Here is a 144,179-nt window from a genome sequence, read left to right as displayed (position 1 = left end):
CACACAGACTAACGTTTTTAAACCTTTATTTTTGTTAGTGTGGGTGATTTTATGCTTACATGTAATAAAACCAGAATTGGGTAGTAACTATAGTTACATTTACTCTAGTAAACTTTTGGAAAAAATCTACTTTGAGGAGGAGACCTTTTCACTTTACTTTAGTAATTTTATTATGAAGCACCTCTAATCTTGAGTAACTTTGCTGAATGGAGAATAAACATGTTTTAATCAAAAATTCACCAGATTATAGCACACGCCTGCAGTTTGTTAGTTTCATAAGTTTTATATTGAAGAAATTATTAGGAAAAACGTTCCTTTTGCAATTTTGTAATTATTTTATATGAATTAAAATTATTTAAATTTTGATCTTTAAATACCAACATTTCTACATAACCTTACTGTCTGATTAAGTTTTAAATATTAAATGATTGACAATTTGATCAGTTATTGTGTATTTGAGTGACTGTTTTACCGAATACGTTTTGTGCCGTAGCTGTCGGTTACTGGTTGCTATGGTAACCATCAACCGACAAGAGCAGCGTAACCGAACTTAATATACCGATAAATGTCAGGAAAAATAGCTTCACTCAACAAAGATAAATTCAAAGAATAAATAAACACATTTTGACAAACTTCACATCTAAAATATTGTTAAAATAAAACCCAGTTGCATATAGAATAGAGGAGTTTTATATTTTTAACAGGATTTTTAAAATAAATTATATTTTAGATTCTATATATTTAACTTACTGCAGTCCACCTGTATAGTCGCTTTAAGATTCTAGCATTGTCTGATTACAGAATGATGTTTCATGCTCAGAGTAACATCTTCAAGCGAGTCTCCCACCCTAACGTGTGATTTTTAGTTCTGGAGACTGTGCGTGATGACAGAGGGTCTCATCTGAGCCCGAGGACAGTGAGACAGCAAAATCCAGGACAGCAACACCCAGAAATACACAAACACACATGCCACTCATTGTAATACAGGTCGTCAATTTGGCCTGACCTAGAAATGCTGTCTGCACGAAGGCTGCTCGACAAGCTGAAACAGACTGACAGGCTCAAAACACTCCAAATCCCCCCGTTCCCTGCTCTGCTCCCCCTTTAAAAGCCTGGATTAACTCAAAAACAAGTAAAAAAAATATACAAGTAGAGAGAAATTCACAGTATTTCTGAAGGTACGTTTTTTATGCTAAAACAAAACGCAGAACAGATACGGGTGGAGTGCCGTAGCTGATCCAAATTGAAGCTGCTGAGCGTGAGGTTGTCAGCAAAAGAAATAATTAGCTCCAGCATGTCTGCGACTTTTTCTCTGTGACTCTGTATGAAGCGCACAACACAGCCAAAAGAAATCTGGCAAACCATGGAAACAACATCTACCAGCAGAGAGATATGGATATGCTCCCTCTCTTCTGCCTGTGTTTGTCTTTCCTCCTTCTGGACGGACTGTCAGAGTCTTAGGGGCGATCTCAAGATGCTGAGGCAGAGGAACAAGAGGCGGCGGATGCTGAGGCAGAAGGACGTTTTGAAGGTGAAGAGGATGAAACGTCCCACTGTAGTAAGTCTGTTCATAGTTTGCAGACAAGGACGTGGCACGGGCATTCGCCTAGTTTGCCTGTTTTGGGTATTTTGGGTCATGTCAAGATCATATGTGACATGACCCAAAAGGGCCAGTTGTGCCAGAATGTATTGATAAAACACATTAGTAAAACTGTTAAAATATTAATAAATCATTGTTGAAAAGTACTTAAAATGAAATGATATTGACCATTTATTCACAGTAATCAGTTCCTCCAGAATTTTAACAATTGTTTTTGTAAATTTTTTTTGCAATCAAAATCACAGATTTTAAAATATTTTCAAGAATCTCTTAAATATGTACTTATATAAGACAATAATCTGGACTTTTTGTTACCATATCGATCAACGGGGGGGGGTCACACTCTTAAGCCTCCCTGGCAAGGTCTATTCAGGGGTCCTGGAGAGGAGGGTCCGTCGGATAGTCAAACCTCGGATTCAGGAAGAGCAGTGTGGTTTTCGTCCTGGTCGTGGAACACTGGACCAGCTCTACACCCTCGGCAGGGTACTGGAGGGTGCATGGGAGTTCACCCAACCAGTCTACATGTGTTTTGTGGACTTGGAGAAGGCGTTCGACCGTGTCCCTCGGGGAGCCCTGTGGGGGGATCTCTGAGAGTATGGGGTACCCCGGTACCCGGTACCGGATATGGGCTGTCAGGTCCCTGTATGACCGGTGTCAGAGTCTGGTCCGCATTGGCGGCAGTAAGTCGGGCTCGTTTCCGGTGAGAGTTGGACTCCGCCAGGGCTGCCCTTTGTCACCGATTCTGTCCATCACTTTCATGGACAGAATTTCTAGGCGCAGCCAAGGTGTTGAGGGGATCCGATTTGGTGGTCTTAGGATCTCATCTCTGATTTTTGCAGACGATGTGGTCCTTTTGGCTTCATCGGGTCGTAATCTGCAGCTCTCGCTGGAGAGGTTCGCAGCCGAGTGTGAAGCGGCCGGGATGAGGATCAGTGCCTCCAAATCCGAGGCCATGGTCTTGAGCCGGAAAAGGGTAGAGTGCCTTCTCCGGGTCAGGGGGGGTGTCCTGCCCCAAGTGGAGGAGTTCAAGTATCTCGGGATCTTGTTCACGAATGGGGGAAGAAGGGAGCGGGAGATTGACAGGCGGATTGGGGCAGCGTCTGCCGTCAAGAGGGCACTGTACCGGTCCGTCGTGGTGAAGAAAGAGCAGAGCCAAAAAGCGAAGCTCTCGATTTACCGGTCGATCTACGTTCCCACCCTCATCTATGGTCATGAGCTTTGGGTCATGACCGAAAGAACGAGATCGCGGATACAAGCGGCTGAAATGGGTTTTCTCCGTAGGGTGGCTGGGCTCTCCCTTAGAGATAGGGTGAGAAGCTCAGTCATCCGGGAGGGACTCAGAGTAGAGCCGCTGCTCCTTCACATCGAGAGGAGCCAGTTGAGGTGGCTCGGGCATCTGGTCAGGATGCCTCCTGGACGCCTCCCTGGTGAGGTGTTCCGGGCACGTCCCACCGGGAGGAGGCCCCGGGGAAGACCCAGGACACGTTGGAGGGACTTATGTCTCTCGGCTGGCCTGGGAACGCCTCGGGATTCCCCCAGAAGAGCTAGAAGAAGTGGCCGGGGAGAGGGAAGTCTGGGCCTCCCTTCTGAAGCTGCTACCCCCGCAACCCGACCCCGGATAAGCGGAAGAAAATGGATGGATGGATGGATGGATGGATGGATGGATGGATAGATGGATAGATGGATGGATCATATATCATTGATGGACTATAACTTCACATTCAGTAAGGCTGAGGGAACACTGTTGTAAAGGTAGTATCTGAAACCCAACCCAAAGTATTCATCCAAAGTTTTGCTTTTAATGTAATTTCTTAGTTGGCTACACTGTTACTTTGCAGCAAGAAGGTCCTGGGTTCAATTCCCAGCCTGGGGTCTTTCTGCATTTAGTTTGCATGTTCTCCCTGTGCATGCAATGCACATAACACAACTTCTTTATTGATTTCCATGTGTTTTACATAAATAGAAAGCTGAGAATCTCCACTTTCAGGATCTGCAAATACTCAAAATGCCCTAAATAAATTTGTTTATTGGAAAATAGCACCACCATTCTCATTAAGATGAACAAAACAAAACCAAACAAAAAAAACAAGAAGTGAGTTATAGTTCAAGTTAGGTAGTCTGTGAGTGTTTGTTAAATGTGTTAAATGAGATCCTCAACATTAAAAAGTTTGATAAAGACTGCTTTAGAGGCTTTCTCTGCCTTTTACTGATACACAAGACCTCTCTAGCATTTGGAGTAGCAGAGCCAGAGCTCATCACAAATCTCTTGCTGTTCACTGTTATTGTGTTTTGTTTTTCGTTTTTTTACTGGTCCACTCTCTCCTCACCCTCGTCATCTCCTCTTGCCTCCATCCGCTCTCCACTTTCCAGTATGACAGCGGCGCTCAGGCAAGCTCTAATCTAAACCAGATGAGCTAGAAAAACACACGCTTCCACGCCGGTTGCTTTCCCCATTAAGAAGCCCGTCATTTCTGCCTCCAATCACAAAGCAGACTCCTGAAGTTTACCAGAGAGACTGCATATTTAACAACGCGGACAAGCCAGAAAAACTCTTCTCTGAGTTTTTCTGGTTGATTTAGAGCGACATTCGGTGTCGTCGGCGCAGCAGCGTTCTGCCATGTGGCGCTCTGAGCTAAGATCATGGCACCTGTTGCGAAAACACCGCTAAATCATGCTGCTCTCTTTTTAGGAGAGTTTTTTGTTGTTGTTGTTGTTGCAAGCTAATGACTAGTCAGGGCTGAAGCTTTCAGTCAGGACTGACTGAGGCAGAAACACGGCACATCTCGAGGGGACCGTTCTTGTCCTATCTCGTCACCTTTAGTCTTGCTTTTACAGACCGCAAAGCAAACGGCAAACATGCCTGGTTAGCAGTGAAGCAGAGAAGGCATTGGGAGGGCAGTAAAGCAGGAAAAAAAATCAACTACGCTGTTGATTTATTGAGAGAGATAACCAACTTGCATGAAAAAACAAGTGCTCTAAACCACAACTGCAATTTTAAGCAATCTTCTTTTGAAAAGAGGAAAAAGAAATATGTGAGAACAGACCTTTCCAAAGTAAAGAAAGGGAGTCAGTACAATGGAGAAGTTTGTTCAAGAATAATTTTATATAATTATGGACCTATAAAGTATTTTAGTAGTTTGCATTTTACTTGTCAACAGCAGAACCCTCAAGAAAGCCTGAAAACCCATGACCCAGTCCGTTTATTTTCTGTAACCTTTTAATCCTTGAAGGGTTCCTTTCGCTCATTTCCAGAGGACATCCTGAATGGGTCGGCGGTCCGTTCCAGGAAACCTAGAGACCCACGACCATAGCATGCACGTTTACTCCTAGTGGGGATTTAGATCAGTTATTTCACCTAACATGCAGGTTTTTGGACAGTGGGAGAAGTTGGAGCAAGTCGCATCAAACTCCACACAGAACCCAGGACCCCCAAAATATGCAAACCATAAGCTACTGGCATTTTAAACAGCTCAACTTGCCATTCAGGTATAAAGCTGCATCATATGGCTTTTACAAAAAAAAAATTTTTTTTTAACATATTTGTTCAAGGATCATTATGTCACAAAATAAGACATAGAATCTCCAGGTTCTGCCTACAACACGGTTCTTGTGGAGTATTTGATCACTCTTCTCTGAATTGTATAGTATATTTCTCTTGGATAGTTTCCTGGAACAGATCTGACTCTCATAGAGTGCCACACTGGGGAACTGGATTCTGTACTTCCTGACCAGCCGACCTCAGACTGTCAGGATCTACAACACCGTCTCGTCCTCCATCACCCTTAGCACTGGCTCGCCGCAGGGCTGCGTGCTGAGCCCCCTCTTCTTCACTCTGCTGAAGTATCACTGCTTTGAATTTTGTACCACAAGCAAACAATTGCGAAATGGTATGACAATAAAAATTATTGAATCCTTGAAGATTGTCTGCAAATTTTCAATTGGGTTGATGTCTGGGATTAGGGATTATTTTCAAACTGTGTCCAGGTTTTAACTTTAGCTGTATTCTTCCTTTCTGTAATTCATTTGATTTGGCAGCGAGATGCGTGACATTTAGTAATTTATTTTTAGGTTTGAATCCTTGTAGAACATAATATGCAATATCAGAGTCAAATTAAACTTTAGGATTTAACATGAAAATAATATAAATAATTTTGGTCCCTGCTTATGTTTTCAAAATGCTTTGCAGCAGAAGTGCAGCACATAATAAAAGTTGAGTAGGTCTGTTATGTGACTGAGGTTCATAAATCAAACTTCCTTTCTCTCCTGAATTTGTGCAAGTGTATTTCTAACTTTCCCTGGAGATGGTGAGATAAATCCTGCAGCAGAAGAAGAGGTGAAAGGTCAGCCAGGCGCATCTTAGCTGGTGTCATGACTCATGCTGCAGAACCAGCTGTAATGGCTGCTCCTTCTCATCCACATGCCGTCTTACACTCCACCTTTCCCATCGCCACCCACCCACCCACCTCCAGCTCAGAGAGGAGAGTGAGACGGCAAAAGTTCAATAAGCAGCGCGACGTAGGAGGTGAGGAAAAAACATTTAGAAAGCGAGAAAAAAAAAAGTTTCCTCAGAGTGCGACTCCTCATTTCTCAGGACACATCTAAGTTAATAACAGCGGCAGGAGAGAGAGCAGAGTCAGTATTGCGCAGTAACACGCTCAGCAGCGAGCCCCACATGAATCAAAATGACAAAGGCAATCTAGCGACAAATTCTCTCACGCTGGCTATAAACGGCTCGGCTCCCTGGAAGACCGGATGCGGCGAAGTGCCGGCTGGGAAAACGAGGGAGTGAAATTTAAGAAATAAAACTCAATTACTCAGGTGAACAGCCTCTACAACGCCACCGCTTACTCCCTCCAGTGGAGTTGATCACAGTCTGGTTTACTGGACTTGTCTTCCCACTAGTCGTATGGGTTTTGGCTTTATGTGAGGTGGAATGGCTTTCACAGAGCCATCTCAGAAGAGAGGCTATTCTGTGAGGAAAGGTCAAGTCTGCGCCATGATCCCTGCAGATGAAAGATGACCTGAAAGCTAAAATCTACAGATTGAGGTAGAAAACACCAATTTAACTCACTGCAGTAAGTGAACTGGTCTGCCAGATAAACGCATCTTGGAGTGGAACAGAGGATGCACACAGTTTTAAAATGATTAATTTAATATGTTATTCACTAAAACTTAACATTTGAAAACAACACTGCAAAGTCTTTTTTCTTTTACTGTTAAAAACCGCATTTTATTTACTAACCAGAGGCGTTTACAGACTGTGGTTTGGTTATACTTCCTAAAAACGTGCATATCACTAGCTTAATAATAAAAATGATCAGAGATATCAAACTCTGTTATTAAGGAAATCTGGATCATTTCAAAGAACAACGTTTCTTCAAAATAAATATAAGCCCTTCTGGTGCAATTTATGCAGAAATTTTACATCGAGAAGTGTTAGCCTATTTCAACTCATTTTCTTTAAGAGCATTTGCACATTTATATGTTTTGAGTGGAGTAACAATTATATCAATTTCCCAAATAATTCACTGCAGCTTGAAGCAGTTTTCTCCCAAGTTGAATCAAATGTTCAACTTGGAAACATTTAAATGTTTGTGTGTTTAATTGGATTGAGAAATAATCTAATCTGCAGTGCAAAAACAAAATCTTATCCAGTATTTTTGCTTAGTTTCTAGTGGAAATATTTCAGTACACTTGAAATAAGACAAACTAACTTATAAGTAACTTTTCAGCAAGACGTCCTCTAACTCCTTAGCGTTGATTTAAAAAAATAACTGGCAGATTACTTCACTTATAACAAGATATTTTCCCCAAGTTATTAGTTAATTTATCTACCCACGAAACCAGAACTTTTTAATAAATTTTAAGGAATTACTCACTTAAAACAAGCCTCTATATCTTGCTGAAAAGTTGCTTTAAAGTTAGATTTGTGTTACTGATAGAATTAAAATAATAACCTATATAAATGTTAATCAGTATGTTTCTGAGTGTGTTTAAGGAGGCCAGGATGCAGAGACAGACGGCACCAGTTCTAATCAGACGGCTGCTCAGCAGGAGGACATCCTATTCTTCGTGTTTATAAAATGATAGTGTTTAGCGTAATGGTGCTGATACAGTTATACTGTTTGTAGTAAATGTTCTAGTTTATGAAACTGTGAATCACATTGCAGCTGCATATGTTTTGATTAGAGCTGAAACGTGCATTGTAACTAGGGGATGATTTTCAATAAAAAGAGAGGTGCAGCAGAATGTGCTTGCAGAAAAGGTGGAGATTGTAACTGAAGCACATCTCTGTCTGTTCTTGCGAGATAAAATATACTAACCCTCTCTTGTTCTTTCTTGTGTCTGTATTTCATTGTTCTAGGTAATTCAAACCTGACAGTTACTTCAAGTGTATTCAGATATTTGCACTTCAAACTAAACCAAAATTGTTTGGTATTATTTTGTGTTTTTGCAGTGTAATTAATAGTAACTGGACAGGACAGAATATATGGAGAGACTAAAATTTTCTGTTTTATTTAGTTGGGTTTTTTTGGTTCCTAAATGATTTGAGATTTAATCTGAACCTGTCTAGTCACCCCAGGGCAAAATGGGTTGACTGTACCCCATTTTGCCCCTCTTTTTTTTAAAGATTATTTTGTCACTAATATCCTTTATTTACAGTTAGAAAACAGTAAAAATGTAGAAAGAGGAGAAAGGAAGATATGCAGCAAAGGTTTTGAGGTCAGTAATCAAATCCAAGATGGCCGCCCGCTCGGTCGCTAAACCACACGATGTCCCCATATCATCTTTTTTTGTTTTAGGTCCCAACCATGCATTAATTGCCAGAGGGATGTTTTTACCAGAGAACTCATTGACAAAGTAATTTTCAGTAATCTACTATACGGACATTAAGTTGTATGACTCTAATTTCTGATATTCAATGTTTTTGATTATATACGGGAACATATTACTGGCAAATGTCTTGAGATTCAAACGAACCATATGCGGATCAGAAGAAAAATAAATGGAAACAGGGTGTAATACAAAGTGTCCAGAAAACAATATACTATACAAATGAAATGTAAACATTTATATTATCTTTTTGAGCTATAATTCATAAAAATCCACCAACTACACAACAGTTTCCATGTGGCCACAAAATGGAAGTATAAATAGACGAAACAGAAACATGCCAGATTGAAATTCAGTCAACTGTCAGAGGGTCAAAGTGACCCAAAGCATTCAGAGCTTTTCATGGTGTGAAAACAAGAACATACAAAATGGCTTGCAGACGGCCAAACCTGAGGGACTTGATTACCAACCATTACAGATCTATCATGTAATGTAATTTAAATGGAAGGACAATAATCTTTCTGTATGATTATCCACCCAAACTCCTGATTGAAGAACTACCTACAGTTAAAAATGATGTGGAGTGACAGCCAGGTGAAGGTGAGAAAGGGGTTAACGTTTTAGTTTAGTCAGATCCCAGGTGCAGTCAGAGTCTCTTTGCACAGAAAACCTTTTATAGCTTGGATGGAGACGCAACCCACAGTCCTGCCTGTTCTCGCCTCATAAAGGCCTTAACTGGTCTCACATGAATCTTTTGTCCGGTGGATCAGTGATTGGCTGAATACTTGGAAATAAAGGCTGTAACTTCAAAGGGTAAAGCGGTTCATTGCCTCACAGATGAGCTCATCCTTTCCAGCTGTGTGGTCAGTGTGAGGAGGCCTCCTCCTCATCCAAGACAGCAAAAAATTACCTGGGCCTGAGCCATCACAAACAAAGGATGAAATATGGCCAAGATGTGTCAAAACAACCTCGGCTGTCAGGTGAGGAAAAATCAAATTAGAAGAATAAAAAAATAGTAGTGAACCTGAAGGTTCTCCAATAGGGCACTGCATATTTTTGAAAAGAGGAGAGTAAAAAAAGCAGGATTAACGTTTAATGCTTCAATATTCCAGTGAAAATGTAATTTATTTATATCTACAAACCAACATATCATGTTTATGAGCTGCAGCGGACATCTAACAACTTATTTGCTCTCACAGTCTCCTGTGTGCAGCAAAATGTGCAAAACAGACCGTTTATCCAGTTGCTGAGCACATGTTCGCACTAGTTACTCAAGCATGAGAAACATGCAATACCTCAATACGGTTTGCAGGTAATGTCAGTTTTTAACTCTTAAATCACAAGCCTCTCCTGGTTTGTGTCAACCAATGCAGTGTGAATGAGGCGAAATTAAAAAAGTAAACTTCAACAAGATCATCATTTCACTTCAATCATTAAAAATAACCTTAATTTGGTTCTGACCCCACAGTAGAGAAGACGCAAAGCTTGGTATCAGTTGAAAAATCTTAGTAAAAGTGTTGTGAGCATCTGGAGATGAATGCATGCATTCACAAAGCGCTGTCAACCAGATGAGGACGCTCTTCTGGAAAGACTTGGCAAGCATGAGCAAAAGCTGCCTCCAACCTCCTGCACTGATAAATATGTGGATTGAAAGAACGACTGTAAGAAGCTGTGTACAATTTCTACAGACGCTGTATGTCGGTTTATCACTAATTTTACAACAGTGTCCAAGTGTGACCACAGTCTCCGGTGCTGCGGTCTGGACAGAAGCTGTGTTTGCTTGTGGTTTGTTGAGTTTAGTTTCCCCTCGGCGGATGGAGGTCAGATGAAGTTGTGATGGGAGCTGAAGTGGTTCAACCCACCAACTGACCTCTGCTGCTGCTCCTCTCTCTGCCTCCAGGCTGATTCTGCAGCCACTCAGCAAAAAGGAAAAAGCGAATGAACGATGTGACAGAAGCACATTTACAGCTGATTGTCTGGTAATGAAGCGTGATTACTGAGACACTGAAACAGTTCATCCTAATTAGAAGCACTTTAGTGGAACTGCAAGCAGGTCCAGTTCGCTCCGTGTAATCACAACATCAACTGTTTTTTCCTTTACAAACTTCCACTAACACTTCAGATAAACTTTAAACTTTATTGTCCGCCAAGGGATAATTTGCTTTGCAGACAGAAAGGACAAATTGCAGATAAATACATAACTTCTTCCATTGGCAGATTATTTCACTTATAAAATGGGAAAAATGTCTTGTTAAAAGTAAAATAATCTGCCAGTACTTGGTTGCTAGGTGACGTCCTGGGCTTGGCTGGGGTTGCTAGGTAACCGCAAAATCCCCATTGATAGTGACATAAGTAAAATAATCTGCCACAGTTGACTTAAATTGCATTTTCAAGGCACGGGGTGTACTTTCATTTTCAAGTTAAACCACCTTCAAATGTTTAACAGCGTCTTAGCCTCAGAGGTCAAGCGGTTGTTGATGATTGGTCACATCCTGGTCATCGAGCAAAGACACAATTATAGGGTCATCAGCAAACTTCATAATGTTCCTGTCCTTAGCTGGACTATGACACCGATTAGTGTAGAAATGAAAGTGGTGAAAGGACACAGACCTGAGGGGAGTCAGTACACACTTTGACTTTTGCTACAGTCGCACAAAGAGAGTCTTACGCAAACCTCAAAGCATTGCAGCACATTTGTTTCTGCTTATGCATCTGGCTGATGTTTTAATCTTCCATCTCTTTTATGAAGTGTGGCTGTGCCTAAAAAAGTTACGACCTCAAACGGTTTGAACAAAAGAACATTAGTTGTACCTTAATTGTTTTTTTTTCTCTTTTTAATGAATATCTGCACATGAATTCTCTGACTGGGTGGATTAAGACTTCCCTTTGGAGTGAGCAGAGCAGAAAACCTCAGATGTTCTCCCCATGAACTCATCCTTCAGCCTGCTGAGCTAAAACATCTGCGTTCCTTCATTTCTCTGTGCAGTTTTCCACTGAGTCCCCAAAAGTGGGATCCCCCTAGGATTTTGTTGGTGAACAACACATGGTGCACATGGGAACATGAATGAATGGAAGTGCATAAAGCAGAAGTAGTTCGTTTTATTGGTATTCTGTTTATTTGGTCCAAGCTGATTGCTATTTCACATGAACAACCCTCATTCAATCACCTTTTAGTATATTAGATAGCTGTTCATTAAGTCCAATAACCTTTGAATAAATTTGGAGAACTGTGAAAAATCCAGAGTTGTAAAGTAAAAATGTAAAAGTCCTCGGTTACTGTTAAAGGGATCCAAGATTAGTTGAACATGTTGGCCTAAAAATGTTGTAATTTTCCTATTAACTAAAAATTGTTGCTTGTGATATGCCAAAACTCATAGTTACTTCAAAAATTTACATCTTTTGTTATATTTTTCAACTATGGAGGTCGCCATTTTTTCACTTGCTGGGTTAATGATGGATAACGGTCCACAGGAAGGCTAACTTTACCCGAGTTGGTTTTTTTTCTCATGTTGTGTTTGACTGGTGTAATTTTAGATAATGCCACACTGTGTCACTATTGGTTGTAATTTAAAAAAAAGAAAAAAAAAAACGGTGAGGTGAATCTGGATCACTTCCCACATAAAAAAAAAAGAGGAGCGCAGTGGGAGAAATCCGGATCGGAACACAACTTCCGAAGGACCTAATTTGTGCTCTCAACATTTCTCCCCAGAACACTTTGAGTAATTTGTGCGAGCAAAACTGACAAGGGCTCTAACAGGTGGTTGTTACCTTAACGAGCTAAAAATAAATGCCGTGCTGACAGTTTTTATCCACAAAGCGCCTAAACCCTGCTGCCACCGGGGCTAAAAACGCTGGGAGAAACATCAGACAGACAGCACTGGAAGCTCTTTAAATGCTAACGGAGCTCTGCTGCAGTAGTACTGGTGGCACTACTGCCTTCCCGGATGAAGACCAGACCAGACACAGAGCTTCAAAAGTACTTACCGGATCACACAGTCCAACCAGAGGTAAGCGTCATTCACTGTTTCATGTACAAAGCTGAAGGCAGCAGCAGCAAACACTAACTCCTACCAACTCTGTCCTCCGTTTGGTCCTCCTCATCTTCATCACCTCTTATGATTTCTACGTTCCCATCGATTTCAAAGTGCTCCAGTTCAATTTGAAAAGGCTTACTAACGTTACTCATCCCTGCTTTGGCTGGAGGGAGCTAGTGCAGTTGGACCATTGGTCATCGTTTACCCAGAATGCATTGCAGCATGAACAACATGCGTGAACAATCATGTATCATTTTAAGTAGGTTTTTCAGGTACGAGTACTTTACTGAGGACTTTTTACTTTTACTCTGGCATCTGTTTATCTTGTTATAACTAACGTTGCTCTTCAAACTGAAAGTCCTTTCTTCAGCATTCTGACAGAAATTCAACATGTGTATTCATTCTCTCACTACATCACAGGTTGCTTGTCGTTTCTAAATCAGGTTTTCTTTCGGTCATGACCCAAAGCTCATGACCATAGATGAGGGTGGGAACGTAGATCGACCGGTAAATCGAGAGCTTCGCTTTTTGGCTCAGCTCTCTCTTCACCACGACGGACCGGTACAGCGCCCGCTTGACAGCAGACGCTGCGCCAATCCGCCTGTCGATCTCCCGCTCCCTTCTTCCCCCATTCGCCTAGAAATTCTGTCCATGAAAGTGATGAACAGAATCGGTGACAAAGGGCAGCCCTGGCGGAGTCCAACTCTCACCGGAAACGAGCCCGACTTACTGCCGGCAATGCGGACCAGACTCTGACACCGGTCATACAGGGACCTGACAGCCCGTATCAAAGGGCCCGGTACCCCATACTCCCGGAGAACCCCCCACAGGGCTCCCCGAGGGACACGGTCGAACGCCTTCTCCAAGTCCACAAAACACATGTAGACTGGTTGGGCGAACTCCCATGCACCCTCCAGGACCCTGCCGAGGGTGTAGAGCTGGTCCAGTGTTCCACGACCAGGACGAAAACCACACTGCTCTTCCTGAATCCGAGGTTCGACTATCCGACGGACCCTCCTCTCCAGGACCCCTGAATAGACCTTGCCAGGGAGGCTTAAGAGTGTGACCCCTCTATAATTGGAGCACACCCTCCGGTCCCCCTTTTTGAACAGGGGGACCACCACCCCAGTCTGCCAATCCAGGGGAACTGCCCCCGATGTCCATGCGACATTGCAGAGTCGCGTCAACCAACACAACCCTACAACATCCAGAGCCTTAAGGAACTCCGGGCGGATCTCATCCACCCCCGGGGCCTTGCCATCGAGGAGCTTTTTAACCACCTCGGCGACCTCGCCCCCAGAGATTGGAGAGCCCAACCCAGAGTCCCCAGGCTCCGCTTCCTCAGTGGAAGGCATGTTGGTGGGATTGAGGAGGTCTTCGAAGTACTCTGCCCACCGGCCCACAACGTCCCGAGTAGAGGTCAGCAGCACACCATCCCCACTATAAACTTTTGAACATGTTTTGTTATTAGATTTAACTAAAAAGTTACATGCATCCAGTGATAGAACATTTATATCAGTCTTTAGGGACTCGAGACCAGAATTGGATTTTGAAATTAAAGATTTGCGACATGGAAAAAAAAAAAAAAAAGAGTCCTTGTATTTATCTCTAGTTGAAGATGAAACCACTCTGCTGTGTTCTTTGCAGAATTTGCCTGAAAACAGACAGAATCCCTGCTGGCTGAGTCCAGGAAAAACACGGCGAAGAGAGCAGCGGCAAGATGGAAACTGAGAAAATGAGCAAAATACGGGAGAAGAGCAGAGTGTGGGGGGAGGACGACACAGACACCACAGCAGGGGGGCATGCTGTTCTCCGTATTAGACTGTCAATGAATCTCATTAACATGGCTTCTCTAATCAGCAGCTGCGAATGTTCGTCTGAAGGCCATCCACCTCCTTCCTTGCATTCTGATTACTCTGATGCGCAAATCTACTGTTGCTTTTTCCTCTTATAACTAAAAGGGTTTGAATTAAACTCTTGGAGAGCGGCGTCTGACTTGCTCTGCGTTTCCATTATGTCCGCTGGGCTTTCCTTTTATGTGAAACACAGCAGGCTGCCATGTTGAAGATATCCACGGTGCCCTTGTCACATTGTGACAGGCTCGTTTTCCATCATTTCCACTCAGCAAGCAGCGCAGACAAATGAGGGCTCAAGCTGGAAAGTTTTTCCACATGACAGCATTTTGATAAAAAAAAGGATATTAAAAACCACAATGCTAAAAACCTCAGTTAATTTGCACAGTACAGGTCCATGAAAGAGAACATAACCAATAGGACAAAAGTTTCTACAATAAAACGGATTGGAGAAAAAATAAGAACTAAAAAAGGCAACAAAGAAAATAGTGAGTAGAAGAAAAGACTATTGATAAGAATAGCCTGATAATTTCTGCTCAACTGCAATTAAAAGTCAAGCTACACAGATCCTTCAAAGTATTAGCTGCAACAACACAAAGAACATCTGGAAAGACTTCGAGCTTCTTCTGGGAACATGCTTCTGTAAAAGTTTTACCAGATATTAAAGTGTCGGCCTATTTAAGCATTTCAAAACCTTAAAATCAATTATAAAATGGTAAATTAGGTTTGATTTAGCCAATTCATCTCAAATGGTAAAAACTAGACTACAGCACTGACCTGTTTATCAAACTTTACCTTTCTAGACCGAACGTGTCGGCAACGACAGTTTTATAAGCCAAATTTGCAGTAACATAACGCTGCGATACTTTGCACCATGTGAAAAAAACGGTTTCTGAAAGGGGAGACGTTGCACTTGAGCTGGTCAGACTAAAATATCATCATCTAAGAATGATTTTGTGCAAACAAAATGTAATGAACATGTTTTGTGTCGACCACAGACCTATCCTGCTCTGTTCAAGGAAGCATAGTAGATCAGCTTTAAAATAAGTATCAGATTAAAGTGTTTTAAATACAACAATACACCCCATTTTCATTGTTGAAATATGCGAACCACATATTGCTTTTGTCCACTTCACCATTTTGTGCCACTATGTGAACTATAATTTGGGATTGGAAGGTGACAGAGGTTCACCCTTAAAGGTGTCAGTGAACATATGTGTCCCAGGAAGCCATCAGCATTCGCTTTGCTCATAAAGCAGGAAGGTCTGGCTCCATACAGGGGCTTTTTTACGTTTTAATTTGCCCCGTGCTTTTCCGTAATGAGAGGGACTCAATCTTGGGCTCAACAGTGAATATGATATTTGACTGTCTGCTGAGGAATTTGCAGTGGCAGAAGATAAAACGGGAGATTCGGAGGTTGGAGGCAAACAGACGTGCCAGACACATTTCCAGGACCACACATGTTCATTCTTTATTCAGGATCAAATTCTGCCAATACTGGTAAATCTGAATTCCACAGCATTAAAAGCAACCGGAGCCGATTCCTCCATTTAATCTCTAAGGGTGACAAAAAGGAGCTACTGAAGCTTTTTAAACCCCTAAATTAATTTATAGACACTCAGTCTGCAACAGTTCTGACTCCCATCATCGGATCCAAAGTGATTTACAATCTATTTGCTAATTTTTCTCACTTTTCACTCCTCAGCAACTTTGTTCCAATTCCCGTGAAAGCTTGGGGTGTATTCCTAGCGCTGCGTTTTCAGATAGGATAAATAAATCAAGCGCAGACCCAACAGAGAGCAGGGAAAGCGACTGGAACGAGCAGCATGGAACAGAAACAGGCATATGGTGAAGACGCTGGAGCTTTTCTGCTGTATGAGAGGAGGACGGCTTCTCGCTCACACAGACTCCCAGATCTAATTGAGTCAGCTGTTCATACGCTGATGATTAAGGTGAGATTTTACTGAGTAAATGTTTACAGAGGCATCGCAGCTCTTCCCGCCTCAGCCACAGCTGTGGCAATGTCCCAAGAACCTCCAGAGAACGCAGTTAGGTGACAGCGCTCACCAGGTGACAGCGCTCATCTTTACGCTACCAAGCTGCTAAATGATCACACATTAGAAAATTACATTTCCCCACACAACCCCAGTTCTTTCTAACACTGAAATGATCTGCTGTTAGGTAAGTTCATGAAGTACAGCGCATTTGTCAAACTCGAGGCCCAAGGGCCAAACCTGGCCCGCTGTAGCTTTTTATGTGGCCCTCTAGACTCCACATTACATCAGTAAGCTCCTCCAGTTTTTCACAAATCTGCAAAATTCACACAAAATTAACTGATTCCCACATTTTTTTCTGATTTTACTGACATTTTTTCTCAAAATTGGCCAAAAACATTGAGCTTAAGTGACTGCTGCCTCAGCCTTACTTGATGTCAAGTTATATTCTGTGATCGACAATTAGATCAATTAATAAAAAGTTACATTTGACATAGTAGCGTAAAAATTCCTTACAAATATTTCTAAATTAGCACCACAAAATCTGTGATTTTGTTTGCAAAAAAAACAAATAAAAACACAAATACGATCATAAAATCCTGGATGGACTGATCAGTGTGAAAAGATGTTCAATATTTTATTTGAAGAAACACTTAGTGAATGCTGAAGCAGCTGTTTATTGGTATTTTAACAATTTAATGGCTGTTTCACTGTTAGGGAATTATTTACATAAAACAAGCTCCTATATGTAGCTGGAAAGTTTCTTGTAACTTAGTTCTGTCTTAATTTATGTGTACTAATATATTTGAGCAAGAAGCTACATAAAAATACTTGATTTTTGTGTTTTTGCAGTGTGATTATGCTTAATGCTACCAGCTGACCGACAAACCTTGACTAAATAAATGTTACATTTCTTTGAGGTCTTCATTTCACAAGGAAGTTGGTTTGTAGGTCTAATGGTTGACGCATCCCTTCTCTGTGTTTTAGTCAGAAGAAAGCTTTCCATTTTCGGTTACAACCTAAGCCACTGACCACAGGGAGAGATTATGAATTTACCAGCCAACAAATGAGACTCTCAAAAGGCTTATGTTGTCTGAAAGCGCACACAGTTGCCACCACATTTATATTCCACACACAAACACAGCCATGAAGGCTGGAACAGTTGATCCAGTATCAACCCTGGTCCCAGTAGGTTAGCCGGAGAAAGATCCTATTAAACCGTGTAACTGCTGCAGCAGCGAGCAGAGGAGGGGGAATACACCGCTGACCTCCATCTGCTGTGGTCAGCTCGGCAGCGGAGTCGGAGCTTACCCCGTGTCTGATAAAGAACCTGAGTTCAGAACAAATTGAGAGAGAAAAGGGAAAAGCAGAGGTGGATGGTGAGCGGCGAGAACAGCCGTCCGCAACAAATGCGCTGTGAGGCTTTCGTGTCAGGGTGACAGGTGCATTATCACGGGTTAATGAGAAGCCCGGTGCTGCCTGTAGCTGCAATCAGGGGACCGCTGCCTCCGCTGGCACCGCCATCAATCAGACCAGACAGGAACCCTCACTCAAGTGTACGGAGCCGCAGTCCCAGAGGTGGAGGCCGCCCGCACAAACAGCGTGAATATGCCGTCAGAGTGAGTACGCATGCGCATTAAGAGGTCCGCGACAGTTAAAGAGGAGCTGTCAGTTCTGCATCCGCGACAAGATACCAAAAAACATAAGTTAATAAATTGTTTTTAATAACTAGATGAATATACATGCATTGTTGTTGTTTCAAAGCGTATTTTAAACCGAGTCTAGCTGCTGCACTCAACAACAAAACACGGCTCCGTCTGTTGATGGTCTGACTGGTTAACTGCCAAGTCAGGACGTCATACAGCTGTTAATAACAAAGTGTGTGACGTGTTTATTGAACTGGGCGACTGAAATTGTTTTCCCAAGTTGTTTTTTGCCGGTTTATTCATGGCTTCTACTTGTTCCACACTAATTTGTGAGCGTAACACACCTGGTTGGGGTTCATGGGTGGAAACAGCTAGCTTAGAAACCGACCCAAACCGTCTCCCTCCTGCCGTGTTGATCAAATTACCAGTTAGCCTGAATTCAAAACACGATTTATATCACCATACCATAAACAGCGTTTCTCATTTACACCGGAGGAGCATTAAAAACGTACAAAAGACGAGATGCTAACCAGTTTTTTTACATACATGCTAGGCTACATGACAGTGCTCGGCATTGTCTCCATGGTTACCAATGGTTACCTTCTCCATAATATGATATTTGATTGCATATTTCTAATCATATTTACTTACAAAGTATATGAACGTTAATCTTCTTACCTTGTAAAAAGTGTTCGCTGCAAATCCGTGATTACGCCGAGGGCTGCCAGTCATTATGATTAAAGGCTGTAACTTCTCTCATTAAAAGTCATAAAATAAAATGACACGTTTGGTTTCTATCCTTGTCTGTTTCTGCAGCCGACCGCGCAGCAACCTATTGCCATTCTTAAAGTGAAATCAACTAAATAAAAGCGGTTTTAGCTCACAGATGTCTGTCTTTAGACTGGCGGGTTGGTTGTTTTGACGTCCGTCACGGCGGAGTGGGCGGAGTTTCGAAGAGAGTGACGTCACATGCAAAACGGTCAACAGCCGTCAGTTTTTCTACGTTTATGTCAATCTGACAATGTATGCAGACCTGACAGAACACCGGCCCACATGAGATCGGCGTCGGCTCGTTTCAGCCCGAAGTGCTCTGATGGAGCCGCATTACCGCGTTAATTTGGTGCGATTATGAGGTATTTACGGACACAATGAGGGATAATTAGCACTTCAAGCACAGATCTCAGGTGTGATCATCAAACCGTGTTAACTGTACCGCAGCACATAATACAGTGCCGGATGTATTCAGGTTTTAACTTGAAAGGCTTTTTTTTTCTCCTTCCAGCTGGAGATCTTATTATAAATAATAACAATACATTGTGCTGAGCCAAATAACAGCTTTTCACTGCGAGGAGTTTTGTTTTTCTGGCTTGTTTGTCCTTTTCCCCTAATATTTGCTCTAATGAGAAAGGTTCTGCAGAATTTGCTTTTACTTTCATTGCTAGGGACACAACAAACCTGATCAAACTACTCCTACTCAATAATAAGTGTTGGAATCACAAAGTTAGTTTGCACAATAAAAATTATACAGTGTGTTTAAAAAGTATTTGCACTCTTGGATGTTTTACACTTTTTACTGCTTTTACAAATCTAACATGATCAAAAATATGGACTCGCTTTAAAGTGACTGTAGTCAGGTCTGGACGGTTGCTATGACAACAGCAGATCTTTAATGTGTTGTGGTGCTAAACCATGCAGTAATTTATAAACTTACAGTATTTTAAAGTCTATCCTCTGAGCTACAGGGAGCCAGTGGAAGGACTTTAGAACTGGATGATATGCTCCGTCTTCCTGGTTTTAGTCAGAACACCAGCAGCAGCGTTTCTGGATCAGCGGCAGCTGGAGGATTTCTTTAGGTAGACCTGTGAAGACACTGTTGCAGTTATTGATGCGACTAAAGATAAACGCATGGATGAGTTTCTCTAGATCTTGCTGAAACATTAATCCTTTAATCCTTTAAATGAAATTTGTAATAGACTTCTTATTAATAGAGTGACATAAAGGAGTGTGGTTTGTATAACTAACTTGCACAAAGTAACTGTATTTTCAAATAAATTTGTATTTATTGATGTTTTCATTGAATAAACAGTGGAGAAAATAGTAAAACTATCAATCCTGACAACATCATTAATTGCATTTAACATAATAATAAATGAAAACTCTTAATGATAACAACCGTTAGTTTTTCACCAGTCAAAGCTTTATGGGAGCGTGAAATGAGAAAACCACTGTGGAAGAAAACTCAGATCAAGGCTGGACTAGAGTTTGCTAAAAGACAGAAAGTTCTTTGGTTTGATGAGACCAAAATAGAGATCTTTGGAAAACAGACGAGACATAATGTACATAATGTTTGGCAGACACCAAACCAAACACATCTCCACTGTGAAGCATGGTGGTGGCAGTATGATGCTGCAGCAAGTGCTGGAAGGTCTGTACAAATAGAAAATAAAATGAAATCAACAGAATCTCAAATCCTGGAGGACAATTTGTTTCCATCGGCAAGAGAACATTTATAATCCTGCAAGATAACGACCTGGAGCATCCAGCTAATGCAGAAATGGTTTGAAGACAAGAAGGTGCCCGTTCTGGAGTGGCCTAGTCAAAGTCCAGACCTGTTCACACAACCTGACAGAGCTGGAACAGTTTAGCAGGAAGAATAGAAGAAAACCGCAGAGTGTAGACTCCCTGCTGTGACTGGATTCAAAGGTGCATCTACTAAATACTGACTGGAAGGAGATGAATATTTGTGCAAATATTCATTTTATGTCACTATGTAGTCGACATTTAAGGATTTCTTTTGTAATTTTTTTGTCAACAAAGTCAAAACTGTAACTTTAAAGGGTGAAACATCAAAGGGAATGAATATGTTTCATAAGCACTGTAAACAAAAGTCAAATTTTTCAAAAAATGCTTCAATTCTAAACAAAAATAAACATTTTAAAGGAAACCTCAGCTAAATATTTACATTTTAACCTCAGGATTATTTATTCATTATGACTTAATGTGAAAGATTTGGCTGCCAACTATTATCAGATTCAAATACTAGGAAGAGCTAATTAAACAAGCCATCAAGATAAATTATTCCTCTGGTTGAAGCTAATTTGGTTTCATGGGCGGATAAACAAGCTGCAGGGCCTGAGGGCAGTGATTTGTTGTTGCCCCCCCACTGATATTATTTTTGACCTTGCAACCTGTCAGCAACCAGCCACTGAAGGCTAAATTAATAATAATAATAATATACTGAATGAAAGAGCAAAAATATTTAAAAATATGGGAATACCTTGGACAAATATTCATAGTTCTTGTATATTTTGTATGAGGGAATATTAAGGCTATACTAAAAACAAGTTTAAAAAAATATCAGAATGAAGTTATAATAATTTGAGAATTATATTCTCATATAATATTATGAGAACAAAATCGCAATATTCTGTTTTTTGCAAAACAGAGACAAAAATGGAAACAATGTGGGGAAAAAAGTAACAATGCAATAATTTTTTTAAAAAGCAGAAAGTCATAAGAATTCAAGAATTAAGTCAATATTTCAAGAATAAAGTTGTAATATTACCAGAATAAAATCATAATATTATAAAAAAATAAAGTCATAACATTATGACTTCATTCTCATATAATTTTCACCGTATTCTCATATGACTTTATTCTCATAATTTTATTTAATTGTATTTTTTCTTAGCATGGCCCTAATCAAATAATATTTGCTTTCTAGTTATAGTTCCATTAACAGTAAGCTTTTCCCATTGTGGATTATGCTTTTGCTAGAATCCCCTCTGATGTCCAGACCCCTAATTTATACAGTAAGCACAGTGCAAAAACAAAATATAGCACATAAATAAATAAAAATCAGTGTGCTGGCAAACAGATTGCAGATGGCAGGGAGAAACTGCTTAAATACACATTATTGTTGATTTCATGCATAATTTATGAAACAAAAATCACATATTTTATCCACTGAAATCACAAAATAATTTAAGAGGAGTTTGTGTCTTACTAAAAATACGGCTTCAGTGTGAGAAGGGAAGACTGGACCAGCTTTATGCTCCGTTTTATAGACTCATTGCTTTAAATAAAAAGTATTTGCCCACCTTCGCACCTTTTAAAAGCCTAAGGCTACAGTTTTGTTTGGTTTTTTCAGGAAATCTGAGTAAGTCTTTTGATTTCTTTTAGGTTCCATTTTCTCACCTTGAAAACGTGTTTATGACATTTAACCATGTCTTTTTCTTCTGTTTAAATCATGAACTTGAACCTTCACTCAAACAAACGAGGTCTGCCTGATTTCTGTGGGCCGACTCGTCGTGGAAAGGTTCCTCGTTCCAACTTTCCATCACTTTGAATTTAGGGCTCTCACTGTGGTTCACTGCAGTTCTGAAGGTTTATGAAATGGATTCATAAACCTTTCCAGACTGGAAATCAGTGACTTTGTTTTCGTCTGTTCCTAAATTTCTTTAGATTGGGTCACGATGTGTTGCTTTTTGAGATCTTCTAGCCTACATAGCGTTGAAAATTAAGTTCTATATACCGAATTTTTCGGACTGTAAGCCGCTACTTTTTCCCCACGCTTTGAACCATGCGGCTTTATGCCCGGTGCGGCATTTCTGTGGATTTTTCTTCAACCACCAGGGGGCTCTTCAGCAGGAAGTGAATCACTGGAAGTCAAAATTGGAAATCAAATAAGAAAGCGCTAATTTTCATTTAGAACAAACACATGCTAGCAGCAGGCACGAGTGAGAAATGATTTCAAACTCATCATGGAAACAACAGGAAGAAGTTCATATGATGCCGCTTTTAAGTTGAGGGCTATCGATCTGGCAGTACAGATCGATAGCCGCTGCACGTAAGCTCGGCGTGAACGGATCGGGGTTGGAGACAGAGGGCTGCGTCCTTAAGAGCAGATTTATTAAGGACGCAGCCCTTGTGGAAAACCGAGAGCGGCGGAGATACCAGCGGCTTATAGCCCAGTGCAGCTTATATATGTACGATTCCAGTTTTTTTTTTTTTTAACTTTGTGGGTGAGGCTTATAGTGAGATGCGCTCTATAGTCCGGTAAATACGGTAAGTAATTTCTTGGTTGGTATTGGTGTGACTAGTGGAAATTACCTTATCTTTCCAAAACAAATATGGTTAATTAACAGAAAACGTGTGATTTAAGAAGTGTGGCATCTGACATGACGTCGGCTCTGCCGCCATGCGGAAGCAGCTTATAACATGGGAAAAATGTCTTGTTATAAACTGAAATAATCTGCCAATGAAACTGGTATTTTTCATCAATATTAAGGAATTATTTACGTAAAACAAACTTCTAGGTCTTGCTAAACAGTTACTTGTCAGTTAGTTTTGTCTTATTTAAAGTGTACTAGGATATATTCACCAGAAACTAAACCATAAATACTTGTTAAGGTTTTGGGTTTTTGCGGTGTGTGCATAAGGCAGATGGCTTCACTATCAGGCGATATTTTCTTTTCTTTCTTCATCACTCGTCACTTTTTGTCGTTTCTTTCATACCCATCCCTCCTCCTCTTCCTCTCACCTCCGTCTCACTGGACTTCAGTGGAAACCATGAGTTTTCACAGACTCTGCTGATGCTCCCTGGTGTTTGGCGAGGTAGTGGAGCAACGCCAGAGTGATTTCAGCAGCCTTTCTTCTGCAGAGGCCAAAGAGGCCATGTGAAAACGAGAGCTTGCCCTTATCGAGCAGGATTTACCCAGCGTGGAGATATAAAGAGCTGGGGACAGGAGGAACGGAAGAAAGGAAGGAGGATCTGTCCATCATCCTCCTGGATCCTCCAAGCCAGTGGGCAGGAAATGAGGCGAAGGACACCCACTGACCTGAAGCCACTTGCAGGCTCTCCGCCTATCTCCGAAACAATTTAAACTGCTAATGGAACTGGACTGATCCTCTTTCTATGGCACACACAGGGCCGCTGTGACTCACACTGCTCATTTCTGATTAGAGCTCCTCGGGCTTCAGGGGTAATCTGCACCAGACTCCGGATAGAGCCAGACGGTTATGTTATTATACATATCTGTCAGACAGACTGATACGTGGAGCAGACTGAGTGCTCTCTCTTTGTTTGTGTATGAGGGATAGGAAAGGTTGTGAACAGGAAAGGACCAACCAGAGGGAGGTCAGCCTGCAGGTGGAAGATGCGGGGGCTGACTGAACACATGCAGCCGGGGACAGGATGCTGGGGGTGGGGGCTCCTGCAGCTGCAGCGAGACCGCCACCATCATCGGATCGCCACTGCAGGAGCAGAAAATATTACGAGTACATCGATTGCAGTTTTCTGGTTGATCGCCCATTACCAATATTTAAAAAGCCTGACCTGCTGACTCCGATTTTGGCCGGTACTAATTGTTTCTGTCTAAATATTAGGGATGCTCCCATCAGGATTGTTGCTGCCGATTCCAATACCGATCGTGCATGAGGCCGATCTCTGCCAATCACCGATCTTTGCCGATAGCCTGGAATGGCTGTTAATTTTTCGCTTTAAGTATAAATGATACTATGTCATCTGGCAAAATGGAAAAATTATCTGGTAATAAATTCACCTAATTTAGACATAATAGATATATTTTAATACATATGTAAAAATCGTTTTGTTTAAGTTTACACACTGCAGCTTTAAGCAGTGTGAGAGTTCACCGTCTGGTGGAGGTTGAGCAGCGCTCCGTCTGTGAAATATCACTACCAGTGGCGCGTAGCGGCGGTCCAAGAGCGAGAGCAGAACCAGCCTCTTACACCACCAGCTCAAAGACTTGAATTATTTATCGGGTTATTTGTTTAGCTTTCTGACCGTCATGCTAATCCAGGTGAATGTTGGTATTTCTGCGCTGCTTAGAGGTCAGTGGATGATTTTTAAACCTTTGGCTGAGGTAGATGAGATAAGCTTCACATGTCAGTATTGGCCGATCACCGATCGGTGCCAATAAATTGGTGTAACCCCAGAGAACACATTTTAATTAGCAGTAAAAAGCAGGATAGCAGTTCTTTTAAATTCCTTCCACAATTAGAAAGTGGAAGGAAAATATATTGCGGTTTTCTTTTTTTGTTGTTGTCTAGAAATCAAAATCTAAAAGGTTCTAAAAATGTTTTTACGTTGATTAAAAGTGTTTTTTAGCAGGTCTTTTGGGGTTTGTATCTACCTACTTTGCAGAATAACTCATGTCCAGTCAGATTAGAAGGAGAGCATCTGTTTTCGAGCTTCGTCACTGATTATCAAGGTTTGGGCTTTGACTAGGCTCTTCAAACATGAATATCAACAGCTTTGATTGAAACCATTTCATTGCAGCTCTAGCTTTATATTTGGGGTTGTTTTTGCTTAACAGAGAAACTTCAAGTCTTTTGAAGCCTCTAAAATGTGTCAAGGCTCAGGGGCCAAATTTGGCCCGCCATAACGTTTTATGCGGCCCTCTAGAATCTGGAGAGACATAAACCTTTAAGTTTTTATCAATCATATTAAAGCCGTTTTGATTTGCATTCTGTCAAGTTACATTAATGTGTAAAAGAATTTCATGTTATTTAACTTTAAGGAGGACTCATTAAATGCGGAGACACCTATTTATTCTTATTCTAACAGTTTAATCTGTAGTTTTATTGATAAATTTGCCACAAATCTTTGCATCCCTTAAGCAAAAAATCTGTTCTGATTAAATATTCGCAGGCAAACATCTGTAAAAAATAAACATCAACTCAACATCTCCATCACTCATCTCTGTTATTGTATTTGGTCTCAGTGGGACCATTACAAAACTCACTTCCCCTGCCTTGAACTGGCCGGCCGACAGACGGAGCATCCTTCCTCATGTTGTTTGACCTCAGCAATTTATTTCAGTTTGTCAGCTGTCAGGTCAGTCGACACCGGCAGCAGAAAAATATCCTGCTGCAGAACGGAGAAAAACATCAAACTGCCTGTAAACAGCTGCTTTCTGAATCTGTCAGTCTTGTACTTATTCTTTGAATTTATTGCTTTTTATTCCTCTTCGTTTAGATTTGGGTTTACATATCAATCTGATATGATGAAAAATAACATTTAAAAAAATTGCAAATATTAGAATTCATTCTTAGGATTCCTTTTTTTTTTTTTATCAAGATAACATCAAAAACAATTTATTCACTTTGATCAGAAACATCAAAGTGAATAAAACTCATCAAGATGCTGAAAGCAGCACCTAATTAACAGCAGACATGTTTGATGGGGAAGTACCGGCCCATTACTCATCCGAGTCATTTATGAAGACACAGTTGTTGATACCAAGTGACTGTTTTTGGTAAAGCAACATGAAACCCTCCTATTTACTGTAATGCAATGGAAGAAAAAGGGGAATCTTTTCAATGCGCTTGGCGCTAAAAACACCTGGAAACCTGAGCTGAATTAGCTAATGAGTTTATTTTTACGTTTTTCCAACTCTTTTGATTCGTGAAATGTTTAATTTACTGGTCAAAACAATAATAAAAAGTGAATCTGCTGCAAAAGGGACAGACTTGCCGTTTCTAGGGACGTCGCTTGTCGGATTTGTTTTTAAAGAACCTGGGAGGTTCGGAAAAGTCGCTAAATATAGGCAACGTTGCCAAGAATGCTCCCGCGTCCAGCTAACGCCGTGTTCTGATTCGCTTTACGGCAGTCACTGCTGCAAAATGCCGCGCATATGTTGTATCGTGCAGTCTCTGTACCGCCACATAACGGTAGATACTATTTTTTTTTAAATTACTCTCTGGTTTTAGAATAAAAATAGATATCCGAGCCCTGATCGGGATGTCCGATCGAGTCTGAAGTCACGTGACTGGCCCGATTTCCGACCACTTGGCGCCTTCTGCGCAGGGTCACCTATCGGGTTGGGACATCCAGTACAAACCACTATTATGGTTAAAATTAATTGACAAGTATAAAATAACACCATATGTCGTCCACATTAAATGGTTAAAATTAGTATTGTAATCGTCTCCTTCTTATTAACCAAGAACGTTCCAGAAACTGGAGTATTATTATTATTACTTTTTCTTACAGTGACAAATTTTTTGACACAACTTAGCAAGTTTCAGCAGGACTTGATTTTGTTTTTAAAAGATATAATTGACCGACTCAGAGCGTACTCCTGAAGTAGTACTGAAGCATTGCTAAGTTTTCTTCCTGATTTGATATTACTCATTGAATATACGGCTTGCATCGTATTTCAGTACATTTCCAGTTCATTTTGAAAGGACAAACCGTCTCGGAAATGTAGCATTTTGCTCTGAATTTCATAAGCAGCCAGTACCGTCTATCGACTGCTATGAGTGTCTTTGTAAATGATTTAAAACACAAAGGTTGTTGGGTTAACGCCAAAATCTGTTAGATCACATCATACATTATGAAGACAGTGAACACCAAAAACATGTTACATCTTTAATTAACTGGTGTGTAAAGTACAGCCATCTTGTCCAGCTAACATAAAACAACACATAACCCCAATCTGATACCTGGGACTGGATCAGGACATTATTATATTGTCAAGAGTTTTTCTCTTTAGATTAAAGCGAGAAGCTAACTCCACCTCTCTCCTTGTTTGTCCCATCGCTCATGCTAACTGATTTAAGCGGTTGAATCCGTCTGTATCCTTTCTTATTCACAAGATCAGACTTGTGATCTTAATCAGAAGCTGACATCTCTAAGCTATCTGTTGCAACAGCCAGTTCCTGCTGCTAAATACAACAATTGTTTGGTTTTATATTAAAACATGTGTTAAAAAGTGCTTCATAAAAAAATCCAACTTAAAGTTATGACGGTGTGACTGAATTTGCCAGGAGACACACAAGCAAATGACAGGGCCGTAACTGAACATGTTCTCACAACACCGCAGTGGATCAGTGTGAGGTTCAGTGGGAGTTTGTTGTTTGGTTTAAGAGCAGCAGCCTGCGCAGAGGAATTTGCTTCTGGCATGACACCATGCGATTCCCTGTTTCCTGTAAAAACAGTCAGCCACTTAGGATATCTGGAGATCTTTTTCTGCACTGCAGAGGAACAATCTCACAAAACGAGGAGCTTTTTGTTCAGTTGAGCCACAGGAGTAGTTTAGTCCCAATCTGCAGAAAGCCTCACTTAGACAACAAGAAGAGAAACGGAAAAGCTCAGATGCTGAAATGTTGTAAAATCACTGATTTTATACGCAGGATTACAAAACAATTTTTCTTCTTGCGCTTTAAAGAGCCACGGCGCAAACAGTAATAGGTGCATACTGCCATCTACTGGCTGTTTAGGTGCAAAACCCGCAAAAGAATACAAAGATAGAAAACTGGCAATTAATCAAAGTATTGTATCTACAGCTCAGGAAAAAATATAGATACCACTTAAAATGATCAGTTTCTCTGATTTTAGTCTTTATAGGTATATGTTTGAGTAAAATGAACATTGTTGTTTTATTCTATGAACTACTGACATGTCTCTGAAATTCCAAGCAAAAATTTAGTATTTATTAGCAGAAAATGAGAAATGGTCAAAAATAACAACAAAAAAATTCTTTCAGACCTCAAATAATGCAAAGAAGACAAGTTAATATCCATTTAGAAACAACAATACTGATGTTTTAACTCAGGAAGAGTTCAGGAATCAATATTTGGTGGAATAACCAGGAGGTTTTCAATGGGGTTCAGTGCAGTGGGCTCTGTATATACAGTAGCTGTATATTTTATTTCCTTTATTTAACTGGGTAAAAGCCCCACTGAGATCCAGATCTCATTTTCAAGAGGGACCTGTGCAGAAATCTGCAACACACAACAACCTGGTTACACACAAGTAAATAGTTGGCTAATCTAATGTTCAGAAATTTAAATTTTCATAATTTTTCACCCTTTTCTAGTTTTGGTTCAGGAAATCGAACTATATTTATCAACTATATGCATAAGTACAAACAAAAAAACCTGTTAACACATTAATGTTGTAAATCATTGATTTTTAAAAATTAATTTTTATATCTGTAATATCTGCTTTGTTTTGTTTTTATACCATGTATTTACTGTAGAAACATATAAATCATTGGCATATTTATTTCATATTCAGTGCATGGTTAGTTTTTTATTTGTTTTCTCAATTAAAAAATAAATTGAGCTGTACAGAACTGTTTAAAGAAAAACATGTTTAATAAAATTATTACCTGTAAGGCGCCAAAAGGAGAGAAAGAAACAGATTCATGATTCATAATAGTTTAGGTTTATTCATCATTAAAAAAACATAGAAACTTTCTAATGGCTTTCAAATCCACATTTTTCCCCTCTACCAAATGAAATCCTTACACAAAACATTTTATACAAAAAGTCTTCATTTTCCATCAAGTTAAATTAATGTGGAGGTTTGCAGGGTAAAAAACCCAAAAATGACTGTTTCATGTTGATGAGCATGATAAAAAAAAAACACATAAAAATGTAGTCTGGTCACTCGTGTGCCCTAAAAATAGTTATTTAATTTTATTATTTAATTTTAAATGAAATGGATTAATCAAAGCAACATTTTTCAGTCAGTGATGCTCTAATAAATTTGAAATCACCTTTATTTTAAGTTTTTTCTTTGCCCATCGTTACTGGATGTGTCTAAGGAAAGTTGAATCAAATTTATAAAGGTTTATTTAGATTTATTTCACAGAGAATTATATATTTTAAATAGTTATTTCCGTTCATTTACATAATTCAAGGGAAACCTGAAATTCAGTTTATCAGAGTATTTCAATATTTCTTTAAAACAAATAAGAAAAGGATTTTTATTACAGAATGTTGTGAACTCTCCACATGGTGGGTAACCCATAAAAGTTAAAGAATTTTAGTGGAAAGTTAAGTGGAAGGAAAAAGTGCTTCTCAAGCAAAACTAATTCAAAGTTTGTGTGACCACCAAATACTTTTCTGAGCTGTGTGAAATGAATTCATGAATTTTACTGATTTAAAATAGATGAGCTTTTTGAAATAATTCATTGTTTTGCGCCTGTATAACCTAGGCCAGACTGAACAATATGGCTGTAAAAAAGAACTTAAAATACTTTCACTAGATTCAACATTAAAGAAGTAACAGTATGGGTTCATGAGTAAAGACAGATTAACTTCAGTGACTCCAATTTCTCAGATTCAGACTGAATAAATGCTGACGAGGCGCAACGGGAGCCACTTCCTGAACAATAGAGGAAACAAGAACAGTAGGACTCTTAAAACAAGAGCATGTGGGTGAAAAACTTTCCCTTATGAAATGCTGACCAAGCACCAACGTGCCTTAATCCCTTAGTGAACATATTTACAAGATGACATGAAAACATAAAAAATATAAAACAGAAAGTCACACACACAGCTGACAGGAAGATTCAGAAGATGATGGATGACACTGCACTGTAAAACATTTACAGGTGGTTTAACTTGAAAATGAGAGTCCACCTGCTGCCTTGAAAATGCAATTTAAGTTAACAAGAAAATTGTTTTGGTTTTAACTCAGAAATTTACGTTCATGAAGTTGATTTAACAAGAGACAAGTTGTCTAAACATTGATTTTTAACTTCATTAATCTTGAATTGTGAGTTTTAACTTAATGCTGCAATTTAAACCAAATAATTATTTCACAATATACAATAAAAAATCTGCCCTCACCCAGTTAAAGAGCCACATTTCTCTATTATTTTACCCACATTATCAAGTTAAAAATAAATACTTATTTTACTTTAGTAATAATTTAAATTCTTGTTTCAAACTGCAGGAACAAAATTTCTGATCTGATAATGAATTTTATTAAACATCCCAATGAATTCAGCTCAGAAACATTTAGTGTGAACAGGACATTATCCTCAAGCTTTGCTAACTGAGAATTGCATTAAAATGAACATTTGCCTTAATAAAACACAAGAGTCAGATCAATGTAACGCACTTCCATCTCAGGAGACAAAAACATGCCGCTAAGCATTCTGGGAAATAGTTCCCACTCCTGTCTTTATTATTTCAGATTTTTTAACTGTTAACGTAAAAATTCTAGTTTATTCAACTGTTGGAGGTTTGACTAAATTAATAAAAAGTTAACACAACTTACTGCTGTAAGTTTATCTTTCACAAACTCACATTTAGGTTCAAAATCTAAAACTGGATACATTTATTTGACTTAAACATTTGAGCCACATTTAGTTGTGCCTACTATCTTCTGCTCTTTACAGTGTAGGGAGTAGGATGAAGTGGTGGCGAGGTCAGCAGAGGTCAGCAGAGGTCAGCAGAGGTCAGCGGATGTCAGGGTTACCGGGTCAGAGCTGATTTTCAACCAAACCAAAAACCTCCACCACTGCAGCGCCGAGCAGAACGCTTACTCAGCACCAGAAATACCAGATGCAGGATCACAGGGTGACGGTAATCCTTAAGACGGGCCCACAAACACCCCCCACACACACACACACCCACACACACACACACACTGGTTTCCCTCCCATCTGCCTGCCTAGAAATCTACTGATCTGGCTCTCAGATCGCTAAATCTCTCTAAAGTGCTCGCTCTAACGCCGCGCCGCGTTTGCCGAGGTCGGCTGAGAAACGACTAAAATCTAAATGAACATTTGCACAGAAGCAAATTATTATGACAGAATATTAGGGTTGCAATTAGAAAATAAAAACAATAGATTTTTACAAGATTTACAGTGATAACATTACCATGATAAAGTTGAAATATGACTTTATTCTGGTAATTTTGAGATTTTATTCTTGCAATATTTGGACTTTAGTCTCATATTACTACTGTTTAATTCTAAAAAAATGACTTTTTTCTCATATTTCTGTTGTAATTTACAGAAAACTTGCTGAGCTCAGTGGTCGGGGCGCAGAGGCGGTCCACCATGTTTTTGTCATTTTTGTACTGAATTTTATACTGATCCCCCTGTGTATTATAAGCCTGGTGGGGGGCAAGTAAAGCCTGGCGGACCGCCAGGCTTATAATACACAGGGGGAAACCTTGAATTTTTTCAGAGTTTGGCCCCAATACTCCGTCATAAACAATAAATTCTTAACCTTAAAAAAAAATCCCATCAAATGAGTCCATGGTGTGTCGAGGATGATTGAGAGCTGAGTGTGAATTACTGAGTGTGGGACATGTTGGGTGAGTGTGTGAGAAATCTGCACAGCTGTTGAGACACGAGAACCTCAAATGGTGAAGACAGCTGTCTTAATTTCTTTATATGTGTGTGTGTGTGTGTGTGTGTGTGGAGGAGAGGCAGAGGGGAGTCGGTCCATCTGTGTTGAACTGGCTGGCTTCGTGCTCGGCTCAGTACTTCGGTACTTTGGTGTAATCCTCCTGGCACGACGCTCTTGCACAGACACATGGAGAGGATCATCCCCAGGAGCTGCAGCAAATCGAGTCATCAGAAATTAAACTCACCAACAAATTATCGAACATTCTCTGAAAAGTCACTGAAAACTGGGAATATTTCCTCAGAATGAAGAAACTTCATTTTACATATTTTTATTCAAATTTTTCCATGTTTTCTGTAAATAATATCCACTGTGAAACCAGGAGCTGTGAGAATAATCTAACTTGTGCTCCACCTCGGTTAGGTTGAATGGGGAGCATCTGTTTTGCCACAGAATATTAAATGGACTTTGACTAGACCATTCTAACACATGAATCTGTTTTGATCTGAACAGTTTCACCGCAGCTCTAGCTGTATGTTTGGGGTCAATAACCTGCCATCGTCCTAAACACACTGCAAAAAATGTCTCTAATTCCATTAAATACCACCAGCTGTGGTTGCCAGAATTTATAAAGTCTGTATAAACATTCAGTAAAATCTGTATTTATATAATCCATAAATTTGACCATAATTATATATAAATTTTACAGTAAAATCAGTATAAATACAGTAAAATTCTGTGGTAACCAGAATTTTACCATACAGGTACGGTAAAATTTATAGATTTTGTAAATACAGATTTTTTACAAATTTATATGGATTTTAATGTATTTATTTAAATGGTAAAATTCTGTGGTTGCCAGAATTTTATCCAAAAAAAATCAAGTATTTTACCATATTTATTTACAGTAAGATCCAGATAAATACAGATTTTACCGTATATTTCTAAACGGTTTGCTGTAAAAAAGAAAAATCTGTATTTATAAATTATGCTCTATTTATACAGTAAAATAAAATTTTCACTTCCAATAAAATTCTGGCAATTCTATCATATAAATACATAATTATTTATATGGTAAAATTCTGTGGTTGCCAGAATTTTACCATATAAATATGGTAAAATCTGCATAAATACAAATTTCATCGTATTTATACAGATTTTACCGTATAAATACAGATTTTACAGTAGTAATATAAATCTTACACAAATCCGTATTTACACGGTAAAATTCTTGCGACCATAGTTGTCAGTATTTTACTGTATACTAGAGATGTTTATTTTTACAGTGCTCTCACCAGCTTCCCTGTTCCTGCTAAAGAAAAGTATCCCCACAGCATGATTCTGCCACCACCACCACCATGTTTTACCATGGAGATAAGCAGGGTAGCATTGAGCCAAAATAGAAAACAATGCTTACATTTCTTTGTGTTGAATACAATAATGTTTGTTTCTGTTACATAACCAATGTGGGAACTGCTCACTGGGTCGGAACATTTTCACATCTTTACAGAACATGATAGAAAGTTAGAAATGAACATCCTACCTCCACAACAGCCACCCCGATACAGATCCCCAGGATAATCCCACAGTTATCCAGCAGCCATTTTTCCACGCTGGTTATACAGCCCTGAAAGAGAAAAGCAGAAGTGTAAGAGGAGGAGGGGGCGAGAGGCTGAGCGATCGCAGCCGGACGTGCTCAGAGGCTTTTAACGGCAGAACTGTTGGCTTTGGGTCGGCTCTGCTGGGGGGAAAGGAAAACAGCCTGTGACCTTCCTGAAGCACGCAGACCAAACAGCGAACAGCAGAGGCTTCCTGGAGCTCAACAAATGGTGCAGAATAAACAGCTCGTCTCAGTGGTCAATGAGTCCAGCACTGATTATGTTCTGCTGAAATGCCACGCTGGAGTCACGCAGCAAACCGGGAGATGTGACGAGTTAAGGCACGTACCATTTCAAAGACAGGTGGCTGTGCTGACAGGCGCTCACAAAGGCCAAACTCTTTCACCTCGGTTCCCCGGGATGGTGTCGTTACGACAGGAGCAGGAGTACAGATACTGCGTGCTGTTCTTGATCAAAGTGTTCTCGGACCAGTTACCTGGACCAGTCCACCCACAGCATTTCATCTGGAGACACGGAAGAGGTTGAGAGCAATGAGGAGATGGAACAGAAAAAAAATGTAAAAGTCATAAGAGAGAGAAAGATGAGAAACGTTTTAAACAGTTAAAGTTACTAAACTCCTTCATTGATATGGTTTCTTACCAGACAGCAATTATACACTGTAAAACATTCACAGGTGGTTTAACTTGAAAATGAAAGTCCACCTGCTGCCCTGAAAATCCAATTTAAGTCAACAAGAAAATTGTTTTGGTTTTAACTCAGAAATTAAAGTTCATGAAGTTGACTTAACACAAGAGACAAGTTGTCTAAACATTGTTTTTTAACTTCATTAATCTTGAATTGTGAGTTTTAACTTAATGCTGCAATTTAAACCAAATAATTATTTCACAATATGCAAGAAAAAAAATCTGCCCTCACCCAGTTAAAGAGCCACATTTCTCTATTATTTTACTCACAATATCATGTTAAAATAAATACTTATTTTACTTTAGAATAATTTAAATTCTTGTTTCAAATTGCAGGAACAAAATTTCTGATCTGATAATGAATTTTATTAAACATCCCAATGAATTCAGCTCAGAAACATTTAGTGTGAACAGGACATTATCCTCAAGCTTTGCTAACTGAGAATTGCATTAAAATGAACATTTGCCTTAATAAAACACAAGAGTCAGATCAATGTAACGCACTTTCATCTCAGGAGACAAAAACATGCCGCTAAGCATTCTGGGAAATAGTTCCCACTCCCGTCTTTCTCCTCTTTCAGTTTTTTAAGTGCTAACCTAAAAACTCTAGTTTATTCAACTCTTGGAGGTTTGACTAAATTAATAAAAAGTTAACACAACTTACTGCTGTAAGTTTATCTTTCACAAACTCACATTTAGGTTCAAAATCTAAAACTGGATAAATTTATTTGACTTAAAGAGTAGAAGATAGTAGACACAACTAAATGCAGCTCAAATATTTTACAGTGTAGGAAGACAAAGTCAATGTGAGAAACCTGGGAAGCAGAAAACATAAGTTTTGTTTTCTCTGAGATTAAAACAGGTTTTTAACACTAAAATTAGCCTCTATAATATTAAAGCTTGTTGCAGCCGAGCCACAGATAACTGTATCATCAGTATAAAAATGTACATTTGCATTTACTGAATTATTTATTTTGCTTTTTCATCCTGTATGAAGACACACCTGGATTGTTTCTTTCCCATCAAATGAAGCGTGTTTTATTTATTTTGATCCGGTTGGACTCATTGACTCACCGTCCTCTGAACGAAGTCCCAGGCGTGCTCTGTGGTTTTGTTCTCACCCCTGTAGTTCACTATCAGTCCTCTAATGATGACGGACATCTCATGTTTCAGCTGGAGAAAAACAGTGAACAGTTATAGAAAACAGTCAGCGTGAGATGAGATAAAACCACACGGGTTCATGTTTGCCAACACTGAAATAATGAACAAAGTCAATCATTTTTGTTCATTACCAAATCAGAAAAGGCTCCATAAGTCTAGATTTGCAGCCAAATTTTTAAGAGTAGCACTACTTCAACATGCTTTTACTCAAGTAAAAGTAAAAAGTAGCCATCCAAAAAATTACTCAAGTAAAGAGTAAAAACGTATTTGGTAAAAAGTCAACTCAAGTATTGAGTAACTCAACAAATTATCATTTAATATTTAGGAATTACATAACCAGATGGACTAAATGTCAAGTTTTAGTAGAAATTTTGGTATTTTAAGGACAGAAATGACAATAATTCATTTGATTAACAAAAAATAACAAAATTAGGAAAAAGAAAATGTTTCCAAATCCCTTTCTTTCAATAAAAAACTTAAAAACTTAACAAAAACTGCAGGTGTGTGTCTGTGTCTGGTGAATGTTTGGTTAAAATTAGGGATGCACCAATTTATCGCCCAGCCGATTTCCCATAATTTGGGAAATCGGTGATCGGACGATTTTTACATGTGAAGCTGATCTTAGCCACTGACTTCTATCTACCTCAGCAAAGATATTTAATTCAACTGCTATCTTCTTCTGCTCTGCTGTGAGAGAGGGTTGGCTAGCAGACGGGCCCAACAGATCAGGTCTATATGTTTGCAAGTTAACAATAGTCATCTCATTGTTGGCTATTTCTTGTTGTTTTTTTTTTAGACAAAAAAAAAATTGGTATCGGCCAAAATCGGAATCGGCAGGTCAGGTTCTGTAATAGATCGGTAATCGGCCAGAAAACTGCAATTGGTGCACCCCTAGTTAAAATATGTTTGTTTTTTAGTCAGTGGGTGGAAAATCCAGAAATTTTACTCAGATAAGAGTAGCGGTACTTCATAATAAAAGTACTCAAGTAAAAATAGAAAGTACAGCAGTAGTAAAAATACTCCTAAAAGTAATTTTAAAAAATTACACAAAAGTTACTCAAGTAAATTTAACTGAGTAAATGTATCTAGTTATTACCAACTCTGCATTTTTCTACCCCACTTTTATAGACTAAAGTGTTGATTATTCAAAAACTAGGCCCTGCATGTCAGCAAATCTCTTCCCACAGTGAATCATCAACATTCATGTCTCATGTTTCTCAGCAGAACGAACGCTGCAGTTCACACACGTGAAGCTCCATGTTGAAGCTTTGCAGAAAAGCGGCTGAGGCCGGGACCGGCTCTGTGTTTATGTGTGTGAGACCGCAGAGAGCAGCAGCGGCGATGCAGATTCACTGACAAGCGAGAGCCGCGCCCTTTTCTGGGAAGGAGTGGCGCCCTGCCCTGCCCTGCGGCGAGCCCTAAACACAGGGAGTGTGTCGGAGGCTGCAGACCCACATGTGACCGACCCACACACACACACATACACGCACACCCACACACACACACACAGCTGAAAGCGCATCCACCTATCCCGCTGTTCAGAGAATAAAACATGGCCGAGACTCTGATGTGTTCAAACAAAACACTCCCCCTGAAACAAACACCAAAGAATGGATCCCGAAATAATGCGCTGCGTAATCTGATAGGATAAATTCGGCTTTTTCTTCTTCTATTTTATCTCTGCTTTATAGAATCAAACATAGAGAAGCAACATTTAGTTTCATCAGAACAAGAATACAGAGAAACTCCTACTAGTTTATAAGTTACGAACTATTTATTCTTAAACATGGGGAACTAACATGTAGTTTTATACTCTTTTGTTTACTTTTTTCTTTTGCTCCTTCCTTTGGTTTGTTGTTTTTCTTTTGTATTTCCTTCTAATTCATGTAAAGCACTGAAATTGTGCACTATATATACATTTACATTACCTTAAATAAACTGCCTCAGTTTTAAAGGCACAATGCAGTCATGGTGTAATGATAAAATAATAATAATTATTATTATATTATAACTGAGATATTTATAATAAAGAGATTGCACTGGTTTATCCAGCTTCTGCAGTTGGGTATGCCACAACATCTGGATACACCAAAATTATTATCATTATTATTATAGTTTTGCTTAAGGATATGTACAACGAACATTTATTAGAATATTTTTTAGTTATTTTCCCTTCATTTTACTGTTTGTTTTTTTACTGCCTTAAGACGTTTTTAAAAGATTTACTCTTAAATTTGAAGTAAATATCATTTGGAGTTTTTGTTGTTTTCCCCAACAGAATAGGACAAATTTTCTTTAAAAATAAATGTATTTACCACTATATTCAATAATACAAACTCATTCAATAAATTAGAATAACATTCAAAAGTCTGTTTATTTCAGAAGCTCCATTGCAATATATAGATTAATAAGACAAAGACAGAAGAAAAACATATTTCTTTCTCTTTATAATGATAATTTTCTGCTAACGAATATAAACACAATGTTTAAATAAAACCTATTTTTAAAGACAAAATCGTGGGCTTACTTAAAAGTATGTCAGATACTTTTAATTAAAAGTACTTTTAGTCTGCTGAACATTTCCAGGCGTATTTTCTTATTTCTTAAAAAAAACTTTAGTTAATCCTATGGCACTTTGCAAGAGAAATGGGTCCAATTCAGAAAAAAATATAGAATACATCAATTTATTTAACTCTGCATCCTAATTAAAGTAATTCTAAAGTAAATACACTGAAATGTCTGATCATTTTGAGTGCTGTTAATCTAAATCTAAATAGTGCTACAGTTTATTTTTTATTCCTAATTCAGCAGAAGTGTTTACTGACCCTAGAGAAAGTAATCATTTCTAGGGTAACATTTGTCGTTATTAACACAACAAACCCTAAAGACGTCCTGCAGGGGGAACCGAGAGGACAATGAAAATGTTCAAAACAAACAATCCCTTCTCTACTTCCTGCATTTTTCTTCTTCTACCCGGATCTGAAGTCGTTTCAGTTACAGACTGACTTCCTGTGGGTTTCCGTTCGATCATCTGCTTCGAGTTTCATCACAGGATGCAGCAGGTTCCCTTGCGGGTTTTAACGCGACACCTACGTTGACTGCAAAAACACTACAATACCGAGTATTTTTCATCTAGGTTTCTAATGTAAATATCAGAGTTGACTTGAAATAATACAAAACTAACTTACAAGTAACTTTTCAGCAAGAAATATGAGCTTGTTGTAGGTAAATAACTTCTTAATATTGATGAAAAAAAAGAACATGGGAAAAATGTTTTGTTATAAGTGAAAATCTGCCAGTGGAACTAGAACTTGGTTGCTAGGTGACGTCCTTGGCTTGGCTGTGGTTGCTAGGTAACGGCAATGTGCCAGTAGATAGTTACATTCCACTGCCAGTGGAAATAGTATTTTTTCATTAATATTTAGGAATTATTGACTTAAAACAAGTTCCTATATCTGCTGAAAATTTACTTGGAAATTACTTTAGTCCTATTTTAAGTAAACTAAGATATTTGCACTAGAAGCTAGAAAAGATTTAGTGTTTTTGCAGTGTTCAGCCGGGTCCAGCTGGGCCCACAGTGGGAAACTTTGTGGTGCATGAGAAACGCAGGTTTCAGGGTAGCTGTAGGGACAATAATTCACTGAAATGTCTTTTTTTTTTTAATCTAAAGGTTAAGGAGGAAGAGAAGAAAGTGGAGCGTGTCTCACCGGATCTCTCTGTATGTAAATGAGAACAGCAGCAGTGACCTGAGCGATGAGGATGAGCAGAAGGCAGGTGAAGTACTGTGGAAATAAACAGGAAATAATATTTAACAGAAAATACAGAAGGCATTTCAATAATAACACAAAAAAATTAATGCCTCAAACCTGTCACATTTTAATAAAAAAAGAAGTAGCAGGGAGTCACGTTTATGAAAAAGCAAAAGCTTTTCCTTCGTCTTTTAGCTGTTGTTAGATTTATCATGTTGGATTTACTAAATAAATTGAAGAGATTTCAGAAACCTCTGTAGTTAAGAGCCTGCACTGTAAAACATTTGAGCCGCATTTAGTTGTGTCTGCTATCCTTCTACTCTTTAAGTCAAATAAATGTATCCAGTTTTAGATTTTGAACCTAAATGTGAGTTTGTGAAAGATAAACTTACAGCAGTAAGTTGTGTTAACTTTTTATTAATTTAGTCAAACCTCCAAGAGTTGAATAAACTAGAGTTTTTAGATTAGCACTTAAAAAACTGAAAGAAGAAAAAGACAGGAGTGGGAACTATTTCCCAGAATGCTTAGCGGCATGTTTTTGTCTCCTGAGATGGAAGTGCGTTACATTGATCTGACTCTTGTGTTTTATTAAGGCAAATGTTCATTTTAATGCAATTCTCAGTTAGCAAAGCTTGAGGATAATGTCCTGTTCACACTAAATGTTTCTGAGCTGAATTCATTGGGATGTTTAATAAAATTCATTATCAGATCAGAAATTTAGTTCCTGCAGTTTGAAACAAGAATTAAAATTATTCTAGAGTAAACTTTAACTCGTGTGAGGGCAAATTTTTATTTACTTGCATATTGTGAAATAATTACTTGGTTTAAATTGCAGCATTAAGTAGAGAAGCTATGTCTTAGTTAGGGGATCTGTAAACAAATTCTATGATATCTGGCAGCCATTTATATCTTACGTAGAAAAGGTTTCAGCAGATAAATCTGTGTAAAGGTCAAACTGTTGGCTCTTTCATTTATGCACAAACCTGAGTTTTGCATCGACTGATGTATGAACACAAGGTGAATACATGTTGGGGATAGGGCAGGGGTCTCAAACTCCAGTCCTCGAGGGCCGCAGTCCTGCAGTTTTTAGATGATGCCACAGGTACAAAACACTGGAATGAAATGGCTTAATTTCCTCCTCCTTTGTGTAGATCAGTTCTCCAGAGCCTTAATGACCTAATTATTCTATTCAGGTGTGGTGCAGCAGAGGCACATCTAAAAGTTGCAGGACTGCGGCCCTGGAGGACTGGAGTTTGACACCTGTGGGTAGGGGATCCGGTATAGGAGGGCAGGGCTGGGAGGGATTTCTGCTGTGTGTGCCTTCGTCAGTGTTTTTTGTGGTTTATGTAAAAAATAATAAAAAGATTTTGATTTAAAAAAAATTGCAGCATTAAGTTAAAACTCACAATTCAAGATTAATGAAGTTAAAAAACAATGTTTAGACAACTTGTCTCTTGTTGTTAAATCAACTTCATGAACTTTAATTTCTGAGTTAAAACCAAAACAGTTTCCTTGTTGACTTAAATTGCATTTTCAAGGCAGCAGGTGGACTTTCATTTTCAAGTTAAACCACATTTAAATGTTTTACAGTGTGTGTGATGAGGGGGGTTTGTTCGCCTGCCAGCTGGTCTCTGTCACTCAGAGAAGTAGGTCACGGCGGTTCTCTAGTTAACCCCCAGCAGGTTTAACGCGGCTGAGGTCACCCACCCAGCCCCACTCTGGTGGAAGCCGCCCCCCACATCCCTGGTTGTATCTCCAGCACCTCCCTCCTCCCAGCCTCACACTTTAGCAGGAGCGTTCAGAGGCTTTGCTGTCAGCAGGAATCCATCACATGCTATTAACCAGGCAGGTGGAAATCAGTGGAAATTAAAACTGGCATGATTACAAAATGCAATGAGGGGTTTTGTATTGATATATGAGAATTACAATCGGTAGATCGCCGGTTCGAATCCCGGTCCGCACACCCTCATCGATTATGTCCCTGGACTCTTCAACCACCTTTCCTGCTGGTGTTGGTCAGAAGAGGTGACCTCTGCCAATAAATACGTTTTTTATTGAAAGAAAACTGATTTGGTAAAATTTTAAAAATTACACTTTTTACTTTACTTTTTACTTTTACCTGAGTAATTTTATTATGAAGCAGAGCAAAATTTATGAATTTTCTACCCACTGAATGAAAAACAAACATGTTTAAGCAAAAATTCAAAAGACACAAACCTGCAGTTTTTTATTAAAGTTTCATAAGTCTTTTATTGAAAGAAACTGATCTGGAAACATTTTCTTTTGCCCAATTTTATTTTGTGTCACCAATATGAATTATTGTCATTTTTGTTCTTAAAATACCAAAATTTCCATTTAACTTTATATTTTGCATTTATTTGATGATGCAATTTTGAAATATTAGATGATCGATAATTTGATCAGTTACTCAGTTACTTGAGTAGACTTTTTACCAAGTACTTTTTTACTTGAATAATTTCTTGGATGCTACTTTTTACTTTTGCAAAAATATGTTAAAGTAGCAAGTGATACTCTTACTTGAATATAATTTTTAGGTACTCTACCCACCTCTGCAAGTGAGAGTAGCAATAATTCATAATGATATTCTCAAGTAAAAGTAAAAATACTTGCAAAAGTACATTTATTCCAAAACGTTACTTGAGTAACTTTTGGTGCTAGTTAGTGCTGATCCTGGTCAGCGGTGATGAAACAGGCTCTGTGTGCGTTTCTCCTCACCAGTCCCAGCAGGCAGCGGATTTCATAGATGGCTCCGATGCAGCCGAAGAATCCCATGGCCATCGTCAGAGATCCGACTCCGATGAGGATATATGAAGCCACCTTCACCGTGTCAGAAGATTCTTCTGCAGAAGACGGAGAAAACGCAGACAGCATTAAATAAACAGCAAAATGCAGCTTTAACTCAGCTAACCCTTAATTTGGTCTAGTACTGTTTACCCTGAGTTGTAATTGTTCACAGACTAAACACTTTTTTATTCAACTCAAAGCATTTCTCTGTGACAGATTATTTTATTTTGCCACCAGGGGGAGTTGGACTGGGACAAGTGGGCCTGATTAATTGATTTCAGTTGTTGGTATGTGGAGAGGGAGAGATGCAGGAGGAGCAGGAGTCTAAAAAGAGAGGTGCAGAGTTGAAGAGGAGATGAACGGGAGCCATTATGTGGCTCTGCGCTGTCTGTGGAGATCCAGAGACAGGAAAGCTCCGTCTGCAGATGGAGCCAGAATCCTGAGCTTCGTGAAAAAGAGTCCAAGTTAGGAAGAAGCCTGGCCGAAGCGAACGAGGAGGACCCGTCGATCTGAAATATAAAAACTGTCACAGAATCTCCTCTACAGGAGCTAGAATTCAGAAATGCACCTTTTAAAGGTCGATAACGATCTCCGGGTTTCTTTACGAGTCTGATTCAAACTGCTCGTTCTAAAAAATAAAGTCCATAATCTGCAGCATTCTGGGAGATGTAGACAGAAGAAAGGCTTTAGCTCAGTGGTGCCAAACTCATTTTCCTCGTGGTCCAAATCAAGTCCATGAATGTTCTTAAAGGGCCGGTTGTGCCAGAATGTATTGATAAAATCTGTTAAAATATAAATAAATTCTTAAAATTAAATAATATTGAACATCTTTTCAGTCCCTCCACAATTTCGAGATTGTTTTTGTGATTTTGTTTTTTATTTGCAATACAAAAAAATATCTGGCAGTAATTTAGAAATATCTTTGCTTATCTATGATGTAAATGCGACTTTTTATTGCTCACCGTATCATTATGGATTATAACTTGACATTAAGTGAGGCTGAGGCAGCTGTTTAGTAGAATAAATACTGCCACCTGCAGGTGGGAGTAAACCGTCACTTAGATCCAATGTTTTTCACCACTTTTGCGAAAAATCTGCAACGAACTAAAGTGCAGGGATTTGGTGACTGAGTGAATTTCCACAATAATTCACAAGAAACTGGAGGGACTAATTGATGCAATTTGGCAGTAAATGGATAAAAACTGCTGTGAATTGAATGATAAAATAATACTTTAGCGTGCGGTTATCCTGACGGTTTTATTTATGCGTCACTTTAGAGTGTAGAGGGCCACATAACAAGCTACGGCGAGATGGATTTGGCCCCCGAGCCTTGAGTTTGACGCTGTTGAGTAACTTGTGGTTACCTAGCAACGACCTGTTGAGTAATTTGTGGTTACCTAGCAACGGCCTGTTGAGTAACATTACTCAGCAGCAGTTTAAGGTTTCACCGCTCTGCCTCATAACTGCTTAAAAACATAAACCAGCATGAAAACGAAAACAGGAGAAATGTATGGATAAGGTGCTGGGGAAGCGGGATGGAAAGATCAACAAGAGCAGCTGATAGATAAATATACTGTATATAGGATTATGTTGGTAGCAAGCAAAAAAGACATTAGTAGGAAATGGTTGAAGGCAGAAGCTCCTAAAAGGAAAGATTGGGTTGCATAATATTTGTATTATGGAAAGGCTGACTTTTTTCCATCAAATTAGAATCTGGAAAATTTAAGAATTATTGGAAAAATTGGCGGGGTTTTATTTCACCACGGAGATCAGACTTTGTTGATTAATATTGTGGGTTTGGATACCCTTATAGAACTACAGACTGTACATAGTTTGCTTACAGTTCATTTCCGATGGGAAGAGATTTAAAATTGTGATGACTTGGAAGAGAAGAACGGACAACAAAACCTAATTTAGATTTTTTTTTTTTGTTCTTTGTTCTCATTTTAATTTTAAGTGTATGGGTAGATTGGGTAATATCGAGATTAGCAAAGCCGTTGTGTCCAATGCAGGTACAGAATGTATGTGCAGCTTCTCTTGGATGATATGTATGGAATATTTTAAAAAAGAAAAAAAAAAACTGTAAAATCTGTATGTACATTAAAAAAACAGAAAACAAAAACAGGATAGGTCATGAAACCAGTTTGGAAATATTTCAGATATAAAACAAAAAACTTTCTGAAAAAACTATCAATTATATTCGACAATTATCGATATTGACTGACATGAAAGGCTTATATTGTGATAAGTTTTTCATCCATGTCGTCCGGCCCTTTTTGTAATGCAAATATTAAACCTGACAAACAAGAAGAACAGAGGAGAAAATATTGCTGCTTTATCATACAGAGAGGCTGTAGCTCTGAATCCAGCAGAAAATTATGTTTCTATCTGACCTTTTATCTGATTCCTTTACTAAATGCATCCAAAAACATTGTTTGGTTGATGTGGTTACACACTGAATTAAAATCCAGAGCTTTTAGTTAAGATGCATTTATTGAAATGGAATATATATATATATATATGATAATTGACTGGTCAGAGCAGACAAAGAGAGAAATGGTTGATTTTGATCCCTGGCACTGATTGGTGCATTAATAGTTTTAATATTTATTGAATTTAAAGCAACAAAAACTTGGAATAAGAACTTTTTGTGCATTTTTTACTTCTGAATGTGAACGAAGAACAAAAACAGTTTTATCAAGTTGAAATACACTGCAAAAACACAAAATCTTACCAAGTATTTTTGGTCAAGTTTCTAGTGCAAATATCTTAGTACACTTGAAATAAGACAAAACTAACAAGTAACTTTTCAGCAAGATAAAGGAGCTTGTTTTTAGTGAATAATCTTTCATACTTATGAAAAACACTAGCTTCACTGGTAGATTATTGCACATAAAATAAGGGGAAAATGTGTTGTTATAAGTGAAGAAATCTGCCAAATGACAAGCACTTTTTCAAAATTATTGTGTTAAAGCAAGCTCATATTTCTTGCTGAAATGATACTTGTTAGTTTTGTTTTATTTCAAGTCAACTAAGATATTTACACTAGAAACTACACCGAATTTACTCGGTAGATTTTGTGTTCTTGCAGCGTAGAAAAATAAAAAATAATCTCCTCAGTGTTTTTATGTTAGCTTGCCTACTTGTTATCACAGGATGCAGACTGCGTTCTCATCCGAAAGGCAAATAGGATAGATAATATCCTGCCTTGCTGCAGGATATTATCCTATCATGGTCCAGCTTTTATATACATCAAAACAGGAAAATCCTCGAACAGACGCAAACTTCTTCAAATGTTGTAAAGTAAAACAGTGAAGAAAAAGCTTTAAAAAAAAAATTTCATGATGTTACACCAAAGAAGTGCTGACTTTACACGGGCTACCGCAGCGGCTCATGTTGGGGTGTAATTTAAGGCCGAACACACTCGGGTGAACATATGCTAAGCGTTTATGTGGCTGCAGGGAAGCATTCAAAGGAAGGGAGACGTACTCTCTGAGTCTTGTATATGAAACACACAGCTGAAACATGTCATTTAGGATCTCCAACACACACACCGCTTCCCAAACACGACCAGTCTGCAAAAGCAACATATGTCCTTGGGTTTCTTTAGCAACGTAATTACATAAAAGATTTAGGGTGTGAAAGAAAAAACTTCAAGAGGAAGCGCCAGAAGAGGCGGTAAAGTGAGATTAATAAAAAGAGTAAGGCAACGTTCACACTGAATTCAGATTTTCTTTTTTTTTTTTTTTGCCTTAATGCGACATGTACACATCAGACTTTATCGAGTGCGACCCAGACAAACTACAATCCGATATGTATCTGATCTTTTCAAATGTGACCCGAGTCTGAACGGCTTGAACGGCTCATCCTACCTGAACGTCATCGATACTCGACAAACGTCACCATTCTGCGTCCTGATACGAGCAAGCGGGAAGAAAAACAACAATCATGGCGGCCGATAATGAGAATTAAGTTGTTACTGTGCTGGTTCCGGTTGGATAACAACTTTAAAATCGTAAACTATGCTCCACTGTTAGCATCCATGTTTACTTCCGTACTACTACTACTTCTTCTTCTTCTTCTTCTTCTTCTTCTTCTTCTTCTTCTTTTCTATTATGGCGGATCGCAACAAACATTCAGGTGCATTTACCGCCGCCTACTGGACTGCAGTGCGGGCGTCAACATTGAGCACTACTTCTCAGTGTTCACTTTTTTACGTCGGTTGGCAAAACCTTCTCAATGTGTGACGTGATCGCGCCCTCTACTGCGCATGCGGGAACTTTCAGTTCGTTTGCCGTTCACACTGGTGATCACATACAAGTCGCATATGTGAAAGACAAAAAGAAAAATAAATAAATAATTTCACAAAGAATCGGATTTGCGTCACTTCAGGCTGCAGTGTGAACGAAGCCTATGTGACATATTAGTGTGTGTCGATTTCCTGTAAACAAGACCTAATGTAACAATTTATAAGGTGTAACACGATATCTGACTGCTGGATTAATCCTTAATCTCAGACCTAATCAGCGAGTCTTTTATCTTTTTACTCGTGTAATCTCAAACAAGTCTTGCATCATCTTGGTCAATCTGCTGGTGAATGACAGCTGCAGAGCAACAGATACTTCCTCTTGCTTTGGTGCATTTCTCTGTGGTAAAACCAAAACAACTAATGCACTCAACACAGAGCATTTGCAAAAATATTCACACCACTGCAGCTTTGTAACATTGAGTCGCATTAAGAGGATTTTCTGTGGTAGGGATTATAGGGAAGTGGGAAGCGTTTAAAGAATATAATTTTTGAAAAGTTTCTGATCCTAGTGATGGACCGCTCCATTTTTTTCCCTTCCAATACAAATTATCGTAGGTTTAATACCTATTTGATACGATACAGAAACCTGGTGCTGAATTGACTAAAAACGTTTTTTTTTTAGACACAGACATTAATGGATTAATTACTAATTTTATGACCCGACCACGTCAGGAAGTTGTCAATAACGATGACTTACATAATTAAAAAAATTAACAACTAAAAATTTAAATAATGTTACATTTGAATTCAGCTCCACCAATTTTCAGCTTTTCTTCCTTCCAAATTTTCTCCAGGTCAGTTTCTATAAAGACTGTTCCTGGTCTCCCCACAGCATGACGCCTCCACCGCCATGTTTCATGGCATATTCAGGGCAATATGCACGGTTTGTTTTCGGTCACATATTGTTGTTTTTCACTTATGTACCCTCATCTCACCACAGAACTTTCTAAGTGTTTGTTGTGCTCTCTTGGCCTACTTTAAGCTGCAAACAGGGACTTCCAGTGCGACGTTGATAATAAACCAAATTCTATGTTCCTCCTACAGCAGATAAATACAGTGGAGGTTACCTAGCAGCTCAAAGCTAAGTGTCAGGCTAACTGGTTAGGAGTCTGTCTGTGGCTTAAACAAAAGTGCTTTTTATGGAAGTTTCCGTTCAAGTTGGAAAAACTTAGGTTGACTTTTCAGCCAGTTTCAGTAGCTCCCACTCAGACCTGAACTCCCCAGCTGCGGCACAATAAAGGATATTTATATTCTGCCAACCTGAACATGACCAGAGCCACATGTTTAGCTTGCATACAGCCGGTATGAATCCACAGTTGACATTGTGACCAGATTTTAAAAGTAAACACCAGCGAGCCGGCGCTGCGCTGAGTTTTAAGTTTATGCTGGGTTTAAACAGTCCGAAGAAGAGCGATTTCAGCCCCCAGCTCCCTGCTGGTCTCTCTAAACGAACTCTACTTTGGCGCACACCCTGGTTCACATTCCTCCTCTCCAAGGCTGACGTCTGTTTAAGCACATGGCAAGCAGTGTTTTGGCAAACGCCGCTGACACAGACTTATGTTACCCCAGCACTGGAGGAAAACATTGACTTCGCTGCGTAGAAACCTACACTAAAAAGAGAAGTTCTGTTCATTGAATAAGAAATACCACAATATTCATATAGTTTCCCTGCCTGAGGTCAGTCAGACAGCTGCAGAAGACTCTGCTGGTAGACATCATAAAGAATAGCACATTGAAAACACAGAGATCCTGTTTATGACCAGGCAGTGGTACAATGTTTGAGGGGAACATTTAGAGTCAATAAACAGAGCTGAGCTCAGCTTTTGTTCCTTCACACAGTGGGAAAGATTTCCAGTGAAGTTAACTAAGGCTAACTCCTGGAGGAATCAGGCACAAAAATACGGCCATTGCAAGTGTGCTATCATTAACAGGTTAGGATGGGTCTATGGGCGATACAAGACATGTTCGTTACATTTTTTTGCACAAAGTCATTCTTAGATAATGAGATTTCAGTCTGCTCAGCTCTGCCTATTTTGATTTCCTTCCAGAATGAGCTGCTTTATGGCCTCTTGTCACTTTAAATCTACATAAGCTGCTGCTTAAACTCAACGTTTGCACTCGCATGTGAAAATGGCAGCAAACAGATGTGCAATTATACAACCGTACATCTTTGAAAAGCAATAGTAGATCCTTCTGCACAACCAACAAGACTGCAGCAAGTGGTTTCTGGATGGTAAAGCAACAACAATTGTCTTTTCCAGCAGCCATTGTACAGTGTATTGACCCTTTGCACATGGCGTCACGCTCTTCAGAAACCTGCCTGCACTGCCATGACGGACGTCAATACAACCAATGTCAAAACTAAACACCCGGTATCCTAAAATCGCTTTTATTTAGTTGATTTCACTTTAAAAATGGTCATAGGATGCTGCGAGGTCAGCTGCACAAACAGACAAGAATACAAACTTGTCATTTTATTTTATAACTATTAATGAGAAAAGATAGGCAGCAATGTTTAGCAGCTGTCAATCATAATGACTGGCAGCCCTCGGAGTAATCACGGATTTGCAGAGAACACTTTTTACAAGTTAAGAATATTAACGTTCGTAAACTTTATAAGTAAATATGATTAGAAATATATCAAATATAACATTATGGAGAAGGTAGGCATCTAACCATTCGTAACCATGGAGACAATGCTGCACCGTCATGTAGCCTAGCATGTATGGAAAAAAACTGGTTAACATCTCGTCTTTTGTACGTTTTTAATGCTGATCCGGTTTAACCCCTTTACTGGCGGCGAAAAAGGCAGAGAATTCAGGCAAACTACATTTATCCCATGGATGAGACACCACCAGGTACACTGTTTGATATAGTGATTAAAATCATGCGGTATAAATTCAGGCAAAGTCAGTAATTTGATCAGCAGGTCAGGAGGGAGGAGGCATGGGTCGGTTTCTAAGCTAGCTATTTCCAACTTTTATAAATACCGACGTCTATGAGCCCCAACCAGGTGTGTTACGTTCACAGACAAATTAGCTTGACGCTAACAAGTAGAAGCCATGAATAAAGTGGTAAAAACATGGGAAAACAATTTCAGTCGCTATGTTCAATACTCCCTGTCCCTCACTTCCGGTGTCCATTGTGGCGCCTCGAATGATTAAGTGACGTAGTTGCAAAGGGTTTATAACCTGCTAAAACTAGCTACCGCATGTACTGGAACTCAGCTTGTGTTGCTAAGTAACGGGTTGGGTTAGGCTGGGGTTGCTAGGTAACTGGTGCCCGTGGAATGTAACAATATGAGGTTTTTGAAATGGTTTGTTTTCCAGACACCAAAAACATAATGTCAAAAAATGTCTGGGTGGTTTCTTCTAAGCGCTTGGGTTGTTTATAGAAACAGTTGAGACACGCAGGGGAATAAAAAAATTGCTAGATATGAATTTTGCATAATGGGTTCTCTTTAAAACTCCCACAGGAAGAAAATCCAGGGAGCATCAGAGAGCTTCACAATCTGAGGACAAACTGACATCGCAGCTAACCCAGAGGGGATGATGGATATTTGTTTTCCAAAGGTCTGACTTAAGATTAGCACACTCAGCTCAATAACATCTTGAGGTGTGATTGTTCCGTTGTTTCTGACCTCAAGGCCTTAAATAGTCAGTCAGGATACACAATGACTGCTGGGAGATAACGTCAGCTCTCATGACCTTTGTCAAAACGCTAGCCTTTCCAAAAAATGTTTTACAACAATAGCAAGAGAATTACTGACCAAAAATACAGTAAATGTACTCTAGAAGACCCTTTCAACATTAAAGAGTTTTATAACACAAATGATTTCCATCCAGAGCTACAAATCTTAAACAAAAAGGCAAAATAATATCTATTACATAAATTAGTATAACCAGATGGATCATATACAATGGATGGATGGATGAAAGGAAAGATAGAAGAAAGTTAACAGAATAAAGAGGAAAAGAAGAAAAACAAAAAAAGAAACAATGACAGAAAGATGGATGGATGGAAAGAAATAAAGAAACGAAGAAAGAAAGAATGAAATAAAGGAAAAGGAAACAATAAAGAAAGAAAAAAAGCAGATGGAAGGATGGATGGAAAGAGAAAAATGAGGGAGGGAAGGAAAGGAAAAAGAAAGAAAGAAAACAAATAAAGAAAGAGAGAAAAATGGGAGGGAAGGATGGATGGAAAGAAACAATTACAAAGCAATAAAGAAAAAAGAAATGGATGATGGATGAATGGATGGATGGATGGAAGTAAATCTTGTCATCCTTTTAAAGTGATTAACTTTCCTCATTTTGTTTCTGGTTGATTCCCATCTCAGCTGGGTTAATAAAAGGTTAACAAAGGCTTAATAAAGGGTTAGCAAAGAGTTAAAGTGTTAATAAATGTTTAACAAAGGATTAACACATGGTTAATAAAGGGTTAATAAAGAGCTAATAAAGGGTTAAAGTCCCAAACTAAGCAGCGCTATATTTACTCACACTGACCAAACAGACCAGCAATAAATTACTAAACTCTTAAGGGGGAAGAGAGCGAAAGCTCCACTGCTGCTGCTGGATTCGCTCCATGTGTGTTGAAAACACGGACAGTTTTTGGAAACAAACATTTTCCATTTCTCTGTCACAGAGGACTAGAGCTGGGTTTAATTACGCTGCCTGCCTGAAAAAAGCTCTGCACATTTAAAAACAATATAGAGTTGCACATCTTATCTGAAGATATTGACACAAACAGTAAAAGTGCTATGATCTGTTGCAGAGAGAATTTCCACCTGAGCCCCCCTGCTGAGTGGGCAGACTGAAAAACTCTGCGGAGGAAACGAGGAAGTAAAAGTCAGATTTTCCAACTTGAGATGAAACCTCCAGAGACGCCTCACCCACTGGGAAACCTGCGCCGCACAGATGTGAATGTTTGTGCGTCTACAGCCTTTACTCGTTTCATCTGTGAGTCACTTTTTTTTTTAAATAACGTTGAGTTTCCATGGAAACGATTCCCATGGGAACTCCATAAAACGCAGACTCTGGACACAGACCTTCGGGGTTTCCCACATTTTCCAGTTTCTGTTTCAGTGTTTAACATTTTAAAATCCCTCTGGCTAAGAAAGAAACTGGATATTAAAATATCTGCAGTTTGCGTCTAAGTGTGTCGGCACTTACGTAGCACCGCTATGAAGCTTTCCTTATCGAAGAGTATCCACAGTCCAAAGCCCATGATCAACGCTCCAAAGATCTGCGAAAGAAGAAAGTGGAAATATTAGAGATTCACCAATCCAATATTAATATCTGTATTAATGTTGATAAAAATAATAGATCAGGTATTAGTGACAATGTGTCAGATCCATAAAGAGACTTATCTATTCACTGCAAAAACATAAAATCTTACCAAGTATTTTTGGTTTAGATTATAGTGAAAATATCTTAGTTCACTTGAAATAAGACAAAACTAACTTACAAGTAACTTTTAAGCAAGATATAGAGGCTTGGTTTAAGTAATAAAACAATAATCTTGATGAAAAAGTGCTAGTTACATTGGCAGATTATTTCACAATATACACTGCAAAAACACAAAATCTTATCCAAGTATAAGTGAAATAATCTGCTAGTGGAACTATATCTTGGTTGCTAGGTGACGTCCTGAGCTTGGCTAGGGTTGCTAGGTAACGGCAAAGTGCCCGTTGATAGTGAGATAATCTAGCTTTTCTTTGTTATTCTTCTGAGTTTTGTCATTTGAAAATCTCAGAGTTAAGGCAAAATCTACTAATATCTGTATAATTTTGATCTTAACTGCATAATAGTTCACCATGCTGATATTATCGGCATAACTAGCATTACACATGGAGAATGCCGTTTTGGTAATGCTAGCAAGGCTAGCTGCCAATACAAGATCATGATATTTAGAATCGCTCCAACTAGTTTTGCTAACATATTGATCTGCTTTATATAAAGTAAAGAAACATGATCATAAATAGAGGTTGTCTCGCTCTTGTTCCATTCTCAGATTATTTCACTTTACAACAAGGCATTTTCACATGTTGTTAATAAGTAAATTTATCTGCCAACTGAACTAGCACTTTTTCATCAATATTAAGGAATTATTTACTTAACACAAACCTCTACATCTTCATGAAAAGTTACTTTTAAGTTACTTTGTCTTATTCCAAGTGTACTAAGATATTTCAACTGTAACTAAACCAGAGTTTGTGTTTTTTACAGTGTTCAGTCTAATTCCATGCTTTATAATTTATTTTACAATATATTTAGAATCGCTAATTGCACTCTCTCAACCATTTGAAAGAAGATTTGTTGGAGTTTATTTTTACATGTTTGATCAACATATTGTTTTAGTCAGTTTCTGTTTTTTATCATTTATTTTACATTGGCTGTTGAAAAAATGAAAGTTGTTTTTACATGTTTGACCAAGATTGTGAAGCCATTGGTGTTTTTAAGTGTGCTGTATTGGTGCAGAATTATCAAATAAATTTGTAATTCAGTACATTTAGGTCTATGTTTTTTAAAAATAGAAACGTTTTAAGCCAGTTCAGCTGATGTTCTTCCGTATCGGTAAATCTCAGATATCGGCATCGGAAGTGAAAAAAGTGGATCGGTGCATTTCTGTGTCATATGAGAACAAAACAGACTGGGTATGCCTTAAAACATGGGAGAGTTTTCTTATTTTCACATCTGGAAGTCATTAAATCTCAATTACTGTCTTGCTGTCGTAGCAGCAATGAAGAAAATGCCTCTTCCACGTTTTCTCACGATTAACACCCAGCGTTAGGCAACAAATTCAGCATTGTTGGTTTATGATTATTTCATTCCCTCACATTTTTACTATGATTGAGTTTGTAAAGTTCTGACTGTGAGCATCTGTTCAGAAGTTGCGGGGTTCTGTCTTGGGGACCAAAGTCCTCAATAAGAGGCTCTGTTGATTCTCCTAGCTTCCTGCTTGTATTGCTGCCCCCTCTGGAGCCCCACAGCAGTAATTAGTGCCCTGCTTAGGAGCCGATCTCTTAAAGAGGCAGCAGAGCACCGGCAGCCATCATTAGCCCACCACTTCCTGGCTCCCCTGGCCTCACCGTGCATAATTTGTCCACATGGACAAACACTTGACACAGACACACACACGCTTCCTATTAGACCCCAGTTGACTTCAAAAGGCCTGTGTCAGGTTTATAGATGCAGACTCATTGGAAAGGTCTGGACAACCTCGCAGAGTCAGTGTTGGAAGCCAGAACTGGACTTTAATGGAAGAGAGGAGGAAGCAAACTGGAACCATCTGCTGTTACTCAGACCTGGCTGGTCTGTAAAGTCTCTTTCCTCAGGCATCATTTCCTTATACAGTATCGAGTATTTGAATAGAGATAATTATTCAAATAAAAAGCTGAAAGGCAGCAAACATCTCTAAAGATGACATGGTTTTCCAGGTTAGCTGTGAGGCACCAGTACAGTAATGGTTTCACTGTCCAGTATCGAAGTTCTTTTGAGAGAAGTTAGCTAACTTCTCTATGTTAGCTAACTTCCCAGCTAACACAGAGAAGCTAGCTGGTGATTTTAACCTGAAGATTTTCCTCTTAGTTGGTCCTGAAACTCAATAATCCAATATTTTTCTGATCAGTGAATGTAAAATACCAAAGTGCTACTTGGTCGCATTGGCAACAACACATAAATGGAAGAAGAAGACTCAAAGTTAGCTATTTTCAGTTTCAACTCATCAAATTTGGCAAGGATAAAATAATACTATTTAACTTTCTATATGGTAATTTTCAGAATTGGTGTTAATTTGGCAACACTTTATTTGACGGGTTGTGAATAAGACCGTCATAAACATGACATAACGCCCGTCATGAACATGAGTAAGTCTTCATGAATATTTATGACCGTTGTCATAAAGTGTCATTAGGTAAATCATGACACTTTTAATACAAAGTTGACATTATTCAAAATGTCTTCGTTATGACAACTTGACATTAACCAAGAAATCACTTTAGCTTTAATAACATAAAGCTACATAATTTTTAAAGTTTAATCAGTAATACTTTTATAGCAAATTTATGTCAGATCATGATTTCTTGGTTAATGTCAAGTTGTCATAACGAAGACATTTTGAATAATGTCCACTTTGTATTAAAAGTGTCATGATTTACCTAATGACACTTTATGACAGCCAGTCATAAATATTCATGAAGACTTACTCATGTTCATGACAGGTTGTTATGTCATGTTCATGACGCTGTCATGACAGTCTTATTCACAACCCATCAAATAAAGTGTTACTGTTAATTCTTTAAGCGTTATTTCAACAAATGATTGGGTTATTTTAACACCAATCATTTTTAACTCCAAAAATACTTGGTAAGATTTTCTGTTTTTGCAGTGTACAGTTTTTTCACAGTTTTATTTGTGCAGACGTTGCACTGGTTCTATTTGCGTTCCATTTTATTTTTCCAACTTGGAAATTCTGACTTCTGATTGCAAACACAGTTGAGAAAAATGTTGCTCTGCTTTTTAAATTAAGCAAAGCTGCTGATGAGGAAGTCAGAACTAACAAACTGATAAAGAAATGGCATTACTTACAAAAAAGAGGAGGTTGAAGAGGAATAAGAAGTACTTGGTGACTGTGATGCATCCTTTCGACATGGCTGTGATTGGGCCGTGCTACTTTGCAGCGAGTTGTGAGCCTGAAACATAAAAACATCCATTTAGTCTCACCTCAGTAGGAGAACTTCAGAGCAGATTGTAGGGAAAATCTGCACAGCTGGATTTCTTATTAAACACAGCCATAATCTTGCAATCATTCATGGGTTTTCACAATTTCATACTTTTCCAAGCTTAAATTTCTAGATTTCCATGCAATAACAAAATATTCACCATTATTCCGATTAAACAGCAGTCAGATTTGTAGGTTTCAGAAATCATAAAACATCATATGTGGTACACTTTTAGCATTTTGCAGCTTGGACTCCAGCTGCGTTTCAAACTCTAACTGGTGGATTTGTCAAATAAGGTTTAAAATGTTCCGCTAAAAAAAGAAAAAAAATGAATTGCTGCTACAAAAAAAATAAAGTGGTAATTTTATTGGATTTTTTAATAACTGAAAAAATAAAAAATAAAACAATAATAATAAAACTTCATGAAGATTTATTATTCTTTATTAAAGTTTTATTAATGGTCAAATAAAATTAACCATTTATTTCACTCACTTTAAAGACTGGAGGTCTGAACTCAACCTCATTTGAGTTAAAATGCAAAAAGTAGCAGCAATAATTAGTGAATAATGTGTGCATTCAGTCAGTCAAAACCTCAAAATGTTGGATAAAATGTTAAAAATCAAGGCGTGATTTGTTATAAACCTGGAAAATAAAACACTTTTCCATGCTCTGTTGTATTTTTTTCCCATATCTTGGCCTGGAAAATGGTCAAATAGACTTTTTAAGACTCTGAATTCATTCACAACAGCTTCTGAAAGCGCTAACCCTCCTCTCATTCACACTTAGCAGCAAACCACTGACCTCAGAAGGTTAAAAATGACCTTGTTTACCATTGAAGCAGCAAATTTCACACGAAAAGGAAGCAAAGTTTCTCTGAAGTGTTGGGTCTGGTAGGCCATTTGGTTTCAGTCTGCATGAAAATGGGGAAACAGATTCGCCACTGTGTTTGCTAGCAACAACAGTCCTGGTTGCAAACAGTGTTTGACGGGCAATTTTTAAACGGCCGCAGCATTCAATGACTTTATCTGGTGTCATAGAAGACATATAAACAGAAACCATCATGTGGATGTAAATCTGATCCTGACTTAAACTTTGGTATTTCTATCATATCTGAAAGTGTCAATAAAACCAAGTCAGCCAGAGTACAATTTCATAAAACTCACCAAGCCACCAACATTCAGCCTGAACTTCACTAAATCCAAAGAAAATATACCCACTACAAGATGTTATTCTGCACTGGAAGGAGCAAAAATACACCCGTCCATTGTGGTTATTTGAGGAGTCTGAAAATATCCCAAAAAGACGACTCCCTCCCTGCAGATCAGATTACAAGCTGCTTCCGTCTCTCCCTCCACTTCTACTCAAAAGCTCTAGTTTAGACTCTGTCTGTTTGATTAAGTGCCTTTTAAAGAGCAAAGTACACCATTTCAAACTCAATAAATGCGTCGATATCAACAAAAATTCAAAATACTTTGATAAAAGGATTCAACAGAAGCTTCCTAGAGGTTAATATTATCTGTAAAAGTATCAAAAACACCATGTGACTCTGACCAAACAGGATGGATTCACGTTTAGAAGAAGGATGTTTGTTTTCACTTACTGTTTTTTTTTTTTTTTTACAGGTGTGAGGTTTTGATCTGACAGTGGTGGCATCTTCCTACTCAAGTTTGTCAAATGGCATCAAATTATTCTCGTTATCGATTAAACCACAGACAGATGCACCACAGTGGCAAAATGCAGGCCTAACAGCAGCAAAACAAAGTAAGTGTAAAAAAATATATATAAAAATGAGAATAAGTGACTGTACAGTAAGAGGAAATTTACACAAAAAATTATAAGACTGTACAATAATTGATAGTCAGTTCTACGTTATGTCACCAGGTGATTCATAATCCGTCCAATCACTGAACAGATGCTGAGAACTGATAAATGTGTGGATGTGCCAAAACTTTCTCCAGCTGAACAGGAACGAAACTGAAGATGTTATTTTTAGACCGAAAGAGGAACGATGTAGAGTCAACACACAGCTTCAGTTATTACAGCTGGAAACCAGGGATCAGACTGAACTCTGACCTGAACCTTCAGAGCCACATAAAGACGGTTACAAAGTCGGCCTTCTATCACCTGAAGAACATTTCAGGATTAGAGGACTAATGTCCCAGCGAGGTCTAGAGAAACTCATCCATGAGTTTATCTTTCAGTCACATTGATTACTGCAACAGTGTCTTCACAGGTCTGCCTAAAAAAAATCAATCAGATTCAGAACGCTGCTGCTGGAGTTCTGACTAAAACCAGGACGTTAGAGCACATCACCCAGTCCTAAAGTCCTTCCACTGGATCCCTGTAGCTCAGAGGATAGACTTTAAAATTCTGTTGTTAGTTTATAAATCACTGAACGGCTCAGCACCACAACACATTAAAGATCTGCTACTGTTGTCATAGCAACCTCCCAGAACCTCTCAGGTCTTCTGGTTCTGGTTCTGCTCTACATTCAGAACCAGAACCAGAACCAGACCCAAACATAGAGAAGCACCATTTGGCTTCTATGCTACACAAATCTGGAGCAAACTTCCAGAAAACGGTAAAACAGCTGAAACACTGAGTACCTTTAAATCTAGATTAAAAACCCACCTGGTTATAAGTAACGTTGTTGACTGTGTTTTCTATGACTTTGTATTTTTGTGCTTTTATGATGTAAAGAACTTTGAGCTGCCTCGTTACTGAAATGTATTTACAAGAGGTGAAAAGCAACACGGCTGTTATTTGAAATTAGAAACTGTGCAGCAGTGAAAACACTGAATGATTTGTGAGCAGTGATGATGACAAAGTCGTGGAACTAATGGGAGGAAGGATCTGTGATAACGCTCCTTTGTGCATTTCGGACGCAGCGCTCTGTCACTGAAGAATTGATTTTCACAAGAAAACAAAAATGCCCAGCATCAGGTTTTTAGTTTAATTTTTTCAGATGTCTGCACAGCCATTTGGTAGCTTTGCATCATCACACTGCCACGCAAAAATACTCACACCCCTTCAACTTTTTATAATTTTGTTGGTTTACAAAATGTAAGGCATAAAAATACACAACTTTCAAAACAGTGACATCCAATTATTCCTGCCGTCAGAGACACAAAATTAGAAACAGAATCAGTCTGCATAAATCCAGCTGTCCTATAAAGGTCTGTTAGAGAACGTCAGTAAACAAACAGAACCATTAAGGACCAGAAGAAAGCAGTTCAAAGATGAAGTCATGCTGAGATTTAAAGAATGGCGTCACCATGAAACATCCTCAGAGTTGAGCATCTCTGCTGATTCATCATCCCAAGATAGAAGAAAGCCACAGCAGGACACAGAAAACGTGTTAAAAAATACCAAAATTACACATTTTCCACTATGTGTGTTTGGAAATGCATCAATCTGAATACACAACCTCCAAATGGCAAGCACAGTGGTGGCAGCATCATGCTGTGGGGATGATTTTTCCTCCACAGGGACAGAGAATGGGTCTGAATGCAGTGAAATTATGGGAGAAAATCTCTCTCTGGAACAGGGGAGCACAAATGTAAGCCACACGTTTTACATTTCTATTTGTAAAAATAAATAAATGCCCGTATACACGTTCAGCCTTCATTCTGTTTCCTGTGAATGGAACCCGCTCCAGTAATTGTTGCAATAAACGATTTTCCACTAATACATTAATAAAGTTTACCAATGAGAAGATATTTTTAAATATCCAAAGTAAGACATGACAACCAAAAAGAACAAAGTAATATATTAAAACAAAAACCACTAAATATAATGGATTATGAAGTCAAAATTGCCTTCAAACGTAAAAAGTCCTATAAGAATTACTGTAATTTTGACCCTAATTTGATAAAATGTCAAATGTGTGACTGACTCCATGTTCACATATTTTCCAACACAGCTGCATTAAAACCACTGAAACTCTCCATCCACAACATTAACCTATTGGCCAGAAAATACCAAGAGAGCTAGCTTCCTGTTTACAAAACTGAAACGAGTCCAAACGCCGAAGCACTCAGCAGCAAAGCAGATAATCCTCAAAGGAGATTGTTGTCTCGATGTTGAGCAGCAATGCAGATTAAAAAAGGTTTAGTTATGATACCGTCTGGTGACCGAGCTCTACAGCATCACTACAGCTTTAAGCAACATCTCTACTGCATTTTCCTGCCGTTCAGGAAATTAAATGATCACCACAATGGTTGCAAGTAGGCTTAAGGTGGCGACACTCTGGAATCAGTTCAACAGACTTTTTTTAGAGTTTCCATTTTTATCCTAAGTTACAAGAAGAAGCCAAACAGTAAAGTGAGTTTAAAAATAAAGCTGTTTCCCACATCTCAAACAAGAGCAAACGTTTGCTTCGACTTGCAGATTTGCTCACTGCGGCTGTTTTATAGTCGCCACTGATTTTGTGTAAGGAGATCTCTCTGAAATAAAGCCTCATAAAGCGCCGTCTCATTCAGCATGCGGCTTCGTCTTCCAGTCTCTGCTACTGTTGTGAATCCTGGATATGAATGTGAATATTCTGAGCTTAAGATCCTGCTTTGTTGACAAATAAAGACTTTTTGTCACAATGGTGACTAAAGTTTGGATAGAAAAGTTTTAAAGAACCTTCTGCCACTGTTAAATTGTTTATGATTTAAGGCTCTTTGAAAATGACTGCAACTGGCTAATCTTTAGCTAAAATTAGCATTTTGTATCCATGTTTGAGACTCTTATTTTGAAGGGAATTCTTGCATTATTATGTTGACATTGTTGACCTAATCTGCTTATGATCAGGCTGACTAAAAACCCTTAGTTATATAAAAAAAAAAAACCAATGAGGCAGAATCCTGTGAGGCTACATGTTAGCTGCTAACAATGCTAAAGTTAGCATCTATTTCATAGCTTCACCCAAACCCTGTTGGATCTGTTGTATCTTATTTTGAAATAAGAAAGGAAGTGGTTTTAGAGTTGCCCTTGTTAAGCTGACAGAAATGAACAAAGATTTTCATGTATGGTTCTCTGTATGGTGTTACATTCCTGCCAAAAACCTTGTATCAAGCCATTATAGCAGCGTATTTTTTGACTGAGAGTACATAGCTTTCATTGTGGGTATTTTCATTTATTCGCTCATCAACACTACAGGTGAGCAGTAAAACACGGCATTTTATATCCATATTAATTTGAAGGGAGGAAGGAAGTAGTTGAGTTGCCTCGTTAGTGTCGACATTATTGACCAATCTTCTTGTGATTGGGCTGACTAAAAACCCTCGATTACAAAAACCAATGAAGAAGTGTTTGTGTGGCAGCATTTTTGGACATACAAGATGTAGATGTGAGAATCCTGTTAGGCTACATATTAGCTGCTAGCAACGCTAAAGCTAACATATATTTTTTAGCTTCGGCATCTACTGTATGGATGACTCTTATTTTGAAGAAAGAAGTGAAGTAGGTTTTGAGTTGCCCTGTGAAGCTGACAGAAATTAAAGATTTTGCATGTCGGTTCTCTGTATGGCGTTACATTCCTGCCAAAAATCTTGCATCAAAGAACCATAGCAGCATATGTTTTTACTCTAAATGTGATTATTTCCTTTTATTCACCATCATTTCTACCCATCTGTACACTCTCCTCAGAAAATTTAGCCTGCACCATGTATTTAGAGGGCGGTAACTCTTCTATATTTTAATTCAACATCACAGCCTCTGTTTTCCTTCTTCTTTTACAGTTCAACAGCATTTGAGCACCTGTTGACTTCATAATTCAACAATCAATAAAGAAAGTTTAAGTCTAAGAGTTAGAAGTTTATGAAATCTTTATTTTATTCATTAAAACATAAAAAAGGTGTTTCTAATGCATTTTATAACATTATTCTACAACAATTACAAATTCATTACAAAAATCTAATTTTTGTCTCAATGATGCAGTGCTTTCCTTTAAAATGAAGTAAAAATCATCTGACTAGAAACTGAAAGCAGAAGTGAAAACACCAGTCTTGTTATAATGTGAACAACAAATACGGTACAAAGCAGCTGAAAATAAAAGACTGTGGGGAAGTTTATCTTTTTATGCTGCATGCAGCACCAAAATTACTCAGAGTGGAAAAAAAATCTGGACCAGTTACCAGAACTTTCCGGCTCTCTGACCTTACTGACATGGATTTTCCCTCTGCAACATAAGATCCGCGCTGTGGTTCGCTTTAAAATGTTATTGCCGAGAAACAGTTTGGGAAATAATAACAGAACAACTTCTTAGCTCAGCTGTGCCAAACTCATTTTTATTTTGGGCCAAATCAAAAATGTGAATGTATCGATAAAACTCATTAAACTGACAAAATATCAATAAACTAGCTGTTTGTTTTAGCATTCAATAAGTGTTTCTTAGAGTAAATTATTATTGAACATCTTTTCCATCCAGGAATTTTTGTTTTGCAATAAAACTCACTGATTTTGTGGTGCTAATGTAGAAATAGTTGGAAGGAAGTTTTACACTATTTGCGCTAATAATCTACTGATGATAAATGTGGCTTTTTATTAATCACCGTATCGATCACAGAATATAACTTGACATCAAGTAAGGCTGAGGCAGCAGTCACTTAAACCCAAAGTTTTTTGGCCAATTATGAGGAAAAAATGTAAGTAAAATCAGAAAAAATGTGGAGATTTGTTGCTTTTGTGTGAATTTTGTGAAGTTGTGAAAAACTGGACGGACTTACTGATGTAATTTGGAGTCTAGAGGGCCACATAAAAAGCTACAGCGAGCCAGATTTGGCCCCGGGCCTCGAGTTTGACACGTGTAGCTGAAACAGAAAAATAGCAGGTTCTGAACCTAAAAACAGTCTGTGATATCCGGCAAGGAAGGAAGTTAAATACTACAACAGATGCAACGTCTCTTCACTGTTTCATACTGACATTGATAGCATGCAACAAAATAAAAGCTGAAGGTGTTATTCTGGTGCTGCTGAAGCTTTTACTCCCACCTAAACATCTGTAATAATGTTGTTTAGTCTTCTACACAAAGGAGCCGCAGCTTTTGCTGTGCATTGAATTTAATGTGCACTGTAAAACATTTGAGCTGCATTTAGTTGTGTCTACTATCTTTCTACTCTTTAAGTCAAATAAATTTATCCAGTTTTAGATTTTGAACCTAAATGTGAGTTTGTGAAAGATAAACTTACAGCAGTAAGTTGTGTTAACTTTTTATTAATTTAGTCAAACCTCCAAGAGTTGAATAAACTAGAGATTTTAGGTTAGCACTTAAAAAACTGAAAGAAGAGAAAGACAGGAGTGGGAACTATTTCCCAGAATGCTTAGCGGCATGTTTTTGTCTCCTGAGATGGAAGTGCGTTACATTGATCTGACTCTTGTGTTTTATTAAGGCAAATGTTCATTTTAATGCAATTCTCAGTTAGCAAAGCTTGAGGATAATGTCCTGTTCACACTAAATGTTTCTGAGCTGAATTCATTGGGATGTTTAATAAAATTCATTATCAGATCAGAAATGAAGTTAAAAAACAATGTTTAGACAACTTGTCTCTTGTTGTTAAATCAACTTCATGAACTTTAATTTCAGAGTTAAAACCAAAACAATTTTCTTGTTGACTTAAATTGCATTTTCAAGGCAGCAGGTGGACTTTCATTTTCAACTTAAATCAAATGTTTTACAGTGTAATACTATAAAACATGAGCTGTGATGAAGCATCTTCACGTCTCTGAAAGTTTTGGGATAAGTTTTAGGAGGTAAGGAGGGGGCTTTCCTGTATAGCATCGCTATGACGACGCTGCGACAGAAACCTGTGAAACCCCCCCAGGTGACTTCCCTCTTTCTGTGGAAATTATTAAGCATCTGTGTCAACAACTAAAACCTACAGCAGAATATTGCTCATGCGAGTGGTGAGGTAACAGGAAGCTACATATAAGGAGTGCTGCTTTCACTCCTTCAGTTTAAAAACAAAAAACTACCATTCATGTTCTCCAGTCTAACAAAACACTTTAAACATCTTGTAAGAACTGAACAATTCGCAGACTTTTGCTGACTCTGTCGTCCCAGTTTGGAAAGCCGGCCTATCATTAGCTGGCAGCGTTGTTAAATGTGAGGAGGATCAGCCAAAGCCTAAATTAAAACACTGCTTTCTAATCTGTGTGTATGAGGCGCCTCCCTTCTCTGAAATGTGTCGATTGTTTATTTGAAAAAGCCTTTCCAACTGCAGCAGCGACGAGTGACAGAAAACGACCATGTGGAGGTCAGGGAGCCGTTGACTGAACGTCTGAAAGCAATAAAAAGAAAGAAAGATATTTTATTATGGGATGGAGTTAGAAATGTTAAATTATTAATGGCTTAAATGGCTGAGATTACAGATTGAACAACAGCAGCTACTTATAATATTATTGTATGTCTGGCACTTATAAGCTGAGCTTAAAAACCATTTAAAGTTTTGCAGTTTCACCACTCAATTCTAAATCTTGTAAACTAATTTTCTGTTTAATTCAGCGGTGTAAAACTCATTTTCGTTTTGGGCCAAATCAAGACCATGGATGCTCTTAAAGGGCCGGTTGTGACAGAATGTATTGATAAAATATCAAATATCAATGAATTCCTAAAATCAAATAATATTATTGAACGTCTTTTCAGTCCCTCCAGGATGTTGTGATTCTTTTTGTGATTTTTTACAATAAAAATCAAAGTGTTTGTGGTACTAATTTGGTAAATGCAACTTTTAATCACTCACTGTATAGATCATGGACTATAATCTGAAATCAATTAAAGCTGAGGCAGCTGTTTAGTACAAGAAAACGTTTTTGACAATATTTGAGAAAAATCTGCAATAAAATCCCAATTATCAGCGCAATTTATTGATTTTGTGTAAATTTCCACAATAATTCTGAAGAAACTGGAGGAATTGATTGTTACAATTTGGGCAGTAAACAGATAAAAACTGCACTGATTTGATTGAAAACATAATATTTAAGCACTTAATGTTTAGAGTCTAGAGGGCCACATAAAAAACTATGGTGGGCCAGATTTGGCTCACGTGCCTTGAGTTTGACACCTGCGGTTTAATATATCACAAATTTATTCAGCAAATTTCTACATGTGTACTAAATTAATCAAAGTGATATTTTGTTGTTATGTCCATATTTAGAATTAAATTTAGTCAATTTGTCTTTTTCAGTGTCATTTATTTGCTTCTTCCTTCCATTTTATACAGTTTTAAACCAGCAAACAAATGACTGTATATCAACTTATTTATTTTGGTTCTTCAGAGTTTTAAAGTAATTATGGAGGTCAATAAACATAAAAAGCTCAAATCTCAGAGATAATTTCTAGAAAAGGGGTAATGCATTTAGGTAGTTAAAGTTTTGCTTGTGCTTTTTCTGTTGTGGTATTACACTTGCAGTACTCAAGTAAGAGTATTAATACTTCAAAATATTTTTACTCAAGTAAAAGTGAGAAGCAGCCATCCAAGAAATTACTCAAGATTTTAAAAAGTATTTGGTAAAAAGTCTACTCAACTACTGAGTAACTGATCAAATTATCAATAATTTAATATTTAATACCGAAATTAAAGAAATTTTGGTATTTTAAGGATGAAAATAACAGTAACAAAAAGAATAACAAAATCAGAAAAAATGACATTTTTCCAAATCAGTTTCTTTCAATAAAAAAAACTTATAAAACTTTATCAAAAACTGCAGGTGAGTGTCTGTGCCTGGTGAATTTTTGGATAAAATATATTTGATTTTCATTCAGTGGGTAGAAAATCCAGAAATTTTACTCAAGTAAGAGTAAAAACTACCTCATAATAAAATTACTCAAGTGAAAGTAATTGAGTAAATGTAACCAGTTACTACCCAACTGTGAGTACTACACAAGATGTGCTAGTCGGAGTATTTCAGAAACGACTATGAATGCAGATAATGATCAAACATAGAGAGAAACTTAATAATGCAACGAGCAGCAGCTGAACGGACGAAACGCCACATCGATGTAATCGGGACAAAAGTAAAAAACAAAAACAAAACAGCAACAGCTCAAAAAAATACAACAAAAAAAACAACAAACGCTACGTAAAGCGTTAGCAGTTAGCAGGCACCACTTCTGCCAGGTAAACAGAAGAAACTGAAGCGAATTCACTCATCAAACCTGAAAACAATTCATTTCGGCTGAAATATTCAAACGGTTGGATCAGAATATGGTGCTAACATTAAAGCAAGCATCCATATTTAAATGGTTCAAACTGGTTACATGGAGGTATAGTGTTGGGAATATTTCACTGGTGGGTCCAGAAAACCATTATTTATTCCTTTACAACCAGAATTTACACATATTCTTATGAGTGGCTGTGTTTGTCCATTTTTAGGGATATGCCTACTTTGTTGGGGAGAATTGTGTTTTTCCAATATGCGTTATGTATTTCTTGATAATAGTTGCAGTAATTCAGTGTATGTGTGTGTTTTGACAGGAAACTTTCTTTTTAATTTCGCTGGCTTTTAAAAAAACGTCCAACCAAGGACCAGGTTTGCAAATTAACATGTGGCTGGAAAACCTGCTTTCAACAGTTGCTTTGTTTTGAACATGTAACAATGTTTACTGTGGTTTTCTTCATGAAATTCCATTGAAATAAATGATATATCTTTATATTTCTTTTAAATTAGTAGCTATAAACAGGATACTTACCAGTAGACTATACAAGTTTTCACAAATTATGCTTTTAAAACTGCTAACCTTATTATGAAGAGCATAATAACGCTCTTCATAATAAGGAAAAATGCTCCAACACCTTTTCTTTGCATACAAGAAAGAAAGTGATGGTTGTTTTAAAATATCTGAATGGTAAAACCTAAACTAACTCCACTCCGATGAAGGCAGGCGTTGGCATCTTAAGCGATTAAGCTAGCTGCTAGCGCTGTTACTCCACAAGCTGTAAGCTCATTTGCACATGTGCTAAAAGAAATACTTCCAGGATGAAGTTTTTTTATTAACTATTTTTTCTATCTCATTGTAATAAAACAAAAATAATGTATGATTTAAAGAGAATAACAAAAAATACCGATAAAAAGAGTGTGAATGTAGTTTGCTATTTTCTGTGCCGGTTGTATTAAACGTGTGGAAAGATGGAGAAATAACTTTGTGTTTCCCTTGAACACATGGGATATAATCTTGTACAGTGTGATAATAACTAGTTAATTTAATAAAAGATGAGATTATAAAAAAAAGTCTTCTCTTGTCCATGATGTGTCCACCAGAGGGCGCACTACTGTCCAGTGAGTCCAATACATTTTCTATAGAATTAAAATCTTCAAACTAAATTTTGACAATTATTATTCATTATATTGTTAAACTAGATCACTTTATAGCAAGTATTATTTTAACTAATATTATAAATAAATGAATATGTTACGCTTTGTAGAACTATAATGGATGTGTTTCTTTTAACAAATGCACAAATGAGCAAATGGTACCAATATTAGCCAAGACTAGCTTATTTAGCCTAGTCCTTATTTAGAGTTTAGAGTCTGTTTAATTTTATTTTTGTCAGCTGCAGGTGGAATGTGTAAAAAAAATTTATTTGAGTAATAGTAACTTGATTATATTCAATATTTTTCTTTTCCTATTTTGCTGAAAAAACACCATAAACTTTTGTTGTTGTTTATTTTTAACTAGTATCTCTGTACTGCGTGTGGCCAAACTTGGAATAAAGAAAAACAAATTTCCCTAACAGGCACCAGGACAGGGCACCCACAGCCCCCAGATTTCAGAGTTACGCCACTGCCCACAACATTTAGCAACCAGCTTGAGCAAAAAGTCCCAAACTCACGCAGTCATCTGACAACTGGCTGCTGTTTATTTTCAGTATTCAAGCAGTGAAACTCAACCGAAGTCACACGTTTATCCCGTAATAACATGATAAACTTCACAAATGCTAAATACCAAACTTTGTGTAGGATACTTGGTGATGCTAGCTATTATAGATTTAATAATGTGTAGTGAAAGGCAGATTTTGCTCTACTTTTAAACAGATGCGACTGTTCCAGTGAGACAGGTCTCTCAGAAAAACCGAATATTTTCATACCGTCAAACCACAAAGATTAGTTTAAAGTCTACTCGGAAAATCTTAACGATGGTTCAAGTTTTATTCAATTAATTTCTAGGTCAGTTTTAGCGAAACTCTATTTTCTTTTAAGGACAAAACTCAGAGAGTCCGGGTCGCTTCGGACCGATCCGGACCAACTTTCCAAAGTGTCATAGTCAAAGTTTTTTTTAGCTGGGCGTTAGTTGAACAAAGATGAACGGGACTTACTGTGAGAGTTGGTCTGCAGACGTCCTCAGTGGATCCGCGCTCCTGCTGAATGTGGGACGCAAAAAGTCCGTGAGAAAGAAAACTGGGTGTTTGTCTGCCTCTTTTTCTGTGGGGTGAGTGGGCGTGAGTGGGGGTGTGTTTGTGTGCGTGAACGGACGTGTTCACACCCCCACCATGCGGCGGCAGACATAACATATTCCCATCCACCCCTACGTGTCACATACGTCATCAGAGAGCGAGTCTTCTCATTTAATACAGAACATAAACACAGAAATATATATTGTTGTATATGTCATTGTCTTATAATTAAATTAATTTAAAAAATAGTATCCAGTATCTATTTGGAAAAATATTGAAGGAATAAAAGCATCTGGTGTTTTCTGTTTTCAAGCATGAGCTATTTGAAATGAATTTCAAATGTAAATATTTATTTATTGTCTAGATATTTAGGATTTAACAGAAAAAAACATTTGTCTTTAAAAGATATAAATTCAAACACTAACTCATTTGTTTCCCTATGACATTTGGACACAGATAGGTTCCTTAGTAATGTAAAAATCAAAATGTTTATGTATATCATCCAAGTACTTTCAAAGATGTGGATGGTGAAGCTGGGGCAGGAAATATCTCCAGGAGCAGTCAGTCTCGCAACAAATCCAAAGATACCTCTGACTGAAGACTGCTGCTGCACATTATGAGTGTTTTAAGAGATTCCTCCTTTTCAACTCCTCTTGTTCAGCTATTCACTGAATAATTTAGGTAATCAGTTGCTCCCATTTGTAAAAAAAAAAACAATATCTTGTTGCCACGGTTACACACTATAACCACTGTCCAAAAGTAAAAAAGAATAAGCAAATATCTTTTCAGCTTCACTGCGTCTGAAACCACAAGGAGTAATTGTACAAAAATGCAACGCACAAAACAAAAAAAAATATAAACATATTTTTTTTTAAAGTCTACAAACAAAACATAACAGAGCTACTCCAACAGGCTGCCACCTGAAAACACCACAAAATCAACCAGAACCCAGTTCACTTGGTGGAAAGTTTGAGAATGCGAACACACACACACACACCCACGCACACACACACACACAGGAGCTTTTTTTAGGATGTAAACAACCCAGACTACACACACTGATCTCTCAGCCACATAGTGCCGTTTTTCAAGCGATGTGTGTGTGGAAGTGGAAAGCAGACGGTTTGGGCAGGTTTTACAAAAGGTCATATTTGGGTAGATGAGTTTGAACTTGTTTCAGAAGATAACAACCAAAAGTGCGATTACAAAACAGCCTGTTGAGACATGTTAATGCGTCATTTCCGCTGATGAGCTGGTACAAGTACTTTTGCACGTGACGTCACGCTCTCTATCACTCTGCCCACTCGGACGTCAAAAACAACCAATGCGCTCCTTTAAAGCTAGTCTAAAAACATACATCTGCAGCCTAATGTCGCTTCTATTCAGTTGATTTCTCAGTCAAAATGATCACAGGTTGCTGCGCGGTCGGCTGCAGAAACAGACAAGGATAGAAACCAAACTTGTCGTTTTATAACTTTTAATGAGGGAAGATATGGCGGCAGCTGCCAGTCATGACCTGTCAGGCCTAACGGCGAATTTTCAGCTAACAGTTTTACAAGGTAAGATGATTAACGTTCTTATACTTTACAAGTATATTAGAAATATATTACATACTGCATTATGGAGAAGGTAGGCCTCTAACCATGGGTAACCATGGAGACAATGCCGCACGTCATGTAGCCTAGCATGTATGGAAAAAACTGGTTAGCATCTCGTCTTCTGTACTTTTTTAAGGCTGCTCCGGTTTAAGGGGAAACGCTGCTTATGATATAGTGATTTAAATCATGTGGTATAAATTCAGGCAAAGTCGGTCATTTGATCAACACGTCAAGAGGGAGGAGGTTCGGGTCGGTTTCTAAGCTAGCTGAAGAAGTTGGTTTGTGAGGTATGAGCCCCAACCAGGTTTGTTACGTTCACAGACAAATTAGCTCGATGCTAACAAGTAGAAGCCATGAATAAACGGACACAAACAACTTGGGAAAACAATTTCAGTTACGCTCTGTTCAAGACTCCCGTCCCTCACCTCCGACCTCCGTCATGGCGCCTTGAATAATTAAGTGACGTAGTTGCAAACAGTCACTGCTTTCCTTTGCAAAGTCGATAATTTGATCAACATGTCAAATTACCGAGGTGATGACATCAGTGATGTCCTATATGGCATCACATCAGTGCCATCACTGCCTATATATGAGCAGTGATGTCACAGGATTTGGCAACATTGGAAAATATTAACTTTTGAACAAAGTATTTGTCTTTTTATAAACAAGCTTTTATTGTAAGTTGAACCATGCCGGTTTTACTGAAAATCAGACATTACCACACTCAAATCTGCTTTTATCTAATTTATTCATCTTTGCTAAGTATTAGCAGGTTTTTGGAAAGAAACTGACCCAAATCCTGTTCTTATACTTAGTAATTGTGTTTAATTTGAAAAGTAGATGCCTTCCATTTAATGCAGCAAATGTGCAAAATATTTTTTTTTAATTTTAGATCTACACTTGCGTAGTTTTGTACGCAAGTGTACAAAACTTGGTACGCAAGTTTTGTACACTTAGTCAAGTTTGCTAAGTGCAAGTATCTTAGTAAACCTGACTTAAGATATTTGCACAAGAGACTAGACCAAAAAGTACTTGGTAATATTTTGTGGTTTTGCAATGCAATCCAAGAAATAAAAAAAGAAACACTTTATTTGCCTGATTTTAGTGTTTTTATGTTCCTGAGCCACACATACTTTTCACTTGACAATTTTGGGCCAAGTGACAAAAAGTTTGGACACTTGGCTGCTTTTATGTATCTGACAAAACAAACAAAATGACTTCATTTTCAGTTGTTCCAATAATAAACAAGTGTTCTTTTTATTTCAAACTAATAATCAGAATCCAATCACAATTAATTTATCATGTACAATATCCCACATATATACATGAAAACACTTTGCTACAATTTAAAACAGTTAAACATACGCCGTCCGTAACATTGTGAATGAAACATTTTTGCACTGTTTTCAGACTTGAAGACTAGTTTCCAGTTTCATATCTCTAATTTACGACATCAGGGATGATGAAAGAGTTGCTCTGCCTCCTCTCCTCTGCCCTCCTCGGCAAAATTGCTGTTCTCTCCAAAAATAGACCTGCCTTGCAGACCTTTGAACATTTCACCAGGCTGATCGTTTGAGGCCTGCAGCACTGATGGAAACGGAACGACACTTTTTTTCGTACTCCATAATTATGCTAGTCAGCGCAAAGCAGTGCAGCGAAAGGTTGGGGAACACAATGTTACTCGGGAGAGCTGCTTCTAATTAAACCATGCAAAAATAAAAAAATAAAAAGCATAATTACGGCTTTTTAGGGGTGCAGGATACCTCACCCGTGTTTCAGTTTCCCCCATCTGAGCTGAAACATGGGGGAGGACGGCGCACATTTCCCTTCAGTGCTGAATCTGCAGCTGCGGACCCAAAACAAAAAAAAAAAAACACCCTCTGACCGCAGAACCTCTCCCTTCTGGCGCAGGACTTAATGTGGCCACTGGAAACCTGATGGACCACCACTGAAGAAACTCGGCTCGCTTATAGTCTGAATCCATTTTGATTTTCAAGTTTCAAACTGATGAAAAAGGCAGTTTTTTTAATGTCAAATAAGCAGTTGTAACTCTCAGTAAAGCATTCCAGATAGAAAAATTTATAAATATATATATAACTATCTGCTTAGGTAAGCAAGTTTTAATGTGCTGAGAATATTTTTTGGTTACTGCATCAATAAATCTGATGGGACGGCTAATAAAGTTGTGACAAATTAGTTTGGTGATGAAATTTATAACATCCTCTGCATGTTTTGGATCCATGGTAAAGACATGTAAAAAGGTTTAGCTTCAAATATTTGTTTCTTAAATAAAGTGATAATTCCTACAAAAATAGAGCATTTTCTTTCTCATGTCAGTTTTTCAGCGTTTGCTTATTTATGATTTCCTGTTTGCTTTGGGTGTAAATATAATGTGCCCATTTCTTTTAGCCATATGTCACACCAGAACAGAAAAGAAAACCATTAGAGTCAGCTGGTTCTACAATAAAAAGTAAAAAAGCCCAAAAATAAAAAACTGTGACCAAAGAGGCTGGACGGGCAGAAAATGCTGAGTAGAGTGGATATTAGGCGAGGTTCAAGAATAAAAATAAAAAACTTTCTAAAGCTCACTAAAGTTTATAACAACCATTTATTTCAGATACAGATTATTATTTTAAGGTATATATATATATATATATATATATATAAAGATTTAAAATCTGTATTCTGCTGACCAGCGTTCTGACTAGATGTAATATTAATGTTTTAGAGCAGCCAGAGTTTTAACTTCAAGTCTGATAATCTATAATATCCATCAATGGTAATGATAGATAATACGTCTCTTATCAAAGATAATTCATCAAAAATATCTAAGGAATATATAAAAGCTGCTCAGGGCTATAATAAAAGATGCCAAAGATAGTTTTAGTAATATTAACAGTTTGGGCTCCATTGTTCATTAAAAATATCTATGAAGATGTTTTTATTGTGTGGAAAAAAATGTCTCCGCTAGTTTATGGATTTTTTAGAACTTGATGTTATGTACTTTAATTTTTTTCGTATATTTTTGACGGACTTTGCAATTTTATTTACTGTGTTTATTATTAATTTCTGTACATGTATTTATAGTTATTGTTTTCTTTGTCGTGTGTTAGTGCATTATGAACTTTTCCTCACAATTGAAAATGTGCTTTTAATTAAAAAGCTTTCCTACAGATCTTTACCAGGGTGGCAAATGACTGAACAAATATGATTTAAATAGGTACAAAAATAAGACACATTAAGAGAAGGTTTAACCTTTAATAATCATTGACTAATACTGAACAAGTTCCCTGTTTGGTTCACAAGAACACCACTTAATATTAAATAGTTATTTACATATTTACAAGTCATAGATCTGATGACTGTTCTTTAAAGTTGTTTTAAGGCAAGACTTTGGATATGGTGCAGGGCATTAAAAAACAAGCTATGCTACATAACTAAGAGATTATAACAGGTTATTATGTGTTGATCACGCACATGACATGCTTGATTTGACCGGCTAATTACACATGAAGGGTTTGATTTTCAGTCAGGTTAAAGTTCCTCCTAATAGTGCACAGGCAGCAGAGACAACTGTATGGTTTCTCTGGGACGATTCACCTCACAGGTTCACATAACATGACAGTCAGTTGTGCTTTAAAAACTCTCAGCTTAAAGCCTGACAAATAAGAGATTTCAAAACTAAGACACCAATTTTTAGACTAAACGGTAAAATGATTACCAGTCTTGATTGAACGGGTGAACAGAGAGTTTCTGGATACTCAACCCATCAGTTTTCTTTGTGTCAGTAATCCAGCATTGATCTCATCTGAAGCAGACGGCTAATTATTTTTCTAGCAAATTCAGAGGGAGGCAGTTCGCGTTTTCACATATAAAATATCACAAAACAACAAATAGCACAAACCCTTGAGCGTGATAAAGGAAACAGTAGATGAAAGGAAAAACACTTAACACTTCACCTGGACATGGTATAGCTGTAGAGAAACACCGACAGGTGGTACGTAGCCGTCTGTCCTGTACACTTTAAAGTTTCACACAGATGCAGCGTCCAGCACGCAAAACTATGCAGAGGAGGAATGTGTGTGAAGCCCAGCCGGTCAGTGTCGCGCTGAGGCTTCTTGTTCCTGTTGTATCGATGGCGATGTGACGCTCTGCACGTCTGTTGAATATCACTTTGGTGGGGTTTGTCGTAGGCCAGGTCCCACTGAAAGGGGGTATGAGGCCTTTTACTTACAAAGCAATTAGACCCCCTGATCCCCAGCTGTGATTTGTGCTGAAACACCCCTCCCTGAAGCGCCGCAGTCGGCTCAGATCTTCTTGGGCTTGCGGCCCAGGTGGTAGTAGTACGCGACGGTGACCACGAAGAAGAGAACTCGACTGAGGAGCAGCAGCATGGCGGCGTTGGGCAGGATGCCGATCTCCATCAGGGTGACGCACGTCACTGAAAACACAAAGCCACGTCAGCAAAACAAAAACCATTTCCTGAACATAAATTCTCTTATTTATTTTTATTTAAGTTGGCTGAGAATAAAATCTCATTTTCAGAAAACACTTAAAATGTAGAATACAACTTTTATATGGATTAATGCACCAACTGCAGTTTTCTGGCCAATCAACGATCTTTAAAAAGCCTGACCTGCCGATTCTGATTTTTTTTTATCTGACATGTTGCTAAATATAGCAAGAAAGTTGCTCAGTTGGCAAAGGTGGGTCTTCTTGTTCTGCTCTGCATCCTCAGAACCAGAACCGAAGGTGGAGAAGCAGCATTCAGCTTCTATGCTCCACAAATCTGGGGCAAACTTCCTGAAAACCTTAAAACAGCCGAAACACTGAGTTCCTTTAAGTCTAGAATTGCTTTTGAAACATTATAAATGAAACATCAACATTGAATGTGTTATGTCATTTGACAATTATTCACCGTGTGATTTACAACTTTGTGTTTGTGTTTATTTTTATGATGTAAAAACTTTGAACTGCCTTGTTGCTGAAATATGCAGACATGATTATGGGAAACAAAAACTTTGATTTATTGGTCGGTTTCTGTGTGATGCTTCCAGCATATTCTTAACATCTTGATTTTGGTTTACTATCTGATACCTGACATTTTTACATCCTAGTGTAAATGTCTGGCAACATTTACACCAGGAACTGTCCTTCAAATTTACTTTCTTGTTGTTTTGCTTGAGAGTTGTTTTTTGTAAACAGGAAATATTCTGAGATTGTATTATTAGTAATAGGAGCAGAATACAAATTAAACCATTTATAAAAGCTTGTGAAAATCTACCTTAAATCAACAGAAAATAGTGTGTAACTGTCAAGTTTATCAGATAAAATTCTAATAAAATAAAAAAACCATCAAAGTTCAGCTATAATGAGAAAAAAATGTGGAAAAGTTAATGGAGGTGTGAATAAATGTTGAAACCTTACATTGAATCTGATTCAAAGCTGTGATTCTCCAAACGTACCACAAGAGGGCACTGTCCACGTGTCCATAAATGATGAAACTCCCTCCCACTGAGGTCTGAACTCATCCGATGTTCATCAAAGTAAAATTAGAGGGCATTTGAACAGCACATGGTAACTTAAGACCTGTTAATTACCTAGAAACTGGACGGCAAAGTAGCAGGCTTCACTGAGCAGAGTCCACTGGATGATGACCTTTTCTGCTGTGTAGAGACCGTTCCACATAATGAGGGCGAGGCCTGGAAAAAGAAACGATCAAAGAGAATTCATAGGTTAAGGGTTTAGAGGCGTGGGAATAAAACTGGAGCAAAGAGAAAAGCTCCGGGGAGCGCTGACTTCCATTTATCACTAATAAATGGAAAAACGCTTCAGCTGAAGCAGGATGACAGTTCATCATGTCATTACATCTGAGCTTTCTAAAAGCCCGTGTCATAAAATGGTATATCGTATTACTCAGGTCCGCTTTCCTCCGCTGCAACTGGCGAGGCTACGAGGCTACGAACCCACTGCCTGTTATTGTTTACATCCGGACGTTTCGTGCATGCGCACAACTGTGGGAGAGCAAAAAGACGATTCTTTTCCGATCCGTTAACTGAACGAAACCTGTAGATGTTTCGTTCAGTTCATGTAGGCATCATTAACTCATCGCAGTGAGACACAGCAAAGGGGGGGAAGCAGAAAAACCGGTAAACAACAACAACGTAATACCATTTTTTTTCTCGCCACCCTACGAGCAGACTCGTTGCCATAGCAACAGACAAATGCCACTACGTGTTTCACGATTCAACACACAAAAAAAAACAAAAAACAAACAGTCCAACATTTCCCACACAAAGAGCAGAACATTCAGTCTGTTACAGTTTCATGTTTTTAGGCTTAATGTTTATTTTGCGATTATTAATAAGTGATCTCTGTGGTAGATTAGCTACCACTGCTATTAGCTTAGCTAACACTGCTAATTTAAACTCTGACGTAGCATCTACTCATGATACGTCAGAGTTTTTTAATTTAGTATCTGAACTGAAACACACCGCCTCACATCTACATGTTACGGTTGTCCAAAGTCGAGCAAGAATAATTGAACCACTTCCGTCTTCTTCGGTTTTTATTCTTTGTAACCTTGTTATCTAGTTGTCATAGTGTTGACAATTAGTAGCAAAGCACCGACTCCCTTTTTCTTTTACACAGCAGGCGTACATTTAAGATTTAGCGTGTTATATTTACAAATTAACAGCTAAAACCAATGGCAGTCATCATCAGCCAGCAGCTTTTTGCCCTCCAGCAGGGATCTCGCGTGTGTGACGTCACGCTGCAAAGGGTCCATTGGAGGAAGAAGAAGAAGAAGAAGGGGTGGGCAGCGAGGTGGGAGGGCTGATGGACTGCATCCTCTCCCTGCCAGGATCCATCTGTGTGGCAGATGAGCCTCCATCCTTCACCCCTACTGCTGCACCTCGTACTTGCCCCCCTCCCTCTCTGCTGCTCCCTGAAGCTCTGCTGACATTTATCATAATGAAGCCCGGCTCTAGCCGGCCTTATGGAGCTCAGCGATGATTTATGCTCATATCGCCTCGCCGTGACGCGCTTATAGTTTCAGCTTACCAAAACTGTAACCAGGCATTGGTTATGTTTATGATTTCTAAGATCACCTAAATTCAGATCCAAAAAAATAGCACTCAAGTAAATGTAGCTCTATTTCAACATATTTTTACCCAAATAAAACTAAAAAGTAATATAAGTAAAGAAATGACTAAAGTTGGAGTAAAAAAGTATTTGACAAAAAGTACTGAGTAACCGATCAAATTATCAATCATTCAGTATTTAGAAATGACATCATCAGGCGTACTAGAATATAAAGTTATGTGGTCATTTTGATATTTTCAAAACTAAAATGTCAATAATTCACATAATAAAAAATAAAAGGCAAAAGAAAATTTTTTCCAAATCAGTTTATCATCTCTACGATCCATTTTTGGGTTTATTAAGACCTTTTTTTTTCTCTGCAACAAATGCTAGCTTAATCTTAAAACACATTGGTGAAAAGGGACATCAGGAAGCTGCATATTCATTTGCATTTTAGCGGAAATTGTAACTTTTCAGCTGAGCATCAAAGCAGTTGGTAGGATTAACAATCTTGGCACAAGGAAATACATCTGACAAATAACATCCTGCCAGCATCTGCAGATGAATAAAGATCAAGGAGGATTGACCCGATTCTTCGAGGACAGGACAGGTTTTTATTATTTTTACTTTTAAAGTTACAGTCACCCCTGATGTAGCAAAACTGAGATTGTCTGGCACAATTTCTAAGATCACCTAAATTCAGAGCTGGGCAGAATACTCAAAAATTGTACTCGAGTAAAAGTAGCACTACTTGAACATATTTTTAATCAAGTAAAAGTAAAAGGTATTCCTCCAAGAAATTACTCAAGTAAGAGTAAATAAGTATTTGGTAATGAGTTTACTCAAGTACTGAGTAACTGATCAAATTATCAATAACTTGATATTTAAAAATTGCACAATGAGACAGAGCAAAAATATAAAAGCTATGTTGATATTTTAGAATGAAAATTAAAATAATTCATATAAATAAAAAACAAAATCAGGTGAAATATATATTTTTTTCAAATCAGTTTATTTATGAAATGAACAAAAACTGCAGGTGTGTGACTGTGTCTCATGGATTTTTGGTTAAAACATGTTTGTTTTTCATTCAGTGAAGCTGAAGAATCCAGAAATTTTACACTAGCAAGAGCAGCAATAAGTAGAAAGTGCAGTGTAGTAAAAATATTCCTAAAAGTATATATATAGGTTACTTTAAGTAAACGTTACAGAGTAAATGTAATTGTCATGGTGTGAAAACACTCTTCAGTTTGGAAGATGTTACTGGCTGTTTAAGTTTTAGTCAGGAAATGAAGTGAAGAGGTAAAAACAATATTTATTGGAAATCATAATCTACACCGTTTGTGTCAGAGACCACATCCTGCATCACTTCCTGTTTTTCATTTAAAGGTATTGCTCTGAATGTTGATATGAGTAAATTTAACCTTGCAGTTATTTCCTCACTCATAAACAAACTAGATTATTTGAATGCAATGTTGTTTTGTTTTTGGCATTGAGGAAATTGTCCAACCCAGTGTTTCTTCAACATGAGTTTGATAAAGACTTCAAAATGAGTGACATTGTCCTCATGAGATCAAAATACTCCAATAAAACCCTTATTATTGCATTTTCCCACACTGTCCTATAGGGCGTACAGTTAGGACAGCGGGTCAAACTCATCTTCATTTTTGGTCAAATCAAAATCTGAATCTTCTTAAAGGGCCGGTGTGCCACGATGTATTGATTAAAAACTAATTAAATTGTTAAAATATCAACACATTTTTTCAGCATTCAATAAGTGTTTCTTAAAATAAAATATTGAACATCTTTTCACACTGATCAGTCCATCCAGAATTTTGTAATCAAAATCACAGAGTTTGTGGTGCTAATTTAGAAATATTTGAAAGGAATTTTTATGACATTTGCTCTAATGTGTGATGTTAAATGTGACTTTTTATTAATCGTATCGGTCAGACTATAATTTGACATGAAATAAGGCTGAGGCAGCAGTCAATTAAACCCAAAGTTTTAGGCCAATTTTGAGTGAAAAATGTCATTAAAATCAGAAAAAATGTGGGAATCTGATGATTTTGTGTGAATTTTGCGGATTTGTGAAAAACTGGAGGGAACTTACTGATGTATTTTTTAGTGTAGAGGGCCACATAGAAATCTACTAGAGGGCCAGATTTGGCCCCTGAGCCTCAAGTTTGACACATGTGAGCTATAGGGATAACAACCCTAAATACACTGACAGCTTCTATGGATGGCTTAAACCAAAGCATAATCACATGTTGGAATGGCCTAGTCAAAGTTAAGTCCCAAATCTAATTAGCAGATGTTAGAAAACACTCCATAGCAAGACTTGCATCTGTAAATACAGCGAACAGTGGAAGCGACTGTAAAGGCTATTTTATTATTAATTTTTATAATAATTTTAAACTGAACCTGAATATTTAATTTATCCTTGTGATTTGTGAAAAACTGGAGGAACTTACTGATGCAACTTGGAGTCCAGAGGGCCACATAAAAAACTGTAGCGGTCCAGATCTGGCCCCGGGCCTCGGGTTTGACACAAGCGCTTTACAAAATAGACAAAGAAATAGTCGTTCTTGTAGCTCTATGAGTGCTAACCATAACAACGTCCATTTTAAAATGATGAAACAATTTTGGCAGAGATTGCTCTAAAGGTACATGATGAAAAAATTTACAACTATCTGAGAATATTACAACCAGTGAGATAATTAGTTGTTTGTTTGTGGTTCTTCTCCATCGCTCCCCATCGCTCTGTGTGTTAGCATTTCAGCCACTGGTAACACATATGGAGAGAGAGAATTGAAATCCATGGAAATCCAGATATTTTATTGACTTGCAATTAAATATAATATCCTTCCAAATGCTGCACACGCAGATACAGTGATGAAGACTATACTGTGCAGCTTTAAATGCCTGGAAGAGCAGAAAAATGTTCTATTTTACTTCTGAAAGAGAAAATTAAATTAGCTAAAACTGGTATTGTCAGGTCAGAGATTTTTAAACTACCTAAGATTCTCACCGGCTCATCGCTTATTTTTAATCCAGAAATGTTAAAGTTAGACTACAGTGCATGTCTCATGTTGGGTTTGGAGCAGAAGTGGGACAAAGTTATTAAAGTGATGAAATTCTGGAAAATGCTCAGACTGCTGTGCAGAGGTGAGAAGTTTGTGAGCTAAATCCTCCTCTTTCTTTTCTCCCTCCCTGGCCTTTAATCGCTGCCAGTTCTTCTTCATGGAGCCATTTAATCGCCTGACTGACGGACTGGTCTCAAATTAGGGCCGTTAAAATGATTGCTGCTCGTCTCTAAAATACAGTCTAAGAGCAGGGCGAAGCCGGCACAGCATAATTTATTTATAATCAGTGTCTGTCGCCTGTCAACGCCCGGCACAGAACAGCAGAATAAAAAAATAAACCTCGAATTTATTGGGTTTAGAGCAGCTTTTCTCAGACCTTTTCAGGCCACTTTAAGGTATTTAACAAAACCTCACGGACCGCCTAACATGAAACTCCCCCGCAGTAACACGACATCCTAATAAATACAACCTGAAATTGAAATATTTTTACTCGCGTATCGTTTTCTTTGTTCATTCATGCCGTTTGGTAAATGTGACTCGGGGCATTTTGAGTTATTTCAGATTATGAAAGCGAAGTTTTTAATCTTTCCAATGATGTCAAACACATTGGAAATAAATAAAAAAACAAGTTGTTCTTTATTACCAAGTGTTGTCTGCATTAATAACATTTTAGAGCTATTTGTGATTTAAAAGCACAAGAAAAGTAAAATAGACTTTGATTGCTTTGCTGTCCAATTTCTACTAACTCTATTTATCTATTGTATTTAATTAATTTAACAGTTTTTTATCAAGTTGACATTACCATTTTTAACCACAATATTTTGGTAAGCCAGGCTTATGCGTCACACTTTCAGCTCATGTTACAACAAATAAATATTTATCAATTTCATTTTATTATTACTTTATGTATCATTTATTAATTAAATCATCATTATTATTTATTAATTAATTCTTATCGTCCCAGTTGTTCTGTTTCTTTGAGAATAGCTATTTTTAAAATTTTGCTGTGATTCTGATAAACAGTTGCAGCATCTTGCGCACCACTAGGGGGCGTTTAGAGTTTAGATCACACGTGTCTAACTCACGGTCCGGGGGCCAAATCTGGCCCGCTCTAGCCTGTTTGTGTGGCCCTCTAGTCTCCAGACCGTGATTGTGGAAATTCACATAAAATCAAGTTTTTATGCTAATGCACAATTTAAGTTTATTGATAATTTTCCACAAAAATTGAGAAAAGCGTTGGGTTGAAGTTTCGCCAACTCTCTGTAGGAGTCAGTTATTTTTCACTTTTCCAACACTGCTTCCTCAAATAGCAAATAGCATTTATAAAATGCACACAGCTATTTTTTTGATATTTTAAGAGTTTATTAATGGGTTTTATCAATACATCCTGGCACATCCGGCTCATTAAGAACATTCATGATCTTAATTTGACACCTCTGGTTTAGAGTAAAGCGAAAAATGAAACAAAGTGCATTTCCTTGTGTCTGCGCCTCAGCAGTCCTGCCATTTCCCACCAAATTCCCCCCGGATTTAAACTTGACATCTGAAGCGACCGAAACAAGAGGCGACTGGAGCATTAGCTGTTAGTTTTCTTGAGAATTTCTCTCCTCCACTGCCTGAAGCCGTCTTCCTTCCTGGAGAACTGAACTGTATCAGATTAAAGCAGCATCTGCTTGGGGCCTGAAAGAGAGACTTTTCCAGCACAGAGAGAGCTCTTTATGTCACGTCTGAATGAGGAGTGTGTGCCAGTTCTAATGAATGCATTAGAAGGCATTATCGCAAAAAATTCACATGCAGTTGAGCAATGAGTATTTATAGCATTTGCACAAATAAATGTTAAAACCCTGCAGAGGTGGGCACTGTACCTAAAAACTGTACTCAAGTAAGAGTAGCACTACTTTAGCTTATTTTTACTCAAGTAGTATAAAGTAGTCATTTAAGAAATTACTCAAGAGTAAAGAAGTATTTGGTAAAAAGTCCACTCAAGTACTGACTAACTGATCAAATGATCAATTATTTAATATTTAAGAATTAAATCATAAGATGAACCAAAATGTAAAATTAACTGGAATTTTTGGCATTTTAAAAGCTCAAAATGAAAATAGTTCATATAAAAAAAAGTAATTAGGCAAAAGAAAAATTTTTTTCCAAATGAATTTCTTTCTATATAAATCTTATGAAACTAATAAAACCTGATTTTGTTTGTTAAAACAAGCTTGTTTTTCATTCAGTGAACTTACTCACACACTATAAAAACAAAATCTTATCAGGTACTTTTGGTCTAGATTCTAGTGCAAATATCTTAGTAAACTTGAAATAAAACTAACTTACAAGTAACCTTTTAGCAGCTTGTTTTAAGTAAACAATTCCTTGTTATTTTACTTATAACAGGACATTTTCCCATGTTACAAGTTAATTTATCTGCCAATGGAACTAGTAATTTTAATCAATAATAAACATGTACTTAAAACAAACCTCTTGCTGAAAAGTTACTTGCATGTTAGTTTGTCTAATTTCAAGTTTACCAAGATGTTTGCACTAGAAACTAGACCAAAAGTACCTGGTAAGATTTTGTGTTTTTGCAGTGCAGTGAAGTAGAGAACCCAGAAATTTTACTCCAGTAAAATTAGCGATGCATCATAATAAAATTACTTAAGTAAAAGTAAAAAGTACAGTACAGTAATTTTTCCCCCCCCAAAAAAGTTACTCAAGTAAAGGTAACTTGTTACTACCCAACTGTGACACACTGTGCCAACAATGAGAAAGCCTTCAGAGTCACCGGGCATGATGGGAAATTGGATGTATTTTCTGTCTTTCTTGTGAATTTGGACATTTTGAAACTTACTGAGCAGCGCTGCTCCATAAAGGCGGACAGAGATGCTAGTTGTGGAAAGCTCCTCCTCGAAAACAAGCTCGTAGAGTTGGTTGGGAAACACCAGAGCCTGTATGGGGGGGAAAGAAAGACTCAACACAGTCCTGTCATATCAACACAGTAGCATTCTGTGCTTCCCAAAGTCTTTTGGGCTGTGAGTCAGTGTCACCGCTCATACCCAGAACACTGAGGATATTGAGAATTTGATAGCGAGGCTGACAAAGAGGGAGTTGTGTGTGCAGATGACGCTCAGTAATACACTGATGATGACTCTGGAGATAGCTCTGTGTCTAATATTTTGCAAAATTTTTATTATCTGCACATTTTTTATTGATGGTGTCAATTAAAACTGAACGACTTTTGAAATGCTTCAGCATTAAAGTGATACAAGATTAGTTTAACATATTGGCCTAAATATGTTGTAATTTTCCTATTAACTAAAAAATTACTGTTTTTGATACGCCAACAATCATAATTATTTAAAAAAATTATAACTTTTGTTATATTTTCCACCCATGGACGTCGCCATGTTTTCACCTGTTGGGTTGATGATGTCATTAGGTCCATTCTGTACTGGAGTCTACCGAGTGAACACAGGAAGGCTAACTTTACCCGAGTTGCTGTTTGTCATATTGTGTTTGACTGGTGTAATTTTAGATAATGCCACACTGTCTGGACCTGGATATCTTCCCACACGAATCTGGATAATTTGACACATGAAAAAAAAAAAGAAGAGCGCAGTGGAAGAGAGCTGGAGCCAAACAACTTCTAAAAGGACCTAATCTGTGCTCTCAACATTTCTCTCCAGAAGACTTTGAGTCACTTGTACGAGCAAAACTGACAAAGGATCATTACCTTAACAAGCTAAAAATAAATGCAGTGCTGACAGTTTTTATCCACAAAGTGCCTAAACCCTGCTGCCACCAGAGCGTTGGAAGCTCTTTAAATGCTAATGGAGCTCTTGAGGCAGTAGTACGGTGCCACTGGACCTGGATACCGGACCCTAAACAGCTGTTATTGAACCGGACACAGAGCTGTAGAAGTACTTACTGGACCACATACTCCGACCAGAGGTAAGTGTCATTCATTGTTTCATTTATGAAGTTGAAGGTAGCAGCAAAACACCAACTCCTACGGCCAACTCTGTCCTCTTCCTCTGTTTGGTCCTCCTCATCTTCATCACCTCTTGTGATTTCTACGTTCCGATCGATTTCAATGCACTCTGGTTCAATTTGCAAAGGCTTAATAATGTTAATCACTGCTTTGGCTGGACGGCGCTAGCGCAGTTGGACTATTATATGTCATTTACCCAGAATGCATTGCAGCGTGAACAACATGGCGACGTTCATGTGACAATATTTTACTAAAATGTCTAAAAACTAAATGTTTTTACATCTAAAATAAAGATTTCTCAAACAAAGTCTATTGTTACAGCTAACCGGGGAGCTTTTAAACACTTACCGTTATGGCCATTAGTGTGAAACCCACAGCAGAGACGAGAATCCAAACCCTAAGAGGAAAAAAAACATGCCATAATGAATCCGTCTTAAAACAAATGGAAACAAAAGCGTGCTAAACTCTGCTGTGAAGTCAGAGAGCACTCAAAGTCTCACCTCAACCCGATCGGCTCTCGCACTGCAAACTTCAACTCGTTTCCGAGCATCTGACTAATCTGTGAGCAAACAGGGCAGCAGAGGAAGAAAAAAAGGAAATGAGTGATGAGAGGGGAAATGTTATCACAAATATCTCGCCAGATATTTAGCATCCGATAACGCTCGACAAGCAGGGATGGAAAATACCCTGTAGCTGTACTTAAAGCTGCATAGCTCTTAAAAAGAAGCACTTTAAATCAACCTTGGGGAGAGGAAGAACAGATTATTATGCTAACTGGAGACTCAGAAAGTCCTCACCTCCTTAATGACCTGTTTCTCATAACATTGCACAATGCATTCTTAATGAATAATCAAGTTGCTGTTGCTATGCCAAAAGGAAAAAGAAAAAACTTTGGAGCTGGAAAAAAAAAAAACTTCCAGAGGAATTCTGTTATGGATGGAGAGAAACCAAAACACTGCAGCACAAAATGAGTTTTATTGGTATTTTATATAATAAACTGGCACAGACTGGTACATAACTGGAAAGTAGAAGTATTTTATAAGTAAAAATCATTGTCATTTATCCCCCTCTTACTCTAACACCCTTTAATTAAATCCAGTGCAATGACCTTATTACTAAAAAACAACTACCATTGAACTGTTTCAGGAAATAAGTAAAGCAATGGATATTAGATCAAAATTGTACTCATATTTTTAACTAAATATATTTTTAGATTTTATAATATTTACTGTAAATTATACTAGTTTTAGCTGGACTTTGAAATCTGTCATAAATAATAGATCATGCATGTTAATTTAATCCAATCTGATTACTTTTAATCTTTTTGCAGAGAGGAAAGGTCAAAGGTTTCTGTTAGATGTGCAGAAGATTTTCCAGGTGGAATTACAAGTTTTTCTGATTTTCATTTGTAAAAACCATGACTGCTTTTTCCTTCCACTCCATATTTTGTCCTCTATGCTGTGCAAGTCAGACAGCATCCCAGTAAAATACATTAATGTTTGTGCATGTAATGCAACAAAACGTGAAAACAGACAAACACACAATTCCTAAAACTGTAATTCCTGGATGTTAGCAATTCAGATACCCTGAATGAGAAACCAAATAGCTGCAGTCGTGGCACCAGGTACCTTACAAAGATTCGATAAACACATTAACAAAAATTTTGTTCCATAATGCTTCAACAGTGAGCTGCCACGCTTCAATACTGAGGAAGCTCAGTCAAAGGTTATCAAGCATTTCCTTTCATATCTTTTAGACGATGCCAGAACATGAAATTTCCTGAAAATTCTGATTCAAACTCTGTTTCCTCAAATGCAAGGAGGAGTGGAGTAACCACTGCCAGGCGATTAGCATGAATAATCTGTTTAAAAATAAGTTTGTTCTGTGATATTTGCAAAAGAGAAATCAGAATGACCTAGAGATCCATTTCTACAGGTCAGAACTTTACAAACTCAGAAATTGGTTTCACCATCTCTAATAGATGCATCTCTGATCAACCCATAGGACTCAAAACAAAAAATAAAACTAAAACATGTTCGCTGGATAATTCAGAATCCGTTTGAGATGAACAACATGTCTTTTAAGCTTCCCTCTGTTAAATACTTAAGAGTTTTCTGTGTGCAGAGCCGTACGTTCAGCATAGAAAGGTTATTTCTATTTTTTATCTGCAAAGAGCAGAAGTTCTGTCCTCAAGTAACTGGAAATTATGTTCTCAGAAATGCGCCTGACAAATTTAGATTTTCCTTTTCAGACTGAGATACAGAAGGGCAAGGGGTAAATAAACTTCCCCCGAAAAAAAAGGAAAGTAAAAGTCAGAATTAAAAATAAAACTCAGCCAGGTTTTACCCCAACAACTCTTCTTAAATCCCTACCTCCTGTTTATTTTTTTAAACTTTTATAATCTCTAGGGGGGGGAAAACACACATTAGATCATACATAACAAAAGAAAACCGTTTTTCTGAGTTTCAAACATCAATTAGACTCCTTCATCCTGAAATGCGTCGTCTCTGAAGAGGAGCAGCGTTGGAGTCAGACGGCATTACAGAAACTAAAAATACATAAAGAACGCAACACGAGAGAAATGATGAATCACTTTCTGGCTCGCCGTGTTTACTGGGAGCTCAGCATCAATTGGAAAGTAATTTTCTGTTCGACAAAACCGCAAAACATCAAAGTGATTGAAAGAAAAGCGCTGACACTCAGGCAAAAGGAGGAGGGTTTTACAATTTAAGATACAATCTTTATTGTCACTGTACCAACATACAACTGGAGCAGCGTATCTGTCCACTGATGCTTGAAAGGTGCACAGAAAAATAAATTGAGCAATAAAAAAGGGGATTTAGCTAAAAATGGCACTTTAGTTCATATTTATATTTTAATATTTATACACAAACAATTTAAATAGATTTATATAAAAGGAAAGAGACTAAATTTTTCTAGATGATTAGTTCAAATAAGACTAACTTAAAAGTAACTTTTCAGGATGATATGAGAGCTTATTTTAAGTAAATAACTCCTTAATATTAATCAAAACGTCTTGATCCACTGGCAGATAAATTAATTTGTAAACATGGAAAAAATGTTTTGTTGTAAGTGAAATAATCTGCCAATGGAACTAATAATTTTTCATCAGTATAATAATTTAAACAAGCTTGTATTTGTTGCTAAAAAGTTACTTTTAAGTGAGTTTGTCTTATTTCAAGTGTACTACGATATTTGCACTAGAAACTACAAAAAATACTTGGTAAGACTTTGTGTGTTTGCAGTGTACTGAAGAAATTTAAATCTAAATTTGGATCAACGTCACATCTGAGCCTGTCTTAATAAGTTTTGCTGGACGATAAATTGTTGCAGAAGTTATGGCGATAAACGATAATATTGTTGTTTTGAGACCATTTTCACTGGTAATGTCATGACAATAATGCAAAAACATCCTTAAAGATCAATAAACTTTAAATTCTAATTAACATTTAATGCTGGAACTGGGAGACATTTTAAGTTTTTTGGGTAGAAAGGGAGAAAAACGATGAATCATGCAATGGTAATTACTGATCTCGTTTTAATTTATCATGCTATTAATTGATTTATTGCGACCGGCCTGATAGAGACTATGTAGTTATTACTTTAAATGTACATGAAGCTGTTTTTCAAGAATTTGCAAATAAGCAAGAAAGCCAAAAAAAAAACATTCCCTTTGATTTATTTCTAAACGTTCGCCCGCGGCTGCTGCCATCTTTGAACGGGAGCTTTAAAAAAACGGAGTCCCTTGGAGCCAAAACCTAAAAATTACCGAGATGAAAAGTTTCAGTCAGAAACCATTACATCCTTCCTGGCTGTGCAGCTGACGCGCCTGTTTGTGGGTCCCGGTGCACCAGCTGCAAACACATGACCAGGTGAATCAGGCTTCCTGTGCCGCGCTCCAGAGGCTGTTTTTGACAGGAACACATAAATATTCATGACCGCCATGACAAATACTCAAAGGGGACTGAGAGTTAACTGATGGCTCTGGGTTGCCTGGGGGTATGAGAGAAAAACAGGAAAGAGACGCAAACGGGCCTAATTACGGCTCGTGTTCACATCAGTCGGTTAGATCCAGAGAAGAACTGGCTGGTTTCAGAGACTCAGAGGATTAAAAATAATTCAAAAACAGTCAGAGCACAGGAACATATTCACATCCTCTAAAGCTTTTAAACGACAAACTACAACAAAGCAGAGGTTTGTAGGAGGACCAGAGTCTTTGGTCCGGATCAGAGGTGAATACAACTAAAAGTGTATTCACACCTTCCCAAGTGAACTGGACTTTCTGGACAAACAAACTGGAATTTAATTAAATGGACGAAACAAAGCTGGTGTGATGCAGAGCCGAGTAGAAACTAGTTACATTTACCTGAGTAAATGAATTCGTCATTTCCGTCCAAAATTCCAAAATCTTGACATAACTTTATATTTTGGTCTGAATATGTAATATTTAAATATTAAATGACTGATAATTTGATCAGTTACTCGGTACTTGAGTACTCGGTACCTTTTACCAAATAAAAGTAGGTTTTTACCAAGTCTACTTGGTAAATGTCTTCCAAGTCTGAGCTTAAACTGTGTCACAAAGAATAATTGTCCAAAGTTTTAATGTCTAGATGTGCAGAGCAGGTCTGTCATGATAAAGTTTTGCTGGACAATAAATTGTCCCAGAAGTTATCGCGATAAACAATAATGTAATTTTGAAACCATTTTCAAGTAACATAATAGTAATGGCATAAAAATGCAAGAATACACTCTCAAAGATCAATAAACCTTAAATTCTAACAGACATTTAACACTGAAGACATTTTGAATATCCAAAATAAATAAACAAAACAGAAACAACAAATAAAATTGACACTGAAGTTAAAAAAGATCTATTTGAGACCAAAGCACCAGACTTTTACCATCCAGTGTTTGGCAGAAAGAGAGAAAAAAGGATAAATCATGCAAATTATTGAGCACAATTTAATTTATCATGCGGTTAATTGATTTATTGCAACAGGCCTAGTGCAGAGCTGATAGAAACATTTTCAAAATATCTTAAAACCATAAAGTTGTTTGTGTTTGTACTGAACACAAAGTACCAATAAAACACAAAGAGGCCACAGTGAGTCACTACCAGTGTTTTCACATTAAGCAGGTCGACAGCAGTCACTATTTCATGTGTGCCAGTCAAGCAGCCAAGGTTGAAGAGTATTCACAAAACAGTATGATGAGGGCTTGAGTCAAGGCTTGTTTGTTGCTACAGCACCATAGAGCTAAAGCAGTACATTGTTAGGGTCAATGGAGCCGTTGGTAACAATAGACAGGACAAGCAACAGAGCCTGGCGATTCAACACTACCAATGCTCCTCAGCTGTCTTTGTAAAGTATCTGCTGTTACTCTTATCAGTGAAGAAGTCAGGAAGAGACGGTCAGCAGGCCGCACTTCCCTCCTTTGTTTATGGGTCCCACAAGGTCAAGTCCAACCGTTTCCTTTAGTCTATAACTTAAGCTAGCCGTTTACTTTTAGATTCGATCCCATGGGTCTCTTGTCCACACAAGAACAACAACAAAACAATTCACTCCACACACAATCTAACCAACTACTTTTGGTCTAGTTTCTAGAGCAAATATTGAAGGACACCTAGAAATAAGACATCTAAATTAGAAATAACTTTTCAGCAAGATGTAGCAGCTTTTTAAAGTAAATAATTCCTCAATACTGATGAAAAAGTTCTAGTTCCACTGGCAGATCATTTCACTTATAATGTGAGAAAAACGTTTTGTTACAACTGAAACTAGAACGAACTAGAACTTTTTTTTATCAATATCGGTATCGGTACTGATATTGAAAGAAATTCTAGATCAGGTATTGGTGACAATGTGCCTGACCCATAAGGGCAGATCTATTCAGTATAATTCTATGCTCTGAGCGACTTTATGCTTTATTTATTTTACATTATATTTAATAATTTAATTTTGTGAACAAAAGGTTTGTTGCAGTTTGACCCACGTAGTCAACTTGTTGTTTTTATTAGTTCCAGTTTCTTTATTATTTATTTAACATTGTCTGTCCTCCTAACGGAACTGACTAAATAAATTAAAGTTGTTTTTACACGAATGACCAAGCTAGTGAAGCTCTTGGTGCATTTAAGTTTGCTTTACTGCTGTACTAAATTTGTAATTCAGTACATTTTTGTCTGTGTGTAAAATAAAAGAAACACTTTAAATCAATTTTGCTGTTTTTCTGTATCCAATCGGTATCGGCTGATACCAACTTCAGATATCGGTATCAAAACTGAAAAACGTGGATCGGTGTGTTCCTAGTACCAACCACATAAAAATAAAGATTTACTGGTAATTCTTGCTGCTCTTGTTTTACCCAGTCAGTGCTGAAGAGTTTGCGTCTAATCAAATAATAGTCTGTCAGAAACAGAGAGATGCATCGCTGTTGTAAGTGAATTTATTTAAATGCGTCTGTTTTCACTACTGCGCTCGCTGAAAGAGATTTGTGTGACAGATGTCTGGGTTAGGCTCCGTGCTAAAACATTGAGAGAGAAAACAAACATTCAGGAGGGCTGAGAAAAGGGGGATGACATCTCATCACAAGCTATCAGCTGCCGCCGTATGCCTGCTCCCTTCTGCTCTGTTCCCTCCGCTCGCTTCCCTGATTAATATTTCAGAGCAGAGCTGTCTGCTGTGGCCACGCACAGCGATGAAATCTCACATTTAAAAAAAATGATAAAAACTGTGATATTTGAGTCCTTTGGAAGGAGAGAAATGACCCACAACCTGCAGCTATGGCATGAAATCAAAATATTCCGCCTCTGTTTGAACAAACCAGCATGGGAGCCATTATGTTTTGGTTTGCATTGTCCATAAGTACGGACATAAACACAAGAGGAAGTAATCCAACACGTGAGATGAAACGGGCTGGCGGCCTCCCGGGGGAGCCGGCCATATCTCAGCGGAGCTGCACGAGCCCAGAGCATTACGTGATCCAGATTCCCTGAAGCATGAGAGGCGAAAGCCCACGACAGAGACGAGCCAATTAACAGCCCACTGCGGCTTTTAAGAGGAATCCAGAACTCCTCTGTGGGTTAATATCGGCATCTGGCACTTTTCTTTATGCACTGCTGGACTAATGGCAGTTTAACTGAATGGCTTCATTTATAGCAGAGCTGTTTGTAAGGGCTGAGGCGATTCATCGGGTTAATGGTGACGAATCAGTTACTGAATCAGCTAATTTAGTATTTCAAAAAAACGCGACTCAAAAAAGGTAATTTGCTGAAGAAACAATAAACTCAAAGCAGCAGTGAAGTCAAAGCTCTACAAAATACACAATTCTGGAAAATATTAAGAGACCAGTTAAAATGATCAGTTCTCCGATTTTACTTTTATATGTCTGAGTAAAATTAACCATGTTCTTTTATTCCATGAACTATTTACTACTAGTAGTTATTTTTATTTGGAGAAAATAAGAAATGGTCAAAATAATAAAAAGATGCTTTCAGACCTCAAATAGTGTAAAGAAAACAAGTTGATATTCATTTAGAAACCACAAAGCTAATGTTTTCAGCAGGTTTTAATGGGCTCTTAGCTTTTTCCAGAGCTTTATTTACATTTTGCATTTAAGATTAAAATAAGAAAATCCTTTGTAAGTTAGTGGTATAGTTTTAGCTTCACCCAGTGGTTTTAGGCAACATTTCCAATCTAATTCTTTAATAAGAGCCAGTATTATGTGTTTTCCAGTCTCATGGTGTCATTTTAATAGCACAATCAAACAACTATGTTTCTTGAGTTGTTATAAAATTGAGATTAAATATATCAAATATAACTTGTAACTGAATGCCTTGAATTTGGGCCTCTGTCTCTTTAAGAAACGCCTGCTCTTTTTGAAACTCCGCCTTCAGGAAGTCATCACAACATGGCTCCTCTATTAACCCTATAACGGTTTTTTTTTGTTTTGTTTTTTTTTTTACCAGAGTTTCATAAGTAGCTCCTATAATGAGATCAGCAGAAGCTCAGTTCCACCAGGTGTTTGCTAATTGCTTCTGGCTAGTCTGAAGGAGCTGAGTGGGGGAGGAGCTTTGACCTTGAAGGCGGGGCTTGGTCCCACCAGGCGTTTTGCACAGCTGATTAGTGGTTGCCATGGAGATTAAAAGATTCCTCAAACATTCGTGGAAAAATCAAGGCATCAAGTTTGTTTTTGATATTTTTGTAAAGCTCAAAAATGTCAATTTTACATAAAAATGCCTCTTTAATCAGTTAATCCAAAAATAGTCAGATATGTTTCTAATACTGTACAGAAAATATTTAAAACAAAAACCAGCAGAATGTGCCTATTTTTTTTTTTATCGATTGATTAATTATCAGAATAATCGCTAGCTGCAGCTACTTCTTGTCCTAATAAACTCGCTTTTGGTGTGAACGTCCCAACCTTGGAGCGGTGCACTTCCCCGTCATCGTCCTCGCCACCAACCCCGAGGATCTTCCGGCTCTTTAGACGGCTGATCAGGTCCGTCTGACTGTGCTTCTTCATGAGCGGAGGGTGACTTTTAGATGACATGGTGCACACCTGGAACAGAAAGAAAAACTGCTGTGAATGGTTGGGAAAAAAGTAAGGAGTAAGGAATCAGTACCTACCAATCTAGAAGAAATACCTTCAGGACTTTAGTTGTGCAAGAATTACATAACAGGACTCTTCCAAACATAGGCAACAGTCAAGGAAGTAGTGAAAGTAGTTTCATTTCTGCCTGTAAAGGTCTTAATGAAGACCATCAGATGTGTTGAGGTGAGATTTATTGTTTACTTCTGGTAAATTTTATTATTATAGTTCAAAGAGAATGAAAATGAAAAACATCCCTAATGCAGAAATGTTAAATTATGCCCAGGTTATGAACAGCACTGCTGACTTTATATATATACACACATACTGTATATATATTTGTTTGTCTTTATCTGAGCGATTCTTTCATCATTTGCTCTTTTTTCTCGCCTTATGCCAACATGTTTCTGTGATTAAACAGATTAAAGCTCAGCTAAGAGCTTCTTTATTACAAAGAACATTGTTTTTGATTTCTCTGATGCAAAATTAGCATTTCAGTTGCTTCAATTGTTTACTTAGCTGCATACAGAGTTTATTTAGAAAATAATGATACAGAGGATTCCTTGGATGTTTGCCCTGTTGTTATCACAATGGCACCGTCGAGTAGCATAAACACTGCCTTTTGGATTTAAACAGGTACAAGCAATAGTTACACCAGGAGAGATCAATGCTGACTCAATAAGCTGCCCCATAATTAAAGGGGAGGCTAAAAGGCCTGCGCCAACATGAGTGCACTCATGCACACAAAGGGGCAGCCAAAAATCGATGCCGCCGCCACGGGGTAGCGGCCTTGAGAGGAAAAACAAGGGCAGTTATTGAACTTTACTTCCAGCGATAAGGAAAATGTCTAACAGAGTTTTCGCCTCAGGAAAGAGGGAAACAACTGTTAGCTTACGATTAAAACAGCTTTTTACCAAGATAAATGACCCACCATCTCTGGTTAATACAAATCCAAAACTGGCTTTTGTTGCATGTATAAGAAAAACCTTTTGCTTTTAACCTCCATGCTGCGGGAGATAAAAGCTCTTCACCATTTCTCCAGTCAGCTAAGAAAATAATGATAATGGACACATTAAAGATTCAAAGACTGGCTGTGAACATGTATTAAAAGGCGTTGCAGAAAATGTACACCACGTAGACATGATGGCATAATTATGGTGCTTAATAATGGACCCAAGACATGGCTGTGTGGGCTACATAACGTATATTTTCACAAATGACATTCCAGACAAAGTGTCATTCCAAACAGAGCAGCATATATACCAGGAAGAGAATTCATAATTTATGATCAAATGTCTTAATCTGATTTCCAGAGAACAAATAACAATGAGCAAATTCCTTTTGTCAAAACTGCTTTCAACTTTTAAAAGGAAAATTAATGTCGCTTTATCTCCATGATTGATTGTTGTTACTGGAAAACGTAAGCTAATAGCAGAGCTAATTGTTCCTTTAGCACTTTTGCTAACTTTGCTTCCCCTAAATTATTATTTCTCAAAAAGCAAATGATGCTTATTCTCTACCCACGATGCATCTAAAACAGTTTAAAATCTCCTGACATCCTGAATGATTTCTGACTGAATGATTAGGCAGCAAAGTTAATAAAATTCAACACCTCATAAACTGAAACTGTGTGTGAAACGTCTGCTCCAAACAACCGCTTCCTGAATTTCAACCACACAGGAAGGTGTGCAGTCACAGATCTGACCATGCTGAGGGCGATGCGCCATCTTGTAACGCGTCATTGACGCATGGTGGGTATCTACGTGGTTGAATTCTGCACGTTAGCATCACCTTCTGCTTAATAGCATTTTGGTGTTTAGTATTAGCATAACTAATGTTTATGACTGAGCTAACTGTGGGTTTTATCCTTAGTCACTCCAATTTTGTTATTTAGTATAATGGAAAAACCATTTGCAGAAGCTACTTTTTCAATAAAGCCTTGTTGCAGTGGAAATGGTTTAGTTTATTACATTTTCAACAGCTGAATTGACCTCTGATTATTACATTCACCATTAACCAAAAGTGGACAATTTATCGCAAATCACATCATTAAAGACATATTCAACAATATTTGCAGAATTTGCAAACCAAAATTTAAAAAAGGCATTTGTGAAAACATGAATACAATTGCTTCATATTTGCTAAATGAGGATAAAATAAATGTCAGGAAAAGCAGAGGTGACCTCCCCCTGTTTGCTTTTTTAAATTATTGTTTTATATTCCTGAAACGGATGATTCAGTGGGAATGAATGGCCAAACATCTGCTGAATAAACAGCTTGCTGATTCTCTACCTAAAACCTCTTTTGATGTTGTAAAATCACCAGCTGTGCCCTATTCACAGGTTAAAAAGGGAAATCAAATCATCGCCATATCAAAGACATCATCTGAGCGTTTTAGGTTCCATTTTATTCCCAGAAATAATTCAAAATTCCAGAAAAGACTTTTCTGAAATTCCAGTTCAAGATCCACAAAGCAGGAGATTTAAGCAGGAGAACCCAGCATTCCTTACAGATTTGAAGATACCCTTGCATGTCGTCTCTCCCCCTCGGCGACCCTACCAGCTCCTCTTGACTTGCAAGAATAATACTGATACAGTTGCCTAGCAACCACCAAAGGACCAATCCCCTCGTGTGAACTGAAAGCCCTTTCATGACTGAAACCACCTTTGACAAAGGTGGAGCTGGTGCTGACCCCAGGGCATTTTAGTTGACCCTCTAAGTTTGATAGCAAGAAAGAAAGAAAGAAAAAACTGATTTGTGTTTATTCAAAACAATATTTGAAGTGGGAAATTAATACTTTGTAAGAGACTGAACTTAAAAATTTTAAGTGTGTTAGAAATATTATAATCTGGAAAAAAAAAGTTTAACTCTACTAACAATGTACATCTGATGTATAGATAGCAATGTCAGGAAGATGTTTTAATTTAAAAGAAAAAAAGCGAGAAAAGGGAAGTGGTTCAGTTAAGCTAGCTTGACTATGACAACCTTAACATGTAGATGTGATGTGGAATTCGGTGTGCTTTGGTTATAAAATAAATAAACACCAACCCTGATAGATTATCAGTGGAGCAGGTGTTTAAATGAGCCAATCAACAACCACTGCAGTGTTAGCTTAGCTAGTAGCAGCAGTAGCTAATCTACCACATTTTGCTATTTCACTATCATTAATAATCGCAAAAAACAATAATCAAGCCTAAAAACATAAAACTGTAATGAACTGAATGTTCTGTTCTTTGTGTGGGAAATGATTGCTTGTTTTTTAGTGTTGAATCCTGATATGTAGAGTTGTGTTGTTGTCGGTTGTTATGGCAATGAGTCTATGTGTAGTGTAGCCGGCAGAGAGCAGGAAAAAAAAAAAAAGGTTTGGAGTTGATCTTTAACGGGTTTTCTGCGTTATTTTCTCAGTTGCTGTGGCAACAAATTAATAATACCAACATCTCCAGGCTTCATTTAGTTAACGGAGTTGTTCTTCTGGGCAGCGTGGTTATGGACGCCATGTAAAATAATCGTCTTTTCGCCCTCTAGCGATGTGCGCATGCACAAAATTTCTCGATGTAAACAATAACATGCAGGGGGCTCATGGCCTCGCTGGACTGTCAGTAGGAGGGAAGTACAGGGAAGCAGACATGAGGAATACAAGAGAATATTTTATGGAACAGGCTTAAAATGTTGCAAGGGGTCCATCAGCAGCAGGCAATAATACCACCTTGGTTCCATTTTCAACTTTTGCGACAGAGCATGTGCTGCTGAGAAGAAAATCTGTTAAACACATGAGGAGGATATTGTGGGAAAGGTGTGAACTCCTTCAGAGATCTCTGGCTAGCAACTGAAAAGATGTTCTACAAAAATGATTGTATCTTAGGAACAAAGATGTGTGTGGGTGTGGAGGAACAACTGTGAGAAAATGTGCTACCCAAAATACGAGACGATTTGAGACCTTGTTACTCTCCACATTTTTCCCCCATAAACAACAGGAGAAGCAGCCGGTAAATACTCCCACTGCCATGTCTAGGATATCAAACAGCAACTTATGGTACAACAACAACCATGTGACTGTCCAATCTAATCTAATCTCAGTGTTTATTTCTTCTACAATCACTGGCGGTCTCAATCACAGGACGCCATTAAGACGTCTGCAGACAATTCAAACTTTTACTTAACATAAAATTCCCACGAGAAAAAAAATCCCTAAATATACGAGATCAAGTAGTGCTTCAATAATAAAATTTAAGGCTTGTGATTAATGTGTTTTTAATTAATTTGAGACATTTCAAGGCCTTAGTTTTAGCATATTAAACGAAGGAAACGAAGCTGACAAAGTCATTGCTAGATCCCTTTGCAGAGAAAAACACTTCATACTGTTGGATCATCTGGGGATCGTTGCCGTGGAATGAACCGGCTGTAATGATCGCTGGGATTTCCAGTTTGCCCTCTAATCTTCAGTTGTTACATAACATAATGGGATTTACTCTCGTAGTACGACTAAAGCCAAACCAGTCATGTCAGGGAGGACGCTTAGGAAGACAAAACAACAACAAAGTGTGTTATTCCACCAGTAACAAACACTAGTAAAACAAAAAATATAGTTCTCAACAGTAATTCTGCTTAAAAGTCCCCAAATTATTGGCATTGTAACAGTATGTTTTGCTTCCAAACAACAATTTCAGGGACTGTACTATGATCTCAGCTGTCGGGATTGTGGATAATCAGTAAGATTACAGTGTTATTGTCCAGCTGGGTCTCTGTTGACTTCCTGCAGGTCTCATCTAGGGCACAGTTCTCCAACCGCGCTTCACGTATTAAAGCACTGCTCTTATAAACTGTGAAAACGCAGCAAGCTGTTAAAAGTTACTCTAAATACTATATCCAGTGTCCTTTTCTGCTCCCATTTCATTTTATGAACTAAAAAAAGCCCAAAATGGGTATGAAAAGGCTGGTGAAGCCAAGAGCACAAGATAAGGAAAAAAAAAACAAAAAACAAACAAGAGTCTCAGCAGGAATGACTTCCCACAGCAGAAAACCTGTCTAAACACACCATCATCTATACTCTCTTACTTTCAGTTCATTTTATTTTAGTGGGTGCAGGAGAAAACGCTCCAACCCAGCACAAGGAAGTATAACACCATGAGGAAAATCTGGACAACCCCTGAGAAAACATAAAATAATGTTTAACATAGAGTTCTTCTATTTGTTACAGATCTACATCCAATCTCAGATCACTGTCTTACGTTGATCTGTGACTGGGTTACAGGTGTAACTGGAAACCAACAAATTGCTGTTTAAAAGTAAAATTTTCCAGCTCATTTTGAAAAGAGCAGAGAATGAATTTTTTTGTCTCCGCCCCATGTGATGTGCCAGAAAAACCTCCAAAAGAAAGAAAAAACCTGATCAGATGACAGAACCATTTAAATCGACTCCTGTTGATGTGGAGGAGAAGCAACTCTTCAAAACTTCCCAGAATCTTTTTCTGTCAAGATCCGTATTTATTGACTACGAGTGAAGTAGCAAACTGAGAGTTTTGGCTCGGCTTTTTCTTTAAACAGACTGAAGCAGCTCCTGCATTACTGCAGAGAGCAGACATGGTCCTAATTAGGGCTGGTCAATAAATCAATAACAATATATATCACAATAGATATGTGATCAGTAATATGTGTGGTAGAATATTCCAAACCGCACAGCATTCTGGGGGATGGAGGCAGAGGATATTTTTCTAGAATTGGACCGCTGAGGCAAGTTGGAGTGGTTCTGTACTTTCACTGAGATTTTTTCCTGTTTCAAACTTTCATTCCTGCCTTTTTGGAGGAAAACTGATCCTTTTTGTTTTGGACATAGTGTGGTTGAACAGATTTTTGGAAATGTTTTTCAGATTTCTGGTATTTTTGTTTTGATGTGTAACCATAGCAACAAGGTGGTTTACATATTTAATTTAATTTCCCTTTGTGATTAATAAAGTATTTTTTAATTGAATTTGAAAGACTTTAGCCACCCAACCTAAAGTCACGGTTAGCCAAGTAAGGTTGGTAGAATCAACCAGCTCACTCACTCTTTGGTTACCTAGCAACTCGCTCATTCTTTGGTTGCCTAGCAACAACCTGCTGAGTAACTGCCACAGCAGCAGTTTAAGGTTTTGCCACCGTGCCTCATTGCTTAAAAATAAACAATGGAGTTTATTAAAAACTGGGATAAAGAGGAAAGGTCACATCACTAGCTTGGCAGTGTTTCAGATATTAAAAAGAAAAAAAAAACCCTAATCAATAATTATTGATTGACAGATATGAAACGATTCAGCCATAATCCAGTCCTACTTGAGACTCTGTTCAGCTGGTTAAATATGCCTCTAACATGAAAAGTCACATTTAAAACACTTGAAATAAATTAATTGTGCGTGATGTAAATATTGCACCCACCGATGTTGCCATGATGATATGGAAGCTACATTGCTAATCCTGAACCCAGATTTGATTGGAGTAATCTTTCCTGTGGCTGATACGCGTAATCCTCGGCAGTCGGAGCGCGCACTGGTCCCACCATCTGGGCCACCATCCCAGCTTGACACTCCACAGACACAGTCCAAGGCCTCCACGCAACATTAAAGAGGAATGTCACCACAACAGCTCAAAAATGCTCCGACGCTTAAGCATCTCTGCATGAATCTTGTCCTTTCCTGGCTTATTGCCGCCAAGGAAATTTTTAATTGCCAGAAAGGGCAGGAAAGGAACCTTTCAAATATTTGAAACCATGATCTTTGTTGTAGGAGCATGACTTTTTTTTAAAGATGTCAAAAATGTCAGACAACACAAGCCTCTAGAGAAGCAGCATGGAAATGATGGTGATAATACAGAAGGAAGGCAGATGTAAAAAAACAAAACACTCATTTAAGAAAGAATTGGCATTTAGGAGTAAAATTGGAGAATTGGAGGACTACTATCAAAGAAAGTGAGTAGGATCTGTCAGGAAGATCTAGGAGATTCTCAACTGGCCCTAGACATTTCAGTAACACTTACGACCTTATTGGAAGAGTCATCCACAGAGGAAACTTGAGACATTTTGGGCCAAAAATAAGCTGCTTACTGTGAGAAATGACATATTTGCAGAAAAAAAGGGTGGAAATCTCAAGAAATGAACACCTATCCAACGGTTAGGCTGGGGGTGGACCGATCACACTACGGACCGCAGCCCGGAATACCAGAAACACGCCACAGACAGAACAAGAATAGATTCAATACAATCCCAGCAGCCGGTGTGGAAGAAATTGTTGGGAAAAAAGTGTAATTTGTTTGACAAGGGGATTGAAATCCATTCTAGATTATGTCAAGAGATGCTAGCTGAAGTTCCCTCAACTCCCGCCTGGTTTGACTCGAAAATTTGCGGCTAGATGCCAAAAGTATCGCTGGCAAACAACAGAAACGGAAAGCAAATGAAAAAATAATGATAATAAAAGTTACATCCTAAACCAGGGGTGTTCAAAGTGTGGCCCGGGGGCCATTTGTAGCCCTTGGAGTGATTTTGTGTGGCCCTGCACTACAATTCTGCATGTCCATCTGAGGTGCAGATGCAAACTTTTTCATTTATAATCAGGCTAAAATTATAACAACATGATTTTCTTACAATAGAAAATGTTAAGTACAACATAAAATATTTGTCTTTTTATAACCAACCTTTTAAAATAAGTCTATAGAGACTTTTTCTGAAAAGCCGACTTTGCTGTGCATAAATCAGCTTTTATCTAATATTTTAAACTTTAGCTAAACAACTGTTTTGAAAGACAATAACTAAATTTATTTCTTAGGATACATGTGCCCAATGAAACCCATAAAATTTGGAAACTGAATTTAATTTCTTTTACAGAAAACATGTAAACTCATTTGAAAGTTTTTCAATTGCTTGATTTTATTTTACTTTTCTGCTTTATTTATTTAACTTTGTTTTGGCCCGCAAGTACTTTTGACTTGACTGTTTTGGTCCACGTGACAAAAAGGTTTGGACATCCCCGTCTAAAACACTCCTGCGTGTAATTTCACAGTTTCTGGTACAGGTCTACGTAGAGGGATAGTTTATTTTTGCCATCTGTTGCACTGAGCCCCTGTGGAGGACGGGATTTAGATGGAGCGGCTGAAGTCAGAGGCTGCCAGGCTTTGTTTCATGTTTCCATCTTAGAAACCATCTTGACACAGCAGGCTCTCTGCGAAGGCAACGCAGGAACAGGAAAGGTGTGTTGAGGTAAAGCAAACCTGGCACATGGTGCATACACACAGCTGGGACATGAGTTAGGTCTTTTTAGAGGGATAACAACATGAGATTAGCACAAATCAACCACAAATGGGAGAATTGGGCTTCCAACTTTAAATGTAACATTTTGAAAAGGCCAAACAAAATAAAAAACTGTAAAGATTTGAGCCTACTGTACTTGTGTACCTTTCCACTCAGATTTTCCAATACATGTTAAAAATGTCAGCAATAATCACTTCTGTATGTAAAACTTAAGATTTAGCAGAAAGAAATTAATAATCTAAAGTAGGTCTGTAGCAAAAAGCACTAAATAAATTAAATAAATGAAAAATTAAAACGAACTCAATAATTTCCGTCTGAATGATTTATTGTTTCTCTTTTCTTTCTACCAAAACCTGGATGATAGAAGCCTTCAGTCTGGTGATTTGGTCTCAAATATCTTTATTTTGTTTGCATAATTCATTTTATTTGCTGTTTATTGTTTTTATTTGGAATATTTAAAATATCTTCCAGTTTCAGTGTTAAATTTTCACTAGGATTTCAAGTTTATTCAACTTTATTTTGGAAAAATAAACTGCAACAAATCTTGTTTCAAATGATTCAGAAAGTGCAATTAGGAGTTCCAAATATAATGTAAATAAATAATAAAGCATGGCGTCGCTCAGAGCAAAATAGCATATAATTAGACTGAATAGATTTGTCTTTATGGATCAGGCACATTGTTACCGATACCCCATATAGAATTTCTTTTAATATTGAAACGATACTGATATTAATATTGGATTGGTGCATCTCTACTCTTAACCTGATTGATTTTAATGGTGGATATAATTTGTTCTTTTTTCCAATTTCCAATTTCAGAGAGAGAAAAAACAAGAATTGGATGCACAACCTTTAATTCATTGTGTATTTTCTCTAGCAGCACATTGTCAAACTTGTACATAAAGGCTCACTTCCTACATTTTAGTCACGTCTGAAATGCAATAGAAATCTGTCTAATATGAAATATTCGTCCATTTCTCTGCCTGCTTGTCTGACAGGTGAACCTCCGCTAGTCTCAAGTTTTCTGCTGCCTCTGAAGTCATTTTTCTCCCCAGAACTCCGCTGCATATATCTTCATTTATCTCTCCTATCAAATCTTTCCAGACTCCCTGTTCCAGTGGAAAGCTAACCGCTAACATACTGTGCTGAACCCTCAAGTTTCCAGGCCTCTATAATATGACCGAAGCTTGAAGTGAAAGAGCCAAAAGCTGCAGCAGCCATGATGGAGCCGCAGGTATCCTGACATATCCGACTGGCAGAGCTTGTTGTCATGGGTAACTACTGAGCCAGGGCTAATTAAATCATCTAATGAAGCAGGCTTTAATGATGCACAACACATCGTTATTAGTGAATATAATTCTCTACATACAATTATTTTTCCCTTATGACTGCCGGCGTACTGCAGAAGACTTTCAGCTCCGACATGCCGTTCAGTACAAACACCATCACGGTAAAAAGGGGTCAAGTTACTGCGCAATTTAATTTCAATGTGGGGACAAACTAATTCACTACAGTGTCTGACACCGAGGCTTTTGAAAGTGCTGTCAGATAAATTAGTTGGTGGAAAAAAGCACAGAAATCATTATCGTTATGTGACTGCACTCTGGCTGCATTTGCATCTTGGAGTCTATTAACCACTACAACTGTAAACTGATTGTTTCTTTTTTCCTGAGAGAAAAAAAACATAAGAGGCATGTTTAATATCTGGCCTCAATCGGAACAATACATGATAAATTCAAACAAACACATTTTGGTATTTTAATCTACATATAACTATAAATAAGTTAGAGATGCACAGTGAAACAAGCTGGAGACTGGAGTCTGCTGCCAGGTCTCCCTTAAAATGCGATTTTTAAAGGAATTCATAAAAACAGTTATAGCATTACATACAAATAAACAAAAACAAGTATTAGATGAGTTTTAACGCATAAAAATATACACATCCCACTCAATAAGTATTATTTTTTAAATTTATATTGTTCGTTTTATACAAATCATATCGTGATATGTATCGTTATCGCCACCAATTACAATGCATATTGTGAAATTAAATTTGTGCCATAATCGCACATCCCTACTACATGAAATATCGCAGATGCACTGTTCGCAGAAGTACCATGCATCCAGAGGCTCTCTGGATGACACTTGTTCACTATGTAACCTAAAAGGTAAACTTTTACGTAAACAAGAGAGCTAATTAAGCTGTACACCCCAGGTGCCTTCACAGGACATTTACGTCTAGCCTTTAACTTGATCCCTCCTGTCTCAGGTTGTGTTGCGCGCAGAAGCTTTCACCTGGTTGCCAGGCAGCCGAGCTCGATAATGGAGCGCGCTCAGTTAGGGCCCGGCTCATGTCACCGTTCTGCTGGAATTAATTGCTTGGAAAATGTCAAAATGAAATCCTTAAAATAACCGACGGGTTGTTGTTATTTGCTCTGGTTAGTCTGCCATTTGGCAACATTGAGTTCATTTCATGACATATCACCAGTCGCCCTCTGCTGCGTCCCATTTTCTCCTCCTGAAGGCGTATCGCCTTCAGGAGGAAGGCGATACGCAAGCCCTCCATGCAGGCTTGGAGGGAGATAAACGCGCTTCTATTGTCTATAGGATTTAAATGAGCCAACAAAAGTTGTGACAGCATCAGCAACCAGCATAATGTGCAAATGGGAATCCGGGTTAGTGTTTCATTACTGGGATGTGGCACACACACATGCAATGACGGCATTTACATAACAGAGGCCTACAGGCAAATCTTAGAGCAAGAGTTCATACTCTGACATTACCAGCATCAAACATGGAAAAGCAGCTTTCAGCTTCTATGCACCACAAATCTGGAACAAACTTCCAGAAAACTGTGAAACAGCCGAAACACAGAGTTCCAAATTAAATGAATCATCATTCTGAGGAAAGACTTGATACTTAATGTTCAATCTAAGTCGACATGTAAAGTTCAATCTAAGTCGACATGTAAAGTTCAATCTTCACGTCTAAAACTGGTAGCAAAATTAGAACTTGTGTTGTACAGAGCAACACTAATGTACAAACCTTTCAGATTTTAATTGGCAAAAAAAAGTTCGCTTCAGTCTACTTTCATTTTATTTTTTATTTTAGTCACTCAGTAATAAATATCAATAGTTTGACACAAAAAAAAGTGACTGAAAAGGAGCAGAAAGAAGTGTAAACATAATATTGGCCCCATATTCACAAAAAAAGCAAATTAGCTTTTCAGCTAAAAAGACTTTTAGACATAAACACAAAAGTTACAACAGTAACTTATTCAATGCTATATTGCTACATCATAATGATTTATTTATAACCTTTCTTTTTTATGTTTGGAAAAAGAAAAAAGAAATCTCAATAAACCACACATGGCTGTAACAAGACCTGAAAAAGCTTAAAGGATGTCGATACATTCACAAGACACTGGATAATTGCACGTTGTTTATGCAGGAACACTGAAGATGAATATTGGAAAGTTTTCCAAAGCTCCCATAAAGTTAAATGCCCGACTGTCACTGAAGTTTCATTATGCAGCGCTGAAAGCCACTAAAGAAAATGTCCTGTCTGTCGACCTGTTTTCACACCAGAATGTGTGTGTGTGTGGGTGGGTGTGTGTGTGGGTGTGTGGGCGTGTGCGTGCGTGTGTGTGTGTGTGATGTCAGCATGTGATAATGGTCAACTGGTGAGAATCTCAGAGGAAGAAGGTTGGCTCCCATGCCAGAGTTAGGTGTCCTCTGAGTCAGACGAAGTCTCTACAAATGAAGGAAAGCTAACAAGCTAGCAAATGCTAAAATGCTAAGTACACATGCTAACACCGTTAGTAAAGCTTAACAGGTTCAGTACACATTCAACAACAATCCTGCCTTAAATTTAATGTTTAACTAAACTTAGAAGTCAATTTGAAAGGCAAATGTGACGGACGGCCAAAACATGCTTAGATTTATTAAGACTTTAAAATAATTTTGTTAGTTTATGAATCACTGAACGGTTCAGCACCACAACACATTAAAGATCTGCTGTTGTCATAGCAACCTTCCAGACCTCTCAGGTCTTCTGGTTCTGCCCTGCATCCAGAACCAGAACCAAACAAGGAGAAGCAACATTCAGCTTCTACACACCACAACTCTGGAACAAACTTCCAGAAAACTGCAAATCAGCCGAAACACTGAGTTCCTTTAAATCTAGACGAAAACCTGCCCGTTTTGAAACTCTAAACTTGATTGACTTATTGTGTACACAAATGGTTGTCAATTAATGCAGGGTAATTTTTTCCTAACAAGATGCATAAAAAATGAGCAGAGGGCACTTCATTCAAACATTTTGCAAAAGTTAGGAAATTACATTATAGCTAAAAAGGAGAAACCTTTACTAGATTGTGTCATGTAAAAATAAATGTTTCACATTTTGTCACCTTACAAACTCAATTTGTTTTTTTTGTCTTGATTTTAGAAGTCAAACACTGCAAACTCAATATAGCACAATTGTGAAGTGGAAGGAAAATGAAGAATGTTTTTAATTAAGATTAAATGGGACTTGATCCAAATTTTAATTGCAGGGTCTTAAAAACCACAGACAAAATAAGCAAAAGTTTTAATTCAAAAACGCTTTTTGCAGCTAAATCATTGAATAAATACACTTGACCTCAACAACAGATATTTTAAATGTTTTTCAGGTTATCCAACTATTAGATTAGAGCAAAGTGTTATTATACACATTAAGTTTCTTTTAAGTAACTTCTTTGAAAAAATACTTCTTTAAAAATGTGAACTGTGGACCCTGATATCAGCGTTGGGGACGTTTGTGCTGCTGCAACATGTTTAGCACCGAGATGCTACTTTAAGCTTCAATAAAATGGATGAAACGACAGACTTGTACAGCACTTTTCAACCCTTAAAGGTTTCTTCTCAAAGACGTCTTCTAATAAATAGCTTCAGCTCCTTTTTACACAACTTGCACATAGTGGTCTTTTCCAGAACCCCATCGGATCGTTTTTTTGAAGCAAAAATTAATCCGTTAGCAAAGAGAGGCGGGTATGTCGTCCATTGCTGCTGATTGCGGATTCTGCTTGTGCGTCAGAATCACAGAAATGTCAGAATAAAAAGGTTTCAGCTTCGGACTTTTGTAAAGGCGATTTGTTTTTATACATTTTTAACACCTTAAAATCTACAACCAAAATTAACATGTTAAAGTTTCTGCCAGAAGAGGGAAAAACAATAAATCATGCAAATGGAAAAAATTTGCTCGTTTTACTTTATCATGTGATTAATTGATTTATTTCTTATTGAGACATGCCAAAGTATGTTATCCTAATTTTTCTTTTGAACACTGCATCCATTTCTACCTCAAAGTATTTTTTGCACTGCAGGAGTCACAGTAAAGCCCTGAAAGCGTTTATAATATCAATTCATATGTTTATGACCCTGAAATTTCCTGAAAAGTGTGTAATTCATGTTTCACATGATTTGAAAAGTGGAGAGCAGGGAGTTCACGGGTTGTTTTCTTGAGGCCAGTCACACTTAGTTATAAAAATCTAATTACATTCATCATTATAGTGGGTAGTAACATCTTCAATCTGTTCGATATTGGCAACCTAATGAAGCTACAATGGAGATATGATGTAATGTTGAATCTGTATCTTTTAAGCAGGAACTACGATCCTGAAGCCGTCCTCAGTGAAAGGCTGGATGCAACGAGTCGCAGCTGAGGCGCAACCAACCCAGAGCCAACGAGGTCACTCTAATCTCCTAATAGGAGGAAATGAAAATAATGTTCCACGCACACAACGCACGCACATGTCACACCATCAGAGCAGAAACTGCTTCGTACAATAATCAAAATCTTTGATTTAAGTGTTTTGACTGTGTTTTTCCCCAAACTGAGTTCAAAAAGTCCTTCCAACAGGAAATGGATTCACCGACATGACATTTGACAGTCGGCCACTTTAACAGAAGACTGTTTTTGCACCTGACCTCACAGGAATGGAGAGCTAAATGTGGAGCAAAACGGAGCAGAACTGATCAGAAATGGTCCATTTTATTCAGACTTTCATCAGCGATGGAAGAAAATCTAACCAAGTATTTTTGTTCTAGTTTCTAGTGCAAATTTCTGATATAAAAGCTTGTTTTAAGTCAATAATTTCTTAATATTAATGACGAATTACTAGTTCCATTGACAGATTGATTTACAATAAATTTTCCCATTTTATAAGTAATTAATCTGCCAACAAAACTAGTATTTTTTCTTCAATATTAAGAAACTGACTTAAACCAAGCTCCTACATCTTGCTGAAAGGTTACTTGTAAGTTAATTTTGTCTTATTTCAAGTGAAGTAAGATATTTGCACTAGCAACCAGACCAAAATTTCTTGGTAAGATTTTATGTTTTTGCAGTGTGAGAAAAAAGTAACCAGGATCTAAAACCTACAGCAAACACCAAACTGAAATCATGTTTATTTCTGTAAACATGATTTTCAAACATTGTTTCTTTGTCTTACTAGAAAATGAAAATTTGCAGTGCAATATTTTCCTTTTCTCATCCTATAAAAACCATCATTTGCTTTCTAACATATAGCATACTTTGGACCAATAACCCTCAAATTAAAATAAAATGAGTGGAAGCGATTTAAAAGAAAGTTGTAGAGTATTTCTTTAAACATTTAACCAATTAGCACAAAAAAACAACTAGACAGCCAGCCAATAATTATTAAGGGTCTGGTCAAACTTGGCACGCTAACGCCAAGAAAAAAAAAAATTTAAACAAAAAAATAGTGAACTTTTACTGCTAAAAGCAAGAAATTTTATTGGTTGTGTTGGACTTTCAAGTATCAACCAGTTTACAGAAAGAAATACTCTACAGAGAGACAAAAAGGACTGCAGAAAAAACTTAGCTTTAATGGTGATTTATTGAGATATTTTTAAATGTCTATTTATGTTTTTATTCTCCTTTTGAGAAACAGCCTGTCCTGGATATGTAAACAGAACCGTTGCATGACGGTGGTCCGGATGACCCCAGAACAGGCGAGTAGTTGCTGTTCAATCCTCTGCTGCAGATGCATCAGCAAATTTCCTCATTTGTCTTTTATTTTCACAGGACTGATTTAAACATGAGTGGTGGTGTCATCATTTAACGTTTAAATTTAAAAACTTTAGTTTAGAAAACAGAGCCTACTTGAGACTTACACATGTCTGGATGTTTTTAAATGTTTGTATTATATGAAGAGAAATCTTCTCTTGCCCATGTGTTTATGGGTTTTGCTGGGAAAATGTTTTAATTTTATGTTTATATCTAATATTAAATAAATATAATATTGCAGTGATGTTACATATCACTGTATGTGAAATATTACCTGACTTTTGACTAAAATTACTATAATAAACTTCTGGGAAGTATATACTTTTGGTTCTTAATTTTACTTAAAAATTTAAAGTTTAACTTGGGGGGGGAAAAAATGTTTTGTTCAAAAAAATTATACAATATATAAATATCAATTATATACTGCTTGTACTTTTGGTTCTCTTTCACCTTAATTTAAATTAAAATTGTAACTTTTTAAAAATTGTTTACATTTTTTTTATAACAAAAACATGAAATGCCTTAAAATGCAGGCATTACAGGAGTTTTAACATTAAAAACTAATGTTTTTAATGCATCAACAATTCAAGCTGATTTTACACGCCGTTACCTCAGCTTATGAAAAAATAAAGCGTTGCCTCCTTCAAGGCGTTTTGCCACACATCACTGTGATTGGTTTTACCAGAGCCATTTGCAGAGCCTAAAGCTCGTCCAACATCATTACTCGGCCTGAGCAGCTGAACGGACCCGTCATTTGACTGAAAGCATGAACTGCTGAATGCCCAGCAGTTCTGTGAATCTCACAGAGCAAAGTGAGTAAAACTGGAGAAAATTAGTCCTCAAGCAGCTTAAAGGATAAAAATGAGACGGCAGCATGTCTGCGTTTTTCTCTGTGATAATGTGAGAAACGTGATTATAGCAAAGATTAACGGTGGATTCCTCTGAATGGCTGCTGTTTTGGTACTACGGGTTTCTCTTAAAGCGCAGCGTCACACACGCCGTGGAAAGCCGAGGCCAACGCAGTCGCATCGATTTTAATCACTTTTTATGTTCCTATGGTGTTCCATTCAGAGCCTTTTAAAAGCAGAAATAATCGCTGAGCTTCTTCACATTTTGTTACGTTACCACTGCAAACTTCTACGGAAGAGGACGTACATCATGGCGGCGCAGGCGTGAAGAGCATGACGTCACGTGCAAAGGGTCAGTACAGGAAATGTAGTTTTCCAGAGCTAGTAGACACGTTCATCTTCTCAAGCAGACAGGCATAAATGCACTCAAAAGGTGCTTGAGTTGCTTAAACGTAGAGCAAAGAAAGACCCAGCCAGACTCCCAAACCTCAACGGCTCTCCAAAACTCTGACTGACGTCTGCGCCTGCGTGACGCCTTTCATGCAGGAATGTCACGGCGCGTTCAAGCCTTAATAAAGTGTTAGGAAAAGAACAGCCACTTAGTTTAATTGTGGAGACTTTGCTCAGCAGCCTACAACCTCAGCAGAGTGTGAAGACTAAGGCTAATTGAATCGCTTTTTATTTTCATTATGAGGAGGGAAATACTTTTAAAAAGAAGGTAATTGGGGTCAGAGCAAAACATTTGAGCTGAGGTAATTGATGTTTGCTTTAATCTTTCCAAGTACGGTAAACTTCTTAGAGTGAACATTAATAATTAATGATATCTGAAGGAGACGAAGTAACAAGGTGGAGGTTCACGACTTACTGACAGCTTTATTTTACCATTTCTAACAAAACTTAGAAAATAAACTGCAGGCCAGGTATGTACATCAAAAAGATTAGCTTCTTTTTACAAAGTAAAAAAATTCTTATGGCGTAAAGCAGGGTTGTCCAAAGTGCGGCCCAGGGGCCATTTGGCACTTGAAGTGATTTTGTTCGGCCCCCAACTACAATTCAAGAATGATACACATTTGGCCAGATGCAAACCTTTTATTTTTAATTAGGGTAAAATTATAATTGTTACCAACATAAATGTCTTACAATAGAAAATGTCAAGTATAACAAAGTATTTGTCTCTTTCATAACAAGCAGAACCACGACTATGTAGGGACTTTTATTTATTTATTGAACTTGGCTAAATAGTGTTTTGAAATAAAACGGACTCAATTCTTTTTGTTCAATCAAGCCCCCCAAAAAACCTGAAAACTAAATTCAATTTCTTTTAATACAGAAAAAAAATAATTAATTTCTGATCTACAATGAATAATATCAATTTTCTACCAAAAACATCAAAATAAGACAACTTGCATTGTTTTTATTTTATTTTAATATTTCTATTTTTTTTTACTTTTGATCTGTCAATTTTGGACACCCCTGACATAAAGAGTCACTTAAGATACTTTTAACAACAATAAATGAGACATCTTGGTTTTTCTGGATTAAAATCAAAAGGTTTGAGCCGATATCTCATTCAAGCAGAAATGTAAACACAAAACTAGCGATAAAGTAAACTGTGTAGTGAATGTTTCTGTGTTGAAGCAGCCAGAGGAGAACCGGAGAGCTGCAGGGCAGCATCAGCTTTTTAATCTGTTTATTTATGTTAATATGTCTGCTGGACAATGCATTAAATAGCATGTAGACAAACATTTATAGCTGCACTAATAGGTGATTTACATCTATAACATTTTACTTTAATATAACTGTCTTAATAAATTAAGTGTTTGAGGTATAGATTAATCTCTTAAGTGACTTCGGGCTGGATTATGATGCAATATGTTAATTTTATTATTAGTGCTTTCATTAAGAGAAGATAAACGTATCAAAATGTGTTACAGTAATAAATAATTTTAAGAGGAGCTGGGAATAATTTAATACCGGGCAGTTAAATGAGCATTTAGTAGATTAATAACATAATAAAGGAAAGCTTAAATACGCTGTTCACACTTAAAATCTATGTAAAATGTAAGAAAACTGAAATACTTTAATAAATAAAAACAAAAACCTTTGTACTCAGCCCATTTCTGCCAAAAATATTTCACACCAATTTACTTCTGCCATTGCATCATAGTTTATTGTTCTCAAAGTAAATACTTCTATATAAAATGTTAATAAAAATGGTCAAATCTCACTTATAATTCAATTGAAAACTTTGCCTTACACCATATTTTCCATGTATTTGGGCATCTGTTCCCTGTATGAACAGTCTACTGTAGTAGGTGATCATATTTCGTTCAACTGAATAGAATCTGGAAACTTATTTAAATTAAATTAGCGGTTTTCAAAGCAGGTATGAAATGCCGCCCATACAGATAAGTGATGCACATTTTGTATGAAATCTCCGTGGCAGACGATTCAATTTACACTTTAAGTCACACGTGTCAAACTCGAGGCCCGGGGGCCAAATCTGGCCCGCCGTAGCTTTTTATGTGGCCCTCCAGACTCCAAATTACATCAATTAGCCCCTCCAGTTTTTACAAATCCACAAAATTCATACAAAAATCAACAAATTCCCACATTTTTTCTGATTTTACTGACATTTTTCCTCAAAATTAGTTTAAGTGACTGCTGCCTCAGCCTTACTTCATGTCAAGTTATGGCCTGTGATCGATACTGATGATGAATAAAAAGTCACACTTGAAAAAAGAACAATAAAGATTTTATCTATATACAGTATATACTGTATAAATATAATAATTTTTTTCCATATATTTTTTCAGGTTTCAGAATATTTCATTTGGGCCTCAGTCACCCTAAAATGGTCCTAGTGACACCACTGTGTCTTTCTATAAAACAGAGAGTTGTATAATCAATGCAGTGGATTGTTTGTTTACATCCATTTGTTACATTTATCGATGTCCATTTTGACAGTAGGCAACAGAAAAACGCAGCAGAGGAAGAGCTGTACAGGACGTACGAAGATAAAATTTAATGATGTGTTTAGAAACGTTCTGCTGGTACTGGGCAGTAATGTGGGTTCATATTCCACATTACTGCCCAGCTCTAACCAACATATGGATGCATGTACGCTGGAAATTAAAGTTATTCTGGGTTTCTGCTGTCAGATAGGAGTAAAGCAGTTCTGCAGAGCTTTAATTACTTCAGAACATATTGTGCCTGCTCTCTCTTAAACAAGAATGTCAGAGCTCTTCTCCTCCCCGATCACAAATGATTTAGTTAACGTATCTCCAGACATTCCAGAGGCACTTCTCGGCAAATGAGAGCCTGCTAATCGGGTTTTTACCATGCAGCTCAAATGCCATCCAGAGTTTACACGGAAACAAGCGAGGCAATCGACCTCAGCCTGGTGGCAAATCAATGCCTGAACGGCTGGTGCTGAAGCCCCAAGAAGTAAACACCTAATCAGAAGAAAGGCTGCGTCCTCATCTGATCTCCTTTAACTCAGCCTGAATGCATTTTCATGTTCATCTAGTTCCTTTAGGGCCAGCGTGTCAAATTCATCTTCATTTTGGGTCATATCAAAATCTGAATGTTCTTAAAGGGCAGCTTGTGCCAGAATGTATCGATAAAACCCATTAAGCTGCTAAAATATCAATAAATACATGTTTGTTTCAGCATTCAACAAGCATTTTCCTAAAATTAAATAATATTGAACATCTTTTCATGCTGATCAGTCCAGCCAGGATTTTGCGAATTTTTTTATAGCTTTTTTGTAATCAAAATCACATATTTTGTGGTGCTAATTTATTTGTAAGGAATTTTTACAATATTTGCGCTAATGTGTGATGTTAATCAATAATCTGATGTGTAATGGTGGCAAAATGTAATGTTTCAGTTGCTGGCTTTGTATTTGTGTTTTAATGATGCAAAGTACCTTGAAATGCCTTATTTCTGAAAAGTGCTATACAAATAAAATTTGATTGATTCATTGATTAAAATGTGACTTTTTATTTATCGCTATATCAATTACGGACTATAACTTGACATCAAGTAAGGCTGAGGCAATAGTCACTCAAACTCTGTTTTTGGCCAATTTTGAGAAAAAATTTCAGTAAAATCAGAAAAAATGTGGTGATCTGTTGCTTTTGTGTGAATTTGACAGATTTGTGCAAAACTGGAAGGACTTATTGATGTAATTTGGAAACTAGAGGGCCACATAAAAAGCTACGGTGGGCCAGATTTGGCCCTCGGGCCTCGAGTTTGACACATGTGCTTTAGGGGTTTCTGGCTCTTAAACAACATGGCGTCCAGTATTCTCCTTCACCATAAAAAAAAGAAAGAAAGAAAGAAAGAAACTGTCACGCGAAGGCACATAAAGCTTACTGTCTGATTATGTCTGGTGGAAAGAAAACCGCAGCATATTTACTGTGTAACTGATTCAGAGTAATTTTCTATCACTCTGAAAAACTGTATGCTAAAATAATAACTAAAAATTTCCACTTATTTACTTACAGTTTTAAGCAAAGATTCACATAAAAACCACAAACAGAAGTGATCTTCATCAACACCCTGAAGCATTAATAGACACAGACTGCCTCTAGGGGGGGAAGTTGATCATATGATTAACTTCTAGGACAGATTTACTATCTACAGTGGGAATCACATTGGTCCAAACAAACCCGTGACCGCAGGATTACTTCTGTATATGGATGCTTGGAGTCTTAATTAAAGCGCAGCATCACCAATTGACACAAAAACATCAGCTTTCCTCAGTTTTCATTAAACAGGAGACAATACAGAGCAATTTAGCAGCACTAATATTCATTTAAAACAAAGAATACTGTATATTATTCAATCTGGTAGATACTTTTTCCTGTGTGAAATATAAAATGTTCATCTAAAGCACATGTGTGAAACTCGAGGCCCTGGGGGCCAAATCTGGCCCGCCGTAGCTTTTTATGTGGCCCAAATTAGACTCCAAATTACATCAATAAGTTCCTCCAGTTTTTCACAAATTCGCAAAATCCACACAAAATCTACAGATTCCCACATTTTTTCTGATTTTACTCAAATTTTTTCTCAAAATTGGCCGAAAACTTTGGATTTAAGTGACTGCTGCCTCAGCTTTACTTATATCTGTGACCAATATGGCGATAAATAGAGAAGCTGCATTTATCACACATTAGCACAAATATTGTAAAAATTCCCTACAAATATTTCTAAGTTAGCACCACAAAATCTGCAATTTTGATTGCAAAAAAAACAAAAACACAAAAAATAATCAAAATCCTGGATGGAGTGATCAATTTGAAAAGATGTTCAATATTTAATTTTAAGAAACACTTAGTGAATGCTGAAACAAACAGCTATTTCTTGATCTAATGGGTTTTATCGATACATTCTGGCACAACCGGCCCTTTACGAACATTCAGATTTTTGATATGGCCCAAAATCAAACTGAGTTTGACATCATTGATCTAAAAAAAATTTTAATTTTGGGGAAAGTGAATAGGCACATAAATAATTGCTGCTAAAAAGACCCTGAATCGTTTGTGAAGAGATGCAATTTCAGAGCAGCTTTCCATCAGAGAAATCAATACAACAAAAGCGGAGCAGCAGTTGTGTAACTTGATTAAAGCAGTGCAGCCAAACAGAAGTTCAAAAAGCAGATCGCTCTGCTTCTGTGCATGAGAGAATAATTTAAAGCACACCAATTATCAAACAGTCACAGCAGAATAAACTCAAATTGGTTCTTCACCATTACACAAAATTACTTTAAAAATATGCTTTCTTCTTTTATCTGAATATCAGGTTTGATTCATTCATCAAGGTTGAGAAACTGAATGAATATGTGATCAGTAAAAAAAAGTAGTAATTGATAAATTCGTTCTTTAATTCTGCTTCTTCTCTCACTGCAAAAACACACTAAATCTTATTAGTATTTTTGGTGTAGTTTATAAGACAAATGTAATTAAAGTAACTTTTCAGCAAGATATAGGAGCTTATTTTAAGAAAGGTATTTTTTTAAACTGATGCAAAGTACTTTTGCATATTATTTCATTTATAAACTGGAAAGAATGTCTTGATATATGTTAAATAATCTGCCAATGTAACTAGTACTTTATCAATATTCAAGAATTGTTCATTTAAAACAAGCTTCTATATATATACGTATATAACCTGAAAAGTTACTTGTACGTTAGTTTTGTCTTATTTCAAGTGTACTAAGATATTTTCACTAAAACCCAGACCAAAAATACTTAATAATATTTTGTGTTTTTGCAATAATACACTTGCGGGGTTCATATCATGATAGTAGCTATAATCTAATAGGAATTTCAGGCTTATAGAAACAAACCCATTACACAAATACATGTGAAAATCTTAAAGGTAAAAATAACTTAAAAAAAAACTTTTAGACAGAACCTCAGCTTGAAAAAAATATTACTCAATGTCCAAAATAATTACACAATTATACACCAAGAGCATTTTCTGGTAGATTAGAAACTATGTGCAGCTTTTGAAATAACTATTTTCTCCTCAAACGTTTTTGACATTTTTAAATTTGATTTTTGATAAAGTGCCGTTTACAGGCAGACAGAGCATTTTCCAATAAAATGCACCACACAGAAAAAAGAAGATCCTGCAGGCCTGACTTTTATTTATAAGCAGTTACAAGGAACGATAGATGAACCATAAACTGCTGCTGCGCCAGTTACTCAACAGGCTGTTGCTAGGTAGCCAAAGAGTGAATGAGTTGCTAGGTAACCAAAGAATGAGTGAGTTGCTAGGTAACCAAAGAATGAGTGAGTTGCTAGGTAACCATAGAGCGAGCGAGTGAGTTGAGCCTAGCTAGCCAGGAGAGGTTCAGCAGCTAGTGTTTCCTCTGCCAACATTTCCCAGAATGCTGTGCGGTTCTGGATTGGAGTTCAGTGAAATTGTTGAATGTGTTATTAGACATATTATCGATTTCAGGGGTGTGAAACTCATTTTCATTTTGGGCCACATCAAAAATCTGAATGCTCTTAAAAGGGCCAGAATGTATTGATGTAACTTATTAATTTGTCAAAATACCAATAAATAGCTGTTTCAGCAAACAATAAATGTAATATTGAACATCTATTCACACTGAAAGGATGTCCAGTGTGAAAAGTCCATACAGGATTTTGTGGTTTTTTTGTGTTTTTCAAAAAGAAAAAGTAAAAAGGATGTTTTCACTTTTGAGTCTCAGAAATGTTCCTTGTTTTTTTCTAGAAAATTATTGAGATTAATACAAAAATTCCGTTGTTTTTTTTGGCAGAATTTTTTTCTGTCAATAATAGTCTTAATTCGTTGTCATTTCAAACCAATTAAAGCATGATTGTGTGCTTGTAGTTAATTAATAACCAACTGAGTCATAATCCACAGTAGTCTAATGATTTTTGTCATAATTTGGGCCTTGTTTGTAACACTTTAATCTCTTACTCGTCTGCAGCAGCAAGCCCTTAATTCTCAAAGTTAATCCACTACATACAGACTCATTTCCAGCTGGTTCAATGTTGGATTAAAAAGCAATGACCTCCATGACCTCAACAAGCTCACCTAAAAAATGCCTGCTAAAAATAGCAATCTAGTGTAGAACAAAGGCAGATTAGTACATGGTCCTACATCACACAAACAAGAGTGTGATGCATTTTTCGGCTTTTCAAATTAAATCTGTAGTTTTCAAGGTCAATTAGTAGGAAACTACTTAAGAGAAACCTTTAATTAAATACAGATTTTAGGCGATCGATCACAAAGAAAACGAGTTAAAGTTGTGGGTTCAGTAGGGAACTAAATGTTCTCAAAACAACAAACAAAAGCAAGTTCTTTATTTTAAAAATTAAATCAGAGAAAGAGAAGGATTTCAGCCAGTGAGTGGGAAACATTTCAACAACTAACAAGAGATGTTTTCTTTCTTTGTTGTGTCCGCCTTAAACCTTCCAGTAAAAGTTACTGAAATAAACAAACCGAGTAAACTAGGTAAATGTTTAGAATGGTATGAACCCCTTGCAGCGTGACGTCAAGCACGCAAGATCCCGCCCCCATCTCGCTATTGGAGGGCAAATATCTGCTTGCTAATAGTGACTAGCATTGATTTTAGCTGTTAAGTTATCAAGATAACGTGCTAAATCTTAAATACACGCCTGATATATAAAAGAAATGGGGACTCAGTGGTTTGCTACTAATTATCAATACTATGACAACTAGATAACAAGGTCAGGAAAAGTTTTAATTAAGAAAACAAATAACAAGGAAGAGGGAAGTAGTTCAGTTAATGTAGCTTGACTTTGACAACCGTAACATGTAGATGTGATGTGGAATTCAGTGCGTTTCAGTTCGGCTACAAAATTTTTAAAAAATTGGCGAGCTAATCAACTCTGACAGATTATCAGTAGTGCAGGTGTTTAAATTAGCTAACCAACCACCGCGGCGTTAGCTCAGCTAATAGCAGCGGCAGCTAATATAGCACACCGATCACTTAATCGCAAAGTAATGAAGCCTAAAAACATAAAACTGTAACGGACTGAATGTTCTGTCCTTTTGTTCTGTTGAATCCTGAAACATGTAGTGGCGTTGTTGTCAGTTTCTATGGCAAAGAGTCTGTACTGTACGTTGCATAGACGACACAGAGAGTGAGAAAAAAGTGGATCTGAGTTGTTATTTACCGGCTTTTTCTGCGCTATTTTTTCCCTTTGCTGTGTCTCAATGCGATAAATTAATAATACCAACATCTCCAGGTTTCATTTAGTTAACGGAGTTTTTCTACCGTGGCAGCGCGGCTATGGACGGCAGTGAATCGTCTTTTTGCCCTCCAGCATTGTGCACATGTGCAAAATTTCCAGATATAGAACAACATACACTCACCTTATGCAAGATGAGTGTAGAGGAAAAAGATTTCATCTAAATGAAAGAAAAAAGGTAAAATGATTTAAAGAAAATATAAAATCACTGTTGAGGTCAGATGTCACATTATTACCAGTACTCTGTTTGGTAACATGCTCATTTAACTATTGACTGTTTCACAAAAGAAAAATCTTTAAAATCAAAATACACTATTAATCTCTGGAGAATAAAGCATTTAAAAGACAAGTAATAACACATTGGCAGAGCTTTTGCAGAAGTAAGTTCAGCATTAGCTTTTGCAGGGCCAAACACAAGCCAGTAGCCAAAACAATGACAATATTCCTAGTGAAAGTATGAAAACAAACTCAAAACAAACCCCAGCAGACTCTAAAACACAGCTCTCCCTGAGCTCCACACAGAGACAGACAGGACAAACAACCGTACGCACACACACTCACACCTAGGGAGAATTTAGAGAGATCAACTAACCATACAGTCATCAGTTTTTGGGCTGTGGGAGGAAGCTGGAGAACCCGGAGAGAACCCACCATGCACAGGGAGAACATGCAAACTCCATACAGAAAGACCCCAGGCCTGGGAATCGAACCCATGACCTTCTTGCTGCAAGGCAACAGTGCTACCAACTGCACCACTGTGCAGCCCTTATCATAAACATATGAGCATCAATTAATTATGAGTAATATTGAAACTCTGGAGCAAACTAATCTGTTTTGAGCACATAACCACAAACACTGAACATGTCAGACACTATCAAAGCTTTTTATCGCTCATTAAAATGACTTTTTTTTTTAAATCATAATCTTAAGACGATCTTCTGGTAAAATTGAGTGTTTATTCTCAAGTCAAGTCAAAGTTTATTTATTTACGAGCAAAGTGCTTCACGACACAGGTAGATAAATCATTAAACAAAAATTATGCTTGATGCAAAGAAGAAATTATAAAAATTTCAGAAAATAACAAAACGTAACCAAGACGTACTTAATTTCAGCTCCAGTGATTTACCAAAATAAAAAAGTCAAATCATTGAGATACTAATAACCCATTTTTCTCTGCTAATATATCCCTGTATTTAAATTCAAAGTTTTGTAGTCCTGACCAGAAGACACCAGTCATACAACTTAGAGAAATAATGATTGAAATAAAAACCACTTTGTGAAAATATTTTCTGTAATTTGTCATTTTTTAGTAAAGAAAAAACCTTAAAAAGTATGTTTTTAAATGAAAAACTTACACAAAACACTATTTTTAGTAAAATAAACTTTTTGTACATTTTTTTATGAAAAATGTTTACCAAAACATTTATTAAAATCAGATTTGGTATGAAAAAATGGAGATTATATTTCTAAGCCATAGCATGTACTTCGGTGAGCATCTGTCCGCTGTGTTGCCCCTGCACTGTGTTATTTCAAAATGATCTACAGCTGAAAGGGGTTTACCATCTGCTTTTGTCATCCAGCTCAACAAAAAGTGTGAAGGAACCCTGAGACCCTGCTGAGGCTGAATTCAGTCCTGCATCAAAACCAAACAGAGACGCATCTCCGTTTATACGGCTTACTGTAACTCTCAGAGGGGTCCTTCTGCCTCACTGCCCGGCTCAAGAGGCCCAACCCTCAATGCAGTGTGCTGCAATGCCCACATGCAATACTTTGTGCAGCAAATGTGAGGTCATAATACATCTCCATTTGTCTGGCACTCCTAAGCTTGTTCCACATTAGCGCCATCAGAGGGAAACTTGGGATAAAAGCCGGGAGGTCCTTTACAGGGTTTCTGAGGTGACAAAATGTGAATTTAATAAGCCGAACCAGGGAGAGAAAACAAGCCGGAAAATGTCACCACCGAGTCCAGCCTGATACACTGCAAAAACACAAAATCTTACCAAGTACTTTTGATGCAAAATTCTAGTGCAAATATACAAGTAAACTTGAAATTAAGCAAAATAACAAGAAATAGGGCACATGTGTCAAACTCGAGGACCAGGGGCCAAATCTGGCCCGCCGTAGCTTTTTATGTGGCCCTTTAGACTCCAAATTACATCAGTTAAGTCCCTCCAGTTTTTTATAAATCTGTAAAATACACACAAAATTCAACAGATACCCACATTTTCTTTTCCTGACATTTTTCTCAAAATTGGCCAAAACCTTGGGTTGAAGTGACTGCTTGATGTCAAGTTATATCTGTGACTGATACAGCGATTGATAAAAAGTCACATTTAACATCATACATTAGCACAAATATTGTAAAAATTCCTTACTACTGTTTCTAAATTAGCACCACAAAATCTGATTTTGATTTGGAAAAAAACATCAAAATCCTGGATGGACTGATCAGTGTGAAAAGATTTAAGAAACATGCATTGAATGCTGAAACAAGCTGCTATTTATTTATATTTTAACAATTTAATGGTTTTTTTTCTGTACATTTTGGCACCACCAGCCCTTTAAGAACATCCAGATTTTTGATATGACCCAAAGTTAAAATGAGTTTGACATCCCTGAAATAGAGATTTGTATTAAGCAAGTAATTCGTTAATATTTATGAAAAAGTTCTTGCTCCATTGGCAGATAAATTAACTTATAACATGGGAAAAATGTTTTGTTACAAGTGAAATAATCTGCCAGTGGAACTAGAACTGGGTTGCTAGGTGACGTCCTGGGCAGGGCTGGGGTTGCTAGGTAACAGCAAAGTGCCCGTTGACAGTGACATAAGTTTCTGCCAAAGAAGCTAATGCTTTTTCATCAATATTAAGGAATTCGTTGCTTAAAAGCCAGCCTTTATATCTTGCTAAAAAGTTACTTGCAAGTTGGTTTGTCTTATTTCAGCTTTACTAAGATATTTGCACTAGAAACTTGACCAAAAGTACTTGGTGAGATTTTGTGTTTGGCAGTGTACCTTAATACGACCTCTTATTGTTCCCATTCATCACTATGTGAGCAGTGTAAACATAAAACGGTGTGGTGGTTAAAATGGTTGAAAGGACAGAGCAGCCTTTGAAATACTCAAGCCAGAGAAAAGGCTGAAAGCTACATCAACACGACCACAGTAACGCGAACAGACAGCAATATTCAGCTCGCTCTACAACGACTATCTGCAGCTTTCAACAAACATCAGAACTTTGTTGCTATTAGCAGGGAGAACGGAGATGGGAGCTCAGCGTCATTCCTGCCGTTTCTTCATCCAATTAGAAACCTCTGCCCACCCACGCAACCTGGATCTTATTCTGCTTCTTCACTGGAGGAACGAAGTGTTCACTGCCGCCTTGAGAATAACGCACGAGTTATGAAATGAAGAACAAGAAAAGTATGCAAAAATGTGAACTGGTTGACAGAACTGCATCATTCTTCTTATTTAAAACAGACTTTGCTTCAATATTTATCTCACATAGCTCATTTTCTATGAAACAGACTTAATTATTTCTTTTTTTGGTTTTTAAGGGATGAACCAATCCACTTTTTTCACTTCTGATACCAATACCGATATCAGAGGTTTATTATTGGTCGATACCGATCTGATACAGAAAAACAGCCCTGAATGGACTGAAAACATTTTCCTTTTTAAAAAAACAGACATAAATGAACTGAATTACACATTTATTTGATAACTCTGCACCAGTAAAGCACACTTACATAAACCAATAGTTTCACAAGTTTGGTCAAATATGTAAAAACAAAACAAATTCAATTTGATCAGTCAGTGAATTTAGGAGTATAAAAGCCAATGTAAAATAGATAAACTGACAAAATAATAGGTTGACATACTGTTACAGTTTACAAATATGTAAAGTAAACTGCTTTATATCTTCTTCCAAATGGCAAAGAAAATGCAATCAGGAATTCTAAATATAATGCAAAATAAATTACATCGCTCAAAACTTAAAGTATAGAATTAGACTGAATAAATGAGGTATTGTCACAAAACCTCATCTAGAATTTTTTTCAATATTGGAACAAATACAGATCTTAATATGTCTACTTTTTATTATTATTATTTTAATATTTTTTAAATTCAAAAGTGTTCGTCAATGGTGCGTATTTGTATGCTGTAGTGACAATGCAACGTAGGTTTCCGGATATTTTGGGTGCAATTCATGAAGCAGAGTTTTTTTTTTTTTTTAGATTTTATTTTATTTTAAACTCCATATCCTGTTGGGAGCTGCGAAGCAATCGCACCATCCGCCACAGCTATCAAGAGCGATCTCCAGACGGACTGAGTCGAACCAGGGAGTCCCATCCATCTGCAGAACAATCTACACCACCAAGACCGGGGCGAAGAAATTAATAATATTTCTCCCATGGCTACAATACTTTAACAGCTTATTAATAGTAGCTTTATCAATACATTTTGCTACAACCGGCCCTTTGAGGATGTCCAACATCTTGGTGAAATTAAAATGAGCTTGTTTAGAAATCTCTTCAGCGTCGGGTTTCACAAAAACTAACAAAATTCACTTGAAACTTTGCATTAATTCTAGTTGTCAGCCATTATTGTTTTTGTTTATTAGTCCTCATAAATAACCTCTAACACTAGTGAAATTAACATTCAGTGCACTGAAGTATAGCTTAAAAAACTAATTAAGAGTTGATGTGAAATCTGTCATTGAAAATGTATATTTATTATTACTGTAGAGTTGTTGAAGGAAATTCACATCCTTTTTTCAGCTAAGGTTTTGTAATGTGATTAGATTTATACTTTCAATATCAGAGCAAGACCTGGAGAAACTTCTGTTAGTTTGTTACTTAGCAACCCAGAACAAGAATCAAACATGGAGAATCAACATTTAGCTTTATACAAATCTAGAACTCAGCCCAGAACAACTGGAACCAACATGTAGTTTTATACTTCACCAATATTTAGTTTTTTTACCTCACTAATCCAGAACAAGCTTAAGAAACCCCCTGTTTCTCCCAGTGTAATATAAGCCTGGCAGGCCACCAGGCTTTACTTGTGCCCCCACCAGGCTAAGCTTTACTTTTACTATTCAAGTATTTTTAAAATGTCTGCATTTTTTAAGACTTTATAGTTGGTGTTCAGGGATTAATCTTCCAATTACACGTAATTATCAAGTGATATTTCCTAATTTCCTGCCAACTTTAAACAATTTTATACTCAAAAACACGACGGGCCTGCTGGATGAATGACTGCCCTGCCACCCAACCAACGGGCTTAACAAGTTTTCTGGGGAAACTGGTTAAGCCAGAAAACTTAATAAGTAGTCCATAACTTATAGGACTTATAACTTATAAGCTATAAGTCCATAAGTTATAGCTTATAAGTTATGGACTACTTATTCTTATTAAACATGGGGAACCAATATGTAGTTTGGTACTTTATCGGTTTGTCTTTTTTTTTTGGTTTTGTTTGTATTTCCTCCTAATTCATGTAAAGCTCTTTGAATTACTTTGTTATTGAAAATGTGCTATGTAAATAAAATTACCTTAGCAACAAAAAACTCAGGAAGAAAACGCCTAAACAGATTGGCCCATAAGAAACGAATCTGAAATCTTCCCTGACAACATGAACGAACAAGCCTCGACACAGCAAAGGTTGGGGAGGAAAAGTGTTGCACACTGGACAACAGCAGCCTGAATTACCACTCCTAACCTGGACTCAATGTATAGTCCTGTGTGTTTTATTTAAAAGTCATTTTAAGCGGAAGTTTAGGAGGGGAAGTGGCAGAAACATACACAGATCATGTCATTTTAACATAAACACCGCAGCAGCAAAGATAAGCAGAGCTCCCCTCTTCCTGCAGGTGGTGAGGTCACAATTTATTTTAAAATGCAGCTAATTGGCTACCATGAATCAGATAAAAAGTAGTTAGTACTAGAATTTATTTTATTTAGTTTTACTGCACTAGCAAACTCAGTTATTTTCATCTTTTAAGCCACACATTTAAAAATGAAGCAGAAGAGATGAAATAGGGGAGAGCAAAGACTATAATTGGGCATGAAAATGATGAGTATCTCGGGTAACATTTTTATCTTGGCTCCATTATAACTTCACACTTGTTGGGTGGAGTGGAGGGTTGAGGCGGCACAGGCGTTTACTCAGAGCAAAGCTATAAAAGTAGCACCGTGGAGAACACGGTCAGTGTTGTGTGTGTTGGTAATTATCGATAATCTGCTGCTGATATTCAGAAAAATCAAACGGAGCCTCACTGCTCTCGGTTAAGTTCCATCACTAAGCTGTGTTACTCTGATACTTTCCATTTTATTAAAAATCATATGGGCACAAATAAACAACTCCGAGCACCTGGTGCAAATAAAACCACCTTTAAACGACTTTCCAGCCACAAACATCCCGCATTAGTTACATTTTAAATGGAGCAGTTTAATATTTAACCACAAAGATATGGACGGACAATAAACAAAAGCGCGAAGCATCACAAATTAAAAGTGTAGTTTGGCGCAAATAGAGCGATAAAGACGGCGAAAACAAACGGAATGGGAAAAAGAGTAACTTACGGCGGGGAGCGAGGCGGGATCCGGAGTTTGACCGACGGGAACGTTAGCCGTGTTCACCGGGAGCGCGAGCGAGCAGTTTGTGGGGAAGCTCGTGGAGGCAGCAAACAATACACCGCCGTAATACAACAGCAGCAGTGAGCGGGAACAAACCTGCCTGCTGTTACCGTAAAACAAAAACAAGTGCGCACAGGAAAAAGTGTAAACACAAATCACACTGCAAAAACTGAAATATTAGTAAGATTAAATATCTTAAATTAAGGAGATTTATGCTTGTTTTCTTTCTGACAAGATATTTTTCTAACCAAGATGTTTTTGTGTTAGAATATTTTTCTTACTTAACTATCTCAGTAAGATATAAAGCTTGATACTGTCATGAAGCTGTGTGGTGCGGGTGTGAGCAGAATGGGGCCCGATGAGTGAATATGGAATTTAATGATGACAATAAGTACTCAGTCACAGGAAACACTGACGGAAATAGACCTAACATTGCGAGGACCCGACCAGACAAGGAACACAGGTGAGTTAATAACGGAGGTAATAAGAGACGAGACACACCTGGAACAATCAGGAGGACGGACAACGAAGAGCTGGACACACTCTAAATAACAGAAAATAAGATCCTCAGATACTTAAGAAATTACTTATTATGAGTAAATATATACTAGAAACTAGAATATCAATATTTAAAGCAAACTTCAAGTCTAGAACTTATTTTATCCAAGTAAAATTTTCTTATGTTAAGCACAAAAAACGAAATCACTTACTTAACAAAATCTCTTCAGATAATTAAAACAGGGCTTCCAAATGGTAGCCCTTGTGTTACTGTCAATAAAATAAAATTAAAAACATTAACTTATATGCTTGTACAGTTGACAGAGTGCACTGGAAATTATAATTTAATATTTAAACACTTGACATGTAGCACTTGTAACAACGGCGGAGACAATACTAGTTTGTGTATCCAGATAATTCCTGACATGTTTTCATCTGCTTTGGACCTTCCTTAATTTGATTTTCCATGGTCAGATGGCTAAATCAAAAGATGCAAGATGTGGGACCTGATACTGATATGTCATGACATTCCTATTAACATGTGTGACTTGAAATGGCTGGTATTCCACATAATGAGGTTAGAATCAGCTACATTGATTAGCTCAATGTCATGTTTAATATTTTAATTTTTGGTTTATATTACAATACCAAGTCAAATTTAAGCTGGTGTCGGCAATACCGATGCCATACTTTGTGCAAAGACATTTAATTTGTTTGTTATATTTGTTTGATTAATGTGTTATATTTAAACCATATAAATGTAAGTTATTTCTTCATCAATTGTGTAAAGGCAAAGAAATGTAATAAAAATTTTTTGCTTTATTGTTTTTGTTTGGCGAGGTTTTAGTGTGGACCTGTAACAGGTCACTGGCACTGGTTGACTAGAAACTCTAAAGAGATGAATAAACAGAAGATGAAATGCAAAGCCACTTCTCCTGCCCACAATGCAATAAATCACAGCATACAGTATTTACCTCCTAATGTTTGGATAAAGCTTGTGTAGGGGAGACTGCGTAGATTAACCGAACATGACGATACTTTTCCCTTGTTAATTATCTCACAAACCGTCCAGATTGATCCAAGGATGTTTAGTAAAGGGGTCTTGACAATTTTACAAAGTGAGAAAAATAAAACAGTCTAGCAACTTCTTACACTATAAAACATTTGGGCCACATTTAGTTGTGTCTACTATCTTCTACTCTTTAAGTCAAATAAATTGATCCAGTTTTAGATTTTGAACCTAAATGTGAGTTTGTGAAAGATAAACTTACAGCAGTAAGTTGAGTTAACTTTTTATTAATTTAGTCAAACCTCCAAGAGCTGAATAAACTAGAGGTTTTAGGTTAGCACTTAAAAAACTGAAAGAAGAAAAAGACAGGAGTGGGAACTATTTCCCAGAATGCTTAGCGGCATGTTTTTGTCTCCTGAGATGGAAGTGCGTTACATTGATCTGACTCTTGTGTTTTATTAAGGCAAATGTTCATTTTAATGCAATTCTCAGTTAGCAAAGCTTGAGGATAATGTCCTGTTCACACTAAATGTTTCTGAGCTGAATTCATTGGGATGTTTAATAAAATTCATTATCAGATCAGAAATTTTGTTCCTGCAGTTTGAAACAAGAATTTACATTATCCTAAAGTAAAATAAGCTAGTTATTTTAACTTGATATTGTGAGTAAAATAATAGTTAAAAGTGGCTCTTTAACTTCGGTGAGGGCAGATTTTTTTTATTGCATATTGTGAAATAATTATTTAGGTTTAAATTGCAGCATTAAGTTAAAACTCACAATTCAAGATTAATGAAGTTAAAAACAATGTTTAGACAACTTGTCCTGCTTTAAATCAACTTAAATCAACGTCCTGTTAAATCAACTTCATGAACTTTAATTTCTGAGTTAAAACCAAAACTATTTTCTTGTTGACTTAAATTGCATTTTTAAGGCAGCAGGTGGACTTTCATTTTCAACTTAAACCTACCTGTCAAATGTTTTACAGTACATTTCTAAAAATGGACAACTCTATGTTTTAACAGTTCACATAACATTTGAAGCAAAAGTAAAAAGTTAAAATATATATATCTATATTGAAAGGAGGAGTGGTTTTTTCTGTGATCTCCTGTGTTTGTAACAGCATCCAGGTGCTAATAAAACAAGCTGCTCAGTTTCGCGAAGGGCTGCTGCTTTACTGCGGGAGAAAATACCACTGAGGATTTGCTGGATGTTGGCAGCGAGATGAAGTGGCTCACATTAAATAGAGCAGCTCTATGGCAACATAAGTAGATTTCTCTGGGCAAAACAGCTCTCAGTATATGTTAATTGCAGGTGGAGGTGGGAATAAATCTTGTTTTTTTTTTGCACATGTATATTTTCGGATCTTTTTTGATGCCAGTGACCAAAAGGAAATATCTTTGTGTGCCAGTTTGCGCTCTGATCTCTTTCACTCTTTCGTCATCTGTTTTGATAAATGAAGACTGTCCTCAGAGGGAGACGCAGGATCGTTTCTCTGAATTGTGGCTGAGTGGGCCGCACCTGAATGTTGCTCTGTCAAAAAGCTATTTGGGCAATATTTCTAACAAGGATGTCCAACACGAGAATGAGAAGAAGCTCTTTCATTTCAGAATAGTTCCTGAAAAGCAGGACAAACTAGAAGGTGGAAAGATGGATAAATGTTGGAGATGGAGGAAAATAGGTGAAATTTTAGATTGTAAATATCCTGAGTTGGAAAGTTTTCATTACAAAATTAGCTTGGAGACACAGTAGCTTTGATGGTTAATATTAACAGTGCTTTGCAAAGTATTCATGCTCCTTGAACTTTATCACATTTTGTCACATGACAGCCTCAAACTTCTGTGTATTTTATTGGGACAAAGTACTCTCTATATTTTTGTTTTCATAAAAGCAGAAATTAAAAATTGGTTTGCTGGTGAATTTAGCTGATGGTGAATGACTCTAAAGGTTTGCCCGCTCTGCAAATCTGTCAAAACAGGAACTCAAAGCAGCTCAAGATTTTTGAGATTGCATGAAGACAATCAGTGAGAATGAACATAATGTTGCCACTACCATCTTTTCCTGTTGAGGAAATTTTCTTCCTCACATTACACATAAAACATTTAGTTTTAGTGTCCTCTGACCACCCAGTTTATTCCACATATTTGCATTGCTAGTCCTCTTGGTAGACCTAAAATTAAGACCAACTCTTTTCATTCTCTGCTCAGCTAGATTAACTGAGCAGAGAGATATTTAAAGTTTGGCTGTTGATTTACAAGCTAATGCTGCACAGGTTTACAAATTACCTCTCTGTTCTTTTCCTTAACGACCAATTTGTTGACAAATGTTCCCTGACAAACCTCTGAAGTGCAATTATGCTGAGATTAAATTAGTGTTTAGCACTGTTTAAAAGGCAACTTCTATACAGTTGCTTTTAGAAGTTGCAAATGTCTGTTTGCTACATTTACAACTTCTGAAGGCAACTGGTTGAGCTGGATATTATTTAGGGGTATCAAAGTAAAGGGGCCTGAAAGGAGAATTTGTACAAAAAGTCATACACTCCTTTCACAAATTGCCTTATTCTGTTCTTAATTCAGCGAAGGAGTCTGATAGTTTATTTTCCAAACACACGAATGATTGTACTGGAAGCACGTTGCCACCATCTAGTGGTTGGAGTGTGAACTACAGCTGGTTGAGATTTATTTTATTATTATTTTTTTCAGATTTTGCTAAATTTAATAAGCTGTTGTTCTACAGAAACACAGAATGACTAATTTGCATTATACCCAACTTTTAACGTTACTATTTTAAACCTGAAAATTTAACAATAATTTGCATAAATTAGCGTTCAGAGCTTTCTTATACTTGCCAGCGATGCTCTGAATTATGTTGATTTGTGACACAAAATCCCAGTAAAATAAAAATAAATAGAAGTTTCTGGTTGTAATGTGACAAAATATAAAACATTCTGGGGTTTTAATACTTTTGTATCATACTGTAGATTTGAGCTGTTGCTTGTGCGTGAGTAAATAAAAGGCACATTTGTTAAATCAAATCAACATAAAAACACATTTAGCACCAGGAGCAGCCGTAATAAGGCAACCAGTTCTGTCTTCTTTAAGAAATAGTGAACATTTCTTTAAGCGTCTAGCTCTTCTCCTAATCTATAATTTTGCTGAGGCAATATTGAGAGCGTTTAAACATTAAAACGCAGGCCATGTTTTCTCACATGCATTATTATGCCATCCATCTCGCTGATGTTTGCCAGGTTACAGGCCTCTCATGGGAAAATGTGACATTTGAGCTGAAGCAATGATGGAGGTGGGCAATGCTGCAAGATAATGGGGGTCTTTCAGGGGATAAGAAAAGCAGGGACAGGTGTCAGAGGACAAAAGATGAAGGTGCAGAGAGGAAATAAATATTATCGTGTGCACATGTTTTGTAAAATTTGCGTATTGAATCAGGAGACATGGGCTCTGAGAGGAGTGGGGGGCCTTGCATGTATGGGGGAGGCATGTGTGCTTTGTCTTCACCCACACTCAGACCTGTCAAACGAACGACACTCTTCTTCCACCCCCGTCACGTCGCAACCAATAAGGCGCCAGTATTACAAAACCCGATTTCTGCCATCTGCCCGTCCCACTGTGGCTGTCTGGAACAAGGTGTTTCTCCACTTTGTTCGAAGACAGGAAGCTTTAAATCCCATTTTGTGTTTTGTCATTCATTTCTTTTGTAATTTAAAAAGGGAGCCAGAAATAGCACATGCTGCATGCCTCCTTTTTCTTTTTATTATTTTCCAATAAATACGTTTATTTATAGGAATTCAGGAAGAATCGAGCCACTGAGCAGTCAATTAAATCTGAAAACATGATACTGCTTGTGATTTTATTCAAGCCTGTCTTGTGCTGTTTCTTACTGATGTGATAATTGATATTTAGATATTGATTCTTTAAGAACCTTTGTGCTTTAAAATTGATTCTCAGTACTTCACTTACTTGAAGTATTGATAATATCTTCACGAGAGCATTTCGGAAAGTAATTAAATTATTAATATTTTTCTAAAAGAGTCGGGTTTCGTGGGAACTACTTTTTTTTCAATCTGGTAAGAGTGTAATGATTACCGATGTAATGAGCAAAAGCTGGACGCTTTTGTTGCAGTTTCATTAACAAACATGTCCTTGTAATATTAAATAGTGAAACAAGGATTTAGGCCTCGGATGATTCGAGTACCTCGATTATTAAAGTTCCTCGAAGAATTTTTTATCTGCCTCGAAGGTTCGTTAAATTATGTTTTCTTAGTTAGCGCTCCGTGTTCCGGCCGGGTCATTATTTGTGTTGCACATCGCTCTCACTTCCGCCTCTGAGTTGTTGCTAAGTGCTAGCAACATAACGTCCAATTTTTCAGTTCGTTCCGAGGGGGAGTCCATTGATTTATGATCATGTACGGTTTTTTTTTTTTTTTTTTAAATCGTTTTCGGTGTATCCATAAGCATCCTTAAAGTAAATGGCGTGATGACTGGAGTACGGCAGCCTTTTTCTTCCGTAGCTGCTGCCGGTGGCCGGTTGGGTGTACTTGGAGCAGAGCGCGGCCGGTGTATTTATACAGGTGAGCGGATAGACTGAACACGCCGGACGCTTTCCGGCTCCGAAAGTGTAGCTTTACGGACGAACAGGAAAATAAATTTACCGCCATCCCGCTCACAACAAATGGGTGGCGGAGCGCATTGTTTCGGCACATATCTGTCATTTGTGTTTTTATGTCACGAAGGAGCAAAATCCATCGCTGTCATGGACACAAACCTATAAAAGGCTGGGAAAAGAGAGAGTTCATCTGTTAAATTGACTGAAGATTAATACATAAACTAAAAACTGTGAGCCTGCTGCTTTATTATTAAATTGAATATAATTTTATATTTTGCATAATTTTTGTCCAGGTTAACTTAAAAAAGGAGCCATTATTGATACGGGTTAATTTTTTATACTAAAGAATAGTAATTGTTAGGGATGTGATATCTAATAATGGTCAAATTTACCAATTTTTATTTGATTACTCTATTAATTGTAAGAATAATCGATAGAATACTCAATTACTAAAATAGTTCTTTACAACAGCCCTACAAGGATTTATTTCAGAAGGGTTATTTGTTTAATAATTTTATCTTTTTATTATTTTTGCAACACAATTTTCACATAGTTTTTCTGATTGTCTGCTGTTGTTAAAATAGCATGACTATTTTAACAACAGGAGGCTGCTACCACAATTAAATAAATTGTCTTGTGTTGTAAGATTTACTTGAGAGACACTGAATTTACTTCACCACTTTTTATTTTTATTTTTATTTTTAGATTTCCCAGACATGTTAGGTGTTTTTGCATAAAAGTATCATATTGGATCAGTATTGAATTTTGCTCAAGTATTGGATCAAAAAAGGAAATTGGTGGTATCTAACATTATCACTGTTTGTTACTCACAGAACCGAAGGAAGAAGACAGGAGAAATAAACTCAGCACAACCCTCAGGATCGTCTCGGGTCAGTAGTTTTATAACTAAAACACCTCCAAACCCTCACAGTCACCAAGGTCTTGTTATCAGCCTCGCTTGCAGACATCCCGCCTTCCTCAGTTAATCACGGTAAACAGCTTTCACCTCTTTTGTTTTCCTTTTTTACCCTTTTGCCTAATCTCTTTAAAAATATGAGCTATTCCTTGTATATCTTTAATGAGACCTCTTTATTTGCATCGAGACAGGAGGATGGAGCAAAACTAAAGCGTGAGATTTCTTTCACTTGAGGGCAGAGGTCTTCCTAATAGCATCACTGCAGAAAAAAATCAATAACAACAGGAATCAACTGGAAAAATAGCGAGAATCAGCCAATACTTTTCAGGGCTAATGAGCTTTGTGGAAATAGCCTGAACGTTTTCACCCACATATCAGTTTTCTAGACAGCATGCCCTGAAAAAGTATTCCTGCTCCTCATGCTCCTCATTCTTCATTTAGTCACATTACATCATCAAATTTCAAAGTATTTTTATTTTGATGTTATTTGCTGGATCAATATAAAATAATGCATCATTGTGTAGCAGAAGAACAATCTGAAAAAGGAGGCATGAATATTTATTGAAACCAGATGAGTCAATACGTTGCTGCAATCAAATTTGAACAGTATTATCTGGTATGTCTTTTCTTCCTTTACATTAGAGCTGTAGCTAATTACTATTGCAGTCATCAATTATTCTATTATTTTGATGATTAGTTGATTAATTGGATAAAAAATTAGCACATTATGAAAATTTCTTATTATGTCAACATGTGAAAAGCTTAACATCAGTACAGGGTAGAACTGATCATAACTGTGTTGTGTATTAGGATCAGATCTGTGTTTTCTTTACAAGTATTACATACATTTTACACACATTTAATCATATATATATATATATAAACACAACTTAGCAAACTGCTCACTGTATATAATTAAATACACATACAGTATATATATTTTCAACTGTTATCATTATTAATCTTGCACATTTTAGCTATGTTTTATTTTACTACTGCTATCTCCTATTGTTCATTGGGAACCATTGCTTTGTAGTTTGTTTAGGGTTATTTATTGTGTTTTATTTAATGTATAGGGGCAGAAGCTGCTAGATTGATGTTAACCACCAACTTGATTTCCTCTTTTGTTTGAATAAATACGGTGAACCTGAGTATGTCTGTTGCAAGCCTAAATGTACTGAAAATCTGGGTGTTATGAGGTAAAAAAAAACATTTTATGAGGTAAAATAATTTAGGAGAGGTGGAGACTGGATCTGAGACGAACATATAAGGGTTGCACATGTGCCTGTCTTCTTCTACCAGCTTGAGCATTTGCATATCCAGTTAATCATTTCCACAATTAATAATTTACTTTTCAGAATAATCCATAATTTTATCTGATCTTGCATTGATCATTAAATAACAATCCAGACAAATAAGCGGCTTATCTTTCCCTCCTTTGCAGGAAGTGACTAAAAAAAGTTGAAGAAGTACAGAGAAAAAAAAAAGGTGCTTCAATCTGGTACAATAAAAATAAGCGTAATTGATCAAACCAACTCCTGGAGCACAAATGTCTGTTGAGCGGAACAGAAGGAATCACCTGAAGGTAGAGAGGTATTTCTCACATTGATCAAGCCTCTACTCATGCTCTGAAATGAATGCACGCCTGCAACATTCACGTTATATTTTATCACTGCAGAAAAGAGAGGACCGCTGTAAGCGCTGAATAATGTGTGGGCTATTTTTTCTCCCATCCTTCACAAAGGTATGAGGACAAGCAAACACTGCAGCAGGCAGAGAAACAGAAAGGTTTTTGCAACACATCATCATCTGAACGACTAAAAATTTAAATCTGAGTAATCACAGGGTTGCATGAATTAATCACAATTAATTAATTGTTAAAAGAAAGAAATTAGTTAATTAGTTCTAAATGTTTTCATTAGGGCTGCCAACTGATTAGAATATGATGAAACGGGCAGAACATGGGATCTTTTCTCATCTCTTTGATGCTTTTGTGTTTGCTATTGTTTATGTTTTTTAAATAGTAGCAGCTTAGTGTTGCTTCAGTTGGGAATATCTGTAAAATGATGCTTCGCTATGTTGTTTTGTCTACAACAGTAAAATAATTTCAGCGCCACAAAGCAGAGATAGATTAGAGCTGTTTTCAGATCACTTGTATAAGAAACAGGAGATTGTCCCCATAGAAAAACAAAGTTACATTCACAAAGTACAGAAACCTGCACATAAATCGCACATTTAAAAATAATTACAGCCATTGAAAGAATGTGAATTAACGCAGAATCAATGCTTTAATTTTGTATTATTTTGGAAGACAACATATGCAGTAAATTAATCTAAATTGTAGCTTTATGATATAGTGTTAAAATTAAACACCTGATACAAATATAGATGGAGGTTAAATGTGTGTAAGAAATATTCCCGAGGATTTGCAAAAAGTGATTATACCCTCTTAACTTTTACACATTTTGTCACATTAAATAATTTAACTGGGATTCAACCAATTTCCATTAAAAATCACCTAATTTGTCAATCAGCCCAAAAGTGCACTTGGTAAGTTTTCTACTACAGTTCAGATAGAAGAATCTGTTGTTAGATGGTCACTCCACAAAATCTCCATAAATCTGGAATTTTATGGAAAAATTCAGAAATAAATTTTTTTTTGAAAGAAAAGCCAGAACACATTTTATTTCCAGCTTGTACCAAAAGTTTTTGTCCTGCATGTGTGGAGGAAAGCTAGCACAGTGCATCACACTGAATGTCTCATCTCCCCTACGAAACACGGTGGTTGCAGCATGGTCCTGTGGGATTTCTGTTCTTCAGCAGTGAGAGGGAAGGTTTGAAGGGACACTGGATGCAAAACAAGGAAAGGCACTCTTGGAAGAAAACCTTAAAACACTCGAGTGGATTTTTGCCATCTAGACCAGCGGTGTCAAACTCATCTTCATTTTGGGTCAAATCAAAAATCTGAATATTCTTAAAGGGCGGGTTGTGCCAGAATGTGTTGATAAAACCCATTAAACTGCTAAAATATCAGAAAAGAGCTGTTTCAGCATTCAGTAAGTGTTTCTTAAAATAAAATAATAGTAAACGTCTTTTCACACTGATCAAGCTCATCCAGGATTTTTGGCGATCAAAATAACAGATTTTGTGGTGCTAATTTAGAAACATTTGCAAGGAATTTTTACAATATTCGCTCTGTGTGATGTTGAATGTGACTTTTTATTAATCACTGTCTAAGTAAGGCTGAGGCAGCAGTCAATTTACCGCAATGTTTTGGGCCAATTTTGAGAAAAACCTCAGAAAAAATTTGGGAATCTGATGATTTTGTGTATTTGTTAAAAACTGGAGGGACTTATTGATGTAATTTGGAGTCTAGAGGGACGCATAAAAAGCTACGGTGGGCCAGATTTGGCCCATGAGCCTCGAGTTTAACACATGTGGCCTATATAGTCAGTAGGAAGGGAAACAGACAATATTACTCTGCTTGTGTCAGTTTATTGCTTGAATAAAGGAACATGTATTTTTTTCCCCCTTGAACTGAAGTAAAATAAGAACTACTATGAGCGGTTAGACTTTACAACTTTATTAATTCATGAAGTACTGGCTGTCAGTAAGTGCAGCAGCATGTCAGCTAACTGTTGGGCTGGGAAAGACGCTGAAAGTCGTCAACTGAAAAATAACACGTTCGAAGCGCTGTATGGAAGCTGCACTGTTTTATTACACTCTTATCCAAGCACTCCATTCAGTTTTACTGCTTGTATCTGTCCAGGAATAAATTGCCAAGTAACTAAAAGTGCTGATTATTTCACTTACAACGTGGGGAAAATGTCTTGTTATAAGTGGCATAATCTGACAGTGGAACTAGAACCTTGGTTGCTAGGCTAGGTGACATCCTGGGGTTGCCTGTGGTTGCTAGGTAACGGCGAAGTCCCGTTGATAGTTACATATGTGACATAATCTGCCAGTGGAAAAAAGTATTAGTCTTCATATTAGGCTGACGGTGGTTTTTTTTTTGTTTTGCCTTATTTCGTCCTGTATCTGGTCTTTTCATGCAGTCTGAACAACACAGGTCGGATTTGTTTTGAGTGCGACCCAGGCCGCTTGGATGTCCGATACATAGTCTGATCTTTATAGGACCTGAATCTGAACGGCCTGGTCGCGGTCATCCGACCCGAAAGTCATTGATTCTCGATGAAAGTCACTATTCTGCATCCCGATACGCAGTTTGGATAACAACTTCAAAATCGTAAGATATGCTCCACCGTTAGCATCCATGTTTTCTGGCGGTTGGTAAAATACTGAGCATGCTCTGTATATGTGACGTTATTGCGCCCTCTACTGCGCATGCGGGACACTTTCAGGTCGTTTGGAAGATCCTATACAAGTCGCCAACACAGCTCTGGAAAAAACTAAGAGCCCATTTCAATGAACCCCGTTGAAAACCTCCGTGGTTATTCCACCAAATATTGGTTTCTGAACTCTTCCCTAGTTAAAATATTACTATTGTTGTTTCTAAATGAATATGAAACATGTTTTGTTTTTTTTTTTTTGCATTATTTGAGGTCTGAAAACACTGCATCTTTTTTGTCATTTTGACCATTTCTCATTTTCTGCAAATAAATACTAAATTTTTGCTTGGAATTTTGTAGACATGTGTCAGTAGTTCATACACTAAAAGAACAATGTTCATTTTACTCAAACATATATTTATATAAAGTCAAATCAGAGAAACTGATCATTTAAATTTTTTCCAGAGCTGCATTTGGAAGTGGAAAAAAAAATCCCATTTGACAAAAAAACGTAATTGGGTCACTTCAGGCTGCAGTGTGAACACGGCCTTATTCTTCAGTGCTCCCGACATTGAGACAAAGACGACACAGTTAAGTTGTACGATTTTTCTGAAAATGGTTGAGATCTGAATGCTTTACATTAACTGGGGTCCTACATACTCTGCTTTGTCTAAAACCCACCGAGGTCCCTTTCAGTCATTCTCAAATGAGAGGCAGAGACGAAACAGCGTGGATTCAAAATGAATTCAGCAGAGACCAGCCAGCCGCCCCGGGGACTGAGATGCCACCAATCTAAATCTGAGATGTGAATGAATCACCCAAGTCAGCAAAAGCTCTGAGGAGATAATTGACAGTGTGTGAGAGGAAGATGGAGAAAAGCAAAGTTCAACTAGCAAAGGGAAGAAACGGTGAGTTTCATTGTAATGAGGATGGTTCTTCTGAGAGGCAGGGGAAAGAGGAGACGGCGCAATATTATTTCCAGATTTCTGCTTTATTGAACATGCCACAGAAAATGGCCTATCCTCGCAGAGACGGGGGGACAATTCAGGCACATAACACAGAAACAGCACCTCAGAGACACCCCGACTAAAAACACCCACAACTGGTGTTATTGGACTTCCTAAAAATAATGTTTTGGTGCATATAGAACATTTCTGTCTAGAGGCGCACACAGCAACATAACAATTACCTCCCCCACCTCCATCAGCAAAGAAAAACTATGCAAATAGCTGAAAATAAGACCCAGAGGGAAATGTAAACGGTCGGGTGACCAAAAAAGGCCTGATTGTGCTGGACAGATCTGATCATTTCATGCCAATCTGGCTGCCTCTTTTTCCAAGTCAATAATTTAATACTCCCTCATTCACATTAATTCACCTGTATTCGCTGCTCCTGACCGATGCTTTGATATTGCAGCTGTAAGACGAAATATCTCCCAGATTCACCATTAGCTGTTATAATAAATAAAGAATAATTCCTTTGATTAACTGTAGTTCATTTATCGACTGCAGCAAAAATAAGATCTGCTTGTCGTTCTTGAATAAATGCCTTTTACAAGAATTTTAAATTAAACTGGTGTTGCCTGCTAATGGTCCGACTGCATACGCAACCACCATGCAATGTTTGCTAATAACCAAACCAATTCAAATTAGACATTTTTATTAGTTTTTATGAAAAGCTAGGAGGGTTTCTAAGAGAAAAAAACACAAGTCTGCTGTTCAAAAGCAGCACAAATATTATCACAGATAATTTGCACTCCATTATGCTAATTAGTGAAGCTTTCAGTCAGAGTCCCTATGCATCTTTCTGAAGCTATTTTTTCCAGCTTAATTTTCTTTTTAACACTTGGAATAACGCTATGGCTGACTGCAGCACTGAAAAGAAAGACTGTCTGCAAACACACTAATTTATTTACTTGATTAAACTATCATATGTGTTTCAACAGTTAAGCCTTAATATTTTCACATCCTATGGCATGTTTAGATTTAAAGTAACCTTTTCTTTAATCCAACAAATTTCTTCCAGCTGGAAGTTGCATTGAGGTTTTTGAAGTGGCTAAGCCAGAGACCCAGTCTGAATATGATAGGAAATTAAATATTTGGGGGATGGCAAGAGGGAAGACCAACCACCAAACCTAAAACGCAGAGCTCGTCACCAAAGATCAGTTGTAAAAATTATCACAAGTTGTGAGTTTTTGGATGGATCAAAATGCAGACTGGAGCTGGGAGCATGGATCATGTTAAATCTTTAATGAAGAAGAATTACAAAAAAAAGTCACACAGGGAATACAAGGAGCCAGAGAAGAACAAAAACAGGAATCCAAAAAACAAGGAGAAAATGGGATTAGACAGGAGTGACTGAGAATGAGATGTCTGAAGATTAAATACCGAACAAGAAAAACTGGCAGATTATAAACTAGTTGCAGGTGTAATGATGCGGTCGCACCTGAACCGCATCATGCTTTAAGTTTGACGCATGTGCACTTTGAAGTCAGATGGTTGACACTTTGCTGTAGACGAGTCAAAATCTCTCTAAGTTGATGATGAGAGGAAACTACTAGGCATATGTGTCTTCAAACTCTTCCACCGTCTCCTGCATATTTCGGCTAAATAAATACGTTTATTTAACGTGACTCAACGTTTTTGCTGGATGGATTTGGATGGCTCAAATGAGGGGAAATATTTTCTAAATAGTTAAAGTTATAACTTCCAACTTCCTCAATGATCCTCTTCCAAGCAAGGTCCTTTCTGTTCCTGTATCTGTAGTCACAACTTGATTGGTCATAGATTATAGGACGAGAGCAAGAGGTATAACTATCCACAGAGCTATGATCCCCGCTTATGCATAAAAATCTGTATTTTGAATTTTGGGTTGGATATTTGTGACATGTCTTTTGTAATCACTAAGTTTCTAACAGGATTATTATTATTCCTCAATTTAAAATAGTTGTCTTTATTGAGAAACTAAATTTGACATAACCATGTTAGTGTTGTATTTGAGTGTAACAAAAAAATTAATTCACATTGAACCCTCTTCTCACTCCTGTTGTATCCCTTCCTTGGTCAGCCTGACTTGTTGTCGCACCACAAGTGGCAAATTCTGTCTCTGTGTGGCAAGTGTGGATCAAGCTTAGCTGCAGAACTGGAGGCTGTTCTTTCTCATCCCAATAATTAGGATTTACACTAATTTCTTCGACTCTACTCTGCTAACCTGCACTTCAAGTAAAACTTTGGTGCAGTCAAAATTTTTGTTTCCCATGGCTCCAGTTGTTTTTTTTCTCAGTCTGCAATCCTGTCTGCTCTGATTCCAGTATCTCTGGGCTTTCTCTCCCAGCGGGGCTAAATCAGTCATCAGCCTCCTGACAAGTTTTCAATCAGTCCAAACCTCCTTACAATCAGCCTCGAGTCCTTCTCCTATTCCTTTAGAGCCACTGTGTGTTTCTTGCCTCTGAACCTCTGGATAGCAGAGACAGAAACCGGATCCATGTAAACACACAGCTCTGTCATGATAATGACTGTCATGTTAATGTGATATCAATAGTTTTATATTTCACACACGTACTATGCTTCTAGAAGGGGCTTAAACAGACTGGTAAAACACTGGTGCAAAGTGAAGAAGATGAGATCCGGAAAACTTGCATTTCTCTTTCTTTTGTTCACAAAACATTACCTGCAGCTGCTCTTTAATTAACAAAGAAAATGGGAATTTTGCTGAAAGATCAAGTTGCATGGTGTAAACTAAAAAGCTTATAATACCAACAAATTAAATAAAAGAGGTAAGGTTCTTCGATTAAAAAAAATAGCAAAACTTCCACATCAGGCATTGATAGCTAGCCAGTTAGCTACCAAAGTTAGCTGTCAAAGCAAACCTGCTACCTGTGAAAGCAAACTATCAAAGTTAACTATCACAGTGAGCCAGCTAGCTATTAAAGCTAGCTATCAAACCAAATTACCTACTATCAAAGCAAGATATCAAAACTAGCTATCACAGCAAGCCAGTTAACTATCAAAGCGAGCTAGCTACTGCTAAGGAAAATGATTATTTAATGCTAAAATACACTTAATCTTACGACATGTGTAAAGGTATAGCCAACACTTTAATTTGGAATAGTTTCTGTTGAGCAGTTGGGAATTCAGCAGACAAAGCAGGGCCCTTTTCCTCCCCCGCTGACACACAGAGCAATAAAATTTACAGTCCGAAAGGGGTCAGAGACTTCTTGGCGCCTCTCGGCCCGGGTCGGATGGAGATGGGCACGAAGTGGTCCGCCTTTGCTTAGATAAAAAAACAGACACCTTTGCTATAAATCAGGAAGTCACAACTTTCTTTGGGGGCCTGAGGGAGTTCTAATTGGTCGAAGAGCAGAACGCCTTCTTTGCATATATTAAATAGGGAAACGCCTCTTTGGTTAAAATTTCAGGACAGCACCGGAGAGTCGGAGAGGTTTTTTCATCTTTTCCTCCACGTGGGCGCCTTTGTCTGTCTTATGTGTTTCGTGTTGTCTGTTTCGTGTAGTCTGTATAAAATGTATATCTCTGTATCTCTGCAGCTTTGTTGTCGATTGCTTTGTATGAGATTAAACTCCGTGATCTGTGACGTCATTGTGCCTCGCCTTGTCTTGCAGCCGTCACGACATCCGCTCGCGACCCGGCTAACAGGAGGAGAGGAGAGCCATGCTTTTTCCAAAATTAAGCTAACCTAATAACTTTCTTCCTTAACACTACCCATGAAAGCCATCTATCAAAGCTAGGTATCAAAGTGAGCTAGGGAGCTATCAAAGCTAGCTATCAAAGTGAGCTAGGGAGCTATCAAAGCTAGCTATCAAAGTCAGCTAGGGAGCTATCAAAGCTAGCTATTAAAGTGAGCTAGGAAGCTATCAAAGATAGCTTTCAAAGCTACCTATCACAGCAGCCAGTTAGCTATCAAAGCTAGCGATCACAGCAAGCCAGTTAGCCATCAAAACGAGCTAGCTACATAGCGCATGGCTCCATTTGAACTCCCAGCAGAATTAATTTGTGATGGTGGAAAAGAAAAGGTTTTTCTCCCATTGCTGGAACAACCAGAAGCGCAGATGGGATGGGTATATTCTGTAATGGTTGTTATGGTGACCTGGTCACCAAAGCTGGTCTGCTTTGTTTTGGATATTCTTTTTTAAAGGTTTTATTGGCTCTAGTGGCCTTTATTTGAAAGTAGTTTGACAGGAAAGAGGGGGAAGACGTGCGGCGAATGTCGCCAGGCCGGGAGTCGAACCTAAATGTCTTGCTACCATTTAGTTTGGACCACCGGCACGAGGACCAAGGCCTCAATACGTGGGTTGTGCTTTGCCCCTGCGCCACCACAGCACCCCGGATATTCTTTATTTTGACTAAACTTACCTCCTCACTGTGCATGTTGGCAAAATAAACGTGGATCCTCGTCCTTCTTTGCTTGTCACATTTCCAGTTGCCTAACTGTCTGCCTGGTTGTTTTGTGAAAAATAATTATTTTGTAATTTTGGGAATTTGCCTTGCTACCATTTAGTTTGGAAATATAAAGTATGAGATAAACAAAATCTGGAATAAAAGATTAATTCAACAAAATTAATCGTATCAATTTTGTGTGCTTATTTCTGCGGAAGCACACAAATAACTGTAATCATCTGATAAAAAAAATACTATGACAGTATTAAGGCCATGCTATTTCAATAAAAACATAAATAAAATTACAAGAATAAAATCACAGCATTATGAGAATTGTCATATTATTATGACTTTATTCTCATACACCTTTATTATTGTAATATTATTTAAACTTTATTTTCATATTATTTTGCCTTTATTGTCATATTTAAAAAAAAATTCTCATATTATTTCAACTTTATTCTCGTAATTTTATGCCTGTATTCTTATATCATTTTGATTTTATTCTCATAATATTATGACTTTATTGACGTATTATTGCAACTCTATTATATTATTTTGACTTTCTTCTTGTAATACTGCAACTTTATTCTCATATTATCGCATCTATATTCTCATAATTTTATTTTATTTTTTCTTAGCATTAAAGCGGTTTTTTACACTCCGTCATAACAAACCCCTGCAGATGTGTGAAAAATTGTATTTGTCAACTCCTATTTTATCTTTGCAACCGTGACTCTTGCATGACTGAGATAAGATGGAAATAATTTGCTGGTAGCGGCACATAAACCAACAAAAGGCCCATCTCTTCTTCCTGTGTCTCTGATTTCTATTGGACGGTGTCAGGTCTGGCAGGTGACCGGGTCAGATATGTGAGACTCATAGCCCACCTGAGCTCACCAGCTGTTGTCATGACAACACACGACACCGCAACACTGGTGCGCGCTCATACTGTCGCAGCCTCTGGGCACATTTGCATAGAAAATAAGGTCTTGAAGGAAATCTTTCCCCACAATTCAAGGTCCCTGAAAAACTCCCAGTGCAGCCGTGAAGTGAGACTGAAGGCTCAGAGTTTAGAAATGTAAAATCTGCCCGACCATCCCACTCCACTGACCCGTAATGTTTCTGCATGAAATGCTAGAATTACTCAGGCATCATTTGAGAGGAAAAGTTTGAACTAATTTGACCTTGTAACACTACACTGTAAAAGCATTTCAAATGTGGTTTAACTTGAAAATGAAAGTCCACCTTGCTGCCTTGAAAATGCAATTTAAGTCAACAAGAAAATAGTTTTGGTTTTAACTCAAAAATTAAAGTTCATGAAGTTGATTTAATAACAAGAGGCAAGTTGTCTAAACATTGTTTTTTAACTTCATTAATCTTCAATTGTGAGTTTTAACTAAAAAAACTGTCCTCACTGAGTTAAAGAGCCACATTTCTATATTATTTCACTCACAATATCAAGTAAATAATTACTTATTTTACTCTAGAATAATTTAAATTCTTGTTTCAAACTGCATGAACAAAATTTCTGATCTGATAATGAATTTTATTAAACATCCCAATGAATTCAGCTCAGAAACATTTAGTGTGAACAGGACATTATCCTCAAGCTTTGCTAACTGAGAATTGCATTAAAATGAACATTTGCCTTAATAAAACACAAGAGTCAGATCAATGTAACGCACTTCCATCTCAGGAGACAAAAACATGCCGCTAAGCATTCTGGGAAATAGTTCCCACTCCCGTCTTTTCTCCTCTTTCAGTTTTTTAAGTGCTAACCTAAAATCTCTAGTTTATTCAACTCTTGGAGGTTTGACTAAATTAATAAAAAGTTAACACAACTTACTGCTGTAAGTTTATCTTTCACAAACTCACATTTAGGTTCAAAATCTAAAACTGGATCAATTTATTGATCCAGTTTAAGAGTAGAAGATAGCAGACACAACTAAATGTGGCTCAAATGTTTTACAGTGTAGGAAATGTTTCCGATATTCAGAAAAAAGAAAAACAAAACATATTGACAGTAAATATTTTTTTGGGTAATCTGCTAAAAATATTTTGTAATATAGCTGGCTTTAGGAGTACAATTAAATAATTTTTTTATATATATAAAAATGGCTTTGTCACCAAATAAGCTAAACTGATTATTTTCTGGAAAGATACCAAACTAAGTTGGCAAATAGCACTGAGAGAATGAGCACTGAAAAATTAAATTCATGCTGCCAAACACCCACACGATTGATTACTTTTAAAGAAGTTGGCCTGATTTACAAACATGTGTTGAAAGAGCAGTTGGAATAAAACGTGACAGACGAGCAGTGGAGGTTCTTTAACGAATGGCAACCTTAATGCAGCAATTAAATCGTATTTTAGTTTATAAGTCAATGAGTAGATGTAGTAGATGTGGTCCTATTTACAATAACAACAGAAGGAAAGCATAAAACATGGAAAAGATTATCACATCCAACATTTTTGTAAGTAGATTTTAATTTGAAAGTTGTCGTTTTTCTTGAATAACATCAGTCCAGGAGCCGCAAATGGCCCCCGCACCCTACTTTGAACCCCCTTTCTTTAAACGGACTGGTGCCAAAGCTTTCGACATGCTGTTAAAGTTATTTAATCTCAGCACAACATGGCCATCACGCAGTCAGAGTGAAGCAGAAGTGACTTTCTGTGTCGTTTGGAAGACGAAGCCCTGCTGTGGACCGTCTGACCCTGGTAATTTCACGCCACTCCACTTTCTTTCCAAACAGCGATTAGAGGTAAAAGCATGTAATCTAAGAGAGAGCGCTTTACAGGAAAGTCCAGTTTCAACCCACTCATTTAATCTCTTCAGTATGCTACACCTGGAGACAAAAGCATTTCTAGCTGCAGACAAACTTGGGTATTTCAGTGTTCAGATAACTGTCTTAAATCAATATAACATTGAAACGAGGGTAGGTGGCTGATATCTGCATATATCAGGATGTCTGCATATTCAGACATCCTGCTGAATATGCAGGATGTCTGATCCTGATACTATCAGGATGTCTGATACTATCAGACATCCTGATCAGACTATCAGTTACAAAGTAATGCGTTACTGACGTCGGACCACTTTACAGTAACGAGTAATCTAACGTGTTGCTATTTCAAATCCAGTAGTCAGACTACAGTTACTTATCGAAACCACTTTGAGTTTCTGTGGGTTAACTATTTTAATTTGATCTCCTCTACGCGTCTTGATCGCCATTTCTATGTGACAGTTATCAGCAGCGACAGAAATGTAAACAACAGAGGGTAATGTTAATATAATTACTACTATTTGAAAGTATAATTTAGACGTATTAGAGAGGGCTCATGGGGGGATATGAGCTCTGATTGGAGACTCGTGGGACCTCTAATGAAGATCTTGTCTTTTCATTTAGTGATGCTTCACTGATTAGCAGAGAGGGAACATCATCTTGGACTTGTTCCTCCTGTTTCCGTCACAGCTACCTGTCCTATTTTTTACCCTGCCAGCACACGATGAGCAACAAGTCTAAAAATAAAAAAAAAAAAAGCTTACGAGAGCCTGGCTGATTTTGAGAGCTGCAGGATGAGAAGGAAGAGCAGAATGTAATTAACTCTGAGTTAAAGCCCCCCGCCTTCCTCCTCTCAGACATGTCTTGCCTCCTGCTTCGTGGTGAAGCTGATGAAGGGAACAGAAAGCAAAAGGTTTGTGATTACCTTTGGATCGGGTGGCTCCATGTATGAAATTATTGTCAGGGTTGAATGGAGGAACTGAAATTATACCAAATACAAGTCTATCAGAGGAGCCATTTTGGGGTGATTAGTTGCCGGTGGTTACGATTTACCAGACTCCATTCACCTGGGACCCGTGGTGACTTTTCATGAAGTCCTTTTCAACTCTATTACTGCAATAGGCTTGGATTCACTGATGATCCAGGAGCAGCTGCTCACAGACAAGATGCTTTCTGGATCTGGACCAAACATCCAGGAGGAGTTCTGGTAAATT

General features: G+C 37.5%; 2 protein-coding genes across 2 annotated transcripts; both read right to left on the bottom strand.

Annotated features, from left to right (window-relative positions):
* Window positions 1–32,124: 32,124 nt before the first annotated feature.
* Window positions 32,125–67,554, bottom strand: cd82b (CD82 molecule b). Its single transcript, XM_032587830.1, is given in 11 exon segments — window positions 32,125–32,251; window positions 32,253–32,294; window positions 33,626–33,709; window positions 34,030–34,098; window positions 34,100–34,204; window positions 35,459–35,557; window positions 39,253–39,327; window positions 42,031–42,155; window positions 51,577–51,649; window positions 54,994–55,097; window positions 67,429–67,554. Coding segments are annotated over 10 exon segments (771 nt in total). The 5' UTR covers window positions 55,057–55,097; window positions 67,429–67,554; the 3' UTR covers window positions 32,125–32,215.
* A 2,780-nt stretch (window positions 67,555–70,334) lies between these two features.
* On the bottom strand, window positions 70,335–123,511 carry tp53i11b (tumor protein p53 inducible protein 11b). The gene is made up of 7 exons (XM_032585108.1): window positions 123,401–123,511; window positions 91,699–91,836; window positions 83,757–83,815; window positions 83,605–83,653; window positions 82,117–82,213; window positions 74,703–74,804; window positions 70,335–73,543 (listed from the first exon to the last, which is right to left on the bottom strand). The coding sequence occupies exons 2-7, from the start codon at window positions 91,825–91,827 to the stop codon at window positions 73,410–73,412; spliced, it is 570 nt and encodes a 189-aa protein (XP_032440999.1). The 5' UTR covers window positions 91,828–91,836; window positions 123,401–123,511; the 3' UTR covers window positions 70,335–73,409.
* Between the last annotated feature and the right edge of the window lie 20,668 nt (window positions 123,512–144,179).

The sequence above is a fragment of the Xiphophorus hellerii genome, chromosome 2 (genome assembly GCF_003331165.1).
Source record: "Xiphophorus hellerii strain 12219 chromosome 2, Xiphophorus_hellerii-4.1, whole genome shotgun sequence".
Classification (NCBI taxonomy): domain Eukaryota; kingdom Metazoa; phylum Chordata; class Actinopteri; order Cyprinodontiformes; family Poeciliidae; genus Xiphophorus; species Xiphophorus hellerii.
This window is presented reverse-complemented; position numbering and strand designations above follow the sequence as displayed.

Coding starts and splice junctions, on each gene's coding strand:
- tp53i11b (XM_032585108.1), bottom strand. CDS start 91,827: ATGTCATCTAAAAGTCACCCTCCGCTCATGAAGAAGCACAGTCAGACG. Junction 83,654..83,756: donor CGAGAGCCGATCGGGTTGAG/GTGAGACTTTGA, acceptor TTTTCCTCTTAG/GGTTTGGATTCTCGTCTCTG. Junction 74,805..82,116: donor TTATGGAGCAGCGCTGCTCA/GTAAGTTTCAAA, acceptor TTCTTTTTCCAG/GCCTCGCCCTCATTATGTGG.